Raw genomic sequence first — 144,179 nt, 5'->3', positions numbered from 1 at the left:
TCAATTTGTTCTTTCTCTAATTTGTTTTAGTTGCATGCTTAGTTCATTGATTTTCTCTTTCTCTATTTTATTCATGTAAGCATTTAAAGATATAATATATACCCTAATAACTACCTTGGCATTATCCCATAAATTTTGGTATGTTGTCTTGTCATTGTTATTATCTAGGATGAAATTCTTAATTCTTTCTATAATTTGTTGTTTCATCCATTCATTATTTAAAATGAAGTTGTTTAGTTTCCAATTAGTTTTAGGTCAGTCTCTCAATGGCCCATTATTGCAAGTGATTTTTATTGCATTATGATCTGAGAAGGAAGTATTGACTATTTCTGCTTTTCTGCAATTGCTTATGAGGTTTTTATGCCCTATGGGTATGTGGTCAATTTTTTTGTGAGTGCTATGTACTGCAGAAAAAAATAGTATATTCCTTTCAATTTCTAATTCAATTTTCTCCAAAGTTCTATCATGTCTAGGTTTTCTAACATTCTGTTTACCTCCTTAACTTCCTTCTTATTTATTTTATAGTTAGATTTATTTAAATCTGTGAGAGGGGAGGTTGATTTAAGTCTGCCACAGTAGAGTTTTGCTGTCTATGTCTTCCAGTAACTCATTCAGCATCTCCTCTAAGAATTTGGTTGCTATAATACTTGGCATATACAAATTTGGTTTAGAAATTGCTTCATTGTCTATGGTACCTTTTAGGAGGATATAGTTTCCTTCCTCATCTCTTTTGACTCTATCTATTTTTGCAGCTGCTTTGTGTGAAATAAAGATTGCTCCTTCTGCCTTTTTCACTTCAGTTGATGCAAAATATATTCTGTTCCAACATTTTAGCTTTACTCTATATGTATCTCTCTGCTTCAAATGAGTTTCTTGTAAGCAGCTTATTATAGTGTTCTGGTTTTTAATCCACCCTAATATTTGCTTACATTTTGTGGGAGAGTTCATTCCATTCACATTCAAAGTTATTATTACTAATATTTTATTGTCCTCCATGCTAACTTCCTTCTGCTTGTATTTTTCCCCTTTTTATCTTATCCAAATTCCCCAGTATTTTGCTTCAATTCTCCCTTATATCCAACAACCCTCCCCTTTCTCTCCCCTTTCCTTTTGTTCATTCTTCCTTCCCTTCTTTCTTTTAGTTCCTCTTTTCCTCCCTGCCCTTTCCCCATTTAATATTGGACGGTAAGATAAGTTTCTTAATTGAACTGAGAGTGTGTATGTTAAACCTTCTTTGAGCCAAATCTAATGAGAGTAAGATTCAGGTGGGTCTCACCTCCTCCTCCCTTCTTCCCCTCTATTGAAATAGGTCCTTTTTACCTCTTCATATAATGTGATTTACCCCATTCAATTTCCTCCATCCTCACATCTCTTTACTGCCTCCCCCCTCTAAGGAGTTATTGTTCTTAAATCATTCTATCAGAGTCATGGACAAGTCATGAGTGTCCATCACTTTTTAGCTAAGTATATTCTCTCTAATCGAGCTACATTTCTGAAGAGTTCTGAGAATCTTTCTCCCAGGTAGAGATGTAGCCAATTTCATTTTATTGGATAACACTTTTTTTTCCTTTTCCCTTTTTTTACCTTGGTCATATATATCTTGAGTCTCCTCTTTGAAGTCCTAATTTTCTATTAAGCTCTGATCTTTTCATCAGGAAAAAGTTGGAAGTCTCCTATTTCACTAAATGTCCATCTTTTCCCTTGGAAGAGAAGGTTCAGCTTTGCTGGATAGTGAATTCTTGGCTGCATTTCAAGCTCCCTTTGCTTTTCAGAATATTACTTTCCAGGCCCTTCGATCCCTTACTGTTGATGCAGCCAAGTCCTGTGTAATCCTTACTGTGGTTCCTTGATATCTAAATTGTTTCCTTCCGGCTGCTTGCAGGATTTTCACTTTTATCTAATAGTTCTGGAATTTGACCACAATATTCCCTGGTGTTTTCATTTTCGGATACATTTCCAGAAGAGGTTGATGTATACTTTCTTTTTTTTAAGGTTTTTGCAAGGCAAATGGGGTTAAGTGGCTTGCCCAAGGCCACACAGCTAGGTAATTATTAAGTGTTTGAGACCGGATTTGAACCCAGGTACTCTTGACTCCAGGGCTGCTGCTTTATCCACTTTGTCACCTAGCCACCCCTGATGTATACTTTCAATAACTATTTTGATCTCTGGTTTCATGATCTCAGGGCAATTTTCCATCACAAAATCCTGTAACATTAAGTCTGTAATATTAAGTCTTCAATATTTTCAAGGAGCCCAATGATTCTTATGTTGCCTCTGCTGGTTCTATTCTCAAGGTCAGTGAGTTCGTCAATGAGGTATTTTACATTTTCTTCTTTTTTATTTTTTTGGTTTTTAACAGATTGTTCTTGAAGTCATTAATGAAGTCATTAATTTCCACAAACTCCAGTCTTTTTTTTAGAGTAGAATTTCCTTCATTTACCTTCTGCAACTTTTCCAGTTGATCAATTCTATTTTTGTAGGAGTTTTCCATTTGTCTAATTAATGTTTTGACAGAATTATTTTCTTTTTGCATTTGTCCAATTGTATTTTCCGAGGATTTGTTTTCTTGTTACAGGGTGTTAATTTTCTCTCCCAAATTTTCCAATTGATTTTTAAACTCCTTCCTGATTTCTTCAGTGAAGAAATCTGGAGACTAAATCAAGTTCTCCTCAGAGATTCTAGATCTCTCTGAGTTAGGGGGTCTTTACCTTCTAGGTAGTTTTCTTTTGCCCCCCCCCCCTTTTCACTGGCCTTTCTTCATTTTCCTAAGATTTGTTGGGGGAAAAGCTGGTTCACAGAAGTTTGATTTTGAGACCCGAGATGGCTTTGCTCACTGGATTTAATAAATCCAAGTGGGCCAGCCAATAGGGGGTGCTGATGACTTTCCTCTGGAGTGTCAGTGATCTTGATTTAGTATCTCTCCCTTGGCCTGGAGGGGCTGGGTGGTGCTGCTGGATACTTTTATCCTGGAACAATGTGGGCTGTGCCCTAGGGCAAGATAATTAATCTCCCTTTTCAGCTGAGGGAGCTCTGCTGCCCAGCCTGAGGGGAGTAGGCAGACTGTTACTGTGTTTGTTCTGGGAAGAGGGTTCCCCTGAAATGAATGTATGGAGTCTGAGGTCCTCCAGACCAAAGGAGCCCAGCAGATTGATGTGCAGTCACACTTCACAGCTCTCTTTACTGGAACTCACCCTCCAGCCCTGCTAGAGGGCCCCAGACTGTCAGTCCCGCAGCCAAAGCCTTCATGCCCCAATTAGCTCTTGGACCATGGCTCCCACAGTCAATGCCTCAGCAGCTGATCCTATGTTGGTCCAGTTCTCACCCATCCCCTGCTGGCTCTCTGCTCTCTGTGCCCAGATCACACATGATCCCTGAAGATAGATGTTGAGGTAGATGTTCTTCTCTTAGCTTCTTTTTCTGTGTTTTGTTGATCAACTTTCTGTTAAGAGGTTTGTTTTATATTATATATGAGGGAAGATCAGGAGCCCCTAGCACAGTGCCCGTCTTCTCTCCGTCATTTTGGCTGGAAGTCTCCATCAATTCTATTTTTGACAGAGTTTTCCATTTGCCCAATTGTAGCTTTGAGAGAATTATTTTCTTTTTGCACTTGTCCAGTTGCATTTTGAAGGATTTGTTTTCTTGTTGTAAGATGTTAACTTTCTCTGGCAAAGTGTTAATTTTCTCTTGCGTTTCTTTTCTGAATTTTCCCAGTTGATTTTTAAACTCCTTCCTGATCTCTTCTAAGGAGTCTTTCAGGGGTGGAAGCCAATTAATATTCTCCTCAGAATTTCTACATCTCTCTGAGTTAGGATCTTTGGCTTCAAGGTAATTGTCAATGCATCCCTCTTTCTGCTGGCCTTTCTTCATTTTCCTAAGATCCTGTGTTGGGTGAGTGGCTGGTTCACAGACCTTTGGTTTTGAGATCCCTAGAGGCTTTGTTCACTGGGCATAGTAGCTCCAGGTGGGCTAGCCAGTAGGGAGTGCTAGAGGTTTCCTTTGGAGAGTCTTTGACCTTGATTTGTGGCCCACTAGTGGGGTGGGGGTGTAGTAGGATCTGTATTATCCTTGAACACTATGGGCTGGACACTCAGGCATTGAAGGAGATCTGCTGCCCAAGTTTGGGCTTGTTACTGTGTTAGTTCTGGGAAGAGTCATTTTCTCCCACAGGGATGGAAACTGGAAATATGGGGACTCTGCTGAAAATACTGGACTTGTGGCCCTGGTTCTTCCAGACCAGCCGAGTTGACCTGATTGACTTCTAGCTACACTCTGAAACTCTCTTGCCCATTGAGCTGGAACTCTCCCTCCAGCCTCACTGGAGTTCTCCTACGTACCACTCATACAGCCAAACCTTCCATGGCTGTTCTCAGCTTAGTCCCTGGGCCTCACCCCACTACCCCTGTGCTGGCTCTGTGCTCTCTGCCCCTGGATCACCCATGCTCTCCTGCAATATATCTTATTGTTAGATGTTCTCCTATGTTCTTTTTCTGGCTTTGGTGGATCCAAATTCTATTCAGAGGCTTGATTCATATTAGTTCTGAGGGAAATCCAGGAGAGCCTAGGAGGTGCCTGGCTTCTCTAGGATGGAACTCTACCCTATATCCTTCAATAGTCATAAGTGAAAACCAGGCCAACACAAATAGCTATTGAATGAATGAAAGAATCTTTCCCCCATCTCTTAGTCCAAAATTTTCTTTTTACTCGTTTAACTTTCAGAGTTGTAAGGAATGTATGATATAATGAAATCAAAACCTTACCCAAATACAAAACCTGTCTATAGCATTCCTGAAAGCAACATTAGACTCTGCTTGAAAATCTCCCCACCACCTCCCAAGACCATCCTTTTCACTTTTAGATAGGAAGCAGCTTTTCCTCTCATTACTATCTCTTAACAACTTCCTCCTACTTTGGCCTTTTGAGTCAAGAAAAACAAGTCCAATCCCTTCTACTTAAAAACATTTCAAATACATAACAAAATCGATCATGTCCCCTCTAAATCTTTACTTAGTTAAATGTTCTCAGATTTTTCATTTGACTCTAATGTTGTATAGTTTCTAGGCTACCACACTCAAGCACTTGGATATTTGCTTAGTTTTTCATGGAAAAATTATCCTTTCACTTTTTTATAACATAATATCTCTCATCTCCATTTAATTGTGGGATATTGAAAATTTATAACTGTTTTACACTGCTTCCCTCCAGAACCAGCCCTCCTTATTTCTAATCTGCCAATAAAATTCACAACATATTTATTCTTTCCCTCTTTTTGGTTTTCATTCTGAATTGACTATGTAATATTGAAGTTCAGGGATCATTGGTAACACCATGGTAACCTGAGGCACAATATGGTAGCAAAAATAATTTTATCACAGCAATAGAAATGGTTAATGAAGGGGAATTTAGTCTTCTAAAAACAAAGATAGGCTTCAGTAATATTGCTATGCAGCAGGTTGCTCTAGGGAGGGCTCAGAATCATGGGTATGATCTGGATAGAAGCCTCCTTGAAGTAGGTCAGAACAGTAATATGAAGTGGAGTACTTTATCTGGGAACCAGCTGCTGTACAGCTCTGGGACCTGTACAAGCAGGTTCAACCAATAGTTGAGTAAAAGAAACATATCAGGAAAAATCAAAGCAATCTAATGACTGGATTCAGATAAAAGCCATTGCAAATCTGAGACTAAGAGAGAAGAACCATGATTAAGTTTATTTTTTCCATAAAGAAGGTCCTCTGAAGAATATCTTGTTAGCTTCTCTCTCTCTTTACCTTCTCTCTTTCTCTTCTCCTTATTCTTGTTTTAATTTTGGTAAAGCTGCTTAACCTCCCAGTGTTTCCTAATCTAAAAAATACCTGCCATATTTTGAAATTCTTATAGTTAAGTAAATAGGGCTCTCTCTATTGCATATAATAAGAAAGGACTTGTTGAGCATTTACTAGAAACTCTCATTGGAGATGGAAAACTCTCCTTCCATGGGAAAAACTTTTTTCTCTCCAAGATATTCATTTGAGGAGGGATAAGTCAGAATGGGGAACTATCAATAAGGAAAATTTCATAACTGTAGCTGCTCCACTATTTGAGTGGAGTCCAAAGAAGACATATACGATATATGTGTGTCAAAGTTTTACTGACTCTGAAATTACATTTGAAATATTATAAATAATTGAAGGGATTTTTTAATCCAAATGAAAATAGTGAAAGTTAGCTTTTTGGCAACTTGTTGACTCAGTGGATAGAGTGCCAGGCCTGGAGTCAGGAAGATGTGATTTCAAATCAAATACTTACTAGCTATTTTAGCTTGGAAGACTCATTTAACTCTAAGTTTCTTCATCCAGGAAATGAGAGGGGAAAAATGGCAAAACACTCTAGTATCATCACCAAGAAAAACCCATATGAATTCATGAAGAGTCCAACGTAACTGAAATGACTGAACTTCAGAAGTTATCATCACTCCAAATGGTAAAAAAAAATCACAAAACTTTACCATCATATTTCTCTAGCATTTTATTTTTAAAAAATAATTCTGTATAGGTAAGGGAAATGTTTATCACCCATATGAGTTCTGTGTTCACAATGATATGTCTAGATGTTGCTCACAGGAAGGCATAAATAGTTATCTCTGGATCCTCTGCCTACCTTTACTCCAAGAGAGACTTTATTCCTACCAGAGAGGGAACAGAAGATTGAGGTCAAAAGACTGACAATTTTTTCCTCAAAGAAAAAGTAAAGACTTAACTTTATTTCTCCCTCCTCAAATATCATTAATCTATATGAAATAATTTTTAAGTTCAAGTTAGGCTGCTGATCACTATCTCTTAATAAAAAAGGGTTACCCCAACTATATGCCTAAGGTTTAACCTTCTATCAAATTCCAATAATTCAAGACCATATACAATGAATAGCAAATAAATGCATGTATCCAAGCTAATAGTAAACAAACATCAAAAAATTATATAGATGAGAATATAACAGGTGATAAGGGAGAGTGTTCCCACTAAGAGCAAATTATCTCAGCTCTTCCACCAAGATAGAGAGTCACAGATCTCATCCAGGGGAACATTCCATAATTCATTCTCATTAATTCTCTCCCTCTCCTCTCTCCCCCTTCCACTCTGCCCCCTTCTCCCCGCCCCCATCCCCTCTCCTCACCTGCTCTCCCTCTCTGTCCAAGAATATCTCACTGAAAGGGAAAAATAACCCTGCATTTTCTAGTCTTTCCTTTCAAAACTGAGAGTCAAAAGATGATGATCTTTTTTTCCCTAAATTTCTGATAAATCTGACCCTCACTCAGGAGTAGAACTTTGAGTAACCAAACTCCATCAATGAGATGAGTCTAATTAAGTCTATGGTTAATGAATGATGTGTTATAAATGATGTACTAAGTTGTAAAGTTCACATAGCACACACAACATCCTTGCCAGGATAAGGTTTAAGAATCATTAGCTATTAGCATACTTGAGGATACTGAAGTTAAATTTACTTAGACAAGGAAATACCCTTAGTAATTGACTTAGAGATCCTCTGAATTCAAGTTTAGTATTTCATTCTTTTAGAAAAATCAAAGCTATCATGCCTTCCATTATGGAGTGATTTTTATACTCTTAAGCAATGGAGCTGATTCAGCCATTGCAGGCAAAAAATTTAGAGACTAGAGAGAGAATATGGTGTTCAAAACTAAGGATAGTAAGACCATGCCTGAATAATTATGTTAATTTCTAGTTATCACATATTAGGGATGTAAATTAAAAGCTGGAAAATATCCAGAAAGATAAGCAAGATAATGAGGGATTCTAGAAACAAGATATTTAAGGACTTGATAAAAGAAGGATCTGTGAATATTTAGCATTAAAAAAGTATTATTTGGAACATGGAAGCTATTTCCAAGTGTTTGGAATGTTAGCTATTTTCTTGCAAAGGAGAAGGCATTATTTATCCATATCTCATATCAAAGACTGTTATCTGCTCTATTTGACCTTAAGTGGCAGGACTGAGATCCATCAGTGGAAGCTGCAAAGAAACAAATTTCAATTTGAGGGAAGGAGAAATTTCTTAAAAATCAGAGCTATCCAGAAATGAAATGGTCTGTGCTGAGATGGTATTTTCCATTTTCTTGGAGATCTTCATAGAAGGCTAAAAGAATTCTTGTCAGTAATATTGCAAATTTTTTTAATGAACTACAATTTAGAATAGATCATTTCAAAAGCAACATTCAACTCTAAGCTTCTGTATTCCTGTGATACTATTCATTTTCTTTTCAGACCCTCAAGAGAATACCTGAGAGCACTATCATTGAAGGTCTCCAAAAACTGACATAACTTCAAACGCAAGAGAAAATGATTGAGAAGTGAAGGGCAATCAATTCTGATCAAAGAAAAAATTATTGGTGATAAACTTTGCAAATTTCACAAGTTTCTCCCCTCATCTGTACTAAGTATGTTGCCCTTCTCCTTTCTAAAATAAGGACCAGATTTTTTTCAGAAGGCAAGAAAGGACAATTTTGTCTTTTTTTAATTCTTCAGTTATTAAGAAGACTTAGACTTAAGAGAAATAAGTCATTACATGATATAAATAAGTTCTAGTTACTTTATCTCTCTACCTATGGTTTCTTTGTCAATGACTGACTCTTTGGAGTGATTTCACAATCAATCATCTCTATGGCAGGCATAATTACTGCCATTCTGCAATCTGCATGGCTTTTAACCTCTAATAATTATAGCCTATGAGTGTGCAGAGGAATGAATAAACGTGAGGGTCATTTAAGACCAGTTATGGTATCAGTGTCTTAAAAACATGTTTATTGGTCACTGAATCACTTCACTATGTATCTATCACCAGGTTGATAATTATTCAGCACAATTTAAAAGTATACTTTTCTATTTGAAGGGGACATGAAAGCCTTTCTAAATTTTATTCTCTGTGTATGTTTTAAGCAGGAGTAGAATGCAAGAAAAACTAATCAACCTATTCTATTTATGAGTGACCATACTATTAATTGCTAAAAAGAAAGCACCTGAGTTTGGGTAAAAGACTGAAAACCAGTGCAATGGGAGCTAACTCAAATTGTTTTCTTTTATCACATATTATGAATGTAGAGAGATTTCCTTCTATATACAGTGTTACTGACTAAAGACCTAAAATTACTATAGTCAATCATTGGCAATGAGATTAACAATGATAATGGAAATAAATAGATGTGATATGCATTACTCTGTGGGCATTGTGTCCCAGAAAGAAACTGGCAGACCGGGAGTATCTAAATTAAAATGGATTTCATTTCATTTACTTCACAAAGTGTTTCCATTTCTGACAGGTGGTCACAGTACCCTGATCAACTGTGAATATTGCATATATTTCCATTATTGGTGTGCATCCAGAATTACCAAAAATGGATTTTCTCTGGAACTATTTAAAATATTTAACTATCATAGTAATAAATGCTATATATGTTAGCAATGGATGTTAACATATATTATTCACATAATCAACTATTGAACCTTATCTAGTCAAATGAAAGTAGCACATTTGTAAAATTATTCTTTGTGTTAACTTGTATGTAGTAGGCCTTCAATCATTTTCATGAATAAATGTGCATGGAATAAAGGTATATGCTAGCTACTACATAAAGGCAACCTGGGATAGGAAAAAAAAAACATGAGCTAGAAGTCACTGTAATTGAATTTTAGTTCTTCTTAACAGCAAACTAATACTGTGACCTTGGGCTTTTTAGTGATGTGTCTACTACATTGTGAGGGTTTAATAAATATGTATCCATTGGTTGTCCATCTTTGTAGTATTTGAATATTATCAGGTAGGTACTGTCACCACTGAAATATAGCACAACTCTTATAAATTTTTTCTTTTAAATTTCCTATTGATAGTCAAAGGATATGAACAGTTTTCAAATGAAAAAATTAAATCTATATATAATCATATGAAAAAATGCCCCAAATAATTTTTGATAAGAGAAATGCAAATCAAAACAACAATGGGGTATCATCTCACACCTATTAGATTAGCCAAGATGAGAAAAAAGGAAGATGATCAATGTTGGAGAGGTTGTGGGAGGACTGGGACATTGATGCATTGCTGGTGGAGTTGTGAATGGATCCAACCTTCCTGGAGAGTATATGGAACTATGAGTAAAGAACAATAAGGCTGTTCATACCCTTTGACCCAGCAATTCCAATTCTAGGTCTATAACCAGAAGAAATTATAAAAAATTGGCTAAGTCCTACATGTTCCAAAATATTCATAGAAGCTCCTTTTGTAGTGGCAAGGAATTGGAAATTGAGGGGATGCCCATCAATTGGGGAAATAGCTAAACACATTGTGGTACATGAATACTATGGAATATTATTGTTTGATAAGAAACCACAAATGGTCGAACTCTAGAGAAGCATGGAATGATCTGATGCTGAGTGAAGGGAGTAGAGCCAAGACAACAATGTACACATCAACAACATTATGAGATGAAAAATCTTGATGGAAGCAGCTCCTCTTGGCAGACCAGAGAGCTAGGACAACTGTATTTGACTGGTTATGGACTATATTATTGCCCAAGCAGAGGAAGAAAAACAAAACAAAACATACCCAAAAAACCCAATGCTTCCAAAGCTGAACTATATTAAAATTATCTCTTATGCATCTCTTTCCCTTAATCCTAATTCCTCATGCCAAAAATTACTAATTTGTAAACATGTTTAACAAAATATATATGGCAAAATGCTAACCTGACTGTTCCCTACTGAGGGAAGTGGGGTGGGAAGAGAGGGTGGAGGGAAATATTGTAACCTGGAAATAAATAAATTTAAATTTTTTTTAATTCCATTTTACTTCAAGTCATTACTCCAAAATCCAAATCAACTAACCTTTGAGAACCAAGGATTATCTGTCTTCCAAGATAAGGGACTGAAGAAGGATTTTGTGCAATGGATAGAATTCTGGTTCTGGAGTCAGTAAGAGTTAAGTTCAAATTTAACTTCATACACTCACCCGCTCTAAGACCTTGAGCATTATCTCTAAACTTCTGCTTGCTTGTTTTCTTCATGAGACCTGACTTTGTGAATTAATGAATATAGAGATAACTATTTAGGGAAGGGTCCCTGACATACTTCACTTCACACCTGACTTAATTATCTGGTCTTCTCTTTCTCCTCATCAACTAGATCCCTTCCCCAAAACAAGTGCTCTCCCTCTCCTTCCCACCCAGTTCCTCTTTATGTTTTTTTACTTTCCCCTTCTTGTTTGGAGTTTTACTACCACTGTTTACCATAGTCTCTGGTTTTTTGTTTGTTTATTTGTTTTTTTAGGTTTTTGCTAAGCAAACAGGGTTAAGTGGCTTGCCCAAGGACACACAGCTAGATAATTATTAAGTGTCTGAGGTCAGATTTGAACCCAAGTACTCCTGACTCCAGGGACTGTGCTTTATTCACTGCACCACCTAGCCACCCCTTACCATAGTCCCTGAAACATAATGTGCTTAATATATACTTTCCAGACATCTAAATATTTAACTAATTGTAATGTAAAAATTGACATGCATAATTATGATGCCAAGGCATCAACATTAGGCTAAATGATGTTCAATACACTGAATTTATTGAGTTAAGGAAGTTGATAATAAATGTGCCATTGTATATGACCATTCAAAGAAAGACATAATGGCAAAATACTAGAAGGATGAGTAGGAATGAAACTTGTTTATTCCACGTCTTTTGCAGGGAGTTATGAATGGTAATTGAGGATCAAAATCAGTCAAGGTCAGATCTGATAGTGGACTACTATTACTACAACCTTAAATGACTTTTAAGTCGTCACACAAATAGTAAGCATCTAAGAAAGGAATTTAGGTCTACCTGACCAGGTCTAGGTAGCTATATGATAAAGGAGATTATGATTAATGATAGTTATAATTAATGGGCTCTGAGATTCTTTCCATGTCTAGGTTTCTGTGCTGCATAGAATATGTATAGATTCAATACCAAATAAAATAAACATTTCAAAATTTAAAAGGCTAAAGTACTGCTGTCTTGGGAAAATCCCAGAAATCTCAAATTTTTAGCTGGACAAAACTTTACTAAATTTGTTAATTCATTTGTAGAGATGTATCTCTGGCAGTGCAAAGAAACCTGTTCTTAGAGTTAAGATGATATGGTTTCAAGTTTCACCTTTGACACATAATGGCTACGTTATTCTGGGAAAGTCACTTAATTCCTCAAGGTCCCATCACAAATCTGTTCCCCCATATCTTCATCCTCCCTCCTCAACTGTAGAAACAGTTGAAAAATAAGGGATTCTGTCATTCTTAGTATCTGATTCTTTGTAGTATCATGATTAGATTGTGCATCACTGCTAAGGATGTTATCAGTTCATTGGATTACCAATGCTAAGTTATTATTATTATTATTATTATTATTATTATTATTATTATTATTGCTGTTTTCTGGTGTTATGACTATTATTATTATTATTATTAATTTAAATATATTTCCCAAGTAATTCTTCAGCCTGATTATATTTATTAAGTTCAATATAACTATAACCTTGGAAACCTATATGTGGTTATAATCTCATTGTTTCCTCTTTGCAGGGATATATCTTTTATCCTCTTCCTTTTTCCACTCTTATGGATTTCATGTATTAATCACATTTGGCTCAAAAATGTAGGCTGTACAAATAGTTCAATCTCAAAACTCTTCTTGTTTTTGCAGATTGTTTGACTAAATATTAGATGAACAGAGTTTAATTCTCGAACTCAACACTGATAAAAAATGATTAAACCCACTTCTGTGAATTAGATTTTTCAAAAGGAAAATCTCCAAGCTTTGTGGTAGTATAAAATAGATAAACAATCACATCTGCTTTAAAAGCAACATTCATGTTCATAATCTTTTCTGTGCTTAGAATATGTTATATAGAAGTTTCTCCCGGATTATTTTTTTGTGGCAAATTAAAATTCAACATATTCCAAGAACTAACAGAGGATGAACATATGGTCCTAGCTAAATCTCTTTCTTCCTCTTATTAAAATATATCATAATGTTTCAGATCAGGTAGAAAAACAAAACAATTAAGAGAATCACCTACACAGTGTCTCTAAGACAATGTCACTCATTATAAATAATTTATTTAATCGATGATGTGAAATTTAATAATATTAGCTGGAACTAAGAGCTTTATTGTTTACAAATAACTTTACATCTATATTAGGAGCCTGATGGCATTCTGGGATTTAAAGTTAAAAGAATCTTTGCTGAAAGCAATTTGCATTATTACTATCTTTGAGTCAGAATTGGGTTCCTATTTTTAAAAGATTTCATTAAATGATACTATTATTTTAGGTTGAGAAGACCAAACAAAGGTTGGCAGTTGGAGGAGTCACATTAAGCACACATAGTCTCTTTTCCTTAGTGGATCATAGGTTAAGAGCTAAAAAGACTGCAGAAGTCAAGAAGTCAACTCCTTTATTTTTAAAATTGTGGAACTTGAGACTAAGAGAGATTAAGTGATTTTACTCAGAGTTGCATGTGCAGTACATGTCTGAGTTGGAATTTTAACAGCAATTTGACTTCAGATACAGTGAGTTCTGGTTTATTTCGTCTTTCCCCCACTGAACCATCTTTCTGCAAGACCTGCATAAGATATTTATATATTGATATCTTTGCATTAAAGTTTCCCTCATTCATTTTGGTTCCTGCCTGTCATTTTCAGGGGGCATGTAAACAACATTTATTATCCACTTGCCAGATATGGTTCATGATTTCATAAATGAAGAAACAAGGTATTAATATACTTCTAATGCTGCTGTCAGTATGATAAACACTAACATTTTAAAAACACTCAAAAATCAAGGGTACCATGCCTTTGGAACTGGTAACTTATTATTTTTTTGTTTTATAAAATGTTTCATTTGAATACAAGCACACTACAAATCATATGAATAAAGAAACCTTAAGAATAGAACATTGCTATATATATGTGTGTGTGTGGGATGAACAACTGGTAAACCAGAAGGGGAAAAGATTTAAATATTTTTATACATTGAATTCATAACAATATCAATTGACTTGTATTTATAATAGAACTAAGTATTTTGAGATAAATAAAAGCAGTCCACTGGCCAACATATATAATTTTTGTGATAGAACAGAAATTGTGTAGATATGGGGGAGAAAAATTTCATAAACAAAAAACTTTGCTTTGATTGTGTATGACTTTATATTCTATTGGGGGGAATGTATTCATGTGAGGCAGAGAGTCATGATTCCCCACTCCCAAATCAATTGGTTTGGTCAGAGGATGAATCAATATAGTAAATATAGTATTACACCAACTGTAAAATTGTAGCTTCACCTTACAAGGTAAGACCAATTTTTTTTTAGGTTTTTGCAAGGCAAATAGGGTTAAGTGGCTTGCCCAAGGCCACATAGCTAGGTAATTATTAAGTGTCTGAGGTCAGATTTGAATTCAGATACTCCTGACTCCATGGCCGGTGATCTATCCACTGTGCCACCTAGCCACCCCCATCAGACCAATTTTTTGAGTGAATTTGAGAATGGAGGAATCAGATCATCTATTTTTTTTAAATGAACACACTCTTGAGGAATTTAAGTAACTAAACCCTGGCGTAGTTAGGATAAGTCTATGAAGCATAGTGATACCATTCTTTAAATATTCAATAGAATAAGCATTTAAACCAATATGTATGGGGAGTTCTTCCCCCCAAAACACCACCATCACCATCACTTACACACACACACACACACACACACACACACACACACACACACACACAAAGTCATTTGGAAGTTCATTTATTTTTTGGAAATATTTATCTCCTATAAATTTTCTTTTGGCATAGAGATGAATATGAAATAGTTTGAAGAAAAGTTGTCTCTCCTATTTTCACTGTAAATAGTTCTTCATTTTTACTTAAGAAATTTGTTTTTTATTTCTTATTAAAAGATCCACTCAACTAACACTATATTCAACATATTATTTTATTAGTATTATCTTTATTTAATGTTTTTAATTTTATTTTCAGATTTTTATCTTTTGTCCATGTTTGAGAATTATTAATTTGTTTATTTTGTACACTTTAAATATTGTATTCATGATTCACCAATCTCTTTCTATGAATAATAGAAATTTGAAATTTGTTTTAGATAAATTCAATAAATATTTGATATATTGATAATTAATTTAATGGTAATAATCTTTTTAAGTATGATTTTGATTTATTTATTTTATATTATTACAATAATTTTGTTCTAAAAGTAAACATAAACCCTCCTACCCCCTCCCAAGAAGATGAGAAACCTCAAGAATAGTGAGAGGGGAGAAAAATATGTACTTTGGTCTGTGTCTCTGGGGTGAGTTGCCTTCTTTATACTAAGTTCACCAGAGAAATTGCTTCAATATTTTCCCACATTTGCTATTATTAGCTATATTTCCCTCTACTCTATTCCTCCCCATTCTCATTTATTCCATTCTCTCTCTCCTTTCATCCTGGCCCTGTGCAAAAGTGTGTTGTATCTGAGTACCCTCTCCCACAATCTCCCCTCTCTTCTATCACCTATCCCGCCTTCTCTCCCCACATTCCTCCTTATCCCATCCCTTCTCATTTTTCTCTAAGGTAAGATATATTTCTATAACCTATTAAGTATGTTTGTTATTTCCTCTCTGACACATTTCTTATGACAATGAAGGCTCACTCATTCTTCCACTCCATTGAAAAAGCTTTTTCTTGAATCTTATGTGAAATTTCTTAGCTCTTTCTTCCTCTCCTTTCCCCTCCTCCCAGTACTTTCCTTTATCACCCATTGACTTCATCTTTTTACTATATTATACCATTATATTCAATTCCTTCCTGTGCCTTGTCTATATATGCTTCTTTTAAGAGATCTTATGAATGAGAAAGTTCATATGAGTTATCAATATCCTCTTCCCCTGCAGGAATACAAACAGTTCAATATCATTAAGTTCCTCATAGTTTGTCCTTCTCATCTAACCCTTCTATGGTTCACCTGAGTCCTGTACTTGAAAATCAAATTTTCTCTTTAGCTCTGGTTGTTACAATAGGAAAGTTTGAAAATCCTGTTTCATTGAACATCCATCTTTTCCCCTGAAAGAGGATGTTCAGTTTTGCTGGGTAGTTGATTCTCAGTAGTAAACCAAGATCTTTTGCCTTCTAGAATACCATATTCCAATCCCTATGAGCTCTTAAAGTAAATGCTGCCAGATCCTGTGTAATCCTGACTATAAAACCACAGTAGTTGAATTGCTAGGTTCTGGCACCTTGTAGAATTTTCTCTTTGACTTGGGTGTTTTGGAATTTGGCTATAATATTCCTAGAAGTTTTTCTTTTGGGATCTCTTTCAGGAGGTGATTGGTGAATTCCCTCAATTTCTATTTTACCCTCTGCTTCTAGGATCTCAGGGCAATTTTGCTGTATTATTTCTTGAAAAATGAAATCTAGGCTCTTTTCCTGGTCATGACTTTCAGGTAGCCCAATAGTTTTTAAATGATCTCTTCTAGATCTGTTTTCAAGTCAATTGTTTATCCAATGAGATATTTCATATTTTCTTCTAATTTTTGGCTTTTTTTGGAAGAGTTTTATTTCTTCCTGATTTCTTGCAAAGTCATCAGCTTCCTTTAGTTCCATTCTGCATTTGAAGGAGTTATTTTCTTCAGAGGACTTTTTTATCTCCTTTTCCAGCTGGCCAATTCTGCTTTTTAAGGCATTCTTCTCCTCATTTGTCTTTGTGTTGCTTTTTTCCATTTGGCCTAAACTGACTTTTAACATATTATTTTCTTCAATATTTTTTTTGTATTTCTTTCACCAAATTGCTGACTTGGTTTCCATGATTTATTTACATTGCTCTAATTTATCCTCCCAATTTTTTCTCTACCTCCCTTAATTGGTTTTCAAAGTCTTTTTTGAGCTCATCCATAGTCTGAGCCCATTTTCTATTTCTCTTTGAGGTTTTGGATATGGAAGCTTTGATCTTATCATCATCATGGGAGTATGTATTTTGCTCCTCCATGGGACCAAAGTAATTTTCTATGGTCAGATTCTTCTTTTTCTGTTGTTTACTCATTTCCTCAGCCCAAGACTAATTTACAGCACTTCCAAGGCTTGGGGGGGGGGGTTGGGACACCCCACTGGGACCTTTATTCCTCCAAGATCTTATGCTCTCTTGCCTATGCTTTGATATGTAGAGGACCACAGCACTCTCCTCTGGCCTGGAGCTGTGATGATGGTCACTGCTATCTTAGTATGGAAGGCCAAACTGCAACCCGTATCTCAGTGTGGCTAAACAGTAGAGTCCTGCCCCAGGGAGAGCAGAGAGATTTCTGCAGTCTCCTCTGACCTCCTTACTGTCTGTGGGCTGTGCTCTGGAGGTGCAGGCTGGTTTCTCCCAAATCTCACTGCAGATTCTGCAGCTTGTGCTCCTCATTCCACACTCATTCTGGTGTATCAGAGTTCTCTCACTGCCCCTTCAAGCTGTTACTGGTGATCCCTGGGCTGCACTGGGCTATGCTGTGCTGCAACCTGAGCTTTTTACCACCTCCCAGTTCTGGTAAAACACACATTTCCCTCAGAGCTTCTAAGTTATCTTGGACTGGGAAACATATCACTCAGTCTTTCTGTGGGTTCTGCCCCTCTAAATTTTGGCTAGAGTCATGGTAATATATCTTAATACCTCTGTCCCTTTCTAAGTCTCCAAAAAGATTCCTTTTCCATTCATGCTCACTGTCTTTCCTCATAGTTTACAGTGTGTAGGTACTCACATTATTCTTCTAAATCTGCTTTTTTTTCACTTTGCATTATTTCATGTTTTTCATGCTTTTTATTTTTCATATCTTTCCATCTAAATTATATTAATTTCATTAATTAATTTCATCAATTTCATCAATGAGCCACAATATATTTACTAATTACTCTATTTTTTTTAATTTTTGGTTCCTTAAAGTGTTTATATTTATAATTCCATTTCCAAGCCTACTTAAAATTTCATTTTTAAGAAAATTAAAATATTTAAAAAAGTAATTTTTTTCTCTAAAATTTTTAGTACTTTGGGGAAAATCCATTTAGAACTAAGGTGTTAAATGACAGGAAAAGTTCTTTAGAAAAATTGATTGAGGATAACAGGGAGCCAAATTTTAACTCTTTGCCTCCTTACCTATTTGAAGTGATTGGCACTAGTACCAACTCTTCTTCATTAAGAAAGGCTTAAGATATCAATGAAAGGGAGGAAGGGCCTTTCTTTAACTTCAGAGTGAAGAAAATGGTCCTGGAAGAATGGAATATTGAATTGATTCTTCAGGTTTGGAATGCTAACCCAAGCTGTATTTTAAGATATCATTCCCTAATTCATGATTCCTATGTTATATGATATCTTCTTAATCAGAGAATCATGTCAGAGATTTAGTAAATTAGGTCAATTTCGACATTCTCTCCATGTTGGTTGTTACCCATCATAGTTGAAGTTGACTAAAATGGCATTATTATATTAATGTTTTACACTGTGTTTGATCATATCAATATAATAAGCTCAGAATACTCTACCACAGTTTGGGCACAAATAGTCCAAGTGAGAATCTGGAATGGATTCTCTAAAATTTTGCATTGCTCTTATATCCCAGCACCCTCTCTAAGAAGTACATGCCATGCTGGGTAGTCCGGTGCCAGTGACTCCCATGTTGTACAACCAATTTCAAAATTCTTTTTTTTTAGATTTTTCAAGGCAATGGGGTTAAGTGGCTTGCCCAAGGCCACACAGCTAGGTAATTATTAAGTGTCCGAGGTCATATTTGAACTCAGGTACTCCTGACTCCGAGGCCAGTGCTTTATCCACTGTGCCACCTAGCCACCCCTAATTTCAAAATTCTTCAGAGAAACCCTGAGAGAGTCCTTTTATCACTTATTTTTTACCACAGTGAGAGACTTTGCCCTGTTAGGTTGACTATAAAATAGTCTTTTTGGTAGGCATTCAAACAATGTGATCAGTCTTGTTTCAATCCATTGGTAACCAGGAAATCATGAGATCATCATCCACCAGAACCCAGGCACATATGCCAACATGAAATTGATGTACAATTCTGAAGAGTAATCATCAGAGTAATCATATTTTAACATAAGTTTCCATAGGCCCTCACAATTGAAAGCATCAAAGACATAGGTCAGATCTACAAACATTGTATACAGAGCTCATTTCTGCTTCTTTTTCCTGCAGTTGTCAGGCAGCACACATCATATCAACTGTTCCTCAATGCTTTCTGAAGTCATTCTGGTGATTGGCTAGGTGATCATCTTTTAGAGGAAGGATCAGCCTATTAAGGAGAAATCTGGCAAGAATCTTACCAGCAATGACTAAGAGAGAAACACCCTGTGATTGTCACAGGATACTTTATTCTCTTCACTTTTTTATAGAGATGGACAGTGGAGTCATCCTGAAAATTTCAGTCAGTTTTTGTATGGACCCAGATCTTGTAAATCTCAGTTGGAATAGAATCAGCACCAGGTACTTTGCTACTTGAAAGGAGCCAAATGGCATTCAAAACTTCTTCAGATAAGCTAAAGACAGATTGACATCAACTTGAGGTAAATGATCAATAGCTTCTGCCCTGATTGATGAAGGACTGATAAGAACAATATGCAAGTGTTCAATATCTCTCTAGGATCATGTCCCTTTCACTAATCAATGTGACTCCATCAGCACTGAGTAATTGAGATACACTATAATTTTTTGATATATGAATAGTCTTCAGGGCATTATAAAAGTTCTCTGAAAGATTATTATGATCAGCATAAAATTAAATTTCATCTGCCTTCTTACTGAGAAGAATCCTGCATCTCACAAAGCTTTTCTTGTATTTTACTTTTTGCTGTTGACTTTTTTTTTGAGGCAAATGGGGTTAAGTGGCTTGCCCAAGGCTACACAGCTAGATAATTATTAAGTGTCTGAGGTTGGATTTGAACCCAGGGACTCCTGACTCCAGGGCCGGTGCTCTATCCAATGTGCCACCTAGCTGTCCTTGTATTTTACTTTTGATGGAATTAAATGCTGCATTTTTTTGAAGTGGATAAAGAATTCTTCTGGTAAATCCAATGGAGTTCTTGTTTTTCATTTAGACCTTCTATATCTGCTCATCATTTTCATCAAACCAGGCTTTTTTAAATTTGTTGATGTATTTTCATCCATATACATATGTATATTTTTAAGTTGCAAAATTTCCTTCCACCCTCCCTTCCTACCCACCTCTCAGCAGTGCTGAACAGTCAGGTTAGCATTGTACAAACATATCTTGGATAAACATGTTTACAAATCAGTCATTTTCTGTCTGAGGAAATAGGATTAAGAGATTCATACAGGATAATTTTTATAAGTGGCACAGTGGATAAAGCACTGGCCCTGGAGTCAGGAGTCCCTGGGTTCAAATCCGGTCTCAGACACTTAATAATTACCTAGCTGTGTGGCCTTGGGCAAGCCACTTAACCCCATTTGCCTTGCAAAAACCTAAACAAAAATAAAAGAAAAATAAAGTGTCCATCAGATTCTGAAGGGGGTTTTTCCCTTTTTTTTTTTTTGGTTTTGTTTTTCTTCCTCTGGATGGGAATAACATTATCCATAGCTGGTCTAATATGGTTGTGCTAACTCTCTGAACAGCTGAGAGGAACTGCTTCCATTAAGGGTGATCATCTCACAATGTTGTTGTTAATGTATACATTGTTCTCTTGGTTATGCTCCCTTCACTCAGCATCACATCCTGTAAGCCATTGCATGTTTCTTTAGAGTTTGACCATTTATGATTTCTTATAGAACAAGAATATCCCATATAAATGTACCATTACCTGTTTAGCCATTCCCTAATTGATGGGCATCACCTCAATTTACAATTCTTTGCCACTACAAAAGAAACCTGCTATGAATATTTTGGAACATTTATGATTTTTCCCATTTTTTATAATTTTCTTCTGAATATAGACCCAGAATTGAATTGCTGGGTCAAAGGGTATGAACAGTTTTATTGCTCTTTGGACATAGTTCCATATTGCTCTTCAGAAAGGTTGGATCCATTCAAAACTCCATCAACAATGTATCAGTGTCTCAATTCTCCCACAACCTCTCAAACATTGATCATCTTCCCTTTTTCTGGGTCAGTTTAATAGTTGTGAAGTGATAACTCCTTGTTTTAATTTGTCTTTCTTTAATCAATAATGATTTGAAGCATTTTTTCATAATATATATATATATATATATATATATATATATATATAGAGAGAGAGAGAGAGAGAGAGAGAGAGAGAGAGAGAGAGAGCTTTAATTTCTTCATTTGAAAATTGTCTATTCATATTCTTTGACCATATATCAATTGGGGAATGACTTACAACCTTATAAATTTGATGCAATTTTCTCTATATTTTGGAAATGAGACCTTTATCAGAACTCTGAGTTGTGAAGATTATTTCCCAGCTTCCTACTTTCCTTCTAACTTTAGCAGCATTGATTTGATTAGTGCAAAATCTTCTTGATGAAGTCAAAATCATTCATTTTGTCAGTTTATAATGTACCCTAATTCTTGTTTGGTCAAACACTTATCCGCTTTCCATGGATCTGATAGAGTATTTCATGGTCTATTACATTATCTATGGTGTCACCCTTTATATCTAAATGCTATACCCATTTTAACCTTATTTTGGTATAGGGTGTGATGCCTAATTTTTGCCATACTATTCTCATTTTCCCAATAATTTTTGTCAGGTAGCAAGTTCTTATCCCAGAAGCTCATGTCTTTGTCAAATAGTAGACTTACTACATTTACTACAGTTTCTTTTGAACCTACCCTAATCCACTGATCCATTAATATATTTCTTAATCAGTACCAGACAGTTTTTGTTTCATTGTTTGGTTTTTTTTAACCAGGCAGTTTTGATGAATGATACTTTATCGTATAGTTTGAGATCTGGTAGAGCTAGGCCGGCTTCCTTTACATTTTTTATCAGTTCCCTTACTATTCTTGCCCTTTTGTTGCTCCAGATGAATTTTGTTACTATTTTTTCTAGCTTGGTAAAGTAGTTATTTGATAGTTGGATTGGTATGGCCCTGAATAAGTAATTTAATTTTGGTAGATTTGTTATTTTTATTATATTAATTTGACCTTTGAGCAACTGCCATTTTTCCAATTATTTAGATCTAACTTTATTTGGATGAGAGGTGCTTTATAATAGTGTTCATAAAATTTCTGGGTTTATCTTGGAAGGTAGATTCCCAAGTATTTAATGTTGTCTGCAGTTACTTTAAATGGAATTTCTCTTTCTATCTCTTGGGCTTTGTTGTTTATATACAGAAATGCTGATGATTTGTCTGGGTTTATTTTATATCCTGATACTTTGCTGAATTTGTTAATTATTTAAAAGAGTTTTTAAGATGATTTTCTCAGGTTCTCTAAGTGTGCCATCATATCACCCACAAAGAGTGAAAGCTTTGCTTCTTCACTGCCAGTTCTAATTCATTCAATTTCTTTTTTTCTTCTCTTTTTTGCTTCAGCTCGCACCTCTAATACTATATTGAATAGTAATGATGATAATGGGCATCTTTGTTTCAGCCCTGATTTTATTGGAAATACTCTGTTTATTCTCAATACATATAATATTTGTTGATGACTTTATATAGATACTATTTATTATTTTAACCAAAAACTCCATTTATTCCTAAACTTTCTAATGTTTTTAATAGGAATGGATGTTGTATTTATCAAAGGCTCTTTTGGTAGGTATATAATCTTGTTGGCTAGACTAGTTTTGATTACCAAGGGGCAGCTATATGGTTCAGTGAGGAGAGCACTGGTCTTGGAATCAGGAGGCTCTGAGTTCAAATACACCCTTAGATACATTAATAATTACCTAACTGTGTAATCTTGGGCAAGTCACTTAAATCCATTGCCTTGCAAAAAAATAAAATAATTAATTAAAAAAAATAAAAAATCGTAAAAAACCTATATTAGTTTCATAGAGTACCTATTCATTCCAGAAAAAAAAAATGTTTCCAGTTCCAATTTTAGTAAGCTGGCTTTCATTATCCAGCCTTGGTTCACTCCACTGTGGAAATAATGCCTGCTGAGCTCTCTCATAAGAGCTGTTTGTCTTTCAGGTCTACTAGACTTTGTGTTTTATATGAATGGGACAATATTCTATGTACTGATAGTGAATGGAATCATCTTTGAAAAAGTGTGTGTGTGTGTGTGTGTGTGTGTGTGTTTCAACAACAATGTAGGATACCCACCTGCCATGGTAATCAACCAGAGTTACATAAGCAGACAATTTTGGGGTATCTTTTCTGACCTCTTCCTCAAACCAGGATATAAGGTAAAGATCCCTAAAAGGCTCTTTAGACACCCAGGAGGCTGTGGAATCCTCTAGTGAGAAGACCCTGTGGTCTGGCCCACCTGAGTACAGGATTGTGATTATAGCACCCAGTATATCTGCTACTTTGTCACTTGCCTATCACTACAAGACTGAGAAAAATGGTAAACTGATGAAATTATATGGGTGATTTCTTTTGATTTATGCATAAACTGCATTTAAGTTCAATGTCAAGACAACTGGTGATGACCTCGAAGTCTTTAATGCTTAAATAAACTCTAAGACCTCCATAGTGCCTGCTTCAAGTGCCTTCAAGGTGGAACAAATAGTTCTCATCCTTCCACCAGGGGAAGACTTCACATTTTTAGGGCAGATACCTCTCCTAACTTAATGATAGGTTTAAGACGCCCCACCCCCTCAATTTCTCTCAATCTGGTTTAGCTCATCTGCTGAAATGTGTAGCTGTTGTGTCTACTACAATTTCTTGGAGCCACAGATGAGAGTTAGATGGATCCAGTGGACACTAAAGCTGAAAAGCACTCCTGAAAGAGGCTTAGTAGTCCTCTTATCAGATATACTATTCTTCCTGAACAATAAATAATTAAAAAATAATAAATTAATGACAAATTCAGGAAAATTATTTCTGTCATATTTGACATTCAGTCACAGAGTACATTATTAGTATTAATATTTTCTTCTTTGATACACATTTAAAAAATTGCTAATGGTTATATAAACAAAAATGGGATTATTTTGTTGAAAGATAAGATTTCAAAAGCACTTTAACTGCAAATACCCTAATTTTTGTCCAAAGGGCTTCTTCATGCTTGTAACACTCCCGGAAAGGAATCATTCTATTTTTCCATAACCCAGTCAGCATTGAGCTGGTTTTATTTATTTTTGTCTACTCAGAGTTATTTAATTTACATTTATTTGATTAGTGAGGTAGAGAATTCTTTCAGCTGATTAATAACAATATTTTCTTCTCCTGATCTTACATGACCATTTGTGATTCCTATAGCATTTTAACATTTCCTTAATGTAATTTAGATTTTTTATTTTAATCTGTTATAGTTATCATAAATACTTTTCTCCAATCTGTTTTATCTTTTTAATTATATCACTTTTGTTATACAGAAAGTAATTTAATGTAGTCAAGGACACAGCTATTTTTCATCAATAATTTCTTCCAATTGCTGAATTAAAAACAAGTGTCCCCTCCATAATTAAAATAAATACTTAGTATTATTTTAGTCATATTAGACTACTTTTTCTTCATTTTTGTAGAGTAATATTTACATCTTTTCTCTCTGGTCCAACTTGAAACCAGTTGGCTATATGAAGCAAAAAAAGAGGATCCAGTTACCTTTAACCATCAAAATGCCAAGAAATTTTTTCAAGTTCATTTGTTGAATTGATGAATCTCTTCCCCAATGTTTATTCTCTAACAGTATATCAAGCACTAATCTTATATAAACATTTTCTTTGCTTATTTTATTTATTCTCTCCTATTGATTCCCCCCCTCTATTTTTGCTCCAGTGACAGTTTTGATAAATGCCCTTGAAATCTGGGAGTATAAGACTCCTTTCAAAATATTTTCATTGTAGTGTGCCTGGGGTGGGGGTGGGGGGTAGCATACAGTGGATTTCCAGCACATGTTTATTGATTTAAATAATAAACAAAGATTTGAAGAGGATAAAAGGGAACATTATAAGAAAAGGGAAAGATATAAGCATATGCCAGTGTGGGAATAAATGAAGTGACTTGCATAACCAACAAGTGAGCTGACTTGACTTTATTATAGGATACCTTGAGGAATGGTAAGAAATGAGGAATGAAAGGTTGATATGAGTCTCATTTTGGAAAGCACTACCTCCAAGATTAAAAAAAATTGGACAAAAAGAAAACTGTTAAAGGTTTTTAAGCAAGATAATGTCAGGGAAACAGCAATGGTTTAAGGCTATACTTGTGGCTTTCACAGCTGATTAAATGAAGATAATCTGAATCCACAAAATTAGGAGACATTTTTTTTTTTCCATTGTCTAATCACAATAGATGAAAGTAGGAGAGATTGGATGAGGAGACAGAAGAGGAAGAGGTTGCAAAGGAAGGATTTAAAAGGCTTTACATTTTATTTGATATGGAGGACAAAAGGGAAAAGTTAAAATGAAATTAATTCAGACTCTTTGATGACAGCTTCATCTGAGTCTCAAAATAAGCAAAGAAAAAATATAAGAATAGTGATTATACATGTAAGACTCATGATCTCTTTATAAGGCACTTTTTCAAAAGGAATTGTTACAGGTTGTGGGAGAGGGAGAGAGGGGGGAGAGACAGTTTTATATTAAAAAATCTGTAAAGAATGCCAAATGATCTCTGTTACTGTTCTTATGATAGACATTTTGATATCTAATATGAATAGAAAAGGACTAATATAGCATGCTAAAATATGTGCATGAACAAACAGTTTTCAGGTGGGAATTGACCATGTTTGGAGAAAAAAATTATCTAAAGTGTAAAGATTCAGGACTTCTTTCTAAATTTGGAGTTAGATCTCAGTTATTTGGGAATATTTGGGATGCTACAAAGAGGCAGAGAATGACTTATTTATTAAAAATTAAACAAATGTGATTGTGATGAATCTCCTTATGAAGGAGATCTTCAAAAAGCTGTAAAGTATGATGTTATGTCATGTATTTTACATATATATATATATATATTTTATATTGAACCTAAAATTGAGAAAATAAGAAATCATACAAATATTTAGGCTTTAAGGTAAAATTAATTATGAAAAATCTATGGTTTTGATATGGGGGAATTTAGGTAATTTTAACTTTTCAAGTGTAATGTTAGTTGCCATAAGTCAAAAGGATATCATTTAAGCTATTGAAGAGAACAAGAAGGACATCAAGGAAGATAGTAGTAGGAGAGAAAAAGAAATTTAAAAAGAGTTAGGGATGGGATAAACAAGTGAAAATTGCTCAATTAAAACTATGGGGGAAAGGATAGAAAAGGAAATGACTAAAAATCTGCTCAGTTATTGGGAGTTATTGGGAGGAATTTCTAAGAAAAAGACTTCATATGAGCAATTTCTATTGGCTGGAGAGAGAGGTTACTTCATTAGCTAAGAGTATGAATGATGGGGGGGCGGAGTCAAGATGGCAGTGTGAAGGCAGGAATTCCCAGAAACTCGTTCCCCCAAAACTCCAAAAGCCATCAAAGTATGACTCTGGTCAAAATGTAGCACCCACAGAAAGACTGAGTGATACAATTTCCCAGTCCAAGACAACTTAGCAGCTCCACAAGGAAAGGTCTGTTTCACTGGGACTGGATGTTGGAAAAAGCTGCTGCCAGTGCAGCTGTAGCCGCAGCAGGGCCAAGTACCTAGGTCCCTGGGGATGCCTGGGTCTGTGGCAGAGGGGGTGGTTTCCAGACATCCTGTCCCAGGGATCACCAGGAACAACTTCAAAGGGTGGTGAAAGAACTCTGTCACACTAGAGTGAGTATGGAGGGAGAACTGGCATCAGAGCAGTTCTGTGACAAAAACCTACAGTGGGAATTGGGGAAGCCAACCTGTAGCTCCAGAGCAGCCCACAGACAGTAATGGGGTTGGGGGAGACTGCAGAGGTCTCTCCCTGGGGCAGGACTCAGCTGTTTGTCCACACTCAGATTCAGGTTACTGTCTGGGCTCCCACACCCACCATAGACTAGTAGGGACCATCCTCACAATTCCAGCACAGAGGGAAGGGCCTGTGCTCATTCACATCACAAAGCACAGGCAAGAGAGCAGTCAGAGCCCCTCATAAGACCTTGGAGGAAGTAAGGTGTATGTGGATTGTTCCAACCCCCATCGCAAAGTCTTGGGAGTGTGTTAAGTCCTGAGGAAATGAGCAAACAAAAGATGAAGAAGAATCTGACCAGAGAAAATCACTTTGGTCACATGAAAGATTACAAAGAAGATAAGATCAAAGCTTCTGTACCCAAAACCTCCCAGAGAAATAGAAAATGGGCACAGGCTATGGATGAGCTCAAAAAAAAAAAAACTTTGAAAAGTAATTTAGAGAGATAGAGGAAAAATTGGGAGGAGGAAATGAGAGCAATGCAGATAAATGATGAAAACCAAATCAGCAGCTTGATGAAAGAAATACAAAAAAAACTGAAGAAAATAATATGTTAAAAACCACTTTAGGCTAAATGGAAAGAGCAACACAAAAGACAAATGAGGAGAAGAATACCTTAAAAAGCAGAATTGACAGCTGGAAAATGAGATTTAAAAAGTTCTCTGAGGAAAATAACTCCTTCAAATAGAGAATAGAACTAAAGGAGGCTGATGATTTTGAAAGAAATCAAAGAAGAAATAAAACTATTAAGAAAACAAAAATTAGAAGAAAAATGTGAAATCTCATTGGAAAAACAACTGACCTCAAAAACAGATCCAGAAGAGATCATTTAAAAATTATTGGGATACCTGAAAGTCACTATAAGAAAGGGGCAACTAGGTGGCCTAGTGGATAAAGCACCGGCCCTGGAGTCAGGAGTACCTGGGTTCAAATCTGGTCTCAAACACTTAATAATTATCTAGCTGTGTGGCCTTGGGCAAGCCACTTAACCCCTGCTTGCCTTGCAAAAACCTAAAAAAAAAGTCACTACCAGGGAAAGAGCCTGGACTTCATTTTTCAAGAAATAATGTAGCAAAAATGGCCTGAGATACTAGAAGTTGAGGGTAGAATAGAAATTGAGGGAATTCACCAATTACCTCCTGAAAGAGATCCCAAAAGAAAAACTTCCAGGAATATTTTAGCCAAATTCCAAAACTCCCAAGTCAAAGAGAAAATACTAAAAGCTGACAGAAACCAACAATTCAACTAACATGGCTCCATAGTCAGGACTACTTGTAGGGATTGGAATATGATATTCCAGAAGGCAAAGGACCTTTGTTTACAACTGAGAATCAACTATCCAACAAAACTGAACATCCTCTTTCAGGAGAAAAGATGAACTTTCAGTGAAATGGGGTATTCAAACTTTCCTATTGAAACAACCAGAGCTGAACAGAAAGTTTGATTTTCAAGTACAGGACTCAGGTGAACCATACAGGGGGTGGATGAGAAGGATTAACTATGAGGAACTTAATGATATTGAACTGTTTGTATTCCCGCATGGGAAGAAGATATTGATAACTCCTATGAACTTACTCATTTGTTAGAGGAGTTAGAAGGTACATATAGAGACAAGGCATAGGAAGGAGCTGAATGTAATGTTATAATATAGTAAAAAAGATGGAGTCAATGGGTGATAAAGGAAAGTATTGAGAGGAAGAGAAAGGAGAGGAAGAGGCTAAGATATTTCACATAAGAGTCAAGAAAAAGCTTTTTCAGGGCAGCTAGGTGGCATAGTGGATAAAGTACTGGCCTTGGAGTCAGGAGTACCTGGGTTCAAATCTGGTCTCAGACACTTAATAATTACCTAGATGTGTGGCCTTGGGCAAGCCACTTAACCCCATTTGCCTTGCAAAAACCTAAAAAAAAAGCTTTTTCAATAGAGTGGAAGGAGGGAAGGCAAGGGGGGAATGAATGAAGCCTACATTCTCATCAGAAATGGCTCAGAGAAGAAATAACATACACACTTAATAGGGTATAGAAATATATCTTACCCTAAAAAAAAATTAGAACAAATGGATGCAATAAGGGGGAACAGCAGGAGGGAAGATGGGAATAGGTGATAGAAGAGAGGGAAGATTGTAGGAGAGGGTACTAAGATACAATGCACTTTTGAACTGGGGAAGGGTGAAAGGAGAGAGAGAATAGAATAAATGAGAGTGGGAAGGAATGAAGTGGAGGAAAATACAGCTAGTAATAGCAACTGTGGGAAAAGCATTGAAGCAACTTCTTTGGTAGACTTATGATAAAGAAGGCATCTCATCCCACAGACATGGACATTAGAGTCTGAACACAGCCAGAAGTACATCTTTTTCTTCTCTCACTATTCTTGAGGTTTCTCATCATTGGGGGGGGTGATTATGTTTGTTCTCACAACATTATTGCAATAACATAAATACATTTTTTAAAAAGAGTGTGAGTGATAGTTTATTGCATTTAGCAACACCATGAATTGGAGAAAGGTTTTTTTTTTTTCCTAACAGCTTGTTGATCTCTGTGGCTACTTCTGCCTTGAGAAGGAAATACAGGGATGTCTCTACAACATCTTTGGCTAACCAAAGAGTAGAAACTGTGTTTCTAGGAGCTCTATTGGATGAGATGGGAGAAAAAGACAGAAACAGAGATAGAGACAGCCACACCGAGAGAGGATTGAGAGAAGTATATAATCCCAGACATAGAAAGTTTGAAGAACATTATAGTTCTTCAGCTTAAAGAGTACTAATATTCACATTGAGAACACTTTCTAAATGCCTTTTTAAGTGTAATGGATCATGGAAAGAGCTTCTAAAGAATATGTTCAAGTAGGGAAGAGGATTTCTTCAGCTCAAGTGTGGTAAGGATCAACAATAAGCTTTTCTTTTGCTGTAGACATTACTGATTAGAAGAGTAATATTGGTGCCCATTATAGAAAGTTGCAAGTTACTCAAAACACATTTTTCCTTTCTAAATTCCTATAAGTGTATGCTTTTCTTTACCACAATTATTGAATGTATAGATGAGTGTGATCTGAATTTAGTTACTATGATACATTGTATTTTTTCTGAGTTTGCTTTAAAAGATAATTTTGAGTGTCAACTTGTATAAATACCAGTCACTATATGGATGTATATTTTGTGAGTAATAGCTCAGGAAGGGAAAAAAAGAAAATTAGGAAGGGAGAAAAGGAAAGAAAGAGGGAGGGAGGGAAAAAGGGAGAGAGGATTAGGGGCCAAGTACTAAAAGCTTTACAAATCTTAGCCCAATGAATACAAACAATCTTGCTAGGTAGATACTGCTGTTGTTCACATTTTATAAATGAAGAAATAAATAGAGATTAAGTGACTTGCCCAAGGTCATGCTAGGATTTGTGATAAAACTGAACTCAGGTCTTGACTCCAGAGCTCTGGCCACAGTGGATGAAGCTCAAAACCTAAAATGATGAGTGAGAGAAATATATGATTTAATTTAAAAGTTATTAAACTAAGGTTGCAAAATAGTTCTAACCTAATTTATTCTGTTTTTCTCCATAAAGTAAATGGATTTATGACTATTTGGTGTCATTCTCAAACAGAAACAAAGGATCTTAGAAAAACTTGACTTAGAAAAACACAAAAGTAAAATTATCTATGATATATAGTATTTTTACATATTTTGTTAGATGTTTCCCATTTCACTTCAATCTTCTAGGGGGTCACATTCTGGATTTTACTTACAGGCAGGCAAGCTGTACTAGAAAACCTCTAAGGTACCTTCCAATTCTTGCATTTTGTGCTAATGTGATACTCATTTCATGACTGTATTAAAATCATTGTACTAACCTGAGTCTGTGATCTCATCCTTAAAATTAGATTTGGGGTGAATTAAATGATCTTGAAGGAACCTTTTATTCCTAAGGTTATAATTTTTGATATTTGGAAGACAATTTCCTATCTAACTTTGTGACTATTATAGAAAAGATATGGTCTCCTCTCTATAATTTAACCAGGTCTTTTTAATATTGTGCTTTGTAATAACACAATAAAGTTTTGTTCACATGTGTGTGTTTATCCATAAGTAAGAAGTGTCAGACATCAGGGAAGATGACTGTAGGATAGATTACAACTCCAACCTATTCTCCTCCACCTCCTTTAATCAGCAAGAAATATATCAAATAAAACATTAAAACCACAAAAAGAACAGAAAGAAAAAAAATCTATCTAAGGCAAATTTTAAAGAAAAAACTACATAAGTGACATATTGCAGTACGGCAGATTCACCCACTGAATTCCTAATGACTTAGGCAACACCTGCCATTGACTTTCATAGTTCTCAACTATCAGCAGGTGGAAGTTACTGAATTTTGTGCTCTGGAGAGTAGGATTCTCATATAAAGGTAGGAGGGAACAGAACTGAAACTGATCCAACATTTTTGGTAGAAAAGGATAAAGACCTAACTCTGAATTATTTCATTTTGTTCCTAAGTTCAGATCTCCTTCATCGCCTCCAATGACAAGAAATGTACTACATACAATAAAGTAATAAGAATAAATAGAAAGGATTGGATAAGGGAAAAAAATTTATCATAACACCATAGGATTTGTATCATGGAAAAATACAAAGACTGATAAAATAGAACATGAGTAAACAATCATATGTGTTTGTGTGTGTGGTGTGAATAAATATTTTGGAGGATAAAAAATTACATTAAAAATACTGATGATATAGCAAGGACTACAGCCACTACCTTGAGACTACCCATAAATAACTATAGTTAGAGAATTGACCAATAGCAGAATTAAAAGAAAATTAGGAATGAAAACCAGAGCTTTCAAAGAAGAAAAGAATCAAGGAGGAAAATAAAAAACAGAACAAATGACAATCAATCTCTATAAAACAGAAGTTTCTCTGAAAATTACAATAGTAAATAGAAAACTTGAGGTTTAAAGAAAAGTGACAAGCAGAAAAATCAAGAAGCAGAGAAGAAATATTTCTTTAAGCGTAAACCGTTGACTCTGAAAAGAAAAATATTTAAAGATAATCAAAGAAGCAACTAAATAAAAATTTAGAATTTCATGCTCCAGGAACTCTTGCAAAATTGTAGATCCAGAGAAATGAAATGCTAACGTCTTGGTAAGAAGGTGGTGAGAGGAAAAGTCTGGATTTGGACTGAGAAACTTGGACTATATGAAGAACTCTTTTAGCCATGCCACAGTCCCTCTTTTATAATTAAATATTTGAAGAAATGAGTTAACTTTAGAAAGGTTTCTCAAAGGAAGTTATAGGAGAAAAAAATTATTAAATAGAACAGTAAAAATATTCTTAATAAACCCAAAGAAAATAAGAGTTTGGATTTCAGAAGTCCCATCTTCTAGGAAGGTTATAGAAAAAAGAGAAGAAATGAATGAAATAGTGGGAGGGGGGAGAGGGGGAGGGGGTGGGGAGGGGGAAAGTGGGGGAGGAGGAGGGAGAGACAGACAGAGACTCAGAGACAGAGAAAGACAGACAGAGAGACATAGAGTAAGAGAAAGACAGAAAGACACATTGGAAATTAAAACTTTCTAAACTTTACCACAGACAAATGTTGAAAAAATGATGATGTAAGAAAGATATTGATTCATTAATTGCTGAAAAGTAAACTAAAATATTTAACACAGAAAGAATTATATCTTTTTTAATTGAAATTTTATTTTATTTTTTCCAATTATATGCTATGGTGATTTTTCAAATTTGTAAATTTATGAATTACACATTTTTCTACCACCCTCCCTTCCCTCCCCTCATCCCCATGATGACAAATAGACTAGTCTATGTACAACTTTTACTAGACTATTCACTATCACGGGGACAGGGGAGGGAAAGGAGCGTGGTAGAAAAAATATATATGCGTGTTTAACACATTTACATATTAGTCATTTTGTATATATGAGAGGAACTAAGGGGAGAGGAAAAAAATCATTAGATAGGCAGGAAAAACATAAGAGAACTTTATAAAAAGTGAACATAGTATTCATTCAGTTCGGGTCTTTCAGAATTGTCCTTGATCACTAAACTGCTGAGAAGAACTGCATCTATTATCTCACATTGTTGTTGTTAATGTGTACAATGTTCTCTTGGTTCTGCTCCCTTCACTCAACAAGGAAGGAAGGAAGGAAGGAAGGAAGGAAGGAAGGAAGGAAGGAAGGAAGGAAGGAAGGAAGGAAGGAAGGAAGGAAGGAAGGAAGGAAGGAAGGAAGGAAGGAAGGAAGGAAGGAAGGAAGGAAGGAAGGAAAGAAGGAAGGAAGGAAGTTAGGAAGAAAGGAAGGAGGTCCCAGTTCATGTAATTCTTTCTATGCTTCTCCAAAGTCCTACCACTCATGATTTCTTATAGAACAGTAGTACTCCACAGCATTCATATACCATAACTTGGTCAACCAAAGGAATTATATCCTAAAAGGGTATGAGGTAGAAAAGAAAAATTCATAATTGACAATGATGAGAAATTACAAAAAGGAGGAAGACTTTTAACTATAGAACTGAAATGTCTCTTCTGAGGTAAATTATTTTCCTTTTGGTTTGTTTTTCCTAAGTTTCTCTGAAGAAAAGACCAAATACAGAAATGAAAACCAACATAATTATGATCAAGATAGTTAAGTGCCTTTAATTTTTCATATTGCCAAATTAGAATGAATTGCTAATTTGAGAAAATCAGAAAAATACAGAAGGGAAATGAAATTTGCTAAGCTAAAGTTTTATTCTCTAATGACAATCTGTTGACAATTTTTTTAAAGTTTCATATTTTAGTCAAGCTATAAGCCACAAATTGCAAATGATTCATAGTTCATTTGGATTTAAATCATTTTCTTTTCTCCTGTCCCTTAATTCATTCTAGTTTTGTTAAACTAAATGACAAACATCTCACTAGTATCTAATGTAACTATTGTGTCTAATTAGTATAGAATACATTTTCCGGAATCTACAGGCTCAATGAGAAGTTCTAGGATTCTGATTTTTTATATCGTTTGCTTTATAACATGGGCTGATTGTATCAGGATAATGACAGAAAGATGACAAAGGAGTGCAGAGCACATGAGGAAAGTTGTCAGCTGACTCCGCAGCTATGATGGCTCAGGTAGGTTCCTGAGAACCAACAGAGCAATGAAAAAAGCCAGCTAACTGTGAAGACCAGCTAGCTGTGGAGACTTGAGCAGAGATTAAGCAAAACATTGCATAATTAATAGATTGAGTTTTAGACTCAGGAGTCAAAAGGCCTGGGTTCAAATCCTATCTGTGTGATGTCTCCTAGCTATATGAATCTAAGTCCTTCCTGTACCTGATTTTCATTATCTGTAAAATGAAGAGATTGTAGGGAGAGACAGTGAAAGAAAAAAAGGAAGGGAGGGAGAGAGAGAGAGAGAGAGAGAGAGAGAGAGAGAGGAGAAGAAGAAGAAGAAGAAGAAGAAGAAGAAGAAGAAGAAGAAGAAGAAGAAGAAAAGGAGGGAGGGAGGGAGGGAGGGGGAAGGATGGAAGGAAGGAAGGAGGTATGTAGCCATATTCCATAACAGGAGACACATACTCTAGCTGGAGGGATGAGCGATTGAAGATAACAAAATAATTGCAGAATCCAAGATCTTAGAAATTGCTTAGTATTCTAACAACAAGAATCAAGTTATTAGAAAATTTATAGGTGACATAATTGAAAAATCAAAGAAATGTCACTGAAGATGAAAAAATCTTGGAACTATTAGCCAGAGTGTTGGAGAATCATCATTATGGAGATTAAAATAGGAAGTAGGATAGAAAGAAGGACTAAGAAGTCCTATAATATGGTAGAAGATCATAATAAGGGTAGTTAGAGGATATTATAAGAGGATGGCATCTATTTCTAAACAAGAAGAAAAGTTTTTAAGAGATTATAGATCCAAAGTGGCAGAATACAGGCCAGGACCCAGTTACATTCTCCTAACATTCCCCTCTAAGAAACTAAAATAATGCCTGAAATCAAATTTTGGAGTGTCAGAGTCAACAAGATGTCAGAGTTAGGCATTTATACAATATGAGATGATGTAGAAGTCTATTACATAAGGGTAGGAGCAGCACCAGAGTGTGGTAGGAGTGTGACCAACTTTGGGCCTTAGAGGCAATTGCAACAAACATGGCAGCAACAGCTGCTTCCAAAGTTCTCATCCACAGAAAGTAAATGGGTTGCACAACTGGCCAGAAAGAGATTAAATGGGACTCTATGCAGTCACTAGCTGACTCAGGATAACTACTAAGAAGTCCTCATACTTCACCTGGCTGTGAAAAGAGGTAAAATTCCAATGAATGGTTAATATAATGAATATATTTATTCTGTATATTTGTTTATATATATATATATATATGTGTGTGTGTGTGTGTGTATGTATAAATTATATATATATATATGCATATATACATATACGTACAGAAACATATATAAATAACATTAGCCTTGCATGTAACACACTAATAGGAGAAATTACCTAGTCAATAGAAATGCTGAATAAGCTTCCAGTGGCTTTTTTCTATGACTGCTGCATCACTTGACCATTATGAAACCCTGCACTTTCTTTATCAATCTTCTTTTCTAAAAGGGATGGTGAATTGTGTAGTGTCTTGAAAAGACAAACATTCCCCAGAGCCTATAGGGTTAGTGACCAGAATCATTAATTTGTAAACTGAGCTTGATTTAAATACTAGTCAGCTACAAAGACTAGGATGTCAGTTGTTGGGTCAAGACCTTTACTACCCTCCCTGACTTCCATATCCCTGACCCCAGGTAGTCTTATCCTTACAAAGATGACAGAAAATAGCAGAAACAAAAAGTTCATAGTGAATTTTTCTTTGTTTTATCTGAGTAAGTCCTTATGAATTAAAGAATCACAATAGTTTTTTCAAAGCATTCTGGTACATTCACACAGGTTTGATTTAGAATAAATCATATTCAGAGCTCACATGGACCTTGGAGTTCAGTTGATCCATTTCTCTCAATATGGCCTATATCTTTCTATCTTTTCCACAGGAATAGCATGTTGCAATTACATGAAAAGTTCCATGACACATGCAACTCTATCAAATGGAAATAAGATTAGTAGACCTGTTCATGATAAAGCCATGATGGTGTCTTGTGATCACTGCTTCCTTTTCCAGAAATTCACAAAATAAGTCTTTCATATCACTGAGTATCAAGAAGTTTCTAATTTTTGCTCTGTAGTTTTTGACTCCTCAAAAGAAGCCAGTCCTTATGTAATTTCTTATTTTCCTACCTCAATTGTCATATAGATTTTCCTTCAGTCAAACTGAGATTTGATAAAAGATCTTCACTTAAAAATACCAATATCTTCCACTGTATCCAGGGTCACTTCCAGTCATTTTGATTTATATCTGGCCACTAGTCTACTAAACTTATTTTTATTTATTGTTTTGGGATTATTTTTATTTTGTATTTACGTGCTATCATGCCTTGTAGATTGCAAATTCAGATCCAAATGTTTGAAAGATAGGATAGATTAGCATTAAAAGACCAAAATAAGTTTAACCAGCTTAAATATAACTATTTGAAAAATATTAAATGTGAATCCCTCCTGTTGCTATCTGACCATTTTTTTCTTTTATGAGATCAATGGGAATAATTTAGAAGAAATTCTAAACAAGTAAAGGAAACCCAAAATCTACTTAAGATTCATCAAACAGCAAAAAATTATCCCATGATACCCAAGTATTATAGGGATTTTGTAGAATCAGAAACAAAAGCTGTCAGCAATTTGCCAGAGATGTTTTAAGTAATTTTCTAGAAAATATTGACAAAATTAATTATTTTTCCAATTATTTTGTGGGGACATAATCTTTACATAAATGAAAAACTGGTGATTTATTTATTTCAAAAACTCAAAAAACTCAGACCCAATCCTCTATGAGATCAGGTAAATATTAGCATTTGAAATGCCAGCATCAAATTAAGGTCCACTAGAAAAGTGATTTAGTAGTCTATGTAGCTATGATGGCCAAAAAGCAACAAATACACATTTTTCTCAATGTCTCAGATATCCAAATACAGACCTCATCTTCAATAGGATATTATAATGCTTATTTCTATTTGAACACTAGTGAAAAGTTTGCACTATTAGAAAATTCATGTTTTCTCCACTAATTGCATTGGGACATTAAAGATTTTGTGAATAAATACAAAAAATGGGTTATTATGTCCCTCAGTTAAATTCACATATCTAAATATGTGTTGCTGCTGATTTGGTACCAATAAGAATATGTTAGAGTTCATTGAACAATATATACAGATGGGTAATCATTCAATCTTCCTTGTTATCATATCTGCTAGCATTTTAACAGTTAACCCTGGAGACCTTTGGACAAATAAAAAAGGTTATCTTTAATCATTCATCTCTAGGAGTGACCAAGAATATCTTATAAGAAGGTATGATACATACGATAAAAGAGAAGCTGTCCTCTATAAAGAACATTTCATTTATATTGACTGTAGCATTTTCAGTAATCCTGAATAACACAAAAATGATAAATTAAATGATTCAGTCATTCAATGGAGTATGAATTATAAATCCACAAAAGAGATATGTTAACTTTACACCTATATTAATTATGACTTAGTGAATAAACAATTTCCATACGTACAAAAAAGAAAAAAAGATTCAACTAAAAAGGCATTGTAATGTGGCTACCTGGAGAGAACACCAACTTACTTCTATGACAGGACAGAGTAGATGCTAAAGCAGACACACAATGAAATAATTGGAACTGAAATGTACTTGTATGGTCATTGTGATTTTTTTTGAAAAAAATGTTTCATTTTTATAGTTAAAAATGATAGGATTCTAATATGGATTCACTTAGACTAAGTCGTTCTTATGACCATAATTATATAGGCAATGACAGATGGCCTATAAATTTCAACTTCCCTAACTCATTCTAACCCTGTAGGATCTTTACTGAACAACTCTCAACTGACTTCAGTGGCTACATAGTAATACCCATTCCAGGGCATCACCAATTACCAATTCAAACCCTCACACAATTTCCCCTAGGGATAAAAGAAAATGATAAATGAACTGAGGTACTTTAAGATATCTGACATCTTTAGGGTATAAAAGCCCTTTTAAAGTATAAAACTTCCCTGCTCAGATCCCATTCTGAATATCTACTCCCATAGTAGGTATCTAAAATGCCTTTTGACTAACTAACTAGGGTAATTATAGAGCTATCCATCATTATGTATATTATCCTAGAAATTATAGTGTGATAATCAAGCAAATAGACAAACTGGCAAATGAAGTATTTCACAATTTACAGGGAAAGAGTGGGAAGTTGGAACACTAGATATGTTCTCTTACAACAGTGACCAATACTGAGAAAAAGAAAAACATCATTTGGCAAAGAATTTGGGGCAACAATCATGATGAATTAATTACTGGAAGGGGACACGAAGTAAAGCAGTGATGGCTCCTTTATACTTAACTAGAAAGGAGAATAAAAAATATATAGTGATTTAAGTAATTATGGTTCTATTTCCTTGCTGGTGGTAAGATTTTTACCACACCTCCATGTAATTTGGGATATTGCAAGCTTCTGTTAATTGATTTTTATAGTAAGAGACTTTTAATGGAGAAAAATATTCTTGAGCTAATTCTTTTTTTAAAGTTATCATTTTCATTGAATGACAGAAACAGTAGGAAGCTTGAAAATTAAATTCTGTTCTTCTCAAGGACCCAAAGTTCATGAAAATGAGGATTTGCTTTTTATTTTAAGCTCACTGAATTTATATTCTTTCTTAGACGTGTCAGTTAAACAGAGGATATAAATGATAATTGGTAATTAGTTGAAAAGGATATTAAAAGGCTTTTTTAAAAAAAAGTTGACCTTTTCTTTCATCCATGAGAACTGTCATTTTGGAAGATATTGAATGTTATTGATGAAAAGAGACTAATTTAAAGATATTTTAGTTGTTCAGAACATTGTTAAGAATGGATGTGGGGGCGGCTAGGTGGCATAGTGGATAAAGCATGGGCCCTGGAGTCAGGAGTACCTGGGTTCAAATCTGGACTCAGACACTTAATAATTACCTAGCTGTGTGGCCTTGGGCAAGCCACTTAACCCCATTTGCCTTGCAAAATCCTAAAACAAGAAAAAAAAGAATGGATGTGCAGGGGCAGCTAGGTGGCACAGTGGATAGAACACCGGCCCTGGAGTCAAGAGTACCTGAGTTCAAATCTTGCCTCAGACACAATAATTACCTAGCTTTGTGGCCTTGGGCAAGCCACTTAACCCCATTGCTTTACAAAAACCTAAAAAAAAAAGTAGATGTGGAATACAGAAGCTGTAGTCAAATTTTTACCCTGAAAAAAATGAATATTATTTTTACAACCATTAGTATCTAGATGGGAAAAGATAAAATTAAACATGAAATAAATCTATATTTTGCAATATTATATTCAAATTTATATTAGATTTAGGTTTTTGCAGATTTGTACTTCAGTTTGTTTAATTGTAGAAAGATTAAAGCAGTGTAGAGTAATAGAAAATAAATCAAAATTCATCAAAATTATTTGTTGTACTTAATAATCTACAAGTAAAAGGCAAATAAAAAATAGAGCTTTCATCAAAAGTAACCAATAAATGGTTGTGTCCTACATGATTAACCTAGATTTTCAATGTATGTTTAACCAGTTTTGAAGATATTTACAATTATATTCATGGTAACTTTCTTTAAAATTGGCTTAAAAAACAGAGGGAGAAAAACCACAAATATCAAGTTTGCCTTAAACACTAGCTTGTCAGTAAGGAGAAGAAAAAGAAATGCAAACAAATAATAAGTAGACTGCAGTAAACCCTGGTGGACAATTAAGAGAGAAAACCAACTACATATTGGAGAAAATACAAGATGACAAACTACCCTATTAGCTTTACATTCATGCTGTGTACCTGACGACCAAAATTTAATTAAAACTAGACACAATGATATTTTATAAAGTATGTAATGAATCCTCAGTGACAAAAAAGTCTATAAAGTCCTGTAGAAATGAGTTTGGGAAATGGACACCTACAGTGCCCAGTAAAAATTTGCCTGTATCCCCCATCTTTGGAATGTTGTACCTCCTGAGGGGGTAAAAGAAAAAGAAAAACACATTGAAGTGAAATAGATTTAATTTGGATAAACACCATGTTTGAGATAGGAAATACATGACAAATTTGGGGAAGGAGTTCTCATTCATAGTGATTTGGCTAATTGCTGAATAAAAATTAAATATATTTTATCAAGTTCTTTTTAATGTTTTACATATATATATGTATGTGTGTGTGTATGCATATGCCAAATGTCTCCCCAATTGGTAGCCAGCTTCTAATAAATTTTAAAAAACAAAAAATTCAGCCAACAAATATTTCAACTTCTAGATAAATGTGATTTCAGAGTAAATTAAAACAGGATCTAATTTTGTTAAGGTTGTTTTGGGTGGGGAACATAATTTATATTTCATTTTTTCCTTCCTTCTCCTCTAACTTCTCTTTTTTCTTCATTCTTTATCTTCCCAAATAAAACTTTTTCGTGCTTTTTCACTTCAATTGCTTAATTTTTGTGTACTCTATACCCTAAACTTATTTACACTTCACAGCAAGTCTTTCTCTTCCAACCTTTCTTGATCCACAGTATTAAGTTTTGAAAAAAAAAATAGTGCCTTTCAGAAAAAACATTATACACATCAACAACAAAATTGGGTGACAATCTTCTATGATGGACTTGTTCATTTAAGAAGTACAATACTCAAAGACCATTCTAAAAGACTTGCACTGGAGAATACCATTCATAACCAGAGAAGGAATTGTGGAGCTTAAATGCAGACCAAAGCTTGCTCTTTTCAGTTTTTAGAAGTTGTCTTGCTGAGCCCAAAGAACAACACAGAGACCAGAATTTGATAAGTTTGGAGATGTTTATTTCCTGGGGACTGCCTGGGGATGAAGAATACCCAAATCAGACAGATAGTACCTGAGTGTTCAAGGGTTAGTGTTTTTATAGTGTTTTTTTTGGGGGGGGGGGCATACTGAGAGCAAGGAGGATACAGAAGCAAAGACAATAGTTATATTGTCTTGTCATAAACATATGTAAACATAGGGCTCCATATAGATAGGGGTGGGAAAATGTCATGGTCTTTGTGTAATATTTGAACATATTTTCTGAGATGGAGGGAGTCACATATTCATGGGCTTCCCACAGGTTTGAGGGAATGGAATTTACTATCTTATGGTTCCAGCCACATCTGGGGAAGAGGGAGGCAGTCCTGGAATTTAATAGATACAACAAGATAATTAGGCTAACAAGGATGCTTTGTAAATCTTTAGACAATTTTATGGTATATCCGCAACCCCCAGGATCAAATGCTTGGGTTCTATCAGACTATTTTTAGACCCAAAGACACCTAGTCAAAGTTATATTTCCGAGGAATTTCTCAGGTCCCAAAAGGATGTCAGGGACCCCTTTCTATACAGGAATTTCACAAACATTAATATTGTACTTCAGTCTGTGTTATTTCTTTTGTTCTCTCTATTCTTTCCATTTGAATATGATTTTTTTCACAAGATAATTAATATGGATCTATGTATAACATGCTATACATGTATAGTCTATATTACATCACTTTCTGTCAGGGCAGGGGAAGGGAAACTCGTAAAAAATGATTCTTGAAAACTACCATTGAATGTAGTTGGAAAAAATAATAAAATATTTTTTAAAGTTCCATTCCACTAATATTTTTAATTCTAAATACAGTTTATATATTTATTATATGTGTTATTATAGGATGATATTGTTTTCAATATTGTTTTCAAAAGATATTCTGTTCAATTCATTATTTTGTTTTATTTTACTATTGATGTTAATCATCAAGTTTCTTTTGTGCTGCAATAGAAAATATGTGTAACAATTCTTGAGAGCAAGTGTGCTAGAGAGCTGTCAGACATTCATCTTACTCCTGATGGATAGAAGTAAACATTTCAAATAAAAAAAAAACTATAATGATGCATTATCTGGAAAATGGGGCTCACATCAAACTATAAATGAACAAAAAAAAAAATTAAAGGCCTGAGGAAGGGAAAAGAAAGAGAGGGAATGAGAGAAGGAAAAAGTGCAAAGCAACAAGTACACAAAAGAAAAGTTGAAAACGAACAATGATAGAACAGGTAGATTATAACAGACTTCTGGAAAAGATTAAATTGGAATAGAAAGGAGTATACATTTTTCTCAGGCAAATATGGTACTTCAAAAAAGTTGACCATATATTAGGGCATAAAAGCTCCCAGCCAAATGTAGAAAAGCAAAAAGAAAGTAAATGTACCATTTCCAGAAATTACATCTAAAAAGCATCATGGAGAGAGAGAGAGAGAGATTAGAAATTAATTGGAAACTAAAGATGCTAGACCTAAAGAATGAGTGAATGAAAGAATAAATCATACAAACAATAAATAATTTTGGTAATAATTTTGATAAGAGAATGACAACAATGAGAAAATGTCAAATGTCATTTGTAGGATACAGAAAAACAGTACTTAAGAGAAATGTTATATCTCTGTGTGCCTACATCAATAAAAGAGAGGGAAAAATCAATGAATTAGGCATCAAACTAAAAAAATTAGAAAAAATTAAATCCCTAATTAAACACCAAATAGTAATCCTGAAAAATCAAGGCAATATTCATAAACCTGAAAGAATAATTTAGACAATAAAAAATAGGGATTGAATTAAGAAAAAAACAATAAAATAAACAAATGGTTAATTTGATTTTAAGAAGAAGGAGCAGCATAAAGTTATCAGTATGAAAATTGAAAGGGGGGGATTTACCACAAATGAAAAGAAAATTCAAGTAATAAATAAGAAATTTCACCCAGTGATATGCAAACAAACCTGATAATCTAAGTAAATGAATATTTTCAAAAATAAAAACTTCCAGCTTAACAGAAGAAATAAAATGCTTAAGTAATGTTATCATAGAAAAATAAATTGAAGAAGATATCAGTTAGCTCCCTAAGAAAAATTCCCCAAGAACAGATGAATTTAAAAGTGAATTCTACCAAATGTTCAAGGAACAATTAATTCCAATATTGTACATACTATTGAAAAAAAGGTAGTTAAAATGGGAATCCTGCCAAATTTCTTTTTTTATTGATTTTTTATTTTCCCAAACACATGTTATGAAAGTTTTTCAACATTCATCCATATGCATATATATATATATTTAGTTACAGTCAGGTTAATATTAAACACATTTATAAATTAATCATTTTCAGTATGAAGCATTAGGACTAATGGAAAAAATGCATAAGAAATATTTTTGTAGAAGTTTTTTTAATTTAATATTTATTCTCATTTTGTACAATTAATGTTATTTTTACATTAGTAAAATATTCTTGCTTAAGAGTAAATGAGATACCACCTCCCCCCATAAATATAGACTTGCTTCAGCGATAAAGTAAAGGGGAGAGAAAAAAAATTAAAATTAAAAAAAATAATAGTAATAATTGTAGGTATGGCCAGGTGGCACAATGGATGGAGCACCAGCCCTGGAGCCACAAGCACCCGAGCCCACATCCGGCCCTGTACACCCAACAATCACCCAGCTGTGTGATATGCAAGCCACCCGAACCCCACTGCCCTGCAGAAACCCCCAAAAAAGAGACCCAAAATAAAATAAAATAGTAATAATAGTAGGGGTGGCTGGGTGGTGGACAGAGCATTGGCCCTTGAGCCCGGAGCACCCAGGTCCCAATCTCACCCCAGACACCCAAGGATCACCCTGCTATGCAGCCCTAGGCAGGCCACCCAGCCCCATTTGCCCTGCACCTCCCCAAAATAATAATAATAATATTAAAAAATGTGCTTCAGTCTTTCTTCTTACACCAACAACTCTGTCATACATGGATCACATTCTTTATGATTAGTCCATGGCAAAAGTTACTTCCGTATTTTTCCAATGATGCCATTGCTGATCGCAACTCCCTCCTTTGGTATTTCTCCACTACCATGTACTATATTTTCTCTCTCCTTTCACTCTGACTCTGCTGTAGAGTCGCTGAGTGGTGCAGCAGACAGATCCCTGGCCCTGGGGCCAAGAAGCCCCGAGTCCCCATACCATCCCTTAGGCCCAGAATCCACCTGACCCTGTGGTCCTGGACAAGCCATCCAATCCCAGCCCCTCCCAATAAGTAAAAAAGAAAATGTGTTATATCTGACCACTCTCCCCCATGGTCCATCCTCTCCTCCATCACTCGCATCCCCCCTTCCCCCGTCGCCCCCTCTCCTTACTCTGAATGCCTATACCCCATTGAGTATATATACTGTTTCCTCTCCTAGCCACCTCTGATGAGAGCGAAGTTTCCCTCATTCCCCCTTGCCTTCCTCCCTTCCATATCATTGCAATAGCTCATTATAATAAAGAAAAGTCTTATTATATGAAATATCTTGGCCTATTCCCCCCTCCTTTTTCTTTCTCCCATTACATTTCCCTTTTTTCTATTAATTCCATTTTTACACCATAATTTATCTTCAAATTCAGCTTTCTCCTGTACTTCAACTCTAAAAGCTCCCTCTACCTGCTCTATTAACTGAGAAGGTTCATCTGAGTATTATCAGGGTCATTTTTCTATACAGGAATACATGCAATTCATCATCATTAAGTCCCTCATATTTTCCCCTTCTCCTCCAATCTCTATGCTTCACCTGAGTCCTGTATCTGAAGATCAAACCTTCTGTTCAGCTCTGGCCATTCCAACAGGAACATTTGAAATTCCCCTGGTTCATTGGAAGTCCATCTTTTTCCCTGGAAGAGGACATTCAGCCTTGCTGGGCAGTTGATTCTTGGTTGCATTCCAAGCTCTTTTGCCTTCTGGTATATTCTATTCCAAGCCCTACGAGCTTCCAATGTAGTTGCTGCTAAGTCCTGTGTGATCCTGACTGCAGCAACACGGTATTTGAATTGTGTCCTTCTGGCTGCTTGTAATATTTTCTCTTTGACTTGGGAGTTCTGGAACTTGGCTATGATATTCCTAGGGGTTGGTTTTTTGGGATCTCTTTCTCAGGGGGGATTGGTGGATTCTCTCCATTTCTATTTTGCCCTCTGCTTCTAGGATATCAGGGCAATTTTCCTGTAGTAATTCTTTGAAAATGATGTCAAGGCTCTTTTCCTGATCATGACTTTCAGGTATTCCAATAATTTTCAAATTATCTTTCCTAAGTCTGTTTTCCATATCAGTTGTTTTTTCAATGAGATATTTCACATTTTCTTCTAATTTTTCGTTTTTTTGGTTTTGAAGTATTGATTCCTGATTTCTGGCACATTCATCAATCTTCCTGAATTCTATTCTTTATCTGAAGGATTTGTTCTCCTCAGAGTTTTCTTATCTCTTTTTCCATCTGGCCCATTCTGCCTTTTAAAACATTCTTCTCTTCCATAACTTTTTGAACTGTTTTATCCATTTGACCTAAGCTGGTTTTTAGCATGCTATTTTCTTCAGCAATTTTTTTTTATTTCCTTGACTAGGCTGCTGACTTCATTTTCATGTTTTTCCTGCATCTCTCTCATTTCTTTTCCCAGTTTTTCTTCTAACTCCCTCATTTGATTTTCAAAGTCTTTTTTAATCTCTGTCATAGCCTGAGCCCAATATCTGTTTTTCTTGTAGTCTTTAGATGCAGGAGCTTGTGCTTCCTCATCTTAAGATTGAGTATTTTGTTCCTTCTTGGGCTCATTTGCAAAATATCTCTCAATTGTGTTCCTTTTGTTCTCTACTTGCTCTTTTTTCCCAGCCTGCACCTGTTTGGGGGTGCTTCCTGATCTTTTGGGACACTCCCACAAGGGTCTCAGTGTGTGAGGCTCTGTCCTACCTCCTGGTCTGTAAATGACCATAAGTGCCCCCTTCTGCCACAGGGCTGAGGGGGGGGGCCTGCTGCTCTTGGGGGGGGCGGCTAGTCTTCGATCAGGATCTGAATGTGGTCAGAGCCCCAGAGTCCTGTTCCAGGGGCAGAGGACAGAGCTAGGCAGTCTCTCTCTTTTCACTCCCTTCCCTCAGCTCAATGGGCACATGCCCTGGGGGCTCCTGCTTACCAGCTCCACCTGGAGATCAGGGCTGCAGAAAGACCAAGCTGTTCCCTGTGTGCCCTGAGGGCTGGGCTCCACGTGCTCACTCTGGCAGAGGTCCCCCTGCTGTTCCCCCACTTTGTGCCTGGTGCTCCCCAGAGTGTAGGTCAGGAGACTCCCCCGCTGCTGTGAGCCTCGCTCCCAGCGCCCTGGGACTGCCTCCGGGAGGCTGAGGTTCTTTCACTGGTGGGCCACCCCTGTGGCGGGCCACCCCTCCGACCCTGGGAAGCAGAGCCTTTCTGCTCTTTTCCAGGTTACCTTGAGTAGGAGAACTGCCTCATTGGGTCCCTCTGTGGGTTCTGTCTCTCGAAAGTTTAGTTAGAGTCCTTAGCTTATGAGTTTTATCAGAGAGTGCCTAAGACTCAATCCTTTATTGTCTCCATCTTGGCTCCACCCCCCCCCAAATTTCTTTTATGACACAAATATGGTTTTGATAACTCAACCATGGAGCACAAAAACAGAGAAAGGAAAATATGAATCAACGCCATAATAAATATTGATGCAAATTTTTTAAATTAAGATATTAGGAAGAAAATTAAAGAAATATAATCATAAAGGTAAATATATTATGACTATATAGGTTATATTCCAGGAATGCAGGGATAGTTTGATATAAAGAAAACTATTAGTATAATTGACCTTATCAATAACAAAAGCAACAATAAATAGAAGAAAAACTTGACAAAATATAAATATAATACACACAAAATAAAATATAATACATATTGAAAACATTAGAAATATAGGAATCCATGGAAACTACTAAATAAGTAGTTTCTAAATGAAGATTATTATGTTTAATGAAGATAAACTTCAAGTGTGAAGCAGCGATGTCCATTATCAACACTTTTAACACTTTTACTTAATATTATTTTAGAAATATTAGCTAAAGAATAAGAGAAGAAAAAGAAATTGAAAATAGAAATAGGAACAGAAAAAATAAGATTTTCATTCTTTGCAGTTAAAATAGTGGTATACTTAGAGATCCCTAAAGGCATAACCAAAAACAAATTAAAACAATTAACAACATTAGTAATATTTCAAGATATAAAATAAATTACCACCACATTTTTATATACTTCTAATGAAACCCAGTAGGAAATAATAGAAAGAAAATATGTTTCTCATGACTACACAAGTATAACCTATGTCAAATTGCTTACTTTCTCAATGAGGGAAGGGGAAGGAAAGAGAAAATTTGGAATTCAGAATTTTTTAAATGTTTAAATTGTTTTTTCACTTAATTAAGAAAAAAGTAAAGTATTAAAACCAAACAAAAATTGAATTGCTCCCCTTTTCAAGGTGAGGAAGCTGTCAAAGAGAAGGAGATAATTTGGAACTCATTTGTTTAATAATGGTTAATTTTTTTTCCTGAAACTGGGAAATAGATAATGAAATTAAGAGGAAAAATTAAAAAAAAATCATGAGATACCAACTCATATTTAGCACATTGTTTCACATGACAGAAACAGAAAATAACCAATGCTGGAGGATATGTGGAAAATAGTTATAATGCATTTTGAGTGAAATTGTGAACTAGTCCAACAATTCTGGATAAATATTTGGAACTGCTCCAATAGGGTCATAGTATCACTACTAGATTTATATTCCAAAGAGGCCAAAGAAAAGGGAAAAGAACTTATTTGTCCAAAATATTTAAGGCAGCTTTTTTAATGGTAGTAAAGAATTGTTTATTGAGGGAATGGTCATCAATTGGAGAGTGCCTGAATGAGCTGTGACATATTTTTCTTTTGGAAAACTATTTTGCTCTCAGAAACAATGAGCAGAATATGGATTGATGCAAAGTGAAGTGAGCAGTACCAGGAAAACATTGTACATAATAGTAATGTTATAATGACAATTAGCTGTGGAAGACTTAGCTATTATGTTCCAGACAATGATCCAAGACAATTCCAAAGGACCTAATGATGAAAAAGGGTTTTCACTGCCAGAGAGAGAACTGATCAACTCTGAATGCAAATTGTAGTATAACTTTCTTTTTTATTTTATTTATTTACCTTTTGTTTGTGTGTTTTCTTTTTGCAACATGGCAAATATGAAATTATATTTTGCATGTCAAACATAAATATGTTTGAATATAAGTAGTGGGAACTGACCTCCTGCTGACCAGTTGGGCAACTCAACTCTCCTCTTCTCCCCTCTCCTCCCTTCTTTTTTTCCCTCTTCTCACTATTTTTCTCTTTTTCTTATCTTATCTTCTTTTCTCTATTTCTCCTCAGTCCTCTTCTTTCTCCTTTCCTCTCCCCTACATCCACATAGGGTATTAAATCCTTATCTGATAATTTCTGACTCAAACTATGAGCTCATAATCCTTTTTTTATTTTTCTATAATGACATTTCCTTCCATACAAAAGCACCTACACCTTTATGCAATGCTGCTCATATTCTCTTTATCTGGTATCATGACTTGAACCCTTCACACATTTTCCCCATGCATTTTTTTCTTCTATATCCATGTCTTTCCTTCATAGTCAAACCAATTCTCTGAGAAGGATGATATCATTTAGTTAAAACTGGAAAGAATATGTTGCCTTTTCCTGAGATAATTCAATTTAAGTAGATATTGTGGGAAATGAAATACATTTCAAATAAAAATAAATAACTGGCAGGATAATTGGGGGAAGGAGGAGCTACTTTCTCAACCCATCACCTGGATGTCTTCATGGTACCAGAGGGCTAGTCCTGCTCAGGAGAAAGCAAGAATATCTCCTATATGTTCACACACTTATAGCTACACCTGAAAACATGCATGTATGTACTGACAGGTTTCAGTCCTTACTAATATTTTATTCTCTTTGAGAGAAATTATTTTTCTATTATGTTCATAATCAATTATTAAATTAAAATCCAGAGTTTCCTCCTTTGTTTTCTCATTTAGGGCCCACCCCCTATAAAAGGTATGTCAGTGTTTGAAAGACATGACTGAATGATGAGATTGCCCATGTTGGGCTGGACCCCACCTAAAAAGGAAACCTTTTCTATTTAAAGTGTAAACAGAATCCAGTCTGGATAAGTTCTTTACCCAAGGAGAATAGCCCATCTCCTTTTACCTCTTCATTGGCATTTAGGGCAACACAGTTCATGAAGGAGAAAACCAATCAACATGGTTTGAATGGACATGGATTTCCCTGTCCAAATAACCAGAAGTGATTGAGTGGAGCTAAAGCTTTCTAGTCTACCTCCTCATTAAATGTATATTAATCAGGGTTGATTTTTCACTTGTCAGATTTTCAGACTCTGCATGTTTTTGCCTTTGATTTTCCTGAGAGAAACCATGGATTATCAATTTACTGATTATTAGCTAGCCTGATTAATAGATTGATTATTATTTACCTAGAAACTCTCTCTTGGATTTTTCATGCATCACACTGTACTATACAAATTTCATTAATCAACTTTTGATCTCATATTTACCATGTCTATGGATATAATTGCCTTATTTATAAAAGAAAAACAGACAAATCACAGTAACAATAATGGCACTTTCTTATGTCCAGTAACAGTTCAATTAAACCTAATTTAAACATTTATTAAGCCTGTACTGGAGAACTTGGGAAGAACAACTAGATGGCACAGTGGATAAAACACTGGCCCTGGAATCAGGAAAACCTGAATTCAAATCCAGCCTCAGATACTAAATAGTTGCCTAACTGTGTGACCTTGGGCAAGATACTTAAGTCCATTGCCTTAAATAAAAATAAAATTAAAAAAAAAGAACTAGGGAAATAGGGTACTATGTCTGAGTTTAGTAACATTTATATTAATACAAAAAAATGCTAAGTGTTAGGGATACAGATACCAAAAGGACTATACTATAGGAACCAATATTCTTTCTTTATAAATATAAATATAATTTTTATAATTTTTATAAACAAGAAAATTTCAAGTAGAAGGGAACTTTGTTAGGAGACAAGGAAAAAATTCTTGAAATTAAAAGAGATGGCAACTGAAATTTACTTTTAATAAGGTTAGAAATTTTATGAGCTAGGAATAAGGAATGTATCATAAATTGGGGTTCTATATGTTTGGAATTGGAGAGGTAGAAGAAAGCATGCCAATGCGTTGAGAAGTCATGAAACTGCATGAGAGAAATAAGTGGGTAAGTTGCAATTATATTATTGGAGTGTTTGAATGCCAATCTTAGGATTTTATTTATCTGTAAGATAAAAGGGAGCCACTGATGATTTTAAGAAGTAAAGTGATGTCATCAGATTTGTGTTTCATAAATATCACTTTGACTAGGAGATCTTATGAACCAGGAAACAAATTAGGATATTATTACAATGGTCCAGAAATAGTTATAATTAAAGACTTTCAGTCACTTTTTTAGTTAATGCTAAAATATGGCATAATGGATAGAAGGCTGAACTTGGAATCATTAAAACAAAGGTTCAAATCCTACTTCTGACACAAATCTATGTGTGACCATGAACTTGGCATTTTACCTCTATTAGACCCCAGTTTCCTCATCAATAAAGTAGGGATGGACTTTAAGTTAACTTTCATCTCTAAATAAATAATCCTATAATTGTTTGTTTGACATTGACAAGAGAAATGTGAATGATATAGTAGCATTATTCTCAAAAATTCAGTGATAAGCTCTACCATGGAAAGTCTGTCAAAGAAAAATCCTATTGGCAGAAGAAAACTGTTAGATATTAAGGAAACTGTAACTATAAAACTTTTCAATCCCCCTAATTCTTCTGATCCTTGCTGTGAAAGTGGCTACATTTACACAAATTAGCATAAAGCATGAGGTAGAAAAAAAATGACCCATTTCAACACTGTGGTTCATTTTACCCCTGAATTTAACCCTATTCCACTGGAAATTTGGAAGTCAGGGGAAATGATGATCTAACTTAGGGCATTTGAATAACCTATAGCAGTAATGTTATTATGCAGGTTATTGGATTATGTAAGACAGCATGAAGAAGAGTCATTGTTCTATTGTACCTAAGGGCAAATTTTAGATACTATAAAAGGCTCTCAAGTGATATTACTGATATAAGCATTAATAATGTTAATGTACCAATACATGAAAGATATATTTCATCTTCAAAACATCCCATATACCATTTTCAAATTAAATGGCACGCAAATGTGCCTTAACACATCATTAGGAAGGTTCAAATTACAAATTTTCAGTTGTTCCCCAAACTGTAATAGATTTCTTGTTAATGAGTTGTTTCGATAGTATCTGATTCTTTGTGACCCCATTTGGAGTTTTCTTGGCAGATATATTGGAGTTATTTGCCATTTTCTTCTTCTACTCATTTTACAAATGAGGAAACTGAGGAAAACAGGGTTAAATGACTTGCTCAGTGTCACACAACTAGAGAGTGGCTGAGGCCAGTGAATATGAGTCTTTCTGACTCTAGGTCTACCACACAACCTAGCTGCCCATGCTATTATAAATACTATAATAGTTGCATACTAATTCTGTCCTGGAGATATTAAAGTTTAGTGAGAATGTAAGCATCTTGAGATCAAGGACTCTCTTTTTATTTTTTTAATTTTTAATACTTGAAATCTAGCATAGTAATTTGTACATTTAATGTCCTTATAGATTGATCACATAACAGCTAGACTGTTAAAAAAATATATTGTTTAGACTTCTGAACTCAAGCTATCTATTCATTGATTATATGTGTGTGTGTATATATATATATATATATATATGTATATATATATACATCGAGATGACAATAACCACACAAATGATTTGATCATAGGCAAAGGAAGGTCCTATAAACAAATTTGTAGTTGGTAGCTATTATGACCAAAATACTTAACTTTACCTATAAATCTTTAAAACTGGAAAATCACTTAATATATACTCTTCTATATGATCCACATAATAACTCTATGAGATAGATATTACTTTTCCCATATTACAGATGACAAAACTGAATTTTGAAGGTTAAGTGGTTTGTTCATAGTTCCATAGCTAATAAGTACCATGATCAGAATTTAATCCAAGGGTCTTTTTTGATTCTAAGATCAATGTGTTCTCTACTACAATATGCTGTCATTTTCCTTACAAAAATTTCTCAATTTTTATGAGAAATTCATCCATTTTTTGAGACAGATATGGTGCCTGTCTTAAGTTTGTACTTGATAATTGATTGGTTCCTGGTAAAAGCTAAATTGATAGGATATTAACTTAAATACTATGCAAGTGAGAGTGGCAATAAAGCATTACACAATGTATTTAATTTATCCAGTGTCTAGGAAGGTAGAAGCATTTAATCAACCATTTTTGGTACTTAAAAACTCTTTGTTCCTAATTTAAACAAAAACTCTAGGCAAGAGGGAAGCTGATGGAAGGGTAGCTGTTAAAAAAACATATATGCCTACATAATGGTTTGAACTAAAATGTTTGATTCAATGACTGAGCAGTCTTAGTTTGGGTAAATTCAAGTGAGTCAGATTTCTAGGTTCTATGCATAAGAAAAGTGAACTAAAACATAAATATATATTAGACATCTATGATGAAGGTTATCCTATCACTGAAAGCACACTAGCCTCTCATTAACACAACAGACTCAACTCTATATAGCTCAATATATGTGAAAATTTTGCCTATAGCTTTTTTTGAGTGAAGAATTCATTGCAAAAGCTCAGTTTCCTCTTGAATTAAAGGATATTACCAGGAAACTGAGTGTCAGAAAATATATTTTAGTATGCCAATAAATTATCTAGACAATCTTATGTAACCAGCATAATTATATGGTGCTTATTTTGATTCAATAGGTCGAGACTATGTCCTTTTGTGAGGATGGGTTCTTCAACTGCTACTGCAGATAGAAATCCATTTTGAGGTGTTCATAAGTTATATGAGCCCCTAATGTCAGCACCATGTGATTAGGTGGACTGGCACTTGGAAAATTGACCCAAAATTCACTCTTGGGATTATTTTTTCAAAGTTTTCAAATTTGTTGGAACAATCGGAAGCTTATGCTCTATATGTATAACCTTCAGAAACACAGGATTACATCACTGTGAGGCACCTGAAAAGAATTACTATGCTTATATTCTACAGCACAAGCAAACTCATTTTATATAGTACCATTTTTGTCCTTTGGGGGGGGGGCAAAGTAGGGTTAATAAACTAACACAAGTAATTAGGAAAGTTCCTTAGACAAGTCACTTAACATATCAGAGCTTTGGATAATTCTATGCCACAGTATTTCAGATAAATTACTGATATGCATGCATCAGTGGAGAGAGCTTCTGATACAAGGAGTTGCTTGCACTGAAGAAATTAATGATTTTGAATTTATACATATCAGGCAGAATATTGTGTAGGCATTCTCTGAATGCCAATAAATAGCTAGAGAGAATTTCAGAAAATCCTTACACCAATGAAACCATAGGATATATATATATATATATATATATATATAGAGATAGAGAGAGAGAGAGAGAGAGAGATACATATACATAGACATACATTATGTATGCATATAAGTGTGTATGTTGATCTATCTAGACAGAGGGATTTCTTGCCAAGCAACTTTTTAAAACCATAAACTGCAGATCAGTGCCTATTTGCATTTCTAGGGGTCTCCTCAGTTTGGAGATCCTGATCCTAATGAGATCACAAATGTGGTAAATACAGATATCTATTGAATTCACAGATTGGATAAATAGAGATATAGAAGTTATAGAAAAGTCTAGACAATCCTATCTCTATCAATGAGATCACAATTCCTATAAATAGAAATGTTTGTGTGCATGTACATGTGTATGTATGTATGCGTATGTATTAGGCATTTTAAGCCAAGAACATTCACTTTTACTTGATTTTCCTTAAATTGGTGCTTAAGGACTGGCTCATGGTTGAAACTAATAACAGTGGTCAAAATTAATAAAGAGATATATTTCTATTTACTGTGTTTGTGATTTCATCTCTATAGATGTATTATATATATATATTTATCTCTATACATATACAAATGTGTATATATGTATTTGTGTGTATTTATAAATGTGTATTTGATAGACTTTCTTATTTCATTAGACTAGTGTTCTCAGGTTAAGAAACATTATCTGTTGATGCAAGATGGCTCTACCTGTGCAATTTAAAATCTTAAGGAATTTCTTGGATCACTGATAGAGTAAGTTCTTGCTCATACAGTGACTATATGTCCTGGCTAAAAACTTGAAAGCAGGACTTCTTTACTCTAAATCCAGTGTTCTGTCCACTACATCCCATCACTTAATTTTATACTAAAAGGATCTCCTGAGACCTGAAGGACTCTTTTATGAGTATCATCTTAATGACATTTTTATGTAATTTCATTTAATGAATAAAATCCCATAACCCCATTGCCTATTACATATTTTTAGGCAACAGAGAGGATGAATTCATATAATTAAATTTCAGTTGTTAAGCTCCAGAGCTAAATACATTTTTGAGCTGAACTAATGATATATAATATAAAAAACTACATGCAACCAAAGGACAGATGAGTTAATGTCTTTAATTTAACTTGAATAATTATGTGTTGGCTACATCAAAACAATGTCTTAGCAATGTCATCCTAAGTCATTTATATACAGGATTTTACATTTCTTATATAACTATTCAATTACAAGATAAGGCCAGTATATTTAAATGACTCTATATGAAGAGCTTCATAATATCCCATTACTCTTACCTCTTGAGAGACCAAAGTGCCTTGGAAATAGGGGTGACAGGATTTAAATAATGAGTTTGTCACACAGATATATTACTTCACTGTTCCACATTCTGGGCAAAGAATGATCAGGAAAAATAGATTCATCTAAATGAAATATATCAATTAGATCAACTTAACAAATAAACAAATAAAACCTTCAATCTTATTGTTTAATTTTCTTATTTTTTTCCAATTTAATTAAATTTTAATTTTCTTATTTTTTCTGGTGACAAAGCTAGAAGAAAATGTGCCAGGTAATTGGGGAATGTCTAAACAAACTGAGCATTTAAATATATTTGTATACATTTTTTGTTAAAATTTGTTTTTTGCAATTAGATATAAAAAGTTTTACATTCAATTTTTTTACAAAATATTTTATTTCCCAATTCTCTTTCTCCCTCCCCTTCCCTCTCTTTGAGAAATCCTGCAAGTTGATATAGGTTATACATGTGGAACCTTGAAAAATATATTTTTTATTATTCATATAGTAAAAGAAAACCCAGATAGAAAAAAAGAATAAAGTATGTTTCAAACTGCAATTAGATTCCATCAGTTCTTTCTCTGAAGGTGAAAAGCCATGAGATATTTGAATTGTTTGGTATCATAGTATAGCTGAGAATAACTAAGTCATTAATAGTTGATCATCATACAATATGGCTGTTACTATGTACAGCCCTACATTCCTGATATAAATTCCACCTAGTAATCGTGTGTGATCTTTGTGATAAATTGCTCCAATTTCTTTGATAGTACTGTCAGGTTATTTTGTTTTTGCTCATTTTTTTAGTCTATTTCTTGACGTTTAAATTTATGTTAACATTGGGCTCTGTTCCAGGGGTTGAAGAGGTACTCTCCCAAGCTTCAGGCTTTTGATGCTACTGTTTTCAAGAGATACTTCTCGGGTTCTATAAGTTCTCAATCCTTCTAAGGCAATATAATATAAGGAGATGTTTGCTCACTGTCCTCTTGGTCTGTACCCTGGTCTGTGAGCAAGCTCAGAATTTTGTTTTTATCCTTGGAATTATGAACATACTTACTGCTCCTACTAATGCTCTTCTTTGCCCTGGGAGTATGAGCCAGAATTCTGTATGGGCAATACAATAGAGTCCTACTTCCAGTGTTAGCAAAGGGTCCCCTGTAATCTTTTTTTTTTCTGATCATTCATTTATCTGACCACTGCCTTACCATCTGTGGGCTAAGAACTCTGAAAGCCTCTGCTGCATCTGATTGTCACCCTATTTATGAGGCTAAGTCCTTTCCTTCCTTTTGTTAATTAATCCATTTAGTAAGCACTGTTAAACACTACAAAGTAAACAGAAATAAATAGAAGGCATGCACCCTACCACCAAAGATCTTATAATCTACTGGAGAGACAAAATAAATCTACATGAAATGGGGAGAAGGATAAAAACCTGTGATTTCACTAGAAAAGTAACTTTCAGTTGAACAAGTTCACTCCACCAATGCAGATTAACTCTTTTTCTATAATATTTAATCTTAAAGAATTGCCTGGAGCACTGAAAGTTTAAGTGTTCTGCTAAGTGTCACTTAACAATGAGCATGTATCAGAGATGAACTATAAATATTGTCATTCTGAATTTTCTAGTCACTCATCCATGATTTCTCTTGAAGATAAAGTGATTAGACAATGAGACAATAATATATATTATAAAAGCACTGATATATACACAGATGCTTAATAGCTGTTAACCTAAATCAATGAGTTACTTGACAAAGTGGATGGAAAAAAATAGATTGGTTATTTAATGATGAGGAATCTTTCTATTTCCCACCCATTTTCCCCCACTTAAGACCATGAAAATATCTTCATTTTCTAAAACACCATCACTAATACATACTGATGATTTTTTTTTGGTCTTTAATTCTAAAAGAAGACCATTTCAACAACTGATGTGATGCCTTGACAAGCCATATGAATTGTATTTGAGTGAGGGGATGCTGTGCTAAGTCACCAACTTCACTTTCTCCTCCAGAGTCATCCAGATTCAGTGGTCAGATATGAATCAGGATGCCTGGAGATGACCCTGGATGAGAGGCAATCAGGGTTAAATGATTTACCATCTAGTAAGTCATGTCTGAGTATGGATTCAAACTTCTTTCCTCATGACTCCAAGGCCAGTGCTCTATCCACTTTGCCACTGCTGCTCCTCAATAAATACTAAGAGAAATGGAGCTATTATTTAATTCCATTTAATATTTACTTATATATATATATATATACATACATACATACACATTATACATCTCTACATACATGGCAACTACAGTCATGAAGTTGCTCCTTGAAAAGAAAATCATGAAAAATCTGACAACATACTAAAAAGCCGATATCATCTTGCCAGAAAAGGTCCATATAGTCAAAGCTATGGTTTTTCCATTAATAACGCATGACCATGAAAGTTGAATTCTAAGAAAAGTTGAGTGCTATAGAATACTCTTTCCAATTGCAAATTTGGAGAAGGCTTTTGAAAGACTCTTGGACAGTAAAGAGAACAAATCAGTCAATACTTAAAGATTTTAATTCAAGTCATTCTTTGGAAATCAAAATATTGAAGTTGAAACTTAAATACTTTATTCACATAAAGAAAAAATAATCTGTGTTTAGATATTTTCAGGAAATGTCACATGGAAGAGTGTAAAGAGTTCTCGCTTTGGAATCCAGAAGACCTTGGTTGAAATCTTATCTTTGACACAAAATGAATATGTGACCCTAAGCAAGTAACAACCTCTCAGAGAAGGCAATTCTCTCAGAGTTTAAAGGACATATGAGTTTACATTAGTATAAGAAGGTTACATTCATGTTGTTAATGGTCAGTTGTTTCAGTCATGTCTGATTCTTCTTGATTCCATTTGGGTTTGGTTGGCAAAGATACAGGAATAGTTTTGCCATTTATTTCTCCTGTTTTTATTTTAATTTTAATTTATGTTTAATTATAATTATAGATCATTTTCAATATTCATTTTTGTAACATTTCCTCTCTCATTCCTTCCCTTCCCCACTCTTTGATTGCAAGTAATTCGATATAGGTTATACCATCTTGTTATAACCATTTCCATATTAGTCACACTGTGAAAGAAGAATCAGAATAAAAGGAGAACACTACATGAAGGAAAAAGGGGGAAAAAGCAAATGGAAAGAGGTTAAGATAAAAAAGGTTCAGAATCCATATTTCATTTTCGGAATGTGGATGCATTTTCCATTTCAGGTCTTTGATCATTGAACTGCTAAGAGAAGCTGAATCTATCATCATAGATCATTGCACAATGTTACTGTTGATGAATGTTCTGGTTCTGCTCATGTTCCTCAACTTCAGTCCCTTTTAGTCTTTCCAGGTTTTTTGAAATCTACCTGTTCATCATTTCTTATAGAGCAATAATATTACAGAGTTAAGTAGTATAAACTCAAATGGTGATTTTATGCCTTAATGTTTTTATTGGAAAATTATTAATAGAGGATATGGGGATGAATACATATCTTATTAATTATCTAATCACAAAGTTATTTTAAAAATAGATATTAGTCAAGAATTAAAAAATTAAATTCTGTTACTTATTGAGTTATCATTGGAAACATTAGGCATAGATCACTGCAACTTCTGTGTTGATTTACTTATAAAGCTAATTGGTATGTTGGATTTGAGGTGAGATATATGACTTTAGGGTTCCAAAGATGCATTTTCATTCAGAGTCAGAAAACCAAGAAGAAAGGAGAAATTAACATTCCCATTAGTAGCTGAACAGAAGCTAGTGGAGAAGCAATTCAGTGCTCCACAGGTATAATTGAAGGATCCAAAGATGTTCTTATTTCCATCATCATTTGTATTATCTTCCTTCCTGGCAATATTTGAGAATAATTCAAAGTGCAGAAATGTGTTTCAAAAAAAATTAAACAATAGTAATTGGATTTCATTTAATAGCAGCAAAGTTTTTTTTTTACAATTTCCTGAATTTTAATTATCTTAATTTCATTCATTATATTTTACTATTTTAAGGATGTTGGTTAACTGAAAAGATGAAAAAAAGGCTACACACACATATATATATATATATATATATATATATATATATATATATATATATATATATAGACTTCACTCTGTGTATATGTATTTATATTAAGTCACTCATTCAAAAATATTTACTGAATTTCTTCTATGTCCAAGTAAGCAATGTAAGAGACTCCCAGGGTTGTTTTGAGGATCACATGAGATATTTATAAAACACTGAACATAATATTTGTAACTAAAATTCCTATGTAAAATTCTAGATTCTAACCCTTCCCTCCCACTCCTGACTATCACATACACAAACTGTGAATACATAATCCTACTTTTATGTCTTATCAAGTCATAGAGATACACGTACTTTCTTCAAAGACATGCCAACAGAGTTAAAGCCTGGCAAATTCTACTGATCTAATATGAATTCATACTGAGAAGTTGTGACCTGTAAAAGAGGCTTGAAATAATAATAATTAGTATTTATTTAATACTTTAAAGTATGCAAAGTGCTTTACCTATGCTAGCTCATTTGCAGTAAACAGAAAGCTGGTCCTCAAGTGACTATCTGTATCAACAATATCATTGAAATATGTGTGTGTTTGGGGTGGCTAGGTGGCACAGTGGATAAAGCACTGGCCCTGGAGTCAGGAGTACCTGGGTTCAAATCCAGTCTCAGACACTTAATAATTACCTAGCTGTGTGGCCTTGAGCAACCCACTTAACCCCATTTGCCTTGCAAAGACCTAAAAAAAATGTGTGTGTATTTGTAAATACAAAATAGTATAAAAGTTAAAGAGAAAGCATTGAAGTTAGGAAGATCTAGCTTCAAGTCATATCTTACATCTATTTAAAATGTGACTCTCAGCAAGCATTTAACTTGCCAATTCTCTAGTCAATCCTTCCACAAGTATTTAAGTATCAGGCACTAAGATTAAAAAGAAGGGAAAAAATAACCCACAAGGTATTTATTATGTTTTAATGGAAAAGAAAAATTATAATTAACTAGATGTTTACAAGATTGCTAGAACAGATGCAAAAAAAAAAAATTATTCAAAGGGAAGGCCTCCTTTAGTGGTGGGACTTGAGTTGTGTCAAAGGAATCCAGAGAAAGTAAGAGGTGGGGGGGCAGCTAGGTGGCGCAGTGAATAGAGCACCGGCCTTGGAGTCAGGAGTACCTTGGTTCAAATCTGACCTCAGACACTTAATAATTACCTAGTCATGTGGCCTTGGGCAAGCCACATAACACCACTGCCTTGAAAAAAAAATCTTAAAAAAAAAGTAAGAGGTAGGGATGAAGAGAGAGAACATTCAAATATGTTGGAAAATCAGTGAAAATGCACAACTGAAGAAAGAAGATAGAATGTTGTGTGCAAAGAATACCATGTAGGCCAGTACATATAGATATTATTGTGTAAAGAGGAGAATAAAGCAAGAAGACAAGAAATGAAAGAGTGTGCATCTTATGAAGGCTTGTCAATGTAGAACAAATTTGTTTAAGTTTCATCCTGGAGATAATAGTGAGACACTGAAATTTTCAGTGTTCTGAGATGGGGCAAAATCAGGGAGAGGGTGACAAATGACATGATCAGGACTATACAATTCAGGAAAATAAGATAGAAGTGAGGGAGTTAAGATAGAAGTAGCAAGATGCATAATAAGGCTATTGCACTAATAGAGTTGATAGTAATGATGACCTAAACAAGACTGATGACTATGAGAATAGAGCAGTTAGTAGTGCTCCCATTATTAACAGGGTAGAGGATAATCAAGGAGGTGTCAAACTCACTGGTGAGCATGTGAAGTCTTCCACTGGTGGATTTGGCAGATGAGAACTCTTCTTTCCAACAGCCATGAAGGCAACTTAAAGAAGTGCTGTGGAGTCCTTAGAGCTTGGTTAGTCATCAAAGATGCCAAGTTCATCCTGATGACTTTGAAAGAGTGAGGTCATTGATTTCATGTACCTCTACCTCACCTAAATCCAATTTATGCACACATCAAAAGATATCACACACACTACTTTACCATTGCTATCTCAAAGTCCTGTGGTGACAGGCAAGTAATAAAGCAGCAAGTGCAGATATACTGGGATCTGTAGTCACAATCCTGCAGATAGGTAGCCCAGATCATAGGGTCATTTCCCCACTGAAAGCAGCAATGGGATTCAGCAGCCCCTTGGGTGACTCAGAAGCCTTTTAAGGACCATGTTGCTCACCTCCTGGTATGAGGAAGGGGCTAGAAAAGGTGCCCTAAAAATCATCTGCTTATGTAACCTTGATCTGATTATCATGACAGGCAGAGCTCCTAAAGTGTGGTTGAGACATACACACACACACACACACACACACACACACCACACAAATCTACAACTTCTTCAAGGAAAATGCTCTTCACCAGCAGTTAATGGAACATGCACACACTCTTAAATAACACAAGATTCAATATATCTGAAAGGTGAACTGCTCTTGTTGCAAGAGAATTCAGTAGGTATCATATGCAAATAGCAGCCTTGAGTGAAACAAGGATGGCAAATGAAAAGCAGCTTACTGAAGTCAGAGAGTGCTGTGAAGCTGGGGTAGGTTTTGCAATGAAAACTAATCTAGTCACCAAGCTTAAATACCCCTCACCCCAAAGGAGTGAATGACAGGCTCATGACAATGAGATTGCCACTTGCAGGAAATTACCATGCAACCATTATCAGTGCCTATATTCCCAACATGAAGAACCATGATGAAGTCAAAGAAAAATTTTATGAAGACCTGGAGATCCTTATCATTAATATACTAAAAGAGGACAAGTTTCTAATTCTGGGTGATTTTGATTCTAGCATAGGCTCAGATTATCAATAGTGACAGGGAGTCCTTGAAAGGAATGGGGTTGGAAACAGCAATAGCAATGATTGCCTACCACTGAAGACTTGTACATCTCATGACCTTTTTTTTTTGGCTTTTGCAAGACAGTGGGATAAGTGATTAACCCAAGGTCACATAACCATGTAATTATTAAGTGTCTGAGGCTCTTTTTTGAACTCAGGTCCTCCTGACTCCTGTACTGGTGTTCTATCCACTGCACCACCTAATTGCCCCATCTCCTGATCTCATCACAAACACTATCTTCTACTTACCTAAAAGCAATAAAACTTCCTGGATGCACCCTCATAGAAAACATCTATCTAATATACTATGTGATTGTAAGAAGAGTCAGATATGATGTGAGAATAATCAAGGCAATGGGTGGTACATAGTGCTGGACTGATCACAGACTAGTTCTCTCTAAGCTAAATATTCACATTCAACCAAAGCAAATTACATAATAATTTGTTATTAGTAATGGCCCCAAGGCAATAGAACCAACACACAGTTGGAAACAGTGGAGCAGAAAAAGAGTGGGCAACTTTCAGAGATCTAGTTTAGAGATGAGCATTTGCTCATCTTGGCTAGAACACTCGAAAACACCATGACTGGCTTGATGAAAAAGATGGGGAAATACCAAAGCTGTTAAATGAAAAATGAGAAATCCACAAGATTTACCAGCAGGATAGTTCTTCTGTTTCTAAGAAGACAGTATTTAATTCTATCAAAGTAAAGTACAGGCAAAACTTAGATGCAGGATGTTTGTTTCAATAAGAACACAAATGAAATTCAGTTTCATATAGATAGGAACAAACTGAAGTATTTTTATGATGTCCTAAAGGCATATAGACCAAAGACCTATGGTCCCACTCAACTACTCAGTGCTGATGGATTCACATTGATTAATAATAGGAACATGATATTAGAGAGATAGGCTGAACACTTCTATAGTATTCTTAACAGACTATCATCAATCAATGCAGAAATCATTGACCATTTACCTCAAGTTGAAGTCAATTAGTCCCTAGTTGAAGTTCCAACTGAAGAAGAGGTTTTAAATATCATTAGGTTCCTTTCAAGTCACAAAGCATGTGGTACTGATTCTATTCCAGCTACAAGGTGGGAGATCAATTGCCCATTCAATAGTTGACCAAATTTTCCAGGATATATAATATGGGGAGGTTATTCCCCCAAGAATTCAATGATGCCTCCATCATCCATCTCTATAAAGGTAAAGAAAATAGATTTTCCTGTGACCATTGCTAGTAAGATTCTTTTTTTTTAGGTTTTTGCAAAGCAGATGGGGTTAAGTGGCTTGCCCAAGGCCACACAGCTAGGTAATTATTAAGTGTCTGACACCAGATTTGAACCCAGGTACTCCTGACTCCAAGGCTGGTGCTTTATCCACTGTACCACCTAGCTGCCCTGCTGGTAAGATTCTTTTATTTTTATTTTTTTAATTTTTGGTTTTTCCAAGGCAATGGGGTCAAGTGACTTGTCCAAAATTTCACAACCAGGTAATTATTAAGTGTCTGAGGACATATTTTAACTCAGGTCCTCCTGATTCCAAGACCAGTACTCTATCCACTGCACTACCCAGATGCCCTACCAGAGTCCTTCTCAATAGTCCTTCACCTGGAAGATGGTCACTTCCCAGAAAGTCAGTATGACTTTAAAAGTTTGAGGGACACTTCATATGGTATTTTCTGTCCAACAATCCAGGAAAAATGCCAGGAACAGAACAGAGGTCCATAAACAATATTTGTAGATCTGACCAAGGATACCTTCAATCATGAGGGTTTATAAAAAATTATAATGCTCATCAATTAGGGCATAGCTAAACAAGTTGTGGTAAATGAATATTATGGAACACTATTGTTTTATAAGAAACCATAAATGGTCAGATTCTAGAGAAGCAAAGGATCTGATGCTGAGGAAAGGGAGCAGAATCAAGAGAGCAATGAACAGATTAACAACAACATTGTGAGATGACCACCCTTTATGGAAGCAGCTCCTCTCATCAGTTCAGAGAGCTTGAACAAATGTATTAGACAATGGACAATGCTATCCCCATCCAGAGGAAGAAAAACAAAACAAAATAACAACAAAAAAATCCTTTCAGAATATGATGAACATTTTGTTAAAATTATCTCTTTTGAATCACTTTCCCTTAATCCCTATTTCTCATATCAAAAATGATTGACCTGTAAATATTTATCAAAAATATGTATGTACAAAGTTAATCTGACTCTTTGCTACTGAGGGGAGAGGGGTGAAAGGAAATTTTGCAACTTAAAAATATACATTATGCATATGGATGAAGGTTGAAAAAATTTTTGTGGCATGCATTTGGAAAAATAAAATATAAACTAATAAAAAAGAAAATTATATGAAAATTTGGTTATCCAGAGAAGTTCATCAGCATTGCTACCTCAACTTCATGATGTTATGCCTGCCTGGTTCTGGAGAGTCAACAATGCTCTACCGATTTCCCAGTTACCAAGGGAGTGAAACAAAGACGCATCCTTGCTCCCATGCTTGATATTTTCAGCTATGTTATATAAAACACCTTCACTGAGGATAAATATGGCATCAAGATCAGCAACTGCACTGATAGAAAATTCTTCAACTTAAAAAGATTACAAGTCAAGACCATAGTGGAAGGAATGTTGGTGCACAATCTTCTGTTTGCAGATGATTATGCACTCAAGGCAGCCTCTGAAGCTGAGATGCAACAAAATATGGATCTACTCTCCACTACTTATGCTAATTTTGGCCTAACACCAAGAAAACACAGTTGCTCTATCAACCAGCACCATGCCATCTGTATGTGGAACCATCAATTACAGCAAATGGAGAAATTTTGAGCACTGTGGGCAAGTTCACTCACCTTGGCAAAGTCCTTTCCAGGGAGATACACATTGTCAATGAGTTTGACACCCCATATTGCCAGAGCCAGCTCAGTATTTGGGAGGTATGAAAGAAAGTGTGGGACAAAAGACTTTTAGACTGACTACCACATTGAAGGGTCTACAGAGTCATTATGGTAATCTCATTACTGTATACCTGTGAAACTATCAGGAAACTGAATAACTTTAGTTAGGTTTTTTTTTAAATTTAAATTGTCTTTCAAAGATTCTGAAGATCACCTGGCAGGAGAAAATACCAGTACTGAGGTCCCTTCTCAAGTTAAACTGTCTAGCATTCCAATATTACTACAGAAAGTGCAACTATGATGGGCTGGGCACATTGTAAGAATGCCAGATGTATGTTTGTCACTATTTTATGGAGATTTCACACCAGGCAGGTCTAAAGGGGATCAGAAGAAGTGATACTGGGTCATCCTGAAGATTTCTCTTAAGAACTTTAATGTTGATTGTACAGCATATGAGACACTGACACAAGACCACCCAGCATGGTCTGACCTCATCAGAGAGGGTGCTGCACTCTATGAGGAAGGCAAAATTGAAGCAACTCAAAGTGACATACATAAGTTTAGAGCACTCACCCCAGGTGATTACTGGACTATTTGTGCTCAACCTGTGGTAGAGTATTCCAAGCCCCTTTTGGTCTAATCAGCCACAATTGGACACACTGTAATTTGTCTTACAAATAATGATGTCATTTTGGTTTTCTTTGTTAATGAAGGACAAGAACCAGCCAACCAACCAAATAGGAAAAATCAGTAGAGGGGAGGGTAAGATGATGTTTCATTTGGGACCTTAGGAATCGAGATAACTATTAGACAGTCAGCTTGAGATATCCAAAAGGAAGTTGATAATGCAGGACTGCTCCTCAAGAGAAAGACAAAGACTGAGTAATATACATCTAGGAATCATTTGAGATGATAACTGAACCCACAGAAGCAGATGAAATCAATCATATAGTAGAGAGAGAAAAGAGAAGAAAAATCTTAGGGGGGTACTCATGGGAATGCATCCAATAGCAGAAGGCTGAGAAGGAACAGTTAGTTAAGTGGGGAGAGAACTAAAAGAAAATAATTTTACAAAATTTAAGAGAGGAAAGAGTATTCTGAAGGAGGTGATCAAAAAAATCAAATTCTATAAATTGCTGAACAGTTACCAACCTACACCAATATGTGTAGTATCCTCACCATGATTTTGTTAAACCAGAGCCATCACAGTTCTACAATATTATCAATATCAAGCAATAAAATATTCTATGTAATATATTATGTAAATATATGTTAAAATAAATTTCTAGTATTCCACACATCTTTAAATGCAGATTAAACTGATTTATTGATTAAACATGAGAGTAGGAATATTTACAGTTTAAACACATATAGATATGTATATATACATGCATTTATATAAATGTGCATGTATATGTATAGAATTTAAACAGCAGATGCAAAGAAAGTGGGAGCAGAATGTCAGGAGAAGAAAGAGACATATAAATAGAATGAAAAGTCAGAGAAAAAATTTAATATATTTACTATAATATATAATCTTTTGTTAGAAGCATCATTATCTTTAGAGAAACAGATATTCTTGTTCCTCTTTGTGCTATTATATACCATGGTTTAGAAATTCACAATAGATTTCAAGGGTGCCATATATGGACTGAATAAAATGACTTAAGGAAAGAAAGGTTCAAGCTTTCAAGAATTTCAATTTATTAAGCAATGTTTTCTAAATGTATGACAAATTGGGACTAGGTCACCTTAGCTTGGCAATGGACTCTGAATATAGGGAGAGACAAATTTTTATGCATTAAACGAAAAAAATTAGCTGGATATAAACCAGGACACAAGATTAAGTTATCAGATTTCTGATCTGATGGAGGAAAGATTAGGGACTTTCTGAGTTGGGAGATTCCCCGATATAAAAAAATTGCCCCACTACCCCACCCTAAGTATTGTCATGAAATTTTATACAATACTGGTGTTTCTCTGTACAACACAATTTTGTCATGAATTTCCACAAACCCTCATATCTCACAGTATCAAAGGCCCGGGTAAGATAAATGAAAACCATATGAAAACCTATGTTCTGTGTCAGTGAATAGAGCATTGGCCCTGGAGTCAGGAGGATCTGAGTTCAAATTCAGTCTCAGACACTTAATAATTATCTAACTGTGTGATCTTGAGCAAGTCACTTAACCCCATTGCCTTAACCCCTACTTCTGGCATTTCTTCAGCAAAAACATTCCTTGACTATTTCTGAAGCCATGCTGGTCCTTGGGTAGGTGACCACCTTCCAAGGGAAGATGATCTAGTAAGGAATGCTCTGGCACTGTCAATAATCTTGCTGGTAATGACTAAGAAATAGACCCCCCCCCAGCCTGCTTTTTGTCACAGGTAACTTATTTCCTTTTTTTATTTGTTTTTTAATAGGGATAAACAATAGAGAGACATCCTTGAATTCCTGGGGATAAATCTCTTTTCATATAACCCGGAAAATTTCAGTCAGATTTTGTATGAGCAGATAATTCCCTGCCTATAACTTACATCTTGAATAAAATCAGCACTCGGCATTTTGTCATATGAGAAGAGTCTAATAACATTCCTCTTCTTCAGTTCATCAACCAAAGAGGAATTGATTTTTGAGATGAAGTACACAGTCAATGATTTCATCATTGGTTGATGATCTGTTGAGAACACTATGAAAGTGCTCAGCTCCTTCATCATCAAGTTCTTATCACTAATCAATGGTAGAGTTATCAGAGCTGAGTAGAAGAGATGTACTTCAGATCTTTGGACATTATAAAAGTACTTTAGATTGTTGCTAGTAGTGTAAAACTGAATTCCATCTTCCTTCATACTGAGTTAAGAATCCTGCCTCCTTCTAAATTTCACTTGTATTTTATTTTCGATAGTTAAATTCGACCTTATTAATGAAGTTCAAATGGTCCAGCTCATAAAGCCTGTCTAACTCTTCTTTCACTTTTAGCAACTTCTGAATTTCAACCTCCTTTTCATCAAATCGATCCTAATATTTGTGGTGCTATAAATTACATCTCTGAAATCTGCCCACTACTTTTTAACTGTTTTTTACTGTTGCCAACTGTTTTTCCTCCAAAAACACTCTAATCTGATAATATTGTCTTCCAGTAGTTGTCTTGCCTCGAGGTTTCCACTTCTGTTGAAAATGAATGTTTAAGTTGGAGAGGATAAGTTTATTATCAATCCAGTCTAAATCATTTCACATCCTGTAGGTCTCTTCTCCTTTTAATGACATAGTCTATTAAAGGCCCTGCTGCCAGGATACATACATAAAGTTTTATTGCATTTAGGTAAATGGAAGACTAAGTTTTATTGCATTTAGGTAAATGGAAGACTATGTTTGTGATGAGAAGGCTAGGAGATGCACAAATCTTCAGTAGTTAAGTGACCAGTGATGTTGGCATTTCCAACTCCATTCCTTCAAAGGACTCCCTGCTATACCTAAAAGTATGTGCCTAATATGATAGTAAAGTCACCCAGAATTATGTGCTTGTCCTCTTTGCATAGGACATAAGGGTCTCCAGATCATGATTAAAATTTTCTTGACTAAATCAGGGTTCATTATGATGGGAGCATAGTAGCATTGCACTTGCCTGTAAATGGCAAACATTGTCATCCTTCTCTCCTTTTGGGGAGACATACAAGCTTGTTGATTAGATTATATGTGATTAGAAACCTATGCCAGTTTTATAGCCCTCCACATCACAAAGATTATACCTGAAAAAAAAAAACATGTATCTGACTCTGGTAAACTGACCTTCATTTGGATGCTATACCTACTAAGTTCCCTTCCAACAAGGGGTGTTCTTCTTTCCGGTCTGCCACACCTGTTGTCTATAAATAAGAGCCCATCCCTTGTATCAATGGTGAGTGGAATCATATTCACAAGATTCTTTTTCAATTTTTGTTTTGACCACAGTCAGATCCCTGTTTGCTGTGCTAAAAAAGTCAGGGGTTAGATGAAGATGACAATTTTGATGAGATCTTTTTTAGCCCCTTCCTCTTTTAAAAGGGCTATTCAGTGACTGAGTAGCTGCTGAGTAACTGCTGCTTTATCATTTGCTCATCACCACATAATTTTGAAGTAGGTAATATTGAATTTAAATGGGACAGGGTTCCACAAAGTCATTGACTTCATTGTCTCTTCCAGAGTCTTTATTTTCCAGTGGCAAAATAAAAGTCAAAATGACCGGCAATGACCTAGGATGCAGTGAATGATCTTTACATATTTGATGTTTAACCAAGTTCTGACTGTTCCACAGCACCTACTTTAGCCATCTTCATGACCCATCGGACCAAACTATTCACAACAGCCTTTTCCAGCAGGGGAAATCTTCACCTGCTTGCGATAGACTCCTCCCCAACTTAAACAGATTTGAGACAATTCTTCCATTGTCAACCTAGCTTAACCTCTCTGTTTATAGGCTATGACAGGGTATCTAGAGTTTCTTAGTGAGAGCTGGATGGCAGGTAGACACCAAAGATGAAAATCAGTCCAGAATAGGCCTCAGCAGACCTCAACCCAGAAGTACCAATCAAGATCCAGAATTGAGTCACAAGATGGAGTCATTGTGGTTCACTTAATTCCCACAAGAATGAGAACTTCTGTTACTTTCCTCCTACAATCATATATTTTCAAGGTATACATCTCCATTCACCACCACCACCCCAAAAATAGGTTATAGTTCCAATTCTTTAGTCAAATCCCACCTGGATCTCTGTGTTTGTGCACACCACATTTTAATAACATTGTTGCTAAACTGTAGTAGCCAAAGAAAAATAAACTAAGTGGGGAAGGGCCTCGGGAAAATATAAAATGAAATTTAGTTGAGGAAATTGGAGATATTCAGACTAGAGAAGTAGAGGCTTAATGGAGACGAGAGCTACCTTTAAGTATATGAAAGACTTTCATAAGTAAGAGTAGGTAAGATATTTACTATTTAGCCCCAAAAGGAAAATCTAAATACAATAGAGTGAATGTGGCTAATGGCAAAATTTAGGTTTGATGTCAGGCAAAAGCTTACTAATGATTTTCCTCATCTTCTACAAGAAGCTATTCCCATCCCTTCTAAATTCCACCTTCCCTCTGTTATTTCTTACTTATCCTATATTTAGTTTGTTTGTACATATACACCTTATTATTATTTCCTCTTTTAGAGTGTAAGCTCCTTGAAGACAGAGACTGTCTTTTGCCTCGTTTTGTATCGGCAGTCCTTAGAAAAGTGTCTAGTCCATAATAACTGTGCTTATTGAAGAATCGATTGTAGCTAAGCCAAAGTGGAATGAACTGACCTAGGAGGGGAATGGATTTCCCCTTACTGGTCATCTTCACATGAAATCTGAATGATCATTTGCTAGATTAATTTTAGCTGGGCAATCTTGTTTATGTTTGGGTTAGATTAGATGGCAGCTCTGTCTAAAATTCTGTGATTCTATTATTTCTTACCCAAACTAAAGCATTGGAGTCATTTTGGAGGGGCTCTTTTTCCTATTCCTAATTAAGCAGCTATTTTTGTCCAAGAAGAGTTAAATATCTACCTTTTGTACTTAGATAAGTAGCAGAGGGATGGCAAATATACACTGTACTATCATATATCTTAGTGCTTCGGGCTAAAGTAGACAGATAAGCAACAAAATAATACCCAAAGAAATGAACACATTTCACAACTAGGAGAGTTGGAATTATCTTGGACAGACAGATAAGCCACATGAAGACAATAATTATCAGTAAGGACATTTTACAAGGAGATAGAGGATTCAGATAGCTTCCTAAGGTTCTTTTTATGAACAGTGGTAATCTGCAAGATAATAGCTGATTTACTATAATACCTAAATGCCTTTATGGTGGATTAAACACCAAAAGGAAGAAGACATTTAATATTCAAACTTCATTGTGTGCATTCCTCCTCTGCTATACAATGACCTAAGAGGTAAGTGCACTGCCAAATAGACCCATGGACAAAAATAGATTAAATTAAATCATAATGGAATTCTCCTTCTGGAAGACAATTTAGAACTGAGCTATAACTAGGAATTTTTGTGCCCAGGGCAAATATTACAAAATCTGACCAAGGAAACTGAAGTATGTTCTCAGTTATAGGGGAGAATTATCTCCCCCTATAGAGTTGTGAGGGAATTAGGGAATCCAGGACACCCATAGGAAACTAAATAGGCAAAATGGTAACCTCATACTTTAACTAATTATTCATATAAATTACTATTTTTTTGTCTATTTCTGCAGAACTCCAAGTGCTACAAACATCTTTTAAATTTAGTGTTCAGAGACAAAGCTCTGGTCTCAATACTGTAGGTAAAGCTCTGCTTCAGAGATCACTTTTGATCAGCCTAAATGTTTTGCAGTTAAGGAAGCACAGACCCAAAATTTCCATGTGACTGAGACAAAGCCCCACAACTACTGTTGATCATGTAATACATATTATGATTAAGAAAATGAGAAATCTAATAAAAATGACTATAAAACCTCTTCATAAGCAGTGTGACATAAGAGAAAATATATTGGACTTTCACTGAAAAGATGGGGTTTGATTTCCAGATCTAACATTTTCTACTTGTGTGACTATTGAATTATACACAACAAACTTTAACATAAGAACTTTTAAGGGCAATCTGCTAAAGCAGGCAATACTGACCTTGCTCTCAAAAACTTTAAAATGCCATCTATGCTATTCAGGTAACATATGTCTTTTGACTTAAGTCTATTATCTTAGTCTAACAAATATAATAAACAAGGCAATTGAAGGTATTATGACAGACTTATAATAGAAATATTTGGATGACATTGGAGTGTTTTGGAAGTCCCAAGGTCATAGTAAATTAAAGGCAAGGGATACAAATGAAGTAGAAAACAGAACAGCCCAAAGTAGATGGTAGTTAATCCCCAAAGAGAAGACTAGTAGTTGGGGAAAGGGAGGAAGGTCTCCTGCAAAAACTACGATATGAACTTATCTGAATCTTTAAGAAAGACAGGAACTATGAAATAGATGTGAGGAGAGAGAGCATTTCAGGCTTAGGAGCCAACCAATTCACAAAACAAAGATAGGAGTTAGAATTCTGTATTTAAAGAACATCAAATAAATCTGTAACACTGGATTGTAACATACATGAAAGGAGAAAGGGAAAAGGGGGGGGATAAAGGGATACAATATTGGAATTTAGTAAGGAATTTTAAATATAAGAACTAGTTTATGTTTCATCCAACAGTAATAGACAACTACTGAAGTTAACTCATTAAAGGAGTGACATGGTTAGGTCTACAGCACGAATTTAAATATAGAGAATTGAGGAAGCAAGAGCAATTTTAAAAGGCTATTACAGTAGTCCAGGTGAATGGTAAGGAGGGTCTAAACTAGTGTAGTGACAGTAAGAGTGGAAAGAAGAGGTTATAAACTAGAAGTAGTGTGGAAGAGGGAATGCCCATCAACTGCTGAATGGCTAAACAAGTTATGGTACATGAATACTATGGAATACTATTGTTCTATAAGAAATCATAAATGGTTGGACTCTAAAGAAGCTTGGAATGACTTTTAGGATCTGATGCTGAGCAGAAGGAGTAGAGCCAAGAGATCAATGTACACATCAACAGTATTATACCCGAATCTGATGAACACTTTATAAAAATTATCTCTTATATATCTCTTTCCTTTAATCTTAATTCCTTGTACCAAAAATTACGAATTTGTAAAAATATATATAACAAAATACATATTTAAAATGCTGACCTAACAATTCCCTGCTGAGGGGAGGTGGGTGGGAAGGGAGGGTAGAGGAAAATTTTTTAACTTGGAAATATATATGTACAAATGGATGAAAATAAATAAATATTTTTTTGAAAAAAGAAATATTGTGGAAGAAGAAATGACCAAATCTGGTAAAGGATTGGAAATGTGTAATAAGAGTACGGAATGTAAGTAATATTGAGACTGCAAGTCTAGTGACTATAAGAATGGTAGGGCTCAGGGCAGCTACGTGGCGCAGTGGATAGAGCACCGGCCTTGGAGTCAGAAGTACCTGAGTTCAAATCTGACCTCAGACACAATAATTACCTAGCTGTGTAGCCTTGGCAAAGCCAATTAATCTCATTGCCTTGCAAAAAAAAAAAAAAAGAATGGTAGGTCTATTGCAGTGGGTCCAGTGTTTCCAGCGAGGAATCACTACTTGACCCAGGTGAAAAAAGAAAATAAAATTTTTATTAAGAAGTTACAACACAAAGAAAGTAAGATGGAAATTAAAGAGATTCAAAAACACCACATGGATTGCTAATTAATCTTGGCAGCCAGATTAAACAGAAGTCTGAAATCAAAAAGAGATCAAGCCTCCCCCCAAACTTCCTTAAATCCTCCCTCATGGTCCATGGAAAGAGGTGGTGATTTGGGAGCTGCCCAAGTCCCACAATGGAGAGTTTGTTGGGGAATAGTCTAGGGTCTCAGATTCTGGCCTGAGTGGTCTGAGATGTTGTTTCAGTGCCTACATAATCTAATTTGCTTTACCAATGAGAATGTGGCCAAGGGTCAATCTGGAGGTCAAGACTGAATATTTTAACAGAGTGATAAAGGAAAAGTGAAGATTTACAAAATTTTGTTTCCAATTACTTTCAATATTCCTTATTCCCAAGGTTCTCTGTATCAGTGTCATTGACAGTAAGAAAGAAGTTCAGAAGAGGGAAAGGAACTGGGGGAAAGACATTGATTTCAGTTTTAGACTTGTTGAGTTTGAGATACTCATGTGATATCTAGTTTAAGATATAAAAAGGAAATTGTTAATGCAGGACTGTTTTTCTAAAGAGAAAAAAAAAACTGGATATATAGATATGGAAAGCAAATCTATAGAAATGATCATTGAACTAATAGGAGGTAATGAAATCATCAAGTAACTTAATATAAAGGAAAAATAGAAGAGAACCCAGAACAGGAGTGACACCAATAGTTAATGGGTTTTCTATTGCAGTATCCTGCTATTTAGTTTGTCTCCCTGTCCTAAATATTTTCCCTCTTCAGTATATTCTCTATAAATTATGGAAGTGCTTTTCCCCCCCTAAAGAGTAGTCTGACTACATTCTTAGGTCTCATCCTCTCAAAAAAAAAAAAAAACAGCTCTAGTGGCTTCTTATCATCTCCTGATTCAAGTATAACATTTGGTTTAGCTTTCAAATTCCTTCTAAAACTGACCTTCACCATCATCTCCAGGTATTTTTAATATTTCACAAGCCTTCACTTACTCCAGTAAGTAAGAATCCAGTAGTCTCCTTACTTAGGCCACAGATAGTCACACATAAACAAAGAAATATCAGCAAGAACATTTTTAGGAGGACTTTTAACCATCTGGAATGCTGAAATCCATTCTTGGAATGTTCTTCTTCATATCTACCTCCTGATTTCCCTTCCCTCCAGTTAAAATTCCACTTTCTACTAGAAACCATTCTCAATTCCTATTAATCCTGGTGCCTCTCTTGTGTGTAGATAATTCTTTACATCTCTGCCATTAAACTGTGAGTTCTTTGAGAACAGGATTGTCTTTTGCTTTATATTGTATCCTCAAGGCTTTGCACAATTCCAAACATATAGTTGGTGCCTAATAAATGATCATTGATTGACTGGATGAAAGTCCAGCAAAAGAGAATGAGAAATATTTTGACAGATTTCAGAACTGGAGAAAATAGTTCCGCTAATCTAGAGAGTATAGAGTATCCCAGAAGAAAGATTATCAACAGTACCAAATGTTATAGGGAAGTCAGGATGAAGATTTAGAAAAGGTTGTGAGACTTGAAAATTAAGATATTCTTGGTAAATTTGGAGAGAGCTATTTTCTTCCAAGATGGAGCTGGAAGTCAGATTTCAGAAGATTTAGGAGAAAGGATAAAGGAAATAGCAGTACCTCTGCAGTACATAATCAAAAAGGGAAGAAGAAATGTGAGACAAGAGCTAACAAGGAAGACAGGATAAAGTGAGTTTTTTGAATATGGGGGAAGGGTGACATCGAAAATAATAGCTAGCATTAAAAGCAATTTAACATTTGATAAGCACTTATACATGCTAACTCATTTGACATTTGTAGGTGGCAGGACACGAGCCAGTAGACAGAGAAAGATTGAGATTGAGAGACAATAGGGATAATGGGGTCAATCTACTGGAAAAGATAAGAGGAGGAGGGAAAATCATGGGATTGGGGTAGGGTTGACCTTGGCAAGTAGTGCCAACTCTTTGTCTGAGACTATAGAGTGAATAAAGAAATAATGGAGGCAAGTGGGTGTCTGATAAATTTGAAATGAGAAGAGGGAAAAGAGGAAACTCTTAGCAAATGGCTTACTTTTTTGCAGTGAAGTAATTTCCCCTCCCTCCCTTCCTCAGAGAGGGTAAGAAAAGGATGTGCAGTGAAGGTCTTGAGGGGAAATGAGAAGGTTTGGCCCAGGTACTTTCCACTATGGAGGGTGGTACAGAAAATTGATTACGGACAAGTAGAATGATCACTTTGATACAGTGAGGGCACATTTAAGATTAGGAAACTGGATAGTAGAAATTTGTAATGGTTCCAATCAGCAAGGTTGGTGATCGTTGTTTTTTTTTTTCCCCCAGCTCAGTTCAACAACACAGTCAAAAAGGAGGCAGATGCTAAGAGTAATATAGGGTTGGTATTTGGCAAAGGTATGATTGGTGATAGAAAAAGATAGCAAGCAGAGGGCAATGGAGAGGTGAACTGCTAAATCAAGGGCTTGATATTTGAAAGGGAGAAGAAAATGTTGCAAGTGCAGGGGTGATTCCCGGAAGCTTTTCCAAAGCATACAAAGTACAAAATCATCAGACACAGCCTTTACACAGGGAAAAGTATAAATTGACCAAGAAATTGCACAATAACTAAGAAGGGGAATGTGATAGCAAACAGCCATTTCTGATAAGAGATATTACAGTCTTCGTTGTTGACATGAAACCAATAAAGCTTTTTGTAAAATCAATAGGGGTGGGGGTTAGGGCGTTGTAAAAATTGATATGCTGTCAACTAAATAAAGTTATTAACCCTTTTATAGTCATGTATGTGAAGTTAAATTTACTCTGGCCTGGCATCTATTCCATAATTCTGCTCATTGATCTCAAAAGACCTTAAGAAACAACTATGGAGTTAAATGTGAAATTGATATCACAAGCACAAGATGTGGGAAGCATTACCAGATAACTGTTTGAAAACATTCTGAGTTATAGTGTATTATAACTTTAAGATTCATCAAATAATAATGATAGAGAAATTAAGAGAACAAATGCAATCTTAGGCCAAATTGAAAAAGCCAATGTCCAGGTTTAAGTAGGTGATGGTACCCCTGTGCTTTGCTTGATTAGACCATAAATGAAATATTATTTTCTTATTTAAGGGACATATTTTAGGAAGAATAATGATTAAACTGGAGAAAAGGGGAGAGGAAGAGAATGACAGCTTCCTTCAAATATTTGAAAAGATATATTAAATACAAAGGAAAGTTGACATTTTAAGTTTGACCCTCAGAAACAGAACTACAAGGAGGGAGTGGAAATTTCAAAAGATAGGGATTAAATTTAATGCAGAAACAATTTTTTTTAATATTTTAACCATTTTATTTTTTCCAATTGTAAAATGATTAATCTACTGTAAGATTTTGAGTAACACATTTTTCAATCTTCCTCCTTTCCCTACTTCCACTCCATGTTAGCAAGTAATGTGTTATAGGTTATACATGCACAATCATGCTAAACATATTTCCATATCATCATGTTGCGAAAGAAGAATTAGAATCAAAGGGACAAAAAACATGAGAATGTAAAAAAAATAGTTTGAAAAAGTGAAAATAGTATGCTCTGGTCTACACACCACAGTTTAGTGTCTTTTTTAATTTTCCTCTGCATGTACATGATGTCACAAGTCTTCAGAACTATCCTTGATCACTGTACTGCTAAGAGGAGCTATGTCCATAACAGTTGATCAAGGAATAAACTTCTTTTTTTAATTTATGAAACTTCTTCACAATTGTTGCTGATCAATTATTTCAGTCATATCCAACTCTTCATGGCTCCATTTCATATGTTCTTAGTGAAGAAATCATTTCTTTCCTCTAACTCATTTTTACAGATGAGGAAACTGAAGGAAAAAGGGTAAATAACTTGCCAAAGATCACATAGCTAGTACGTGACTAAGACCAGATTTGAATTCAGGTCTTCTGGAATCCAAGCCTAGCACTCTATCCATTGTGTCACTTGGCTGCCCTTAACAATTACACCTGCTTAAAAGTGAAATCGGGTGCCTTTGGAAGCTATGGATTCACACAAACTGTCAGCATTCAAGTAAGAACAAATGACAACTAGTGGAGTGTGATAGAAAGGTAATTATTGATCAGGTACGGTTTGAATTTTGGGGGTTTTTTTTGTGTTTTGCTTTGGTTTTTTAAGGGCAACAGGGTTAAAGTGACTTGCCCAAGGTCACACAGGTAGGTAATTATTAAGTATCTGAGGCAGAATGTGAACTCAGGTCCTCCTGACTCCATAGCATTCTATCCACTATACCACCTAGCTACCCATTATGGTTTGATCTTGATGATCTGGCAGGTCCTTTCCAATTGTGAGATACTACTATTTGACAGTAGGGTTATTACTATGGATCACCATAAAAATGGTCTTTCCCACACTTTTTATTATACTTTCAAAAGATTTGGGTCTTAGGTAGGACTGCAGGTAAAGAAACTATGTCTTTATGGTTATTTAAAACACTAAATATTTATGTATATATGTATATATATATATATATATATGTGTGTGTGTGTGTGTGTGTGTGTGTGTGTGTGTGTCTGTGTGTGTGTGTGTGTGTGTGTGTGTGTGTGGTGTGTGTGTGTGTGTGTACTAGGCATCATTTATGAAATATTCATTTGTGACTTTCCATGTTTGTTCATGTGTAACTTGTTTACTTATTAAAATGAATGAGTAGGATTTTAATTTCACTGGATTGCATTTAGCAATCAGGTGAAGATGTTCTTTGTTTGACACTAGACCCACCCAAAGGTCTTCCTAACTTTTGGAGAAAAAAGTCTATGATTCTTAATTTTCCCTTAACCAGGCTTAGCCAAGTAGACAACTTTTGCCAGTCTCAGTTGATTTTCCTCCTTAGCTTTGATTAGTTACATTTCTTGAAATCCATCTATCATTAATGGTTATCTACACTATATTTGGTAAAGTATGCACAATGTGTATGTGCAATTATGAGGAATTATTCCTAAAAAGTGCAACAAAATTATGAACTGTATATATATATATGTATATATATATATGTATACACTGCTATATATATATAGCAGTGTATACATAGATACAAGAATGTATCTATGTATTGTGTTGTGAATATATCACGATCTGTAATATATATAGAGAGATATAAATAATATACACAAATAAATTGGGGATCCAGGAATGATCTTTTGGGTGATGAAACCATCACTACATTCCATCAGTTATACATGGAGATAGTAAAATAAATTTTCTAATCCACTGGGAAGGATATTGTTTAGGGAAAATATTAAGTATGAAAATAACAGAATAGAATGCAGAAGGCTAAATGAACCCAGGTAGATTCCCCAAGTTAAAACAACTCTTCTTAATCTTGATAATCAGATTGAAGGATTCTTTAAGATAAACTAACTTTCTGGATTAAATTTGCCATAGAACTTTCAGAAGGAAAGTTTGCTGTTGCTCACTAGAACCCCAAGCCACCTAGCCTCCTTCCCCAAGTGGTTTATTCCTAAAAGCAAACCAATCTTCTTTTTTTTTTCCCATTGGGAAATTATAAAGTGCTGTTAATGGACCCAAACATCCCTGACACAAAAGTACATTTTTTAAAAACAACAAAGTGTTAAGTCACATGCTAGGCATGGCATTACACTATCTCTGAAGAATTGGAGACAAGGTTTGCCAAAGTTCAATAGAAAGATTCATAGTGGACATGAGTAAGATGCAGCATTTTATAAATGGGGAATTACACAAAAGTTGCGTAAAGACTCAGAGAAATGGATAAAAGAGGGTTGCTAGAAATTTATGAACAGAAAATGTGGTAGGAAGAGAGAGTAAAGGAAAACTGATGCTTAAACTTTATGTTCAATTGGTAGTGACACAATACCATATTTCAAGGGAGTAAAAAAGAAATACATTTGTAAGTATGTTTTTTTCCTAGAAATTTTACAGTAAAAATACAGGGATATAGATGTAAAAAGATAGAGAAGACTGTTTAAAACAAGAATTATGGGGAATGTGATGGAGAGTAGGATTTAAATTAAAAAAATATTGAGTAGCACTAAGGTTACAGTAAAAAAATGGGCATGATCTTGTAATAGATCAAGGAAGCAAAGTTTGTGAATGTCATAATATTGGGGATCTCAGGGATGGAAATAGAGAAGGAAAATGTTAATGTGACCTTGGAATTGAGGATAACTGTGACATAAACAGTAACAGAAGTGGAGTAAAATATTTAAGGATAAAGGAAAGTGTCCTTTTGAACCAACCATGTGAAGACTACATATAAAGAAAAGTAAAACCAAAACAGGAACAAGTATACAAGTACCTCTGATAAAAGGGAAATGAGAAGTGCCAGGCTCTCCCAGTTAAACTACTATGAGATATACCAAAAGTTCACAGCAGCATTTTTCTGGTAGCAACGAACTAGAAACAAATTAGATACCCATCCCTTAGGCCCTCATGTAATGGGTACTCAAATCTAATTCATATGCTTGTCATAGCATCCCTGATTGTCATGATCTCTTCCAGAATGAAGGAAAACAACTACACAAATTTATATCTGTGTGTGTATTGATTCCCATATGAAATGATAAATTTGAAGAATTTAATGACTTCTGAGATGGAAAAACAGGGTAAAAGGAACAGAAAAATATACAAAAATCACTATAATGAAAATGAAAACAACATGAGCAAACTTGATTGTTGTATCATTAAAATGACTGGTTGTCCATGAATATTAGAGAAAAAATATCTCCCATTTTTGCAGAGGTGAAAGATTATAGGGGCAGAACACTAAATATACTTCTAAACTCAATTTATATATTTATTAGTTATGACTGATATTTTTCATACTTTTTTATTCTTTATGTCAAGGGATGAGTCATTTGTTATGGAAGTGAAAGGGATATATTCATAAATAAAGATGAAGCAAAATCAAAATATATCAAGAAATTTTAAAATAAAAACCATAAAATGTTATAGGAGGTTAAAAGTGATCACTTTCATTTTAAGTGAGAGGAAAAAAGGTTTCACAGAGGAGGTAACTACTAAATAATGACTTGAAGAAAAAGGTGTACATTAACAGAGATGAAAATATGTAAGGGAATATATTATATGTATCTTATATTATTTTAAGTACTATGAGAGATCAGAAGTGATCACTTTCAGCTTGAGAGGAAAATATGAGATGACCTAAACTAACCTTGTCATTTTAAAGTGAGGAACGTGAGGTCCAAATGTATTAATAAGCATTTTAAAGGTAGTAGGCAATAACTAAGTTATATCTTGAAAAAAAAGGGGAATGTGTTAATAAAAAGAAGGTAGTGAAAATTAGGTAAGGAATGAGATAAGCAAAATATGGAGAGAGAAGATAGTGGAACTAGAAGTGGAATGGAGAACACTCTGATGTGACTGATACAAAAAGTAAGTGAAGGGATATGTGAGATAACTGTTTTGAGGTATACTCAAACCAGAATTTTGATGGTACTAAATATGAACCAGGAGTTTATACTATCTTTGGAAGGCAACAGAATTTCCTGTTGTTTTTTGAACCAAGGAGTGAATTATCAGTAAAAAATTCTTCAAACAGAATTGTGGAGGAGGGTTTGGAGAGAATAGATGTAGAGGGATAAGGTTAGAGGTTATTGCAATAGCCTCAGTGAAATAAAATTAAAACTTGTACAAGCATGATAGAAGTGAGGTTGAGGAGAAGTGGAATGGAAGTGATCTTGCAGAGGTAAATGACTGTAACGAAATTTATCCCAGGTGACAAAGTTAAAATAACAGAATCAGGGAATGTCAGAGCTGGAAGGGACAGGGGTGTTCTGCAGTCTAATATAACTTGATCAAGAATCACCTCTCTCTTTCTCTACCACATCAAAAAAAGTAACCATCTCATTTTTTTTTTGAAAGAAGAAATCCACCCCCTCCTGAAATAACTCATTCTACTTTTAGTCAGCTTAAATCGTTAGGAAGTTATTTTGCTTTCTGTCCTATATCAAGTCAAAATGTGTCATTTTTACAACTTCTACACATTGCACTTCTAAATTCAAGTAAAACACGACCAGACTTCTCCCTCATCCATCTGACCAGGTTCAAGTACTGGAAGACAGTTACTTTGCCCCTGAGCATTCTCTTCTCCAAGCTGACTATCCTTGCTTCTTTCAACCAATTTTCATATACCAGGAACTCAATTCACTGTTTTCATTGGCCTCCTTTGATCATTGCTTCAACTGATTTTTGTTGCCTGTTGAATGTTGTCATTCTTCATTCATTTTCAAAAATGACCAATAACATTATGGAAATTTTTTTAAAATATATATTTATTTAATATTTTGTTTCCCCAATTACATGTAAAATATTTTGGGCATGTATTTTTAAAATTTTGAATTAAAAATTTTCTCTCTCCCTCCTTTCCTTCCTCCTCTTTTCCTTTATTGCAAAGAAAAGGCAGATAGAGTGGAGCCAAGATGATGGGAATTTGGAAACTCATTCCCCCCAAAACTCCAAAAGCTGTCAAGTTATGACTCTAGCCAAAATTTAGAGGGGCAAAACCCACAGAAAGACTGAGTGATACAATTTCCCAGTCCAAGAAAACTTAGAAATTCCACAGGAAAGTTCTATTTCACCAGGACCAGGGTTGAAAAGAACCCCAACCACCAGCCACAGCGCAGCACAGCCAGGTCAGCATCTGGGTCCCTGGGGGCACCTGGGTCCATGGCAGAAGGGAGGAGGTTTCCAGATCTCTTGGACCAGGAGACAGCTAGAAGGGGTGGTGAGAGAATTCTGCCACACCAGAGTGGAGCACCAGCCTCAGAGCAGCCCTAGGGTAAGAACCTGCCACAGGAATCATTGTAGCCACTCAGCATTTCTAGAGCTCTCATCCCACAAACTGTAAGGGGGTTGGGGGAGACTGAAGAGGTCTTTCTGCTCTCCCTGGGGTAGGACTCAGCTGTCTATGAACACTCAGATCCAGGTTTCAGTCTGGACCCCCATACTACTACTACTATAGAGATCAGGGATTCTCCTCATAACACGAGGGCAGAGGGGAGGGCCTATGGTCATTCACATCCCAGAGCACAGGCAAGAGAGCAGTTGGAACCTCTTATAAGACTTGGTAGGAATTAAGGTCCCTACAGATTATCCCCCAAACCTCCCAAAGCCTTGGAAGTATGGTAAATAAGCCATAGGCTGAGGAAATGAGCAAACAACAGAAAAAGAAAAATATCTGGCCATAGAAAATTAATTTGGTTCAGAAGCTTCTGCATCCAAAACCTCCAAGAGAAATAGAAAATGGGCAGGATATGCATGAACTCAAAAAAGACTTTGAACAGCAATTAAGGGAGGTAGAGGAAAAACTGGGAGGAGAAATGAGAGCAATGCAGATAAATTATGAAAACCAAGTCAACAGCTTGGTGAAAGAAATACAAAAAAATAATTGAAGAAAATATTATGTTAAAAATCAGTTTAGACCAAATGGAAAAAAGCAACACAAAGGCAAATGAAGAGAAGAATGCCTTAAAAAGTAGAATTGGCCAGCTGGAAAAGAAGATAAAAAAGCTTTCTGAAGAAAATAACTCTTTCAAATGCAGAATGGAACTAAAGGAAGCTGATGATTTTATGAGAAACCAGGAAGAAATAAAACTGTACCAAAAAAAACCCCAAACAAGAAAATGTGAAATATCTCATTGGAAAAACAACTGACCTTGAAAACAGATAATTTAAAAGAGAGATTATTTTAAAATTATTGGGATACTTGAAAGTCATTACCAGGGAAAGAGCCTAGACTTCATTTTTCAAGAAATAATGCAGCAAAATTACCCTCAGATCCTAGAATCAGAGGGTAAAATAGAAATTGAGAGAATTCACCAATCACCTCCTGAAAGAGATCCCAAAAGAAAAACTTCCAGGAACATTATAGGCAAATTCCAAAACTCCCAAGTCAAAGAGAAAATACTAAAAGGTGCCAGAAACAAACAATTCAACTGTCATGACTCTATAGTCAGGATTACACGGGATCTGGCAGCATCTACATTAAAGGATCCTAGGGTTTGGAATATGATATTCCAGAATGCAAAAAATCTTGGTTTACAACTCAGAATCAGCTACCCAGAATAACTGAACATCTTCTTTCAGGGGAAAAGATGGATTTTCAATGAAATAGGGGACTTTCAAACTTAACTATTGAAACAACCAGAACTGAACAGGAAATATGACCTTCAATTACAGGACTCAGGTGAACCATAGAGGCAGTGGATGAGATGGATTAATTATGAGGAACTTAATGATGTTGAACTGTTGTATTCCTGCATGGGAAAAAGATACTTATAACTCATATGAACGTTTTCATTTATAAGAGCAATTAGAAGGAGTATATATAGACAAGGCACAGGAAGGAGCTGAATATAATGATATAATATAGTAAAAAGATGGAGTCAATGGGTGATAAAGGAAAGTACTGGGAGGAAGAAAAAAGGAGAGGAAGGAAGGGCTAAGATATTTTACATAAGAGTCAAGAAAATGCTTTTTCAATGGAGTGGAACAGGGGAAGGCAAGGGGGAATGAGTGAGCCTTCGTTCTCATCAGAAAAGGCTCAGAGAGGAAATAACATACATACTTAATAGGGTATAGAAATATATCCTACCCTAGAGAAAAATTAGAAGAAAGGGATGGGATAAGGTGGAATGGGGGGGAAGGGGGAAGGGAAGGGGAAATAGGTGATAGAATAGAGGGAAGATTATGGGAGAGGGTACTTAGTCTTCTGAAGAGGGGCAGAATGAAAGGAGAGAGAGAATAGAACAAATGAGAATGGAGAGGAATAGAGTGGAGGGAGATACAGCTAGTGATATCAAATGTGGAAAAAAATATTGAAACAATTTCTCCAGTGGACTTAGGATAAAGAAGGTAACTCATCCCACGAGACAGAGCCTTTGGAATCTGAACACAGACAGAAGTACACTTTTTTCCTCTCTCACTATTCTTGAGGTTTCTCATCTTTTTTTGAGGGGGGGGGTGGTGAGTTTATGCTTACTCTCACAACAAGATTATTGCAATAATATAAAATAAATAAACCCACCCCAAAAAAGGAAAGGTAAAACATTTGATATAGGTTATACACATGTGGTGAAAGAAAATACAGACAAAAAAAAGAAGAAAGCTAAATAATTATGTTTTGATCTGTATTTAGATTTCATTGACTCTTTCTTTGGAATTGAATAGTACTTTTCATCATAAGTCCTTCAGAATACTCTTGGATCATTATATTGTTGAGAATAGCCAAGTCATTTACAATTGATTATCATAGAATATATGTACAATGTTTCCTTGGTTCTACTAATTTTACTTTGCATCAAATCATGTCAGTCTTTACAAACTTTTTATGAGAGCTTTTGGCTCACCATTCCTTATCGGTCACTAGAACACAAGACTAACTTACTGAGGCATTCTCTTACTGATGGGCATCCCCTCAATTTCCAGTTCTTTGTCACTACTAAAAGCTGCTGTGAAATTTTTGCACTTATAATTCCTTTTCATATTTTTGTAAATCTCTGTAATACAGAAGTAGTAACAATTGGAGTGATATTACTGAGTCAAAAGATGTACGTAATTTTATGGTCCTTTGGACATAGCTCCAAATTGCTTTCCAGAAAGGTTAAATCAGTTCACAATCCAGTAACAAGGCATCAAATGTCTTAATTTTTCCCACATCTCCTCCAGCTTTGTCATTTTCCTCATGACATATTAACTAACCTGATAGGTGTGGGGTGGTGCCTCAGAATTGTTTTGATTCGCATTTTTCTAATCAGTAGTGATTTTGAGCATTTTATCACATGATTATGAATAATTTTTATTATTTCCTTTGAAAATTGCCTGTTCATATCTTTTAATCATTTATAATTTGGGAACTGGTTCTTGTTTTTGTTTTTGTTTGTTTTTAATATTCTATTTATTTGTTTGTCCAACTGTATGCAATAGTAGGTTTTATCAATAATTTTTTTGTTTTTGAATTTTACATGTTTCTCCCTCCTTCCCTTCCTTACCCCCCTCCCTCTGTCAGAAAGCAACCTGATATGTAAACTACATTTATAACCATGCCAAACATGGATTCATATTGATCATGTCGTGAGAGAAGAATCTGGTCCAGAAGGAAAATAGAAAACAATGGAGAGAAAAAAAATGACATAATACATAAGACAACTTTTAAAAATTGAAGATAATAAACTTTGGTCTTCATTTAAATTCCACAGTTTCCTTTCTGGATATGGATGATATTATGATATTTTCTATCACAAGTCTTTGAAAATTCTCTTTGATTATTGTACTGCTAAAATGAACAAATCCATCATGGTTAATCATCATTACATGTTGATATTTATATCTCTAATGTTCTTCTGGGTTTGATCATTTCACTCAGCACCAATTCATGTAAGTCTTACCAGGTTTTTCTGAAATTCTAATCCTTATAATTTCTTACAGAATAATAATTTCACGCCATACATCTAACACAATTTGTTTAGCCATTCCCCAATTGATGGGCATTCCCTCAAGTTCCAATTCCTTGCTACTACAAAAAGAACTGCTATGAATATTTTTATACATGTGGGGTTTTTACCCTTCTTCATGATCTCTTCAGGATACAGGCTACATAGTTGTATTGATGAATCAAAGGGTCTGCACATTGTATTACCCTTTAGACATAATTCCAAATTGCTCTCCAGAAAGGTTGGATCAGTTCACAACTCTACCAACAATGCATTAGTGTTCCAATTTTCCTGCATTTCCTACAATATTGATCATTTTCTTTTCTAGTTATATTGGATGACTCTTATTTTTATAAGTTTGACTAAGTTCTTGACTAATTAGACTAAGTTCTCTATTTATTTGAGAAATAAGGCCTTAGTCAAAGAAGCTTACTTATTATACTTTTCCTGAGTCTTGAATTTGAAAGTCAAATTTTTCTTTCAGCTCTGGTCTTTTCATCAGAAATGCTTATTATCCATTTTTCTCCTGAAGGATTATATTCTTTTCTGAATAGGTGATTCCTGATTGTAATCCTAGTTCTTTTCCCCTTTGGAATATCATATTATAAGCCTTCTGATCCTTTAATGTTGAAGCTCCTAAAATCTTGTGTTATCCTAATTATGGCTCCATGATATTTAAATTATTTTTTCTAGGGACTTGCAATGTTTTATCCTTAAATGGGAGCTCTAAAATTTAGCTATAATATTCCTGAGGTTTTCATTTGGGGATCTCTTTTAGGAGGTGACTGATGAATTAAATTTTTATTTTACCATTCAGTTATGGAATATCAGGACTTTTTTTGGTAAATTCTTAATGATGATGTCTATATTTAGAATTTCTTGATATTTTTTAATCATAGTTTTCAGGTAGTCTATTAATTCTGGAATTAGGTATTCTTTCCAATAAGATTTTTCACATTTTCTCCTATTTTTTCATTCTTTAAATTTTGTTTTATTGTCATTCGCTTCCATTGCCCACTTCTCATTTAGGAATTATTTTCTTCAGTGAGTTTTTGTACTTCTTCTATTTGACAAATTTTATTTTTTAATGAGTTGTTTTCTTCTGTGAATATTTGTACATTTTTTTCAATTTGACCAATTCTTTTTAAGTCATTCTTTTCTTCATTGGATTATTGTAAATCTTTTACCATTTGACCTATTCTATTTTTAAGACATTTTTTTTTCAGTGTTTTTGTGTCACATTTTCCAAGCTGTTGACTCCTTTTTCCTGTGGTTTTTCTTGCTTCATTTTCATAACTCTTCCCAATTTTCCTCCACTTTTCATTTAATTTTTAAAGTAATTTTTTAATTCTTCCAGAGTTTCTTTTTGGGAGGGGGATAAGACAAATCTGTTTTGATTCTTTTTCTTTGGATGCCCAGTTTTTATTTTGTATCTTCTTCTAAGTTTGTGTTTTGGTCTTCCCTGCCACTATAATAACTTTCTATGGTCAGGTTCTTCTTTTCTGTTTTTGTTATTATGCTTATTTTCCAGCCAATTTCTTGACTTTTAGTTCTATATTAAATTTGAGCTCCGCTTCTGGAAAAAAAGGGACAGTCTCCGAATGCCACTGTTTTCGAGGCTAATTCTGAAGATTTAGTTTTTGTGGGACAATGAGGTTAAGTGACTTGCCCAAAGTCACACAGCTAATAAGTATCATGTGTCTAAGGTTAAATTTGATCAGATCCTCTTGGTTCCAGGATCAGTGCTCTATCCACTGCACCACCTATCTGCCCTAAAGGCATTCTTTTCTACCTTGAAACTGGAAGCAGTGTCCCTTTTCTGGTGTTCTAGTGCTCTCCTCCCCCTGGAGCTATGACTTAGTACTGTGACTCATATCCTAAATATGGGCAAAGCAACAGATTCTAACACCAGTGACATCAAAGGGACCTCTGTAATTCTTCTAACCAGTTGTCAAATCCCCTTACTATATGTGGGTTGAACTCTGGAAGTCACTGTAGATTCAGTTGCCTCCAAGTCCTGATCTCCTGGGGTATATCTGTGCTGATATAACCTGTATTAGACTATGATCCATTCTCATCTCAGGGCTTCAGACTTCCTGCCAACCTTCTAACTTGGTTTGAGCTGGAAAATTGTTTTAGCCTGTCCTTTTGTGGGTTCTATTACTCTTGAATTCATTCTGAGGCATTATTTAAATTTTTTATAAGGGAATTTGGGAGAGCTCAGGTGCCTTTTCTCTACCATCTTGTCTCTAGCCCCACTGATGGTGACAACTTGTGTATGATTTAGATTTGTGAGACAGAGTTGCATAAAGTGATCACTCTCATTTTTTTCTTCCAAAGTCATTGAGATCCAGTGGTATGACAAAAGTCACCTTGGCGTTGTTGATGTTTTTACCAAAGCTCTAGGCACTCCACAGAACCTGCTTCAGTCCCTTTTACAGTAATTGTTCATAGCAAATTGTTCTGACCCAATCATTGCCCTGGGGGAAGTCTTCAAAATTTTAGGGACAACATCCACCTAACTCACCAATTAGTTTAACAACTATGTTTTCCCTCAACCTGGTTTAGCTTGTCTACCAAGATAGTATTACCTAAATGTGGCCACTCATAAACCACAACTTCTTAGAGTCACAGATGAGAGTTGTATGAAAGGCAAAAAGTAAAGGTAGATGAGCAGCATTGAAAAGGGTTCTGCAAGACCTCAATAGAAGTGCTAGCTCTCCATAAACATCTCATAATGTACTACCAAAATGAAAACAAAATGTCTAAAAAGAATCTGAGACAAATAGCCTGACTTCATTTGATCCTATATTAAGCTCTCACTAATGGCACAAGAGGGCTTCATGGATATGTAAATATAAATTTATTTGATGATGGTTAAACCAGGAATAATTTGTGTGAGTGTATTTGTGAAAGTATGTTTAGGGGGAAAAGAGAAATCAAAGGAGTCTTCCAGGAGAATGTGGCACCTAAAATAGAACCTTAAAGGAAAAAGAAAATTCTGAGATGTAGAAACAGTAGGATAGGAAAGTGAACAGGGGCAGAAATGAAGCACTGAATTCAGAGAACTCATATTCAAATGGACTGGAACAAAAAAAAAATGAAGTGAAATGGTATCAAATAAGGCTGGAATCAGGTTAGAGCTGGATTGTGGAAGATTATTAATACCAGACTGAGGAATCTGAAGTAATCAAATTACCCCCTTAAGAAGGATTTTGGCAACACTGAGGTGTTGCCAAACATATTCTGATAGACAGGATTAGTACTTACCTAGCATTCCCAAGTTATCTTTATTATATCCCTAGTTATTTGAGATGACAATAGGTGCTACTTTATTTTTTAAAATGTATTTGCTAAATGAATTAAATCTATCTTTTCTTCATCTACACAAAATCTTCAGAATTTTATGTAGAAATATATGTTTAATAGGGGGAAACAACCCTGATTATTTTTTTAAAAAGACAGATATGCTATCAATCCAGTGCAGAAGGGTTAATCAGGATTTCAAAGTGTTATTATAATAGTTGACAATTTACTCTGATGTCTACGTCCAGTTGTACAGCAGGTGTGACAAAAGCAATTTACTATTGATTTACCTACTTCAGAGCTTACTGAAGCCCTCTTTATTCTTTCCTCTCCCTGTCTCTTCTTTCCTTTTAAAAAAGGAGGCAAAAGCCTTCCTAGTCGATGTTTATTCATCATTGTCGCCTTACAATTTTTCTATGACAGTACATCTCACCTCAATATGATCTTGGCATTAATAACAGATTTCAGACATTATTTTAATTTAGAAAATCCATTGGTTTGGAAGTCAACTAGAGTTTAAAATTTTGTTTAGTTCTAATCTCCCTGACATCATTGTTTCTACCCAAACTTTTATTTACTGAAACTAGATATATAACTTTGACCTCTCAATACCCATTCTAGATTCTGTATTCTGAATCTTCAGGATGTATTGCTTCTAGCTTTGAAAGAAAGACTGAGGGCAGCATATTCAAATATATCCATTTAATAAGAAGTGGGATTATATTTAGGAATATGCTGGGTCAGCTCAAACTGGCTCACAAAAGGAGAATTCTAAATTTTCAGTGTGAGCGTTTATACCTCAGAAATTAGCAAATACCACAAATCAAGGCTTGAATTCTCATTTTATTCATTGTCTAGACCTTAAAAGGGGTGGGTAAATGTTCATAACAGATTAAAATTAAAAATAGGTAAAGCACACTAATTTTTTCCTGATTAGTTATTAAACATTTACCATAATACTAATTAATTTTTATTCATTACTACTGCCCCTAATATTATAGGGGAATTTAGGATTTTAGGACCTTAGAGGCTATAAAATTCAATGCCCTTGTTTTATTTAGAAACACTCCACCACCACGGAGACCTAAAATGGGTTTCCCAGAGTCACACAGCTCAAGTCTATGTGGGATCTGAATCCCCAATTTCAAGTCCAGTGCTTTATATTCTATATGCTACCTCAAAACTCAGTTTCTACAGTTTATCCCATTAATGAAGGTTACTTCTACCACTGGTGCAAATAGCACTATATCTCATTCTAAGTTGTTCTTTTTCCTGACTTCCTCCTCCCCCCCAAAAAAAAATAGAGAGATCTACATCAAATTTTATGGTAGCATCAATCAGATAGATTGTTTCCCTTCAGACTCAGTCCATGATTGGTCAAACTTTTTTTTTAGGTAACCGTTACATATTTTATAATACTTTCCAATTTTTCTTATTAGATCATCATTGATAATATGTTGGTGGCTACTGATAATCATCACAGGTTTCTTCATTGCTCTTTGAATCAGTCACAATTTTGATTTTTTGAGAGACTGTATTATTCTATGATTCACAAACATAAAACATCACCAGGAAATATTAGGATCAAAAATACAGGTTTATGATTCAATAAGTACCTGGAAATTATTGAAAGTCCTTCACAATTTTCCAAATAATTACCAGAGAATTCACTGCTTCCTATTTCGATTCTGAGATCAGTGCATGGTCCATCTGAAAATCCAACTATAAGGTAGACTTATGAACTAACAGGGGATAGAAAAGAAAAAACCCAGAAAATTTCCCTTTGAAATGTAAAGCATAATCTAGAAAACAAGCATTCTTCATCTTTTGTGTTTTTTCCCCAGTTGAATTGTTAGTCTAACTTATTTTGAATTCATGCCATATTAGAGGGCATGATGCCATCAGCATAATAATATCTGCAAACTGAGGAATTGAAAAATATTTCACAATTTATAGGTAATTCCTTTTTCATTTAGGCTCTTCAAGGACGTCCTTAATAGCAGTAATGGGCATGTCTTAATGACTACCATGAAGATAATTGCTTATTCATTAAACATCTATTGCAAAGGATAAATTATATAGAGAATTTAACAAGATAAAATTATATATATGCATATATGCTCATATATATGTGCATATGTATGTATGTATATCTCTTTACTCTGATGGATTCGAATTATTTGTTTAATAAAGTGGCATTTAAAGAGACCCATGTTATGGTATAAACTGAATTGGTTTAGAGATAAGATCTGAAATTTCATCCTATCACTTTTTTCCTACTAGCAATGCCACCTTGAATATGATTTCCTCTTTTGGGAGTCTCAGTTTCCTCATTTATAAAATGGAGAGATTGAACTTTATATTGGTAAAGTTTCTTTCAACCTGAATATGCTATGGTCTTACATTTCTATGTATGCTGAGCTTCTGACTATTCTGTGAAAATGCTTGCACTTTCAGTATCCTATTTCATTTCTTCTGCTGTCTCTGTTTAAATCACCAAATCCAATACCTCTTTTAGTCAGAATCCTATTTATCTTTAAAAGCCCAGTCAAATGTAACCTCCATAATAAATGCTTCTCTGATTCCCAAGTCCAAAATAATATATCCTCTTCTCCCAATTTCTCCATTCCTTTTTCATGTCATTCATCTTTCTACTATCTTGCCCAGAATTCTCCTCACTTTAATGTATAATACCTTGGCCTTACATGCAGTAAGAAGTTCCATGGGAATATGTAAATGAAAGAATGTTTTACATCTGAAAGTGTAAAATATCTCAAATATAGTTATTTTCAATATAAAAGAATCTTAAATTCCTCTCATTGTTGTTGTCCAACTTTTCAAGATCTTATGCACCATAGCACATCAATACTGTCCATGGTTTCCTTGACAAAGGTACTGAGGTGGTTGACTATTTCCTTCTCCAATCCATTAATGCATACAGAGGTTAAGTGATTTGCCCAGGGTTGCACAGCTACTGAGTATCTGAATCCAAATTTGAACTTATGTCTTCCTGACTGCAGGCCCAGCATTCTATCCACTAAGCCACCTAGCTGCTTCTAAATCCTTTACTTAGAACTACAATTTTACCAAATTCCCTGTATTCTAGGAACATTTCAGAATTTTCCCCAACCAATCTTTCAATAATTCCAGAATTTATAAATTCTTTGAATGAGTTTCAAATCTGAACACATTAAATGACAAAATCAGTTCGCAAAAATCTATGTCAACTATTTCATTCCACAAGTGAAAGAAGAGAAATTCCAAGACAGAAAGTGAATCTTTTTTTATCCTGCTAGATTTTTTTAAAAAATTTATTTATTTTCATCCATATGCACATATATATTTTTAAGTTACAAAATTTCCTTCCACCCTCCCTTCTCAGCCCACTCCCCTAAGCGGTGATCAATCAGGTTAGCATTGTACATACATATTTTGATAAACATGTTTACAGATTAGTAATTTTTGAGATGAGGAATTAGGATTAAGTGAAAGAGATACATGAGAGAATTTTTATAAAGTATCAGATTCTGAGGGGTTCTGTGTGTGCAGTGGTGGGGGTTGTTTTGTTTTCTTCCTCTGGATGAGGATAATATAGTCCATAGCCTGTCTAATATAGCTATGCTAACTCTCTGGACTGCTGAGAGGAGCTGCTTCCATCCGGCTTGTTCATCTCACATTGTGTCCATTGTTCTCTTGGTTCTTCTCCCTTCCCTCAGCATCAGATCCCTTCCTGAGGGCAAGGACAATGTCCTGTACAGTATTGAAACTTTCACTGGACTGGTGTTTTTCCTTAGTAGATACTCAATCAGTATTTGTTGCAATGAATTGTATTCAAAGAAGTGAATACCACAATTCAACATAATCAGATTTTTAAGACATATATTTTGGCAAAATGAATAATTTGTCAAGAACAAGAGCAACCATTCCTAAAATTTCCCCTTCACCTATAACATGAAAAATGAAATAATATATGAAGAATATTCTGAAAATATTCTATTTTTATGTCTATATATACATATGTGTGTCATATATACTGCACATGAATGTTATTGTTGTTGATAAATATATATCAAAACATTGAAAGTGAATATTTTCTGCTTTTTTCTAGAATCTGGTTATATACTGAATTTAGTACACAAATAATTCTAAAAAGATGAAATATCTTTCTGCTGAGTAGAGGAACATGCTAAAATATTGGGCACATTAAGATTTAGAAGATAGGAATACAAACGAATTGACCATATTAACATTAAATAAATCATTGGAATACTTACCAAAAATGTGATGACTTCTTTCTTTCTTTGTTCCAGGCATTACCCACAGCTGCTGCCCATTATTATCAAGTCCTCTATCTAAATTATCCATCTTGAGAATTATTCAGAGAAAATTTAAAGAATTATTTAAAGAAAATGAATGTAAGACTGTATTTGAGTGAGTCTCATAAAGCCTTATAGCAAGGCTTCTACATATTAAATCATAGTTTGAACAGGTCATAATTCTGGTGTGTTTATATAGTTCCATGGAGAATCTCTCTAAATGTCCTGTCACTTTGGTCAGACATGCTTGCTGAAATTCAGCAGGTGATTAAAGATGTGCCAAAAAGAAATTCTCTTCTCTAGTCAAATGTTTCATCAGAGGCTACAGGGAATTCTCAATCATTCTTGGACATCTAGAGAGTGTTGGTCATCAGAGGCACTAAGTGCTAAAGCAATGGAAAATGAAACCTAAGCCAAATCTGTCTTTCCATATTCATCCTGAGGGATTCATGTCAGAAGAAAAGAAACATCCGATTATAAAGATAAAGTCCATTTTCCAGCCCAGACAGTACTTTGATTCAATGGTGTCTATCTTTCTATTTATATGTATTGTATCCCATGCGGCAATTCAGATTTCAGATTCTAGAAGGCAATATAGTAAGACTGTGCTCTCTCTTTTGCCTAATCACCTTTATGCACATACACAGTTTAAATATCAACAATGACCAAAAACAATAAAGTACTGGACTCAGCGGAAAGAAATTATTTGAATTACTAGGTTCTTTGATTTTGAGCTGGAAATGGAAACCCCCAATCAAAGAGATGAAAATAACTACAAACAGAGAGAGAAAGACAGAGAGACAGTGGGAGAGAGAGAGAGAGAGAGAGAGAAAGAGAGAGAGAGAGAGAGAGAGAGAGAGAGAGAGACTGGCATATAAAAATAGGTACTAAATACATGCTTATTGATTTGTTGGGTGACCTACTCCTTTTTTCCCATATCCTCTCCAGCCATGACCATTCAGCTTCTGTTCAACTTCAGCATCAATTTTCATTTCTATTTCTACTACTAAGTATATTTTTGCCCCCAAATTTTGTGGTTGATGAAACCAAGACTCAAATAAGCCTATTAATTTGACTAAATTTAATGTCATAGACATTGCTATAAGTGCGTCATATGTTGATTGCTTTACCTTCCCTACTCTTGCTCCCTCTACCTCTTAAAATAGATGATTATAAATCACTTAACATGGTTAAATAATGGATGATTAATAAATGCTTATTTTCTCTCTTTCTCCCCCCTTAAATCACTTTTTTCTTCTGTCATCTTTTCCCATTATCTATGATGAGCACATCTGTCTCTACATTATTCATTTTACTTTATTCCAGTCTTTGAAATGACTGACCCCTTATTCAGTGACTATTTACACCTACAAAAGAAGAGCAATGGCACAACTAATTCTTGTATACCACAAGAAGGAATGCTCTATAATATACAATTGAGCTACTATTTATCATATCACATATTTGGAGTGAAGAAATTTGAAGACCCCACACCATTTTCCTATGATTTTCTGCCTCGTAGCCTTCTCTCCCGACCAACCCATCAAGTTGCAGTTCAAGCAGAACATTCTACATGAAATCTTTCCCTTCAACTTTTCTTCCATTGCTAATGTCTTCACTCTCACACTACCTTGTCTTTAACTGCTTCATGTTAATTGGCCTATATTCTCCTTATATTCTTATATATGTATATGTATCATATTTATATATATATGTATATATGTATACTTATGTATATGCTAGTTATTGCTATTTAAATTCTTTCTTATAGGGATTATTTCATTAATTGGATTTTATCCCCAGTGACTGAAATATAATAGGTACTTCATAAATGTTCAATTTATTAGCTGACCTTGCTTCTTCCCCTAATACCCTTCAAAAGAATATAACAACCTATAAACTAGTACTATTACATTTCTTTTTTTGAAATCTGAGGAATTAAAACCCTTCTTCACTATTAAGGAACTGTCACAGAATTAGTTTAACTCATACCAAATAGAAAAAAAATCAACTACAATATCACTGACAGATGGTTATCCAGACTCCAGGTGAAGATCTATAATTCGAGTGAATCCATTGTATTCTGAGGTAGATCATGTTACTTAAGAGCAGCTCTTAATTGTTAGGAAAGTGGTCTTTGCATAGAGTCTAAATGTATGTCTTTCTATTTATTTCTATTTGTCTGTATGTCTCTCTGGAAATAAAGAGATTTTTAAAACAGAAAGACATAAAGAAAATTGATGCTGCCTAAAGAAATTATAGCATTAGATATATCATGTAAATCCAGCATCACATATGATAATGCAGACAAATTTCTCATTCAGGACAAGTAGAGCTATCTATTGGTACTTCAGAAGAAATATTTTTTAAAATGCCTTTGGAAAATATAAATGTTTCATTTTATTAATATGAAAAAATGACAGTTTTCAAATTTGCTCAATTGAAGCTCACCCAAAGGGTAATTTCATGCATATTTTAATAATTTAAACTGTTTTCAAACTAAAATTTTATAGGAAATGAGGCTAGAAGGCTAAACAAAAATAAAAGCACACAGGAACATAATCCAGGATCATTTCTCTTAATGAACATTATCTAATATCTCTAATGAAACTTTCACATATATATATATGTATATGCATATATACATATATATGTACTTATGCTTCTGTTTATAATTATACAATTTGCTAAGTTAATAATCAACTAAATTAAATTATGCTTTTTATTTCTATTTATGTATGTGGATGTATTGTGTGTTTCTTAGTTCTGCAGTTTTGCCAGTGTAGGTTATCTCTATCCACAGAGGTCTGTCTTGATGTGGCTTCAAGGAAAACAAGCAAATATAACTTTTAAGTATCTTCCCCTCAGATTCCTATGAGGGAGATTTTGATTTCTATCAGGAGACAAAGCAAAAGACTGGGACCAGAAGATGGTCACTCTATTCTCTTCAGAGTTGGTGTATTAGGCTACAATTATGTCTATTTGCTTTCCTAAATATTATCAGCCTATGGAAATAATTTGTAGGTTCATACCATGCTCCTAATAATTATCCCTTAATTAAGGAGTGTTTCAATTTATATATATCCAAAACTTGACTCTCTTCCCATTAAATGTCTATTCAACAATGAATGCTTATAGTAACTAACAAATAACTCACTTAACCACATTCATAGCAAAACAGAAATCAGAGGTATGCATGAAAGAGTAGACCAGGCAACACAGAATGAATTAGCTTTCTGTGTCAAACATTACATAATGATTGCATCATTTAATCCTCAAAATAATTCTTTAAGGTTAGGAGGTAGATACTATTATAATAATTTTCCTTTTGTTTCTCAGGGTTACCTAGCTAGTTATGTCTATGTATGGATTTAAACTGAGGTCTTCCTTGATTCCAAGATCAACACTCTGTCCCCTGAACCACCTAACAAGAAACAAAAAATATTAACTCACTCTTCTAGAATATGTTATATTTCCTAAATTCTGTTCCTCATGTAATAACTATACTGCCTATAATATCAACTCACATTTCTAAAGTACAATATATGGTAGCTTTAAGAGCTGATCTTCCTTGTGAAAACTGAGGGAACATAGGGGACAGCATTGGAAAGACTTAAGATTTTTACAGGTCATGGAAAACCCGGAATGGTGCCTTCGTATTTCCCTTTACCTTTATCATGGCTGCAGTGCAGGATCCTGCATCAATTAAAAGAGGAGAAAGTTTCTAGTTTGATTCCTGTGCCATCAACTCTCCATGTGGCATGATATAAATCATAGGTTTCCCATAAAGGACTGGATTTTAATCCCACATAATTGCAGGCATGTTCATATGACAGCTGATGTACAAACTCAACGAGGCAAATGAGCTTGGACCACTAGTTGCCTTTTATTCTGTTTTCTGTGCTTCATTTCCTGAGTAGATGAACAAGCAGTAACCTGGAGATGGATATAACCAGCATTAAAGGTGATCTCAAGAGTTCCAAGTCCTGCAAGTTTACTGAAGTTGTCTCCTGACAACAAGAGAATTGTCTGTATCCAGAAAAGGCAGCTAAGTAGCAAGTGGCTAGAACACTGGAGTCAAGAAGAACTGAGTTCAAATCTCTCCTCAGGCAATGACTACCTGAGTCAGTCACTTAATCTCTGCTTGTCTCCTTATTCTCATCAATAAAATAAATTGAATATTGAGTACTTATTATTCTCTACCATTTTTATGAACCCTATATTAGAGAAAGAGGTAAGTAATAGGCAAAATTAACTTGAAGGGACTGGTGTGGGAAATTTAACACCTAGATGAGAATGAAAATCACTTATTAGAGGTAGTCTTCCATAAGAGTTTCTCCTGCCTGGGCCCAGAAAAGAGTCATGACTGCACTCCTTGGGTGCAGCTATAGTTTGCCAAGATTAGACTCCCAACAATTCTATGAAGTATAGAGGTGCACTATTCCCATTTTCATCTTACAAGTGGAGAAAATGATGACTAGAAAATTTAAGTCAATTATCTAAGGTCACAAGAGTAGTTAATGGCATAGCTCAGACTCAGAAGGATTGATTTATTTGGTTCTATTTATTCCTATGATCGCTGTGTCATATATGTAAATAAAGAGAATATGCAGGAAACAAAGAACCAACAATTACAACTGGTTACTCTCATTCAGATATCCTTCTCTCCCTTCTTAGTTAACCTTCCTTGGACCTTTTCCAATTTCATTATGAATCTCTTGAGATATGTTATTTGAGGAAAAAGACTTACCACAGATTTGGTTTATTTCCAAAACCCTTCCTAATGTTGCATGAGATTTCTTTATCTTCTTGGTCTCAGTAGCTCTAATATATCCAGACAACGATTTATAATGAATTCTAGAGTCCTTTTTCCTGCCAATTTCAAGGCAGAACCCACAACCAGGGTATTGCTGGTATGGGAAAAAGAGTATTGGATTTAATGTCAAAGAACCTAGACTGAATGTTTATCTGCCACTTCCTATTAGAGTGATTACAAGTAAAATATGTCAGCAGGATATATATTTTTTCTGGGTAACTATTATTGTAGGGTTTGGGGGCTTGGTTTGAAGTGTTATGTATTAGGTTAACATTTATGTGATAATGTGATTTAAACTAATGTTATGTTGCATTGCCTATTTAGCTAATGTTTATGCTACATTATGTTAAACTAATGTTTATGGTGTACTGTGTTAAAAACAATGCATATACTAAGTGGAAAAGAATTGTGGAAAATATCATTGCTATTCCTTTGTCAAATGATCAAATGCTATACAAAGATCTCAGTTGCCAATGTACCCACCCCAGTAACTCCTAAGTTGCAGGACAATTCACAATTACAGAAGTGTCCAAATGTTAATAATTATTATTTGCTGACACTTGTAACAGGAAAGGACTATATCACAGGGGAAAAGATAGGGGATTAGTGAAGTCTTTTCTAGATATCCATTCAGACTTTTACCAATCCAATGTAGGAAATAAAATTTCCTGAGATATTCTCTCAATAGAGAGAACCATCAAATGGCAACCTTCCATAAGGTAGTAATGGGAGAAGACAACGGGATAACAGAATAGAGGGCTAAAAGGCTATAGGGAATTTAATCAGGTTACCATACAATAGGAAAACTGTCCCATAAACTGAGAATATTAATTTTAATTGCCTTAGGTTCTGAATCTTGAAAAGGAATAAGTGAATTTTGTTCTTTTGCTTATTTACTCACATTAAAGTTAAACCTAAAAAGATTAACCAAAGAAGTTTTCCTTCAAGGAAAAAAAGTTTTATTTTGCTTTAAAGTTTATATTGATAAAAATCATTCCTTGATTTTTTCTTTCATGTAGATCCCTTTGACTCATACAATATGTAGTAAGACTCATTAGTCTGACTAATGAATTATTAGTGGAGTTGTGAATTGCTCCAACCTTTCTAGAGAGCAATTGGAATTATGCCCAAAGGGCAATAAAAATGTGCATACCCTTTGATCCTACAATACCATTACTGGGTCTTTATCCCAAAGAAATCATGAAGAAGGGTAGAAAATCCCACATGTACAACAATATTCATAGCAGTTCTTTTTGTAGTGGCAAAGAATTGGAAATTGAGGAGATGATCATCAATTGAGGAATGACTGAACAAATTGTGGCATATGTATTTGATGGAACACTATTTGTTCTATTAAAAAATCATGAGGGAGGAGCTCTCTGATAAAAACTCATAAACTAAGTATTCTAACTAAACTTTCGAGAGACAGAACCCACAAAGGGACCCAATGAGGCAGTTCTCCTACTCAAGGTAACCTGGAAAAGAGCAGAAAGGCTCTGCTCCCCGGGTCGGAGGGGTGGCCCACCAGAGGGGTGGCCCACAAAAGCCAAAGAACTTCAGCCTCCCGGAGGCAGACCCAGGGCGCTGGGAGCAAAGGCTCACAGCAGCGGGGGAGTCTCCTGAGCTGCACCCCGGGGAGCACCGGGCACAAAGTGGGGGAACAGAGGGGGACCTCTGCCAGAGCCAGCACCTGGAGCCCAGCCCTCAGGGCACACAGCAAGCAGCTTGGTCTTTCTGCAGCCCAAATCCAGGAAACAGAAGCAGGTGGAGTCTGTAAGCAGGAGCCCCCAGGGCATGAGCCCATTGAGCTGAGGGAGGGGAGTGAAGAGAGAGAGAGAGACTGCTGAGCTCTGTCCTCTGCCTCTGGAACAGGACTCTGGGGCTCTGACCACATTCAGATCCTGATCACAGTCTAGCCCCCATCCCCACCTCAGTCCCATGGCAGAGGGGGGCACTTATGGTCATTCACAGACCAGGAGGGAGGACAGAGCCTCACACATTGAGACCATTGTGGGAGTGTCCCAAAAGCTCAGGAAGCACCCCCAAAAAACAGGCTTAGGCTGGGAAAATGAACAAGCAAAGGAATAAGAGGAAGACCATTGAGAAATATTTTGCAAATGAGCCCAAGAAGGATCAAAATACTCAGTCTGAAGATGAGGAAGCACAAGCTCCTGCATCTAAAGACTCCAAGAAAAACAGAAATTGGGCTCAGGCTATGATAGAGCTCAAAAAAGACTTTGAAAATCAAATGAGGGAGTTGGAAGAAAAACTGGGAAAAGAAAGGAGAGAGATGCAGGAAAAACATGAAAATGAAGTCAGCAGCTTAGTCAAGGAAATCCAAAAAAATGCTGAAGAAAATAGCATGCTAAAAACCAGCTTAGGTCAAATGGATAAAACAGTTCAAAAAGTTATTGAGGAGAAGAATGCTTTAAAAAGCAAAATTGGCCAGATGGAAAAAGAGATAAGAAAAGTCTCTGAGGAGAACAAATCCTTCAGACAAAGAATAGAATTCAGGGAGATTGATGAATTTACCAGAAATCAGGAATCAATACTTCAAAACCAAAAAAAATGAAAAATTAGAAGAAAATGTGAAATATCTCATTGAAAAAAACAACTGATATGGAAAACAGACTTAGGAAAGATAATTTGAAAATTATTGGAATACCTGAAAGTCATGATCAGGAAAAGAGCCTTGACATTATTTTCAAAGAATTACTACAGGAAAATTGCCCTGATATTCTCAAAGCAGAGGGCAAAAATAGAAATGTAGAGAATCCACCAATCCCCCCCAAGAAAGAGATCCCAAAAAACCAACCCCTAGGAATATCATAGCCAAGTTCCAGAACTCCCAAGTCAAAGAGAAAATATTACAAGCAGCCAGAAGGACACAGTTCAAATATCGTGGAGCTGCAGTCAGGATCACACAGGACTTAGCAGCAGCTACACTGGAAGCTCGTAGGGCTTGGAATACAATACACTGGAAGGCAAAAGAGCTTAGAATGCAGCCAAGAATGAACTACCCAGCAAGGCTGAATGTCCTCTTCCAGGGAAAAAGATGGACTTTAAAGAACCAGGGGAATTTCAAAGGTTCCTTTTGGAATGGCCAGAGCTGAACAGAGGGTTTGATCTTCAGATACAGGACTCAGGTGAAGCATGGAGATTGGAGGAAAGGGGGGAAATATGAGGGACTTAATGAGGATGAACTGCATGTATAGAAAAAATGATACTGATAATATTCATATGAACCATCTCAGTTAATAGAGCAGGTAGAGGGAGCTTTTATAGTTGAAGCACAGGAGAAAGCTGAATTTGAAGATAAAATATGGTGTAAAAATGGAGTCAATAGGAAAAAAAAGGGAAATGGAAAGGGAGAAAGAAAAAGGAGAGGGGGAATAGTCCAAGATATTTCACATAATAAGATTTTTTTATTACAATGAGCTATTGCAATGATATGGAAGGGGGGAGGCAAGGGGGAATGAGGGAACCTTTGCTCTCATCAGAGATAGCTAGGAGAGGAAACAGCAAATATACTCAATGGGGTATAGGCATCTGGAGTAAGAAGGAGGGGGGAGCAGGGGGAAGGGGTGGGGATGTGAATAATAAAGGAGGAGAGGATGGACCATGGGGGGACAGTGTTGAGATATAACACATTTTCTTTTTTACTTCTTGCAAGGGGCTGGGATTGGATGGCCTGCCCAGGACCATAGGGCCAGGTGGATTCTGGGCCTAAGGTGTGGTATGGGGGCTCAGGGCTTCTTGGCCCCAGGACCAGGGATCTGTCTGCTGCGCCACTCAGCGACCCTACAGCAGAGTCAGAGTGAAAGGAGAGAGAAAATATAGTACACGGTAGTGGAGAAATAAGAAAGGAGGGAGTTGCGATCAGCAATGGCAACATTGGAAAAATATGGAAGTAACTTTTGTGATGGACTTATCATAAAGAATGTGATCCACTCACGACAGAGTTGATGGTGTTGGAACAAAGACTGAAGCACATTTTTTGTTATTATTATTTGAGGGAGGGTACAGGGCAAGTGGGGCTGGGTGGCCTGCCTGGAGCCACATAGCAGAATGATCTTTGGGTGTCTGAGGCCGGATTCGGACCCAGGTGCTCCTGGCTCAAGGGCCAATGTTCTGTCTGCCACGCTGCCACCTCTACTATTATTACTATTTTATTTTATTTTGGATCTTTTTTTTCTTTCTTCTTTTTGGTTTTTGCAGGGCAGTGGGGATCGGGTGGCTTGCATGTCACATGGCTGGGTGATTATTGGGTTTACGAGGCTGGATATGGGCTCGGGTGCTCGTGGCTCCAGGGCTGGTGCTTCGTCCATTGCACCACCTGGCCATACCTACAATTATTACTATAATTTTTTTTATTTTAATTTTTTTCTCTCCCCTTTACTTTTTCGCCCAAGCAAGTCTATCTATATTCATGGGGGGAGGGGTATTTTGTTTACTTGTAAACAAGTATATTTTATTAATGTAAAAAAACATTTGTATGAAATGAGAATAAAAAAAAAACATTAAAAAAAATCATGAGGGATCGGATTCCAGAAAAGCCTGGAAAGACTTCCATGAACTGATGCTAAGTGAAATGAACAGAACCAGAAGAACATTATACACACTAACAAAAACATGGGGTGATGATTAACTATGATGGATTTGTTCATTCCATCAGTGTAATAATCAGGGACAATTTAAGGGACTTGTGATTGAAAATGTCATCCATATCCAGAGAAAGAACTATGGGGTCTAAATGAAGACCAAAGCTTATTCAGCTTTTTAAAGTTTTTTAAAGTCATCCTATGTATTTTGTAATTTTGTTATCCCTAATGTTTTCTTTCTTCCTTTTGGATCTTATTTTTCTTTCACAATGCATTCAATTTTTTGTTTATTATTATGGTTGCAAATGTAAAGCCTATATCAGATTGCTTTCTGTCAATGGTGGGGAAGTGGGAAGGGGAAAGTGAAGGGAGAGAGAGAAAAAAAATTGTAAAACTCAAAACCTTGCAAAAAATGATTGGTAGAAGTTACCATTATATGTAATTGTAAAAAACAAATAAGATATTTAATTTCACAAAAGACACTATTCCATGCATAGATATTTTTCAAGGACAGAGACTATTCTATCCAAGCCATATGGGACATAGCTAGAAAAATATAAGCTCCCTAGAAGTGATAAAAGAGGACAAATATAACATCTTAGGACCTTTGGACATACAAAGAAAAACTTAAAAGAGAAAACTAAGTCTCCAAATTATGCAAAAATGTATTGAAAATAGGAAGCAAAGCAAATTTTGTTCTCAACATTTCTTCAAAATTTTTAAAGAACAATTAGTCTCTCTTTGAATCTTTCATACTGTACTATACTTAATATGTATGTATATATATATATATATATATATATATATATATACACAATGCTCTATATGTTCTGGACAAGTGAAAACTTCAGTGATACAAGTCAAGTTTTTGAGATGATGATTAACTGTTCAATATAATTTATATGTTCAATAAGCCAGTGGAGCTAATTTCAAACTGGAAACTCCTTCAAACAAGGAAAATACATTGTACTATAGTTCCAGGTCTAGTTCAAGGCTTGAGAGTTAGCAGATACTTAATAAATAATTGTAGCTTAATTTATTTGCATCCCTAGCACCAAGTATTCTGCCTTATCAGTAACAAAGCAATAAAAACTAGCATCCTTTCAGAATTTTAAGACATAAAGTGATTTAGATATGCAACTTCATTTAATCTTCATCCTTTGAATTAGGCACTGTGGTTATTATTCATATTTCAGTTTTACATATGAGGAAATTGAGGTTCAGATACGTTAATGGTTTGCACAGTTACACAGTTTGTAGATAAGCTAGATAACAGTGGATAGACTGGACCTGAAGTCAGAAAAACTCATCATCCCAAGTTTAGAGCGAGCTTCAGACACTTACCAGAAGAGTCAAAGATAACTCTAAGTTTTCAAATTAGTTGACCTTTGATGTCATAAATAGAAACAGGAAATCTAAAAAATAGACCAATTTTTGAGGGAAGGGATATCACAATTTGAGATATACTGAATTTGAGGTTTTTATAGGATGATAAGGTAGAAATGCTTAACAGACTGTTGAACCTGCAGAACTGAAAATGTGTATTTGAGAATCATTCATACAGAGGTGATAATTAAAGTCATGAGAATGAATGAGATTGTCAATTGAGACTGTAAGGTTGAAGAATAAAAGGGGCAAAGGAACAGAGTCTTGGGAATCACAGAATAGACAAGAGAAAGGAAAAAAAATGACTAGATAAAAAAGCTGAGAGGAAGAAAAGAAAGGAGAGCTCACAGAAAGTACCATGTGGATTAACCTGGGAAAGAGATAATATCAAAAGTCAGTCAATACTAAATGGTTACAATAATAAATGGAGGAAGAGAGGTCAAAGACAAAGAGGTGTAGATCACTGGAAACTTTGGGAAGAGCAACTCCAATACTACAGTGTTTAAGGAAGATATCTTTTTGTTTTTTAGGTTTTTGCAAGGCAAATAGGGTTAAGTGGCTTGCCCAAGACCACACAGCTAGGCAATTATTAAGTGTCTGAGACCGGATTTGAACCCAGATAATCCTGACTCCAAGGCCGGTGCTTTATCCACTATGCCAACTAGTCGCCCCTTGAAGGAAGATATCTTGCAAGGGGACTTTATATGAGGACTTGACTCGAATTTACAAATTCCCACTTAAAATAAGTCAAATGAATTATTTCATCTCAGGATAAAATAGTGGAATCATAATAGCTATAAAGTCTTGTTTGGTAGCCAATTGTAAATGAGGAGCTAAGGCATTTTAAAAAATTTTACAAAAAAAACAAACAGTATATTCTTTTTAATCTGGTCTCAAAGCATAAGAAAGTACAACATTATTTTAATTCTGTTGGAATCCCATAAGGAAACAAATAGGGGCAGATTCAGAGAAAATGAAGCACTCTCTAAACCAGCTACCTAAGGATATCTTACCCTGAAGCTGACTCCATGATTAATGAGACCTTAGCAGGAATCTCTGCATCACCAGAAATCTTAGCCTTGGCTACTCATTTCTCCTCTATTTACTAGCTAACTTGCTTCCATAATGGTAACACTCACTTTCCCCTCTTCCTTTACACACATATACCCTTCTTATCCCAATGAAATGTAAGTTCTTTGAGAGTCTAGACCTGCTTATTTTCTTGGTGTTTTTTCCAGTGATTAACACAGTACCTTAAATAACATAAGTACTCAATAAATGTTCTATCATATGTATGCCTTCATATCAATTCCTTTCCTTGTCTATCAATCTTTCTAATGATATATGTGTGTGTGTGTGTATATATATGTTTGAATATTTCATCCAAATCAAAGGAGAAATTGCAATACTAGATTATACTAATATTTATATCATAAGAGGTTGAAATAGATGGTGTGGTGGAGAATAAAGAGGAACATTATCCTCAAAATTATTTTGAAGTGATTTTCACATGTACTCTCTTCTTCTTCTTTCTATAACTTCTTCCCTTCCCTCTTCCTATTCTCTCCTTTTACTCTCATTGTTGATTAAGGTTGCCTATTTGAGCCAGGGAATAATTAGAAAAGGAAATTAGTATCAAAATCATACATTTTCCCCTGTAAAATGTGAATTTTTCCCCTTTCCTTTTCTTTTTTTCTAAATTTAGAAAGATTTTTTATTTTGAGTTTTACAATTTTCCCCCAATCTTGTTTCCTTCACCCCCACCAACAGAAGGCATTTTGTTAGTCTTTACATTGTTTCCATGGTATTTGTTGATCTCAGTTGAATATGATGAGAGAGAAATCATATGCTTAAGGAAAAAACATAAAGTATAAGAAATAGAAAAATTACATAAGATAACAGGGTTTTTTTTCTAAATTGAAAGTAATAGTCTTTGGTCTTTGTTCAAAGTCCACAATTCTTTCTCTGGATACATGTGGTATTCTCCATTGCAGATAGCCCAAAATTGTCCCTGGTTGTTGTGCTGATGGAATGAGCAAGTCCATCAAGGTTGATCATCACCCCCATGTTACTGTTAGGGTGTACAGAGTTTTTCTGGTTCTACTCATCTCTCTCAACATCAGTTCATGCAAATCCCTCCAGGTTTACCTGAATTCCCATCCCTCCTGGTTTCTAATAGAACAATAGTGTTCCATGACATACATATACCACAGTTTGTTAAGGCATTACCCAATTGAAGGACATTCACTTAATTTCCAATTCTTTGCTACCACAAACAGGGCTGCTTTGTACAAGTGATGTTTTCATCCTTTTTCCATAATCTCTTCAGGGTATAGACCCAGTAATGGTATTGCTGGATCAAAGGGTATGCACATTTTTGTTGTCCTTTGGTCATAATTCCAAATTGCTCTCCAGGAAAGTTGGATGAGTTCACAGCTCCACCAAAAATGTACTAGTGTCCCAGATTTCCCACATTGCTTCCAACATTGATCATTGTCCTTTCTGGTCACATTGGCCAGTCTGAGAGGTGTGGGGTGGTATCTCAAAGATACTTAAATTGACAAATGGGAATGGCTTGTTTTTTTGAAAATTTGACTCAGTTCTCTGTATATTTTAGAAATGAGTCCTTTGTCAGAAATACTAGTTGTAAAAATTCATTCCTAATTTACACATTTCTTTTGATCTTGGTTACAATAGTTTTATCTGTGCAAAAGGTTTTTAATTTAATGTAATCAAAATTATCTAGTTTGTTTTTAATGATGTTTTCCATCTCTTCCTGGGTCATAAACTGCTTCCTTTTTCATAGATCTGACAGGTAAACTATTCCTTGATCTTCTAGTTTGCTTATAATATTGTTTTTATGTCTAAATCCTGTATCCATTTGGGTCTTACCTAGGTATAGGGTGTGAGGAGTTGGACAAACCTAAGTTTCGTCCATATTAACTTCCAATTTTCCCTACAGTTTTTAATCAAAGAGAGAGTTTTTATCCCAATAGCTGCACTCTTTGGGTTTATCAAATAGCAGATTACAATAATCATTTCCTCCTATTGTGACCAGTCTATTCCACTGATCCACCATTCTATTTCTTAGCCAATACCAGATAGTTTTGATGACTGATGCTTTATAATTTCAGATCTGGTAGGGCTAAGTCACCTTCTTTTGCACTTTTTTCCATTAAATTTCTGGAACTTCTCGACTTTTTATTTCTCCATATGAATTTACTTGCAATTTTTTCTAACTCAATAACGTAATTTTTTGGAATTTTGATTGGTAGGGCACTAAACAAATAGTTTCATTTTGGTAGAATTGTCATTTTTATTATATTAGCTCGACCATGAGCAGTTGATGTTTGCCCAGTTATTTAAATCTGATTTTATTTGTGTGAGAAGTGTTTTGTAATTGTTTTCAAAAAATTTTTGAGTTTATCTTGGCAGGTAGACTCCCAGGTATTTTATATTGTCTAAGGTTACTTTGAATGGGATTTCTCTTTCTAGCTCTTTCTGCTGTATCTTGCCAGTCATATATAGAAATGTTGAGGATTTATGAGGGTTTATTTTATATCCTGTGACTGTGCTAAAGTTGCTAATTATTTTTAGTAGTTTTTTAGATTTTGGGGAGGATTCTCTAGGTATACAATCCTGTCATCTGCAAAGAGTGAGAGTTTTGTCTCTTCTTTCCCAATTCTAATTCCTTCAATTTCTTTTTCTTCTCTTATTCCTGATGCTAATATTTCTAATACAATATCAAATAGTAGTAGTGATAATGGGCATCCTTGTTTCACACCTGATTGTATTGGGAGTGACTCTATTCTATCACTGTTGTATGCCCTCTTCTTAAAATGATTTGCATGAGGTCAACTTTAATCTGGTCAATTTAACACTTGAAAAGATGTCCAGAGAAAACCTTAATTATAAAAAAAGAATAAAGGCTTCCTTGTTAATCCCATCAAAAACCTCATTGTATCTCCATTGCTTTGAAGGTCTTTTAGGAAAAAGCACTCCCTTTATTGGAATGTTTCCCCTAGTGCCTTCCTAAGTCCCCCCCCCCCACCTCTTTTTTGCCTTCCTCCCTCCCCTCCCTCTACCTCCATCTTGAGTTAGTATGCCATACCCTTCTTTGATTGGACAACAGGATTGATGTTTCAGTTCACACTTTCTAATGATCAAGACTATTTAAACCAAAGTAGTACCTCCATTTTGGGGATTCTGGCTCTTTAGCTAGACCCCTGCTCCCAAGCCCACTTGAGTAATTCTCAACTTGGAGAAAGATTAATAAATGTGAATACTTAACTCAATTCTGTTTTTTGCTCTTTCTTAATGCTAAAATTTCTAATAACATTTATCCCTGATTAGGACAAAATCTGAGTTTAAAGATAGTCCCTGAATAGGACAACCTATGAGAATATGAACACATTGATTTCCAATAGGCCAAAACTCCATGTGGACCCCTCTTTATTTAGGGGACCCTTTCACACCCCATTTTAAATATCACATGCATGTTTTCAGGATTCCAGTGAGATTCTGGGGAAATTATACTATATCTAGTACCATATGCTTTGGCTGAGCAGTCAACAGTATGAGGGTTTCAAGCTGCTTTGATGCCTGATAAAGATCAGATTGTTTGCAAAGAAGTTGTGGCTGCCAAGAATAGATATGTGCCTTATGTTTATATTAGTGACAATAGAAAATTTGGTGCACTCCAATACATCGCAGTGTGACCAACAATTAAATCTAGCAGATGAGAAGTTTGGTGCTGTCCTTAATAGAATTTGGAAGTTATAGAATATTAAAAGAAACCTCTTTATAGCCTAGCACAATCCAATCCATTCATTTCTTAGATGTAGAAACTAAATCCACAAAAAAAAATGTGATATACCTAAGATCAGACATAAAGTTAATGGCAGAGATGGAATTCATATTCAGCTCTTCCAATTTTGGTACATTTTTCTGAGTCTCGTATGACTATTTCATTGGGAAATCATAATAGTCATTTACAGTTTCTTTTGTACCTAATCTATTCCACTGATTCACTTCTCTGTTTTTTTAGCCAGGACTAGATGGTTTTGATAGCTGTTATTTTATAATATAGTTTTGGATCCGATATGATTAGATCCTTCCTTTGCATTTTTTTCATTAATTCCCTTGACATTCTTGACATTTTGTTCATCCAGATAAGTTTCATATTCTAAGCACATTTTTCTATATATGGTGGTTGGAAATAAAAGTTAGATCTGAAGCACAAAGACAAGAGTTAAAAATCCAGTTCTATCACTCCCTACACTGGGCAAATTGACTCACCTCACTGGACTTTACACATATGAAAAAGGATGGAGTAAGACCAAATGGCCTCCTGCTCTAATCCTATAATCCATTCACCTTTTTTTGTCTTTTTTAAAAAAATTCATTTGTTTATTTATTTTCATCCATATACACATGTATAGTTTTAAGTTACAAAATTTCCTTCCCTCCTCCCTTTCCACCCCCCTCTCCTCAATGGCAAACAATCAGGTTAGCATAATACATACATATTTTCAATAAACATGTTTACAGATTTTTTTATTTTTGGTATGAGGAATTAGGATTAAGGGAAAAAGTTACAGAAGGGATAATTTTTATAAAATGTTTATCAGATTCTGAAGGACTGTTTTGCTGTGTGTGCGTGTGTGTGTGTGTGTGTGTGTGTGTGTGTGTGTGTGTGTTTTGTTTTGTTTTGTTTTTCTTCTGCTGGATAGGGATAACATTGTCCTTAGCCAGTCTAATACAGTTGCCCTAGCTCTCTGAACTACTGAGAGGAGCTGCTTCCATCAAGGTTGTTCATCTCACAATGTTGTTTGTCAATGTGTACGTTGTTCTCTTGGTTCTACTCCCTTCACTCAGAATCAGATCCTATAACTTATTCCATGCTTCTCTAGAGTCCAACATTTATGGTTTCTTAGAGAATAATAGTATTCCATAGTATTCATGTGCCATAACTTGTTTAGCCATTCCCCAGTTGATGGGTATCTCCTCAGTTTCCAATTCTTTGCCACTACAAAAAGAGCTGCTATGAATATTTTGGAACATGTTGGACTTTTCCCCTTTTTGATAATTTCTTCTAGATATAGACCTAGAACTGGAATTGCTTAGTCAAAGGGTATGAACAGTTTTATTACTCTTTGTAATTTATACATCTTAAACAGCATCCTTTATATCACTATTTTTTGTTATTTACACATTTCCTTTCCAGGTATTCTTTAAATTCGTTTTATACCCAGGTCATCTCTGATTAAACTGTTTAAGGACTACAGTGTAGATACTAACATACTTCTAAAGTAAAATGATCATTGTGAGAAAATAAGTAAGGCATCACGGAAAGGGCACTGGCTCTGGACACTCATCTCTGCCCTGTATCTACTTCACTACTGTGGAACTGCATGTAACTTACCTTAGACTCAACTGTCAAATGAGAGGATAAAATTAACTAGCCTCAAAGATCCCATTCAACTCTAAATATATTATCCTATGATCCCATGTGAAACATACAGTGATGGAAGATGTGGTCTCTTCCCTATTTTCTTGATGAGCAAAAATCTTACAGGAGGAGAAGGAGGAGAAATAGGCATAGGAGTAGTGATGTGGTAGTGGTAGTGCTCATAGTGATAGAAGAACAAGAACAAGCGATAATAATAGTAGTAACTGATTTCCAAATACTGTTTTAAGCATTTTACCATTATTATTTCATTTCATCCCTCATACCAACCATGAAAGATGCTATTATTATCACCAATTTATAAAGGAGGAAACTGAAGCGAATAGCAGCCAGACGATTTGCCCAGGTCATAGACCTAGTACATGACTGAGGCTAGATTTAAACTCAGGTCTTTCTAACTCTAGAGCCAGCACTCTACACTGAATCATGTAGTTATACCTTAATAAAAGGTCATGTCACCAAAATAAATAAAGTACAAAAAAAATGAAGTTTAGGGACAACTAGGTGGAACAATGGATAGATAGAGTGCCAGCCCTAGAGTCAGGAGGACCTGAGTTCAAATTCAACCTCACTTAATAATTACTCAGCTGGTTGACCTTGAGCAAGTCACTTAACCCTATTGCCTTGCAAAACAAAAAACAAAAAAGATGAATTTTAAAGATTAATTTTCTTATGTGACACCCAAGTGGTATTTTTAATCTCCTCCCTTCTTTTCTTTTCTCTTTTCTCTTCTCTTCTCTTCTCTTCCTCTCCCCCTCTCCTCCAATGCCTATTCAGTTACTGAGCTTGAAATAACTACACAGATTATAATTGTTTCTCTGATTTTTGGTCTCTTTTAATAAATTTCCATGACCCCCTTCCCCTTAATCATAATAGCTTACAGCCAATAGTCATTTCCAAGATTAAATTATTTTACCCTTACTAGAATCCCCCCCAGTAAATTTACTTCGGTGCTCAATTAGTCAGCAGAACAGAGATAAATAGAAAAATTCTAATACCAATGGGAAATGGGCATCTATCTCCATCACAACTGCTTGCTTCAGGTTACTCTCCACTCTCGGGTTCATGTCTCTCAGAATTTCCTCAAGAAGGATTTCATTGATATTTAGATTCTTACCCTAAAAAGTAAAAAACAGAAATTAAATGATACTATATCACTTGAGGTAGGACCCAGAACTTCATGATTTGGACATTCAGGGAGAAAATTGAGAGAGGTTTTAGCATATAATGTAATTTTCAGCAACTTTAAGTTTACACAAAAAAATTCCTGGGCAGTCGGGGAAATATGAATAATCTGAATAAAGGATAGAACTTCCAGGGGAAGAGGAGATGAATGGAGGAGAGAGAGTTAAAAGGGAGAAAGAGCTTAGAAAGAATGAGTGAGAGGTGGCTAGGTGATGCAGTGGATAGAGCACTAGCCTTGGAGTCAGGAGTACCAGAGTTCAAATCTGACCTCACACACTTAAATACGTAGCTGTGTGGCCTTGGACAAGCCACTTAACCCCACTGCCTTGCAAAAAAAAGAAAAAAAGAAAAAAAGGAGTGACACTAAAAACCTCTCTCTCTCTCTCTCTCCCTCTCTCTCCCTCTCTCTCTCTCTCCCTCCCCCACCCCATCTTTCTCTCTGAGTCTCTGTCTGTCTCCTTTGCATTTGCATCTATGTCTTCCTGACTGTGGCAAATACCTTCCATCAGAAGTGTATATCTGGTGTCCAAGTCATCTATAGAACTCCCCAGTGTGACAAGAACAAGATTAAAATGTAATTGGGAGGGGCAGCTAGGTGGAGCAGTGGATAAAGCACTGGCCTTGGAGTCAGGAGTACCTGGGTTCAAATGTGGTGTCAGACACTTAATAATTACCTAGCTGTGTGTGGCCTTGGGCAAGCCACTTAACCCCGTTTGCCTTGCAAAAAAAAATGTAATTGGGAAATGTTTAACATAATAATTAAAAATACAATATCAATACTGCCTGCAGGCATCTATTTCTATCTGAGTTTGATAACACTGCCTTAGATAACTCTAGTATATTTTTTTTAGGTTTTTGCAAGGCAAATGGGGTTAAGTGGTTTGCCCAAGGCCACACAGCTAGGTAATTATTAAGTGTCTGAGACCAGATTTGAACCCAGGTACTCCTGACTCCAGGGCCGGTGCTTTATCCACTGTGCCACCTAGTCGCCCAACACTAGTATATTTCAAAGACACTTAGTCCTCTCTCTCCTCGGTATTCTTGGGCCTTTTGCCTCTTGACTGCAAAACTACTTATCCCAATGATTCCCTACTACCATCTCTAAGAGCATCATGCCATACTTAAATATGTGAAGGGATCAGAAAATATTGATGTACTTCAGATAGTTGGTTCTTGCTCTTTATTATCTAAGGAAAGCAACATTGTTCTGTTACAGACAAGTTATCAATGTGTCCAACTGTGGCTCATCAGATCATAACACAGAATGCTCTACCCCAAAATGGACAAATAGTCCAAGTGAACACGTGGGTGGGTACCCTAAACTTCCCCATCTCATTTTTCCTTTGAGTTGCTTCGATTCTGCCTTGTTCATAGAACACAGTACCCTCTCTGATGAAGGCACACCATGCTGGCAGCCCTGTACCAGTGCCTCCCATGCTGTATAATCAGTTCTAAAGTTCTTGAGAGAGACCTTCAGATTACCCAACTGGTAACAGATCTACTCCATTTTGTGGTATGTAAATTAAAGGATGGCATCAGAAAGAGTAAGCAACTTGCACAGATGTGCAGACTATTGAGGTCTCTTTTCTCCTCAGCTTCAATTGCTATAATTGCTATTATTGCAAAAGAGTGCTACAATAACATGTTTAGTGTTTAGTTTATGAAGGGAAAGAACCATCTATACAGTGTGCTCAACTGTGGAAATCTAAACTTTATAGCCAGGGGTGTGACCAAATGTCCCCAATGGTCAGGCACTGAAATGCTCACTATCTTTGTCAGACTTTTCATCTTTATCAGAATTAAGTGGGGTTATTTTCTCTTTCCTGAATGTTTATGGAGCACTAACAATGCATGCCTGCAGCACTTTAAAGAATGGAGAAATAGTTGGTGTATTCTATGATATTCTGAAGACATTTTCCCAACAGAAACGCTACTCCTTTTTAACCTGAAGGTCAGTCTCATCTTTGAGGGATCATTATAAATACATCCCTTTTTAAAAGATGAAGTAATAAACTATTAATTATTCAAAGAATGTAATGATGCACAAAATTCATTACATTTCCAAGTATTTCTACTTAAACATATATGCAAATGATAAATCAGCACTTAACTTCAAATTAAAATATATTTCAAATTTTTTGTTTCAAATTTGTAACCAGAAGTGTCAAGGAAATTGTTCCTGAAGCAATATGTTTCTTATCTTGATATTTTGTTATTGTATTAAAGAATTTTAGCAAAAGAAGGGGAGGCTAGGTGGCATAGTGGGTAAAGCACCAGCCCTGGAGTACCTGAGTTCAAATCTGACCTCAGACACTTAATAATTACCTAGCTGTGTAGCCTTGGGCAAGCCACTTAACCCTGTTTGCCTTGCAAAAACCTAAAAAAAAAAAGAATTTTAGCAAAAGGAACACATTTTATGACTCCTCTTTCCCCCTAGAAATAGCAGATAGTTTTTGAAAAATCTGCAAGAATACAAAAGTGGATTTTAAGTGCATTTCATTTTTAAAGCAATTGTCATTAGCTCCTTAAAAATGTTATATTTTATTAACTTTAGAACTAAGATTTTATTAAATACTAAAAATAAGAACAAGATTGTCACCTCATTTAAAAATTATTCATGTATGCTATGAAAATAAGCATTTTCAAAACACACATTACCACTGAAGGAAACACACTATTATTAAAGAATTAGTACCAAACTACATAATTAAATTTTTAAATGATCAAATGTCTGCATAGATACATATTTCTTAAGCATTTAAAATGTCAGAATTATCTCAAATTTATGTTAAGCAATGTATTATTTTTTCTGGATAGTGATTCATCTTCATAAGATCTACTAAGTGGAGGTAACAATTGAAAATGCATTAGGTAAAATGTCTCCCCATAAACTCCAAACATCACCAATTCTATGTATGGTGACAGATTCATCATCATATTTTTGTTTGTTTATGGCATAAATGACATAAACAGGTCCAAAATTTGGGTGTGGAAAAAAGGATGAGACTGGGCAGAGCCAGGACAAGAAGTCACCTAGTGTAATATCTAGTACAACAGCTTTTCAGAGTGACTAAAGCACTGAATTTGGGATCAGGAGACTCTAAGGTCAAATTCTGTCTTGAGAATTACTATTTGTATGACCCTAAACAAGTTATTTAACCTCTGAATTTCTGGGGAACCAAGTTAGAAGTGTGGGGAGAAAGAAAGGGATTTTTGAACTTTACATGTAAGGGAAATGTATATTTCAGCATGTCCTTGACTTCCAGTTGGCATTCTAGAAAATTTGAGAAATTTCTCCTTGGGTCAAATCATGGCTTCTTTCTTTCTCTCTTAATTAGAAAGAGAATATTATTCTAAATTGTATATCTTCTCTGTTTTCTACTAGCTATTAAACAAATGGTTTTACTCATCCTTCACTATTTGCAATGCTTTTCTATGTATTAGCATTGGCTACCCTGTTCCTTTGAAGGATAGTCACCAGAGAAGTTAGAGATTTTTTTGTTTTGAACCTAAAAATGATGTCTTAAATTAGCAATATTTAGGATATCAAAAATATAACTATAGTCAATTCCTTTTGGAGAGGGTAGTAATTTAGAGATGTTTATTAGTTTTTCCCCTTGAGCCTCCTATACCATGTGAATATCAACATGGCCACATAGTTTGCATATATGTCATGATACTTATGAACCTTAAAGTTGTTATCTATAATGATGATGATAATGTCATAATATTTTACCAATCTGGCAAAAGACTTCAAATTCCCACATCATACTCTATATTTTAGCAACCTAGAACAAATCCCCTGTTTTCTCACTCAATTTATGGCTCTGGTGAATTCATGATGAATACAAAGGTGAATTTATTTGATCAAATTTCTTTCTATATCTCTGAGTGTCCTATAGGGAAGTCTAGCATCAAAAGGTAGTGTTTGGAAGGGAGAGGAAGAGGCTAGTTTTCAAACCTTCAATATGCCACATTTCCTTGATGAATGTAGAGTCCAACCAATCACAGATTATCTGGTTTGTCTTTTTTTTGTCATCCAGTGATTTTTGAAAAAAAATCTTTTGTCCTGCTGTATGAAACTAAATTTCCTGAGGATATTTAATATAGACACTAAGGCTTTATCTGTAAGATCCAGCTCTCTGTATGACATCACAGAACTCCCAGGTTCAGAGAACTGCCAATGCCAGCCAAAATGATGACACAATTACCCAGAAAATTAGCAGCTATTTATCTTTTCAAGTGACTCATTTAGCAACCATGGCCTTCAAAAAGAAGCAAAGGTGCAATTCTTTTCCCAAGAATCAAATGGGTTCCCCTGACTTCCTATAGGTATGGAGAGGAGTGTCTGAGGAGCATATCAGAGTTTATGGAATGTAAACTGGAAATTCCTATCCATCAAAAACATTCTTTGACTTGACGGTTAACCTGAGTTTGATGCTAAGTCAATCCTCTTTGAAAATGAATTAAAAAGGGCTAGATATTAATTTACTGATATATTCCTCTGAAATCTCTGAATGTATATGGGGATTCTACAATCTGCTTGTGTTGGTAGACATCTGAGCTTGAAAAAAAAAGAGAGAAAACTTTTTAAGTCCCTCTGTTGAAAATTATTTATTTTGGATTCAACTGATGCCAATGGAGTTTTCAGCAGTATTGGAATGCTTTAGAAAAGAACACTTTATTAATGATTTATCAGTTGGAAGGAAAGCTATAAATATTTAATGGTCTTTAAATGAAACACAGTTAAAACATCACAGTTCTCTTCGTCATTGTTAAGCTGCCAGTGACATGGATTAGAACCTGGTTGACAGTATCTTCCACTGGGCTTGCTTGCTGTGACTGCCTCAGAGGACCAATCATTTCTCTTTACAATAGCTGGCTCCAGCAGTAGGTTCAAATATAGACTTGGTAATAAAACAGCTTAAAGAGGAACAAACATTTCACTTTATGTGGACAGATGTTTCTTAGGTTATGATCATTTCAACCCAGTGACTGAGGAAAGGAAAGGTAGTTTTCCTCTAGTTAAACTAACAAACACACATATCAATTATCTCCTTGATCATTTCCTAGCAAGAATAGTATTCATACTGATTCAGAAAGGTAGAATTTATACAGGATGGCTTGATTGAACTGGGTAGAAGACCTCAGTGAACTGTCCATTCAATCCTCTGAGACTTTGCTCCTTTTTCCTTCATCTGGAAGTCCATCATCTTCTGTTTCTTTACACACACCCCCCATATTACCCTTCTTACTCTATCATTCTTTCTTCCTCCCCCAGATTCCATTTCTTCACCATTTTATTGACTCATGCTATAAGAACATAGCTTTCAGGTTGAAAGGGACTTAGATTATCTAATCCACATTTCCATTTCATATATAAAGACAAAACTCCTTCCTTCCACCTCAGCATGGATTGGAAGGTCCTTCTTTTCTTTTAAACTATTAAGAGCTTTCAAAAGCATCATGGATTCAATAGGATTTGAACATAATCATCTCTTTTTCCAGTTCTTAATCTTAGTTTGACCTTCTGCTAAGCAGAAGACTAAGGAGTCCTAATCCTGCGCTGCTAATATTCATATCATTGCTTTTTGTAAATCACAGATGGCATGCTTATCAAGCCTGCAAATAACACAAAGCTCCAAAGAAAAAGTAACAGTCTGAAGGACAAAGTTAAAATTTGTAAAATAATAATCATCTCACAGATAAAATGAGTTGAATCTAATTGAAATATAACCAATTAGAAAGACATGTAAAGTAATACTCATATATATATATATATATATATATATGTATATTTATATGGATATATAGAGAAAGATATATATGTTTGTATGTATATATCATGACCTTCTCACTCTCCTCAAATTCGTACCTCCCAATGTTCCACTTCTCTCTATTTGATTAGCATTATCTTTCTAATGTGACTATCCCGAGTCCATTGGTTTTCATTTATAAAATAAAAATAGTGTGGACTGTATAACTACAGAGATTTTTTTTTTTACTATTCTAAGAGCTCATGATCTTATTGCCAAATGAAGATTTTCTTTGAATGCCAAGTGCCAATTTCGATGCCTTGGTTTTTTTTTTCCCCTCAGTGGCAAGTTGTCTAAGTAACAAGGTTTGTGAGTCAACCAATCTATTCATCAGTGTAGGGAATTCCCCATGCAAATTGGAAATTCTTCCATTATTAATAACCTTAAAGAATTAAATAGAAAGGCACTAACATACTAAGTGATTTGCCCATTGTCTCAGAGCTAGTATCTTTCTGACTTCAAAGCTGAAGTCACAGAGTGACTTTTAATCTTATAAGGGACATTAAAACTGTCTATTGAATTGAATTTCAATTTTCTTTTCTGTTTTTTTAAACCTTACTTTCTTCTTTTAACCTTTAAAAGAATAAAAATATGCATTAGGTGGTATTTTGAAATAACTTCAAAGTTCAATCTAATAATTTTTTTTCTTCTGAAACAACTAACATGCCTAAAAGTTGAGAAACAGGGGTTTAAAAGAAGGGCTAAATGCCAGGGCACATTACTCTTCCCACAAAATTCTGAAAAAAAATCACAAAGAAGAAAAAGTTCTTTACACTTAAAAAAAGTATTTCTAAAGTTAGAAATATACACATCTGAAGTAGACGGCATATTTCTAGAAACTTAATTTTTGACACTTTCATTTTTGATACCAAAAAAACCATCTCTTCTATTTCCTTATTTTATTTTCTCATAGAACTATCAAAGAATTTAAACTGAAAAGAATCTCCAAACATGATCTATCCCTTGCCATTAAACTAATCAATTACTAAAGGTATTGACATTTGTTTGAATTTATACATAAATCATTGAATATTAAGTAAAATGCTTAAATTTTCATTTTTCTGCCTTTCTTATTGGGGTAGAGAGGAACATACTTCCATGTGCCCTTATAAAGGCTTTCTCTTTAAATGGGTGGCATTCCTTAAAGTATGATTTACTTTGTAATTATGAATCCATTTGTTTCACTTAACGTACTGAAACGAGTCTCCTTTAAGCACATGCTAATAGTTAGCTTTAAAAAATGCAGCAATAATCTATTTAATAAACCCAAGTGGCTGATAAAGCTGACAGTAATGTTCTTGGAAAGGATAACAAGTATAATCAGCCTGGCAGAGTCAATCATGTATCTTTTGGGGGGGGGGGGTTGGGAGGGGCTGATAAGCCTGAGTGGAAAGAGCATTTTATTTCATTTGCATGATGCCAAAAGCCTAGCATATGCCTTCTCGGAGCTGATTTGAATCTTATGAAAATGGCTGTCATCCTCATAATTGAAATGGAGCTGATTAGAATTCACTAGGTTTGGTCTTCTTCAAAGAGACAGACAGTTGTCAGAGACTACATGATCAAGCCACCCTCGGTGTAAGACTGAGAAGTCATTGACCCCAATATGAACAATTTACTCCAGATAAACATGGCAAACAGGGTATGAAAAAGGATTCCCTGGACCAAATTCTATTATACCCAGAGGCTAAAACTAGAAGTAGTTGATGAAAATCACAAACAGAAATGTTTTGACTCAATGCTTCATGAGGGAAGGTATCCCATCTCACTGGAGGTCAATAAACAAAAGTGAATGGCTACTTGTAAGGATTTGGGAGGGAGTGGGCAGGAGACCTCTGTTCAGAAATAAATTGTATTAAAGGACCAATATATTTCCTTTGACCTCTGAAATTTTGTGATTATAGGAGCTTGCAAGACTCTCCCTCATGCCTGGAATTCTCCCTCTCCTTATCTTTACTGCCTGCTTTCCCTTGCTTCTTTTAAGTCTCAACTTAAAAATCCTACATTTTACAAGAAACCTTTGCTACTATTCCCCATTAATGCTAGTGCCTTTTCACTGATATTATTTTCATGTGCTGTTGAATAGGCATATATATATATATGAATATATACATCTGTATATATGTGAGTGTGTATAAATATACACACATGTATATACATATGTTTAAATAGGCAATTTATATATACACACATGCATATATCTATATGTCTGTCCTACTACCCCCCCACACAGTGTATTGGGAGAAGGCAGTGACTGCTTTTGCCTTTTTTTGTATACTGATCACTTAGGAGAGTGTCTAACACATAGTAAGTCATTAATAAATGTACATTAACTTATCTATTAGCATTAGCTTACTTGCTATTTGTGTCTTTGGGTAAGTTACTTAAAAGGATAGGAATTTATAGGTTTCAGTTTCCTCATTTGCAAAATGAGGAGATAGAATTACATGATTTCTAAAGCCCATTCTAGCTCTAACTACTAAGATTAAAATTCCTTTATGTGAATATCTATGTCTATGTCTAAACATATGTATTTGTATATATCTCTCTATATATACATATATGTGTGTCTATATTCTATAGATAAATACTGCATAAATTGATAAATCATTAGATAGATGAGGCAGATAGAATATTTTTTATTTTTACAAAGCAATGGAGTTAAGTGACTTATCCAAGGTTACACAGCTAAGTATTGCATGACTGAGGATTTGAATTCAGGGTCTCCTGAATTCTATCCATAGGTAGAATTTTTTTTAACAGTAATATTTTGGTGATGCCTCTTGCTTGAAATTATAATGCAATAGCTAGATTTCTATGAGCCTCTGTAGGGTTTTGCTCTGATCTTTCTGATAAAATAACTTAAGGGAAAAAGAATCAGGAGCAAGGAGGATGCCCTTAGGTAGGTGGAAAGTCCTCAGTATCATCAGGGAGTCTTTAGCAAGGTGAGTGTGATGCAGAGCCAAGTGATTTTATTCTCTATCACCACCACTGCCACCACCCTTGTCTTTTCATTTACTCGTCTCTGGAGAGATTGCTTTTCCTTGGGAGGTGTTTACCTTTGTTATAAAATGTTATTATTATATCAAATCTCTAAAAAAAGAGATTTAAGAGACACCCCCAACCCTCACCTACCTACAGGTGGAAGGCCCCAGGTGCCACACACATTGTACATGTTTTCAGACTTCTTTTGATATCAGTTGCACTGACTAATTTTTGCTTTTTCCTTTGTATTTTATTTTATTCTTTTAAAATATTATTAGTTGGGATGGCTCTCTCAGGGAGTGGAATGAGAGGAATATTGTGGAAAACATAATGATGTTAAAAACCAAAAGACATCAATAAAAACATTTCTAAACAATAAATTTAAAATGTTAGATTTTTTTTATTAATCTGGCAAATTTGATAAAAAGTTGTTGACCAATATAATTACCAAGCTTATTGGGAAGGGGGAAGAAGTGACTGAGACAAAACCTGGAAGAAAAGAAATATGAATTTCCAGGATATATTTCTACAAAATCCAGAATAAACTTTTAGTATGGAAAGAGACAATGATTAAAAGAAATGAAAATTTGTGGAAAAAATACATGTAATGCAATACCAACATCTCAATGTTAGATACAAAATTAACAAAAGTCACTTTTGTTTTCCCTTTGCCCTGAAATCCTACACTGAGGTTGAAAGAGAAAGTCTTGCCTCTGAAGAGTTTGCTAAGGAAGCTCCAGAAACCAGAATGAAGGAGAAACTAATAATATTGGCATATTCAATGGATCTCTGACCCAATCAATGACTGATAACTCATTCTACCTATCTGAAAAGTGCTACCAGGTAGTTATATCATTAAAGATTTTCATCTCCTACCACCAAAATAGTAGAAATGCTTACATAAGATATCATAGGCACATTGACATCATGATTTAAGGTTAATTTACTAAAAATAAACTGTTGTGATTTGTTAGCAGTGCTGAATTTTAGAGGAAAAACCTTGTGATTTCTATCAGATTTATAATAGAGGTGACATACTCACAGTATAACACAGGATAAACCCTTCCTTTTAATGCCTAACACCTATACACAGTGGAGTTTTCCCATTGGCTTCTAAGAAGAAGGATGTTGTGTATGTGCATGTGGTGAGAGACAGGCCTGATGTCATTGGCAGGGCAGCCACAGCAGAAATGGATTCTAGGAATCTCACCCAGAATACAGAGGCTTTATAATACTTGCCTTCATGGCTGTCTATTGTGAAAACTCCTGTGACTCTATTTCTGACAAGCCTATAATCACAAGATAATGTGCAATGCGTGCTCTTCCATGCAAGAGGATAGCATTATTATTGACTTACTGTCAAGAGGCATCTTTTGTGGACTCTATAGACATATGGAAGATGCTTTGGGGAGGAGAGGCTCTGCAGGCTGTCTAAGAAAAGAAAAATCTGGAGGGAAGAAGGGGAAGACAGGTAGAATGTCTGAAAAAGAAGAAATAAGAAAACAAACACTGAGAGAGTTAGAATGATTAAGAAGGACCTGAAGAAAAATGAAAGATGGTGTCATCATATCTCTCATTCCTGCCTTCTTTTCTCCACTCACAATCACTAGCCTGTTACAAGCCCTTATCCCTTCTGGTTGATCTCTCTTTCTTATTCTCTTCTCATTTCAATCCTTCCTTCACTCAGCTGTCAAGGTGATTTTCCTAGTGCAGATCTGATAATAATGACAATAATAAGAATAAAAGTTAACATTTATATAGTGCTTATGAAGTGCTAAGCATTATAACTTAGCACTTTATTACTATTACACCATTTGAAACAACATCCCTGGGAAATAGGTGGTGTTATTATTCCCATTTTACAAATGAGAAAACTGAGGCAAACAAAGGTTAAATGATTCCCCTAGGGACATACAGTTACTAAGTCTCTTACAGAAAGTTTGAACTCAGGTGTTCCTCATTCATCTCTTCCCACTCTAACTATCCCAAGGACATAGCTGTTTGCACATTATTTCCTCCCTTAATAGAATGTTGGTTCCTTGCAGGCTAAGACTACTTTATTGTTTTGTTTTGTTTTTCATCCCCCTCACTCAGTGTGGTACCTGGCCTGGAATGTGATATGTGCTTGACATTGAGGGAATGAATGTTTTTTCAGAATCAATGTTTTAATAAATAATTACCATTTGCCAGGCATTATGCTAGTCAGTGGGGGTAAAGCATGAAAGAATCTCAACTCTCAAAGAGTTCAGATTATAGTGAGGAAATGATAATCATATTGTTGTTGATGCTGCTGCTATTGTTGTTGAGTCATTTGGGGCTTATCTAACTCTTCACAACCCCATTTGAAATTTTCTGGCAAAGATACTGGAGTCACATCCTTCTCCGGCCCATTTTACAAGTGAAGAAACTGAGGCAAAAAGGGTTAAGGGACTTGCCCAGGGTCACACAGATAGTAACTGTATGGAGACTGGATCTGAACTCAGGTCTTCCTGACTCCCAGCCCGGGAATGCTAATCACCGAATCATCTTTCTGTCCATATTAACATATACAGAATAAATGTAAAGGGGGAAAAATGAAAATAATGGAAAGTGGTTAAATGCAAGGTACTTGGGATAGAAAGGATGATAATGATTGAGAGAACAGAAAGGATTTTGTTGATTTACTTTGCTTATAGATGGTGTTTGCTCTCTGTCTTGAAGAGAGAGGGGATCTGTGAGGAAGAGATGAAAATGGAATATATTCCAAGCAAGGAACATGATCAATACAAAGACATGGAGACATTCCAGGAGATGGAATATTATGTGGAGAAAAAGACAAGCCAGTTGGAAGGAATCATAGAGGGAAGGAAAAGGTAAAATTTATAACAAGATTGGAAAAATTGGTTGGGATCAGGTTGTGAAGGGATTTAAAAAAAAAATATATATATATATATATATATATATATATATATATATGTATATATATATATATATATATATATAAGTTTCAGTTTATTTGTTTGTCTGTTTTCCTAAAGGGATGGTAAGCCACTGAAGTTTATGGAGGAAGAGTGTGACATAATCCCATACATAATGAAAATCAATTGTTTGGAGCATAGATTAAAGTGAAAAAAGAGTTGCAATGTCTAGTCCAAACATGATGAGAGCCATGAACAGGATACTGTTGCGAGTAGAAAGTGTGAGTAGAAAAAAATGTTTGTATGTATGTGTGTGTGTGTGTGTGTGTGTGTTTGTGTGTTTGTGTGTCATTAGAGAGACAGAGAGACAGAAAGAGACACAGAGAGAAATTAAAGAGAGATAGAGAGAAAGAGAGACAGAGAAAGACAGACAGAGACAGAGACAGAGAGAGAGAAGGGATAGGATATTGTAGATCAATTCTGGGGTCAAAATGGGATAAAAAACAAGGAATCACATGCAGGCCCAACCCTTCTCTGGAAATGTCTGATACTAGTCAAGGCTCAGGTTTCCAGAAACAGAATTAGATAAGCAGGAAGAGAATAATAGGGAGGGGTGGCAAATGAAATCTTTGTCTTTTGAATGATGCACAGAGGTCATCTATGATCCACAGAATCTTTAGGACAACAGCTTGTGATTGCTACAATGATCTGATATGATTCAAGATCCTGAAGGTACCTGCTTTCTTCTAACATTTCACCCAGATTCTCTGAGACCTTCATAGTTTCAAAATGATCTGAAACATAGACATATGAGGCTTCTGCAGTTTAGGGAAAATCTGTCAGTTCCACTCCAGGACTAAGCCAAGAATCAAAATATGACAAGATATGGGACCATATAGTTTAAATGACTCAGTTTCCCTGATGATGAAACTGAGACAAGCATAGATGAAGGGGACCACAAATGTCAGAGAACTCAAACTCAGATCTTCTCACTCTAAGTTCAGAGCTTTTTCCAGGTTTCTTTGAATCCTCAAACCAGGAATGGAACTGAACCAGTATCAAAGGACCAAGCCTCACTTTCAACAAACTAGAATGAAGCAGCTCCATCTCTGGGAACAAGAAAATGATCTATGTGCACAAAACATTTATAGTAACTCTTTTTGTGATGGCAAAGAATTGGAAATTGAGGGGATGCCCATCAATGGGAAAATCAAAGCCTTTGGCTGCTTCATTTGAAAAGCAAAAGGGAAAAGAATCCCTAGGACTTTACAAGTGCCCACTTTTACCAAGAGCAGGACTAGCAATTCAGGTTTCATACATACCCTGGAGGATCCTATTTTTATAATTCTGAACTCAAATACACTAATGTTGTGCTTTTTTTTTGATAAGCACATCCCTGACTACAAAAATAGCTATGTGATTAATGCCAACTGTACCTCTGCAGATGTTCTCGTATTGGTATTTATCCCCACTCTTTGCAAAGCTTCTCAAATCGGCATTTTAGCATAAGTTATTTGGTCCCCAACTCTTGAACTGTAAAATACCTTTTTAAGTAGTAATTTTGATGATATTAATCCCTCATAAGCAACAAATGTTCTTTAAAAAATATAAAAAGGCCACAAGATAGGAGTCCAAGTTGAGGAAAGAGGCTGTCACAAGGAAGGGTCCATTCTATTAAAACATCCACAGCTTCAGATATCCAATCCAATTAAATCTAAAAAGCATGATTAAGGTGCCCATTATGCCTACTAGAAGACTACAAAGAAAACAAAAATGAAATTATGTCTACCTTTGAGGAGTCTGTATTCTTTGGAGGGCAGGGCAGAGGGGAAATACATGTAAACAAATGAATCCATGTATGGATGTCTAGATTTGATCATTGCAAAAAGTGCCCTATGAGGAAACTCCATCCTCCAATATAGATTAGCATTTTAGCCTTAGAAAATTGTCTGGGCCACTGACAGGTTAAATTCTAGGGTCAATAGCAATCATGTGACAGAAATAGGACTTGAATCCAGGGCATTATGATTCTACCAGTGACTTTCTAGCCACTATAGCACATTACCTCTTTTTTAAAAAATTAATCATATTTAGTTGTTCAACATTCATTTTTTAAAATTTTGAATTTTTTATTCTTTCCCTCCCTACAGCCCCTCCCCCACCCATTGAGAAGGTAAGCAATATTTTATCAATTATACGTATTTAGTCAAATTAGCCATATTGGGGGAAGGGGGGAAAAGAAAATGGTAGAGAAAAAAGGTATAGTTCAATTTACATTCAGAGACCATAAGTTCTCTTTCTGGGAGTAGATTAAATTTTTTCTTCATTAGTCCTCTGAAATTGTCTTGAATTATGGTCTTGATCAGAGTACTTAAATCTTTCATAGCTGATCATCATTACAATATTGCTGCTCTGGTGTACAATATTCTGCTGATGCTCACTTCATTTTGCATCAGTTCACATATCTTCCCAGGGTTTTCTGGTGTCATTGAAGCTCATCACTTCTTATGCCACAGTAGTATTCCATCATAAGCATATAGTTCTAATTCAGTCATTCCCCTATTGATGAGCATCCCCTCAATTTCCAATTCTTTGCCATCACAAAAAGAATGTAGATCTTTTTCTTGTTTCTTTGATCACTGTGTGATGATCTAGTTAAGGGGCACTACATAGTTCTGGATCCCTTTGGTCATGGTTGCAAATTGGTTTTTATAATGGTTAGACTAGTTAACAGCTCCAGCAACAGTGTACCAGGGTACCTATTTTTCTGGTAAAAGGAAAAATACTTATCAAAACATTTTCCACCATATTATCACTTGATAAATCCCTCAAACTAGAAAATGAGATGGAATCTGGACAGATTCGTTAGACCACTAGAGGATTAAAAGAGAAAGCTAGATGAGAAAGAGCAACTAGATAATAGAGACGTACACCCACATTTGACCAGTCATTTCATTTCTCTGAGATTCACATTTATCTATAAAATTAAAAAGTAGAACTGCATGACCACTAAGGTCCCTCTCATCTTTAAAACTGTTATCTTATGGTTCCAGTCTCCTAGGCTTATTCCATTTTATTTTTCTCACACTATCCATCCAAATTATTCTTCTTAATGTTTCTCATGTATCCTATTCTCTTTCCTAATGTCCTATGTACGTACATTATGTAACAGATATATCTACAGTAACTGTATATATGTGTCTATAAAATATGTGTTTATAAAATGCATACACATGTGTGTGTGTGCAGATAAATAGATGGAAGAAAGAAAAAGAGAAGAGGAAAGAGAGGGGAAGGTAGGAATGAATGAAAGAATGAAGAAACAAAGGAAGGAGAAAATTTATTGTAACTAAGATTTCATTGATTCAGAGAAGTTCCCATAGCAATGTCCTCTACCAGTATAGATAAGAATCTATTCTATAATGTGTCATCATTTTGAGTCATCTAGGGTACCAAGAGGTTATTTATGTAGGATCATAGAGCCAGTATGTGTCAGTGCCATAGGAAATAGAGAGCTGGTCTGAGAGCTAGAAAGACCTGGGTTCAAGTCCTACTTTGGACACACTTATACACACAGTTTGTGATTGATATAGAGATAAAGTTAGAGACAGAAACTCACTCAGAGATAGAGAAAAATGTGTTTGTGAGTGTGTGTGTGTGTGTGTGTGTGTGTGTGTGTGTGTGTGTGTGTATAAAACACATTTTGTGAGGAGAGAGACAAACAAGTAGGGAAATCAGGAAAGCAGTTAACAAAAATTATATGAGCTATGAAACAAGTTAGAGATTCTAAAAGGAGGCTTGCAGTCATAAGTCATGGTTTGTATATGGGAATAAGAAGTAAGACAATTTGAATACAAAGAATAGTATTTATGGAGGGGTGGGGAGTTATGTGTACTAAGACCTGGAAAAGTAGAATCAAAGGATCATAGTTAGAACTTGAAGGAACCTTAGAATTCATCTTCTTCAACATTTCATTTTATAGAAGAAACTAAGGCCCCCAAAAGGAAGGTGATCAGTCCATAATTATAAAGTATTGAAGGAGAATAAGATTATGTGTAAGATGTCTTTAATAAAAACATAATAAAAATAGAAATGCTTGAGATCTGTTTTATATGACTGATTTGAAGTTGGGTCTTGCCCTTTCCACTGAACTATACTGATTTTAAAGGGCTCTGAATAGCAAACTGAAATTTGAATTTGACACTAAGAGCAGTTGTGATGGTTCTTGACCAGGAGAGTGATATTGTCAGACTTGCATTTTGGGAAAACTTATCTTGGCACGTACATAGAACAGAATTGTCAAAGATGCAGCACTTATGAACTGCAGGAACCAGATTAAAATGTAATTGGGAAATATTTGACAAAATAAATTAAAATAAGAGCAGATAATATCAATTCATGCTTTTATAAGATAAGATACAGCTGGTGGGGAATGTTATTTATGATTCAGTAGTCTCAGTTTCTATTTGAGTCTCTACTTATAGTGGATGATCAGGAGGGCCTCTATTGGAAGTAGAGATAGAAATTAGCAGTCAATGAGTATCTGAATCTTTCTTCTTTTTTCTTTTAATTCAAGTCTTCTTATTCAAAATTACTAATATGGACATGTTTTATATCATTGCACATATATAACCAATACCATATTGCTTGCCATCTCAGGGAAGGGCAGGTTAAGAAGAGGGAAGGTAGAATAGAATTTGGAACACAAAGCTTACTAATTGCTTTAATATGTAATTATGGAAAAACAAAATATTTTTAAAAGATACAGGAATAGATGTGATATATATTGAGGAAGCAGAATTAATAATACCTTGTAGCTAGTTATATATGGGAAGAGGGATAAAAAATGAGGGTTAAGGATAAAAAGAAGTTGTGCAGAATTCTAAGAAAAACAAATACTGAGACCTGAAATTATTGCCAAGTGTCACAATTTGGTCCAAGTTTGACAAGGGAAGCCATAAAGCAGCATGAAATAGTGACTTTATGACCCAAGTCAAATGACTTATCAGAAGGGGAAAAAAAATAAAAGCAAATGGAAAAGAAGAATACCAACTCAGCTATCAGAGGAAAGGAGAGGAGTTAGAGAAAGATTACAGTTAGGATAATGGATTTTGTTTTATGCAAGGAAAACAAACCTACATGTTTCTGTGATAATTGTCCCAATTTTTACAGGTTTATAGAACAGAAAGTCCTAGCCCACATAAAATGAAATTCTAGATTTAATTTTATTTGTTATTTTCCAGAAAATTGCTTCATCACAATCAAACACAACAGCCATACTAAGTCATCTTCAGCCACAACTAGGCAGAGGTAAAGATTCCATGAATCCATGAATGTACTTTTTATTGTGTGAATTTTTTCCTTTCTTTATATCTCTCTCAATACTGCACAGTTCATAGTAGACATAAATTTGGCCTCTAGGAACATTGATAATTTTATTGATAAGACATTATAGGATCCTTTTAAGCCCCATGCTTCTTTAATTCCTAGAGTTTCCACTTGGTTATTTTCTTCAGTGCTTTTGTTAAGACTCAAAAAGTAAGCCTTGGCATTTTGTTTGCTGTTTTTTTTTCCATTGTCTTCCATCAGCAAATGATGTTATAAGTCATTATTTCCAGTGATCTACAACTCTTCAGCAAGTTTATTTGAATCTAGGAGCAGTGGTATATGCCTGTGATCTCTGCTTCTACAGAGGCTAAAACTGATAGATTGTTTGAGATTAGGCGTTCAGAACTGAAAAATGGCTAAATCCAATTCAGTTACCATACTGAGTCTAGCACCAATATGGTAGATCTCTGGAAGCAGGATATTAGAAGGACATAAGGCAACCTAAGAAGGGATGAACTGGTACAGCTCAGAAATGGAGCAGATCAAAGTCCCCATACTTTCCCATGGTAAGATAAGCCCCCTGAGTGGCCACTACAATTGTATCCTGGGTGAGAAAGGTAGACACAATTTCAAAATAATAATAAAAGTCATCTTCATATTTATGAGAATTATGACTTATAATATAATAATTATTATTATCATTATTATCATTGTAAATAAATGAATTCTATTTGGAAGAAAAGAAAGAAATAAAAAGTCAAAATAATGGTAGTAGACAGATGAGCTATACCATATATCAACACTATCCTCCCTTGAATCAAAGTCTTCTGAAAAGTAACATATAACAAAATGCCAAGCCTAGAATTAAAATAGATTATGTTTGAATAGCTTTTCCTTCCGTCATTAGTCAATAGAGATATGCTAATGGATTAATCAGGCAACAATAAAAATAAATAAATAAAGCTGAAAATAAAACCTAGTTCCTCCAATTTTGGAAACTTTTAATTTTTGAGCATCAATGTCAAGTACATACTAACATGAAAAGTCCAAATCTCATTTAGATCAAAAAAGCAAGAGTTTTGGAGTCAGAAAAGCTGGGTTCCAATCCCAATCATATTATTTATCCCTTTATCACTTTCATTCAGTCACCTCATTCTCGCTGGGATTCATTTTTGTCATCTATAAATCAAAGAAGTTGGATCTCTAAGTCTGTAAATTTATCAGTTCCATGCCTTTACATTTCCAGAGGGCGCTGGAGGAGGAAATGGCAAATCATTCCAGTATCTTTGTCAAGAAAACACCAAATGGGATCACAAACTGTGGAGCATGATTGAAATAACCCAACAACAGCAGCAGCAACAATACTAGAGGTAGAGAGTCATATATATATAATTTTTGTTTTTGCTTTTGTTTTTGTTTTTAACCAGATATAGACTTGCTTATCAAACAACATCACTACATATTCTGGGCACTTAAGGAATCAATAAAATTTGCAAATAATATTAGGAACATTATGAGCATTAGTGTTTTAGCAAGCTCTCAGTCATATTTAAGTAAAAAAGTAGATTAGTAAATAGCAAAGACATTTTGAGAACATATATTCTCCACCAATTCTGCATCAGCAGGAATTTGATCCCTATAATATCCTTCTAAAATTCTAAAAAAAGACACTATTGAATTTCACATTTTGGACTGTGAAATTTCAAATGTTAGGCCTTTTTTTGTGACTCATTTTGGGAGATTTTTTCCTTACTATGATTGTCTTCAAAAGTGGAGAGACTTCTAGTCTCATATTTAATTTCCATTCCATTCAGATTAATTAGCATTCATTAAATGTCTCCTCCATGCTAGGTGGTTACAGGGGTTACAAAGGGAAAATTGAAATAGTCTGTCCTCAAAGACAGACTGACTTTCTATGAAGGAATACAATATTATGAGGATATGTAAACACAGGGTAATTTGAGGTAGAGGTAGCACTAATGATTGAGAGAATCAGAAGAGGCTTTCAAAAGAAGGTTATATCTGAGCAAAGCTTTGAAGGAATCCAGGAATTATAACTGGCAGAGATGAAAAGGATCAGTTGGGGGAGGGTTGTATGCAGATGATTTCTATAAATATAGAGATAGGAAGTGTAATATCAAGGACAGAAAGGCAATAGTTCAGTTTGACTGGAACACATTTTGTGTTAACAAGTATCAAAGTATAAAATATAGCTAAAAAGGGTGGTTTTAAAATGTTAAGTAGAGTTCCAGACCTTGTGCAATTACCCTCCATGGGGTTAAGGGCCTGGCACCTCCACAATTTAGAAAATTCACTTACAAGTTTTGGCCCTCCCTTCTTACCAAAGAAGTTTGATTTTTTTTCTTTTTCTTTTATGGGATATTTTATGATACCTTATTGTAAAAGTTGGGTTTATTTAATCACAGATTTTGTGACATTTGCTGACTTTCATGTGTTATCTTTGACTTCTAGAAAGCTCCCCCAAAATTCCCATTTAATTTCTTATGCCAACCCATGATATTACATAACTGCGATGGGAAAGTCACAATGTGGAAGCACCTTATCCTAGGTTGACTATTCAGAGCAAGGACTCATCTCCACAGAAACAGTGATTGAATACTTGAGAATTAAAAAGAACTCCAAGCAAAGAAAGAAAAGAAGATGGGAGAGGGATGAGACCAAATCTGAAAGAAATCTACACTAATAGAGCAGGAGTTTGATAATAAAAGGAGATGGCTAAGTATTCATTCAGGTAGAAAGAGTAAGGGGTCATAGAAGCCAAAGAAGAGAGGAGATACAGAAGGTAAGGATAGTCAACAGTGCCAAAATCTGCAGAAAAGTCAATGAAGATGAGAACTAAGAGAAAGTAACCTTTGAGAGAAGTTTGTGGAGACTAAGTTTCATGATATATTGTAAAAGGTCAAGAAGCAAGTTGGAGATGAGGAAGAGAAAAAAAAATAGTTCCCAATCTTGATATTAGGAGAAGTGAAAGATCTTACATAGTTTTAGTTCCTAACTACATTTTCGGTTCATTAGTGATTGGAAGAAGGAGAGAGAAGGAGAGGAAGAGGGAAGGGAAGAGAGGAAGAATGGGATAAAGAAAGGGAGAGACATAGGAAGGGAGAGGGAGAAGAAGGAAGGGAGAATGCAAGATGGAGAGGGAGAGGGAAGGGGAAGTGGAAGGAAAAGGGGAGGGAAAGAGGGAGAAGGGGAAAGAAAGAGAGACAAGAGGAGAAGGGAAGGGAAGGGAGAGAAAAGAAGAAAGGGTGAGAGGGAGGAGAAGAAGGAGATAAAGAAAGAGAAAGAGAGCTAGAGAAAGGGAGAGGAAAAAGAAGAAAGGGAGACTGAGGAAGATGAAGAGGGAAGGAGGCAGAGGAGGGGAAAGAGAAGGGGCGGGAAAGAAGGAGAAGGGAAAAGAAAGAGAAGCAGAGAGAGACAAGAAGAGACAAGAGGAGATGACAGGGGAAGGAGAGGAAGAGGAACAGAAAGGAGAGAGGAAGAAGAAGATAAAGAAGGGGAAAGATTTAGAGGAAGGGCGAGGGAGAATAAGAGAGAGAGAGAGACTAAGAGGAAGATAGAGAGTTTAAGGGGAAGGAGGAGGAGGAGGGAGAAGGGGGAAAGAAAGGGAGGCAGGAAACAAGAGGAGATGAGAGGGAGAAGAGAGGGGAGAAGGGAGAGGGAAAGAGATGAGAGGAAGAAGGAGAGAGAGAAGGAAAGGGGGAGAGAAAAATGGAAAGAGGAAGGGAAAGAATAGCAGAGAGAAATATTTGAACTATAGGTACCAGCTTCTGTAGGTGGTAGCAGGTGTGCACTACAAGTAGATAGCACAGAAATATACTTATTAAATGAATTGAAGTATTCTGTCAACTATTAGTGCTCAAAACCTCTCTGACATTGCCTTAAGCATGTTATGATTTCCCGTGGAGGGAACAAATAACAGCTTGCCTTCTTGAGAGCAAAGAACAAACTTTATTTGAGTAAACCCATTTGGTTTATAGCTCTGTGCTCTCTAGGCAACAAGCTGCTTGTGTTTTCCTTAGAGAAAGCTTAGAACTTGATAGGTGAGATGTCAGGGATAATTAGCCAAAATGGCAGCTTAAGACCCAATGGAAAGAGGAAAGGAGAGAGGGAAATGCCTTGAATTATACCTGGCAGAAATATTTGCAATGCCAGTTTTGCAAGTTCCACCTTTCCTGCAGAGTAGAAAATAACATCCATAAATTATGCATGGATAACACTATTACTGTAATAAGCTGAGTCTAGTTTGTATTACTGTACAAGTAATAAACAAGTTAGTTTGGGATGGGGAAAGAGAAGTTCAATGAAATTCAACATTTTCTAAGAGGTTAATGTGAGAATATCATCGCTGTTTCCTCCAGTTTTTTGTCATTAAGAATTTTCCTTTATTTTCACTTGGGGGTATATATCTATAGATATATAGATATATATTTACATATAAAATGTGATTATATTTGCATATGTCTATATATTTTTATGTATGTTTATACATATATAGCATATATATACATATATGCATCATCAGGGAAATTGATGAGAGGAAGAAATGACATTGGTCATGTAGCAGAATGAAGGACGACAGTCTATATGCTACACAAAGATCTTTGTGAAATCAAGAGAAATACAGGAAGGCCTCTAATATGTCAGACTACTGGAGTGTAAGAGTCACATGGACTGGGCAACCATGGAACTGATATCTGTCTTATTGGAGGGAACAACCAAATTTATATATATTATCCATATTTTCCTTCTTCTTTGAGATAACAGATTTTTTTAAAATGAAACATCCTCTTAAAGTAACTATAAGATTTTTTTAGGAGCAACTGTAAAACTTGTGATTCAGGCAAATCATATGTAGACCATCTTTTTTTTTTTTTTTTTTTTTGGCCCTGGAAAGAAAATAGAACGTTGGGGCACAAAAAAAAAAAAAAAAGAAAAAGGAATAAAAAATCAACAGACAGCTATGTGGAACCACTTTTATCTGTAATGGATATGGAGGAAATCCCATTTCAGATGGTTCTGATTCCAAAAGTTAAACATTTGGCTTGGGTATTGAATTCCATTTTGGTCTACATTTCTTTTAACAGACACCTTGAGTTGTATTTCGAAACAACTGAAATGACAGAAATTTGTAACCATTCCCTGTTCTTTAACAATGTGAGCATTTAAAATAGCTACAATTAATGTGATCATTAGGGATGGGAGCAAAAAGTGAATATTTGCGCTGGGCCAAATCTATGTTTTAAGCAGCAAGCAATTAGCAAAGGGAAATTGGTAGTCTCACATGATTCTAATTAAAGACACGCTTAGAATCAGCAACAAGGTAAAGAGGAACCTTAGGTCTCATTAATGACTGGAAAAGCCATTGTGAATTTCTGAAGTCTGGGAATGAGCCAGAGCCAGAGTATTATAAAAAGTTAATCTTCCACATCTCCCAATGACTTTGACAATGGTAGTTTGGTTTCAATCACTTGAAAATAATCCTGAGATGACTGACAAGGTGACTCGCTGAAAAGGCCTCCTGAAGTGGACACATTTATGTAATAAAATCATTTCCTTAATGAACTTTAGAGAAAAAAAAAGCCATAGTGGTTAGAAATGACTGTGCCCTTCTCTGCCAGATTCAAAAACAAAGACAGGGCAAAAATAAATGAGCTTCAAAATTGTACAAAAACTAAAAAGGTTTTAGGACTGGTTTTCTCAAAATGGGCCTGAGCATACATGTTTCTATGGAGGACAGGGTGATGATATTCCTTGGCAGAAAGCAATAAACTCCAATAAACAGACTTAAAATCTGTCTCGTACCTGAAAGAAGCAGTCTGATGTGAAAATTTCTTGTAAAATATTTTCATTCTAATTACAGTGAAATATTTTCATAACTGGAGAGAATGGGAAACAAAATAGAAAATTCTTATTTCTTTAAAAAAACTATTTCTACTTTTTTTGAGTACTTGAACTCTGTTAGGATTATCTCTTTATATTTTAATGTCATATACTTATAATAAAGGACATCATTTGTTCTGATTAATCCATTGAAAGAATACCAGTTTCCCAAATATTTTATTTCATTGTTTAAATGCCACTATAATTATAGAAAAGCCACTACTGATTATTATGAATGAAAATTTCTCCAGGTTTTTCCAATATTCATTCAGTGATTTCATTCCTATCCCTAAATATTTACTATAACACTTCAACTGATTCAGGGGCCAACATAGATGTAGACTGGCTGGGTAGAATAGGGAGTGATGAAAAGGCTATGCCCTTAAGTGAAACACAATTTTGAAGGGTTCCAGGAACTCCAGCCTCTACTGATGACCTTCTTAACTTAGCTCATTTGGGTTTTTTTTTTCAGTCATTTCAGTCATATCCAATTCTTCATGACCCCCTTTGTGATTTTCTGGATAGAAATACTAGAGTGGTTGGCCATTTCCGTCTCCAGGTCACTTTACAGTTGAGGAAACTGAGGCAAATAGAATGAGATGACTTGCCCAGGATCACACAGCTTGTAGGAGTCTAAGTCACATTTGAATTCACAAAGATGAGTCTTCCTGACTCCAGGCATGGCATTAGCTACCCCCAAGCTACTTATGCCTTACCCTTTCCTCTCTTCCTACCATAACCCCTATTGACTTGATCATGCTACTCTGAAGAGCCAGACACTCTTCTTGTAATATTTCTTTAGAATTATTGCTCATGACTGAAACAATTAAACTTATTAATATATAGGATGTATAAGTGCTTAATGGCTCATTTCCTTCTTGAAGAAGTATTTATTGATTGTCTTCAGTGGGCCCCAGACTAGACAGGTTTGAAAGAAAAAGAATAAATGAAAAAGTATTTATTAAGTACTTATTTGCTCAAAATTTGTGTGCTAGAAGTTTCAGTGCCAGAAGTACAAATTGAAAAGCAAGATAATTCCAGCTATAGGAATGAACTTGAGAAACTCAAGGAACATATATATTTTTTGTGTATATGTATATGTATATGTATATGTATATGTATATGTATATGTATGTGTATGTGTATGTGTGTATGTACATGCATGTATATATATATGTGATGGATATGCAGGCATGTTGTAATACAAAATAGTGAAATTATAAGAATTACAAATATATATTCTTAATATGAATATAATCCTTAAATTCTTAATAGAGAAATTATACCTATAGGAAATTTGAACTTCATGACATATTGAAAGGCCCGGTGATCCTTAGGGTATATAGAAAATGATAGCCTGTCTCTTGAGTAACAATAATTTGTTACTCAATATAATTATAATTAGTTAAGAGACACAATTGATGTACATTATACAATTACAGAATAAAATTAACTATACAATAATGAAGTCTAAACTATATAAGTGCTAGAAGAATAGAAGTGAATTGGTGTTCTAGAAGGTATTGGATTGAAATCAGAATAATTATATTGTAGCCCAAGCTTTGTTATTAAGAAATCATATGGGTTGAGAATAATCGGCCTCTTTGAGCCTCAGTTTTCTTATCAGTACACAAAGGGGAATCATGCATGCCAGTCCTATCTCATAAACTTTATGTGAGAATCAGATGAGATAATATGTATTAAAATATAAATATACAACAAAATCAATATATTTATAGGTAAGATACTGATTTTTATTAATATTAGTTTTGAGAAGCAATGTAATATAATGGAAAGAAAACTGACCTCAAAGTGTGAAAGCCCTTGATACTAGTACTACTTCATATTCATACTAGCTGTGTGACCCAAATCATCTTGAGTTTCTTTTTATAAGCCTAGCCAACTCTCTAGGAATTCAAGCTAAAGAGCATATACTTATTTCCTTTAATAAAGGAAATTTCTTCTTTGGGAATTTCCTATAGCAATTATATCATAAACTCTATCCAATTCATATACAAATATATTCTATTATTTTCTGATATAGTAGTCAATCCATTTATAATTCATTCTTATCATTTCACTATTTTGTATTACAATATATCTGTATATATATATATATATATACCCAATATTGTGTGCATAAATATACACAATCCAAAAAACCTTATAGTTATATATATATATATTTATATATATAAATATATATATAGAGAGAGAGAGACATATACACAAACATGCCTTTATATATGAGCTACATATATAGAGACACATGTCATAATACAAAATAGTGGAATGAGAAGAATGGATTTAGAGTCATGGAAGAAACTGAAAGGGACTAATGGGGTCACAGAACTAAATGACAGAAGAGGAGTAGTAGTGATATGTCTTTAGCTTCAGAATGAGGTAGGTGTTTACTTTTCTACCTACCAGAAAAGTAGTCTCTGAGATGCTTTCATTCACAGAGGAGTTGGAGATTAGAATGATAATAGTAAGGGAATGGGCTTTGACTTAGGACTAGTGTTTTTGATAAAAAAAAAAAAAAACTTTAAAATTTTCATAGGAAGTGTTTGGCATGCGAGAACCAGGGTGTATACATAATGTAGAATGTCTCAGAGACCAAGAGAACACAGGAAAGTAAAGGTGTTCATTGTGTTTCAAGTTTATCGGGAGTGAAATCTAGGAATGGCTGAGTCACAAAGCTAGCAAATTTAGAACTCCAACTGTTCTTGGGGTTCTGATCTGAGAAAGACTCTGCGGGAAGATGTTACTGGAAGTGCTAATATGGTGACCTAGCTCGATCCCACACTGGTTGATCAATGATAAAGCTAGAGGGACAGATTTTTGTCTCATGAAATATATCTAAATGAAAGATTCTTGAACTCTTCTTAAATCCTTTTGGCATGAAATTCTTCTAAGGTAGAAAGAAAAGAGGCCACAGTAACCCAGGGTGATATAGAAGAAGAGGCAGTCATGACTGGGATTGACATTTTCTTGACAGTATATCTCTTGGAATGTTTGTGTTTTAAGCTAGTTCTTACGGGAGGCAAAGGACACAGATTAGTGAAGAAGAAAGAAGAGAAGCTTAAGGTTGGAGGACAGCATGAGCAATGGTTCAAAGGAAGAAATGAAGAACATATTAGCTGTGGAATTGTATGTAGGATAGAATGGCTGAGCCACAGGAATAATGAGATACAGGTGGATAGCAATGGGATAGCCATGTAATGAACAGCCTCTAATACAAGATAGGCATTTCATCTAGATGTGAGCGGATATAAAGAGAGAATCTAGGTTCTTCAGTAGGGCAATGAAAAAGTGAAAGTGGTTTGTGAAAAAGATCATCCTGGCAGCTCCATGGTTATAAGTCAGCATGTGGCTCTGTAGGATAAACCAGCTAAAGACATCTTTCCAAATGAGAACAAGGGTAAACTAAAACCATTTCCTTCTGAGACCCAAGAAGCTAAGTTATTTTTGGAAACAAACTTGCATTCTCTCTGACAATTGGCTTCTCATTGAAATATGATCATTCGTTGAAGTTGTACTGAAAGAGAAAATTTAGTATACTCCATGTTCAGCAGAGAAATATACAGTGTTGGCAGATACACTAATCTCATTTTCTATGCACATGATATTTCACTGTTACCACTGAACTAGCAGAGCTATGCACAAAATCTAAAGCAATTCAGACTAAGAAAGTAGATTAGATAGAGCCAGAGCAAAGCTGAAAATTGTAACTTCTTTGAGGAAGAAATTCTTTTCAGTTAAATACAGGGACCAGTGAAGTGAGCTAAATGGCTTGGTTTTACCATTGTGAATAGAATGGTGAGAAGAAAAGAAAATGAAGCTGTTGAAGTATAATCTCTTTGTTAGAATTTCATCATAAAAACTGACAATGATTTTATCCATATGAGTAATCTTTAGGAAATATTAAAATGGAATTTTATTTGCTCTTTTCTTAAGTCTCTGCTATATTCTCTTTTATTTTAGAGGGTATATGTATATTTGTTAGCCCTATGATGGCATAAATGATAACTTTTATTCTAGAGCAAAGGTTTTTAACCTTTTATTTGTCATGGTTCCCTAGGACTTCCTGGTGAATTCTATCAACTTCTTTTCAGAAAAAAAAGTTTTACAGGCATCAAAGAAAATGCATTTGGATTATAAAAAAAATCTGTTGAAACAATTAATTGAAATATTTTTATAATGAGTTCATGAACCCCAAGTCAACACATGATCATAAGAATTGGGAAAAGAGGCAAACATCTCTAAAGATCTAAAGAGAACTCCATGCATGATCTCAGGATGAATGAAGTAGACTGTGTGTGTGTGTGGGGGGGGGGAATTTGGTATGATGGGAGTGGTTCAAGAAAAGTGGAAATATCAAGTTTTGTAAGAAGTTTTGGGGAAATTATGTAGAGTATGGAGAAAGGCAGACATTAATTTGCTAAAAGTTAAAAAAAATAAATTAGCTAGGGTAGAGTATAAAAGGCAAAAGATGAAATTATAAAAATACGAAACAATGAATTGATAGAAGGCTTTGAAGAAAAGACTGAATTGAGGAAAAATAGGTATAGCCAGGGATGTGCTGGTAAAATAAATAAATTTACACAACAAATAATTTTAAGGTTTTGGTTGTTTGTTTGTTTTTTTGCAAGGCAATGGGGTTAAGTTCCTTGCCCAAGGCCACACAGCTAGGTAATTATTAAATGTCTGAGACTGGATTTGAACTCAGGTACTCCTGATTCCAGGGACAGTGCTCTATCCACTGCACCACCTAGCCACCCCAATAATTTTAAGTTTAATGTATATTATTAACATATTCACCTCCCTCTTCTTTGGCCTAGACAATAAATAATATAATATTTGCAGCTTTGACAATTACAATTAGCTATCATCAATTGCTTCCAGCAGATCCCTGGGCATAATCCTCCTATCAAAGAGGTGTGAAAACATGTGCCTGCCCTCAAGGAGTTTTTATTATTGGAGTAGACAACATGCAAATAATTTAATTTATGTGTTTGTATATGCATGTATATATATGTATGTGTGCAGATGTGCACATATACATTATTATTATCATTATTACATAGGCACATATACATTTGCCTATATATGCTCATGTGCAAATATAGGTATGCACAGATATACATATATTATAAATTTAAAATTACCTTAGGGGGGAGAACTAAAAAAAAGGAAAATTGGGTTGGAATGAGGATAGGAAAGATCTCTTAAAGAAGATGCCATTTGATCTAGGGCTTGAAGGAGGTAAGAAAGAAAGGAGGAAGGAAGTAGATTTGAAGAGGAGAGGATTCTAGGCATGGGGGATAGTGAAAAGGCTGAGTCAGGAAATAAAGTGTTATGTATTAGGAACATCAAAAAGGTCTGTGTTACTACTTTCAATAGTATATATAGAGAAGTAAAATATAAGATTGGAAAGGTAGGGAGTGTCCAGGTTGGAAAGGCTTTAAACATCAAAAATATGTATTTCTATTTAATCCTGAAGATACTTTGAAGCAACTGGAGCTTATTGAGCAATTGTGTAGTGAAGAGAAGAGGACATACACAAAAGCATGTTGCAAAGGTAGAAACAGCCAGATTTGTCAATAAATATATAGGGTTAAAGATGAATGAGGGACCAAGGAAAACTCTGATGTCATGAGCCTGGTAGATGGGGAGGATTATGATGATGTCTCCAGAAGCAGACATGTTGAAGTTTCAATAAGGGAAAGTTTTAGTGGGAAGAAAAGCAGTGTTTGGGAAATTTTTTGTACAAGTTGAGTTTAAGATGTTATAAGATATGCAGTTTGAGTTATCCAGTAGACAGTGTGTGATGTGATAACTTTGGAAAAAGAAGTTTCAGTTGAATGATGAGACTGAGACTATGAGTTATAAGACAGAAGGTAGTGCTAAATATGATTACATCTGTATAATTGATATCATATTACTCATCATGGGGAGGATGGAGGGAAGGAATGTAGAAAACGTAAAATTCAAAATCTTAGAAAAAGGATGATGTTGAAAACTATCTTTGCATATAATTTAAAAAATTAAAAGAAAATAATATTGAAAAAAGGTAGAAAGTCTAAAAGAAAATTAGAGGAGAAATGGAGGCATTGATTTTTAGATAGCCTTTTCAGGTTAAGCCTGAATAACTAATGAGAAAGGTCAGATCAAGTGAAGATTTCTTAAGAATAAAGAAAAGTAGGGGATAGTACCAAGATGGTAGAGTAAATGGAAGTTGCCACCTGAGCTTTCCAAAAATCCTGTCCAAAATCTTTAAATAGTGCTTCAAAATGGATTTTGGAGTGTCACAACCCATAGAAGGATGGAGTGAAACAAAATAAATTATAAGGTTGGCAGGAAAGGTCTGCTGCACTGGAGTAAAAATAGAGCAAATGCAGACAATGACCCAGTAAACAAGCTGCAGGTCTTGAGGCCAATTGAAATGAAAGCAGAGGCTTCCAGAACTGTCAGCCTAAGGACAGCAAAATGGTCAGTCAACTGATAAGAAAATGATTATAGAGGTTCCTTTGCTGGTACTCAGTACAGGACTCTCTTGCATTGCATATATTTGAATTTGGATCACTGTCCCAGGATAAAGAGAAGCATATCAGAGCTTAAAGCTACAGGGAGAAGACACCTGTTCATAGTTACTGGGAGGAAAAGAATGCACATGGTTACTCATAGATCAGAACATAACCCAGGAGAGTAGGAAAAACATCTCTCCTTAGATCATACCACCTTGGAGGGACTGAAAGATTACAGACTCCCAAAACTAGTTCTGTAGAAACTACACACAAAAGCTGAAACTTGAGACCATGCCCCCCATTACCTTAGGAACAGAGCCTAAGTTTTAACATAAAGTTAAAAGTAAAAAAAATAAGGTAGAAAAATACCCAAACAAAAATGACCAACAAAAAAATGAACCTGTCCATAGAAAGTTATTATACTGCAGAGAAGCTCAAAACATAAACTCAAAAGAAGTCAAAGTCAAAATTGCTACATCCAAAGAAAAATGTGAATTGACTAAAGGTCAATTAAAAAAGAGTTTAAAAATCAAATGAGAGCTAAAGAAAAAATTGGGAAAAGAAATGAGAGGGATTCAAGAAAGACTCAACAATTTAATGTGGCACAAAAAATACTGAAGAAAATAACACATAAAAAACAGAATAAGTAAAATGATAAAAGAGACAAAAATCTACCAAAAAAGAACTGTTTGAAAAGCATACTGGACAAGTTAAAATGATATATAATATGTCACTGAAGAAAAGAAATGTTTAAAAAGTAGAGTTGTCCATATGATAGAGGAGTTAAAAAATTTCACTGAAGAAATTAATTCTTAAAAATGATAAGTGGACAATGGAACCTAATGATTTCATTAGATATGAGGAAATAATGTAACATATCAAAAGAAAGAAAAATAGAAAATGTGAAATATCTCAATGGAAAAAGCAAATGACCTAAAAAAATATATCCAGAAGAGATCATTTAAGAATCACTGGATAACTTGAAAGCCACGATCAAAAAAGGAAAAGAGCCTAGATATCATCTTTCAAAAAATTAGTATGAAAATCTCCCCTGATGTTCCATAACCAGGGGTATTAAAAAGAAATTTAATGAATCTCCCAATCACCTCCTGAAAGAAATCACAAAATGAAAAGTCCTGGTAATATTATAGCCAAGTTCCAGAGTTCCCAAGTTCAGGAGACAATACTGCAACCAGTCAAAAAGAAATAATTCAAATATCTTGCAACAACACTCAGGATAACTCCAGATTTAACAGCATCTACATTAAAGGATCAACAGGTTTAGAACGTGATATTCTAGGCAAAGGACCTAGGATTATAAACAAGAATCACTTTCACAGCATAACTGAATATAGTCCTTCAGAGAAAAAAAATGACATTCAATGAAATAAAGAATTTTTAAGTATTCCTGATAAAAAAGATCAGAACTGAACAGAATGTTTTAACTTCAAATATCAGATTCAAGAGAAACATGCAAAGGTAAACAGGAAAGAGAAATCATAAGTTATACAATAAAGACAAACTGTTTATATTCTTACAAAGAGTGATGATCTTTGGGATTCCTAAGATCTTTCTCATTATCAGGGCAGTTAGGAGTCTGCAAAGACAAAAAACACAGGTTTTAGTGAAATACATTAGAAAGATATCTTTAAAAATAAAATAAAATTAAGAAGTGAGAAAGAGGAATGCACTGGGAGAAAAAGTAAAGAAAGAGGCTACATGGGACAAATTTTCTCACAAGAGATGCAATAGAGCTTTTACAATGGGGTGGGTAGGAAATAGGGACTTAGGGTATAACACTTGAACCTTAATCTCATGGAATTGGCTCAAAGAGGGAATAACTTACATGCTCATTTAAGTGTACAAATCTTTTTTTTAACCTATAAGAAAGTAGGAGGCAGGGAATAGCTAGTTGGTGCAAGGGATAGAGCGCCAGTCCTGGAGTAAAGAGGACCTGAATTCAAATCTGACTTCAGACACTTAATAATTACTAACTGTGTGACCTTGGGCAAGTCACCTAACCCCATTGCTTAGCAAAAAATAATAACAAAAATAATAGTAAAAATAGTAGGGAAAAGAATTTAGGGAAGAGATAAAGCTAACAAAAAGCTAACAAAATATTGCAGAAAGCAGTAGTCAGAAACAATACTTTTGAGAACAGACTGGGTCAAAGAAGAGAGTATAATAAAAGAGGGGAGTGAAAGGAAATACAAAATAATAACAAAAAAATAAGAGGAAATTACTCTGATAATGGCCTCATTCCTTATATGTAGAAACTGAGTAAAATTTATAAAAAATAAGCCAACCATCATTTGATAAATGATAAAAGGATATGAACAGGCAGTTTTCACAATAGAAAAAAAACTTAATCATATAAAATGTTCTAAATAATTATTAATTAGAGCAATAAAAATTAAAATAACTCTGAGGTACGACCCCATATTTATTAGATTGGTTTATATTACAGAAAAAGAAATTGACAAAAGTTGAAGGGAAAGTGGAAATATTGGGACATGTAGTGTTGGTGGAGTTGACTGATTCACCATTTTGGAGGGCAATTTGTAACTATGTCCAAGGTCTATAAAAATATGCATATCCTTTGACCTAGCAAAAACTCTACTAGGTCTATATCTCAAAAAAGAAAAAAATATAAAAGGATCTAAATTTATAGCAGCTCTTTTAATGGCAGCAAAAATTGAAAATTGAGGGGATGTCCATAAATTGGAGAATACCTGAACAAGTTATAGTATATGATTATGAAGGAATACTATTGAACAATAACAAAAATTATCAGAAAAATTTTTCTCAGAAAAATTTGGTAGGACAAATATGAACTGATACAAAATGAAATGAACAGAACCAAGAGAATACTGTATGCAAAACCCACAATATTATATGATGATCAACTGTACATGTTCTTCTCAGCAATACAATGACCCAAGATAAGCCCAAAGGATTTATGATGAAAAATGTTTATACATCTCCATACAAGAGAATTGAGTTTGAAAGCAGATGAAAACATACTTTTTTAGCTTTCTTTATTTTTCTTGAGTTGGTCTTTTTTTGTCTGCGTTTTCTTTCACAATATGGAAATATATTTTGCATGATTGCACTTGTATAAACTATATCAAACTGCTTTTCTTCTCAAGAAGGAAGAATGACAGGGAGGGTGAGAGAGAATTGGAACTAAAAAAATTAAACTCAAATGTTTAAAAATACATGTATACATGTAATTGG

Source organism: Macrotis lagotis, chromosome 8 (genome assembly GCF_037893015.1).
Source record: "Macrotis lagotis isolate mMagLag1 chromosome 8, bilby.v1.9.chrom.fasta, whole genome shotgun sequence".
Taxonomy (NCBI): Eukaryota; Metazoa; Chordata; class Mammalia; order Peramelemorphia; family Peramelidae; genus Macrotis; species Macrotis lagotis.
Note: the sequence above shows the minus strand (reverse complement) of the source record.